Here is a 121054-nt window from a genome sequence, read left to right on the forward strand (position 1 = left end):
GTTAAAAAAAAAAAATCTGTCATCCACATATTCACCTCCTCAGCCGAGTACTCCATGTACATACGTACGGACATACGGTGTATTTATAGGCTTCCAATAAATGAGCAAACCTGCTACTGCTAGTACCAGTGCTACGACACTGCTACTACAACCTTCATACGAGGCGATATACTGTATGTACACAACTGTTACAGAGTACAGAGGGACCGATGATCAGTAATTGTAAAGCAGATACAGTACGGCACTGTATACAGTACTCGTGTATACAGTATACAGTAGTATCAGACAGTAGTTCTGCAAGAGAAAAATAAAGCGTACAGTATCTATACACGGGTTCACATCTTCTATCGTAATGATACTATCATTATAAACATTAATACGGAGTACGTGTATGGTAATAGAAGCATGGGACCTATACACCAGTTGATTATAATGACAGTGATATTATGGTGGATGATACTCATCCTGTATACACAGGATGCTTTGATGCAGATGGAGCTCATTTAAGAGAGATGATACGGTGGCGCCGGTGACCGAGCCAGCCAGCCCGGCCGTCCGTGCCAGGCAGGCATGCAGGATGCGCGAGGCGGGTTAAATACGAGCACCACTGTTGGAAGCGACAAAAGATACGGTCCGCTGCTGGCTGCCTGGTCGCTCACGCGCGCACGCCCCCGAGCCGTAGCCCTCATTGGTACGTGGCCTCGTGGATCCACTGCACTTTGTTGCACGGTTCGCACCCCACCCCGGCGCGCGCGGCGATGCGTCACGCTTTGCTTATTGGGAGCGCGCGGGGTCGGGGATACGGGCCGTATCAGATCCGCGCCGCGGCCGTATCGATATCTCTTGGATTCACTAGCGTAGCTAGCTAGCTAGCTCTCGCCCAACCTGCCTCCCTGGCGGCCGCGATATCGATCACTCTCGGTGGGCGCGCCGGGCGATCGATCCCCTCGTCTCCGCTCCTTGACGTCGTCTTCTCTCCCCATCTCGCACGCACGGCCGCCTCTATATAAGGCGCACCACACGTCCAGTCCCTTCCACGGTCACACACCGAATTCCTAAAGCCGCCTTGCCTTTTGCTCGCGAGTAGGACTGTAGGAGAGATATCGATCTGATGGCCACCTGCAGGAGCCGTGGCGTCGAGAGGGGCGGCGCGCCGCACGTCCTCGCGGTGGACGACAGCTCCGTGGACCGCGCCGTCATCTCCGGCATCCTCCGGAGCTCTCAGTTCCGCGGTGAGCTGCTGGCTCTCTTGCTCCTGTACCACATATTGTCCATCCTCGTTCTTCTTCTTACGTGTGCATGTGTGTAGTGACGGCTGTGGACAGCGGGAAGAGGGCATTGGAGCTGCTAGGCTCGGTGAGTCTCCGGCATCCTCTGCCTTTTTGCTGTTGGTTACGCAAATGTGGAGGTGTGTTTTGCCTGCGAGGCCGTAAACGTTTTTTTTTCTTTGGCTCGCAGGAACCGAATGTGAGCATGATTATCACTGACTACTGGATGCCGGAGATGACCGGGTATGAACTCCTGAAGAAGGTCAAGGTAATCCGGTGATACCACCACCGTTATTTGGGCCAACTTCCATAGTACTCCTCGTGCATATTACTACTCACCTTTTCTGATTTGACAATAGAAAATGGCATATCTTTGCAGGAGTCGTCCAGGCTGAAGGAGATCCCTGTGGTGATCATGTCCTCGGAGAACGTCTCTACAAGGATCAACAGGTTTGTGTGCACAGTATCGGTGCCCATATATGCCCAAATACTATCAAGATATACTCATATTCTTGACACGTTTTTGGTTAATTTGCCAGGTGCTTGGAGGAAGGAGCGGAGGATTTCTTGCTGAAGCCCGTGCAGCCGTCGGACGTGTCGCGGCTGTGCAGCCGCGTCCTCCGGTGAGCCGTGCAGGCGGCGGCCGGTCGGGTGGGCGTCGTGGGCGACTGAAGCGTCCCTGCATGCATATGCGGCTTCAGTGTTTTGGGGGTTGGAATTAATAGCAGCAGAAGCAGAAGCAGTAGTAGTAGTGATTAGTGGTAGCCAAACGCACTGTGCGCTTGCAGATGTTGTGGTTAATGGGCTGAATTTGCCTCTCCCTTTCTCTATTTTTCTCATTCCGAATGTCATGTTCTAGCTGTTCCCTGTGTCGATCTAGAATGCAGTTTGTTCCATCGGTTTGTTCATTGAGTTGAAAAACCTGTTGCAACAAATGTCTAATTCTATGTTCTTAACAGTTCATCCGTTTTTCTAGTTATATTCATTTCTTTCTCCTGTCAACTGTTGGATTGCATTTGGCAGAGGATCATCGGCCACATTTACTCGTTCTGTGAGATATGAATGTAGTAGTACTGTTTGCCCAAACCTTCGGTGAAATTACGGAACAGTGACAACCGTTGGATTGCACATTTTATTACTACAGTGCCTACAGGTCCCTGGTTGTATAGTACGCTCGTATTTGCTCATTTACGTGCCGTTTTTGGAAATATGTCCTTGAAGGTGAAATGGATGCACTGCTCCTACTGTCCTGGGGCCGCACTATCTTGGAGCAGGCCAGATTGTCTGTTCAGACAGTTCTGTAAAATGGCACGCCAGAAAAAACAATTAAACTCGGGTTATTAATGCCTTCTTTTAGAGGGAGATGGTTAATTGGTGATCAGGGCATGTGCAGGCTGTGCGTTTGCTGGCCGGGGGCCGTGCGTTTGCGCGGACGTGCCAGCTCCGTTTCTCCCACATGCCCGTGGGAGCTGGGAGCTGACGTGTCTGCCCAGTACGTGTTTCAATTTAATTTTCAAAACTTCCATTCAAAATTCAAAACACTTAACTTAAATTTAGAAAACTTTCAACATAAAATTCAAAGCTTGAATTAATCTTGACCTTAAAGTTTTCAAATATTAACTTAAAAGTTTTCAATTGTAAGTTAAAAGTTTTAAATTTAAGTCAAAATTTTTCAAATTGAGTCGAGCTTTTAAATTCGAGTTAAAAAATTTTCAAATCTAAGTTGACAGTTTTTAAATTTGAGTATAAAACTTTCAAATCCTAAGTCAAAAGTTTTCAAAATTTCATCATCCACCATCGAGCTCCTCTATTCCTCCCCGTGGTCGCCGGTAAGCTCATCCCCGTGGTCATGGTGCCGATGAGGTTGAGCTCCTTCCCGTGGTTGCCAGCTAAAAAAACTGCCTTCTCTCTTGCCCCAATAGCTTACGAGCTAAACGAGCTAGATCGAACTTGCAGCAGAGCTGAGCCAAGCTAGCATTCTAACTCGTTAGGATAACGAGCCGAGCTATGAACGAGCCGGACCGAGCTGAGCCGAGCCAGCTCGATATCCACCCCTATATGAGTGACACAAATGAAAAGACTATTCTTTGTTATGTTTTTTTAACACATAAAAGTTTTGCACGTAATATCCTAGATGAAATAAATAAATACAACTGTAACACTCCACGGCTGTCTGGGGAGCGAGGAATACACCAACAAAAAGAGGACTAAACTATACACTAGGAGCTGAACTCCTAAACCGAAGCTACCGGGCTAACATATGTACCAAACAACACTCACAGTGTCTTGATGAAACTCCTAAACTGAAAACTCAAATACTAATAAATAGTAGCACTAACTACTCATACATGTCCGAAAACTCTATTGAATATTCCAAAGTTGAAGGAAACCTGCAAAATCCAACTTGGAGCCTCATTATATTTATCCTAATAAATCAAAGCCAAGGCCAATATTTAAATTTTCAATCTTCATTTTAAAGTTGATTTTGAGATATTTCAATGTTGTTTATTTTTCATTACTGATTTTCAAGTCACTAGGAACACATGTATAAAAATTTTACTTATTAATTAATTTTTATGCGTTAATAATTCGTCTTATCTTATTATGAGATATGGGTAATCAATGAATCTGTAGGATAAAAGCAAAAAATGATCTCATCCTTTTTTTTAGCAAGCTTTATTAATATGAGACAATGATTACATCGTCCACTAAATTACCTAAAATGAAGGTAGGGGGTTCGTCGATCCAGTTATAAGATACTCCCTCCGTTTTTTAATAGATAACGCCGTTGACCTTTTCTCACATGTTTGACCATTCGTCTTATTCAAAAAATTTACGTAATTATAATTTATTTTGTTATGAGTTGTTTTATCACTCATAGTACTTTAAGTGTGATTTATATCTTATACATTTGCATAAAATTTTTGAATAAGACGAATGATCAAACATATGAGAAAAAGTCAACGACATCATCTATTAAAAAATTGAGATAGTAATATATTATCAAAAGTGTGCTTAGCTAAGCTATGAGCTACCTTATTTGCTTCTCTTAAACAATGCTATAACTCAACCTTCCCGATATTCCGAGCAAGAGCATTACAATCTATATAAATCGCGTTGTTGCGACTCCAGAGACAAGGAGTCATCTCTAGAGCACGCATCCACTACTTCCATGCAATCAGATTCCACTTGGACTTTACTGCATCCGAAGCTTACGCCAAAAGAAAGACCAATTTGCATGGCCATTGCCTACTAAAAGAAGATAATCTCATCTTAAAAGAAACAATCAGCCTCATAGGACGGGCATATGCGGAAAATATATATGCCAAGTGACGTATTAGCTAGATATATAATTTATGATTAAAAGTTTTACATTTATGTTTTTAACGACTTAAATAACAATGTTGTAGGAGAAACTATGATGAGAAAAAAACAAAAACAACTTTAAAATTAAATTAAATTTTTTTAGCATTGCATATGATGATAGGAATCAAAAGATGAGAGCCAATGATATCATATCCGATAGTAAAACTGAGTTCTCCGGCCGGTAGAAACAATGATCGATCAAAAAAGTTCTAGAAAGACCAGTTAGCACCTTTTTTTTTTTCTAAAAAGTTATAAAAGAAAAATGCCAACTTATAAAAGAGATCATATGACTAATCTATATATGTCCAAAGTAGTGCAGAGAGAGAACATCGTGTGGTCGTGCCCACATAGTCACAGTTCGCTGTGTAAAAAGAAAAAGAAAAACACCGTTCTACTCTCTCAGACGGAGGGAGAAAGTAACTTTTATGAAAACATTTTCATGAAGAGAGTTACAAATTGGACGTCCGATGTTGTAAAAAGAAATTCGGACGGTCAAATGTTTAGTTGACCGTTGGTGCAACATTAAGTTATACATGGTGAAATAGAAAAATCAGCCTCTGAAACATATATAAAAATTTTGTGAAACACAATAAAAACACATGGTGAAACATATTTCTATCACGTATGAAGCATTAAGTTTTTATGGTTTGAAACATATGTTTTTCTTTCATCAGAATATAATTATGTGATATCTTGTTGTAAAGATTTAATTATAACGAATTTAATGGGTGATCGAATCGCTCATCGGTTAAGTAGTTTGGAAGAAAAAGATTTTTAAAGCCACTAAATAGGTGCATGCATGCATGGTGTGGGGAGAAAGTCAATAAAATGTATGAGAGAGAGTGTGTGTGAGGCATATGCGTCTCATACTTTTTCAGCGTGAAGCAATATACGTGGTGAAAAAAAAATCAAGTACTTAAACATTTAACTTTTCTATGAAACATAATGAAAACTCACAATGAAACATATTGTTATCGTGTCTGAAACATTAAACTTAACGGATTGAAACATACGTTTTTCTTTTATCGGAATGTAATGATGTGATCATATTACAGATTGGATAAGTAGATATAAAATTATTTTGAAGATCATTATAATATGTATGGATGTGTGGAGTGGATAAGAAAGTAGTCGTTTGCCTGTCTGATTTTTATTTATTGCGTCAGACGTCTGATAGGAAGCATTTCCGCATTTTCATACATGTTCTATTGGAATCGTTTTCTTTTCAATATTTTTCCTTTCGTGTAGGGACAACAATTTCTTCCAATCACCCAAAGTTGTCCTTTAAGGTTAGATCATCCTAGGATTTATGTAAAAAAGTTGAATCTTCTAGTAATAAGTTTTTAATAATTTTTGAAATAAAACTAGAACATATAGGCTAAAACTAGTTTTGTTACGTACAGAATCAATAAAAATTTAATCAAACTTAAATAAATTGGGAAATCAAATACTTCACCGACATCGTACCAACTAAAATTTTAGCAGCCCTCAATATTTGTAACACATTGCTACATTTTAAACCAAACACGATTCATTCTCTACCATCAAAGGAAGCTGAAATCTTTCTGGTTTGAAGGTCTATTATTTTTTTTTCCAAATGAGAGTTCGTTTGAGTTAGATTATTATTACTGATTACTTCCTTCGTCCTTATATTTTATGATAGAAAGAATAGCTGCTTGATAATAATAAAATAAAATTAAATACCTTTATAAATAAAGTACTATCTATGTCCTAAAATATAACAATTTTTAGTTATGAATCTGAACATATAATTATCTAAATTCGTACTTAAAAAATACTGGTTGGAACAGTCCAAACTTGCGAAAACCTTAAAACCCTCGCATCCAGCCGCGGCAGCCGCTGCTTCCGCTACCATGGCCTTCGCCGCCTCCCCTTCCCTCTCCTCCCTCGCCGCCGCCTCCTCCTCCTCCTCCGCGGCCTCCGCCGCCGCCGTCGCGATCTCCTCCTCCTCCTCCCCATCAAACCCCTCTCGCGAGCTCTCACCCAGGCTATTCTCCCCACTGCCCCCCAAACCCCATTCCCTCTCCTGCTCCAGGCCACAAGCCCCACGCGCCACCACCGGCGACGGATCGGGCGCCGCGGGGGACCGCGGGAGCGGCTCCGGAGGAAACAGCGGCAAGGGTGGAGGCGGCGGCAGCGGCAGCGGCGGCGGCGACGACGACGACGACTACGAGGAGGCCGAGTTCGGGCCCCTGCTCGGGTTCGATGAGGTGCTGCGCCTCGCCGCGGCACGCGGCGTCTCGCTCCCGGCCGACATGATGGAGGCGGCCAAGGATGCTGGCATCCGGGAAGTCCTGTTGCTCCGCTACTTCGATCTGCAGGTAATCCGAATTGCAGAAGAATTGTTTGTGAGAAGGTAGAAAAAAAATGTTTGTAAGAATGTAGTTTCGTGCCCCTTTTTATATCTTAGGCAGGGCCATGGCCTCTAGCCGCGATGATCCGGGCATTCTCGATGCTCCGCAACCGAATGCTAGCCGACCCATCATTCCTCTTCAAAGTTGGAACAGAGGTGCGCGCGTGATTGGTTTGTTGTTTAAGCTGAGGAGTTTCGATTGTAGTCCTACGGAGTGTTGAGGATTTTGCATTCGATGCAGGTTGTGATTGACTCGTGCTGCGCCACGTTTGCGGAGGTGCAGAAGAGGGGGGAGGATTTCTGGGCGGAGTTTGAGCTGTACGCCGCAGACCTTCTAGTGGGAGTGGTAGTTGATATTGCACTTGTGGGGCTGTTGGCTCCGTACGTGAGATTTGGAAAGGCATCTGCTTCGACTGGTCCTTTTGGGAGATTCAACAGGATGGCTGGATCTTTGCCAAGCAGGTTAAAAGTTATTTCTTCTGTTACTAAGTGCCTATAGAAATTGGTAGTGAATTATGGAAATAAACTAAAATAAACATTTGTCTAGTTTGTTGTTCCATGGAACATAGCGTGAGAAAGAATGAAACAGTGCAGTTGTTCATGTTGTGAGTCCGCAACTGCAGCAGCAGTAGTATTAATTGGATTTTGGTTTCATTCTGTTTGGACTCTCTTGCAGTGTTTTTGAAGCTGAAAGGCCAGGCTGCAGATTCACAGTTCAGCAAAGAATTGGAACATTCTTTTATAAGGTAGCAAATCTTATATGATATGTGTTTATCCTGAATTTGGATTGATCTATATCAGATTTATAATTTCTAACTGCTGGAGCATCATCACACTGTTTTTGGATTGGCCCAACTGCTTATCGTTTTATTTGCAGGGTGTCTTGTATGGCTCGGTTGGATTTGTATGTGGTATCATTGGTCAAGGAATTGCCAATATGATAATGACTGCCAAGAGGTACTGTCTATGATATTGTTCTTTTGTCCAAAATTTGTAATATTTTTGTTCAATCGTACACTAATTCCATAATCAGTCCATATGCTGTACTTTCATAGATATGCCATGTTGTGTTCATGCTATTGTTGATGAACATTTTTATGGATTATATTTTCTGCTTTGTTGACTGTGTTATGCTGTATTGCTGTTTCTTTTTTTTTTTCAGGAGTGTCAAAAAATCAGATGAGGATATCCCTGTCCCTCCACTAATTAAAAGTGCTGCTCTATGGGGTATGACTACCATCTGTTTCTATTTGTATTACTTTATTTGGTCCAAGTTATATGCACAAACAGATAGATGTTTCGATGCGATGATGTCTACTAGAGAGGCATCCATCAGCAGATTTAACATAGAGAGGGGCTTATATCTTTATTTAATGGCTGAAGTTTCTGCTAACTTTGGTTTATGATGTATTTCAATATTTATGTCCTATGTCAGATAAGATATGCTAAGATAGCAAAAGTTCATATTATTCTTTTTCCTACTACAGCAATTGCTTATGTTATCTTTACGTGTGAACTAGCATAAGGCACGTTCTTTATTCCTGTATTCATCTGACAATTGTTTTAATTAATATTCATCTGACAAGTTGTATTGACATATAGGTGTGTTCCTTGCTGTATCATCTAATACGCGCTATCAGATCATCAATGGTCTGGAGCGAGTAGTTGAGACATCACCTATTGCGAAACGTGTGCCACCTGTTGCAATGGCTTTCACTGTTGGTGTCCGTTTTGCCAACAATATCTATGGTGGGATGCAGTTCGTTGATTGGGCACGATGGAGTGGTGTTCAATAATGGTGAGTACTCCTGTTTGAACTGTTTTTTTTTTATCAAATATTATTTGAAATCTTGAGGTTGCTTGCAAAAAAGGAAACTTACCTTTGTTCGGAGTAGTCATTTTGCGCATGTATGCAATGTAGACTATATCTGTATATCTGCTGATGTACAGGAATCTCTCTTTGTAAAAAGTAGCATTCCTTCATTTGCAGTAGTAGATAATCTGAATTTAAGTCTTAGTGCCTCCATTTCTTCAAGATAGCCCTAGATCGTCAGGGCTAGCATGAACTGACAAAATTTTATGTTAAATCCGTAGTTAGAAGAGTACAATTGTGTGTGTGTGTGTGTGTGTATGTGGTTTTTTTTTTTTTTTGTTGCATGGGAGAAGAGTACAATTGTTGATGCGTAAAGTCAGGTATGGCATGGGTATCTTGAGTGGTTGCACAAACTGTAGGCACGGTGTAGCTGGCCAATCTGCAACTTTGGGCCTCAAGCATATGTCTTCTACTATGGATAATCTGGAACTATGAAACGACGGTCGAAATGAAAGCTAAAAACCTGAAAGCCTGTGGTCTGAAAATACTTGTGGTTGCAACTTCTAGAGATTTTTCAATGTCATTTAAATACTTGGTAGATGATTAACATTTAAATTTAGTCAACAGCTGCTATATTTAAATATATATTCATACCTAGCTTATGTTTACCTTGGAAAATAAGAGTAAGATCAACTCTGTGTACTAGTAGCTCAGTTGTCTATTTGTCTTGCATCATTTCCAAGATTTTGGACTAGCTCTAATTATTTAATTTTGCAGCTTATGAAACAGCATTTTATTTTTGCCTCAAGCATGAAAAATGGGCGAAGCTTTTGCTTTCTGTTCTTTACATTCTTTGGGACAGAAGAAGCAGCAACAGCAGCAGCTATGTGGAACAGTGGAGGCTAGGAACTCATTTGCTTGTTTGAAGAGCGTATGAAGCACGTCGCATCACAAGGTTGGCATGCATGTGCCAAAAAAATATTTTATTTTAACTGCTCCCTCCCTTGTTTAGCTGTTTGGGACAAACATGAAAGTTGTTCATCAAATGTGCATTAATGATTGATACAACACTTTTGTCTTACAGCAAGTAAGGACCGGATATGTCCCTCAAATAATTTCTCTGTTTCGTGCTATGCATGTGTGGAGTACATCTATGTCTTGGGGTATTGCCAAATTTTGGGTCCACCTGTTCGTCGAATTTGTAGGTGACGAGTGAGGCGGAGAGGCATAAGACTGATGATGAAGCAGATAGGGGAGAAACTGGATAATCAGATTCTGGAGGCAGATAGGTCATGCTCGTGCACATTTTGTACATGCATGGCTCGCCTGGCGCTGGAGCACCTGAATCAGCGCTAGTGTTGTGCACTCTCTTTCAGTTTCAACTTCAGACGAGTACTCGAGTGAAGGACACAGGTACAATTGACAACAATCTTACTGCAACTTAAGCCTATCATCATGCATATGCATCCAGAGCAGATCAGATCGCAGAGAATAACGTAAACAGATAATTTATTCCCATTCTTGTCTCGTACACACTTATTTATCTACTATCGTATAGTATGCCACACTTCATTGGATTCTTACTGACATGGATCTGCTGGAAAAAAAAAGAAAATTATCCAATATATACACGGGCTAATGTAATAATGTTCAACTGAATCTTTTCTTCATCAGAATCGTTGTTGCAACTTATTTTCCCAATGTTGTAAGAAAAGCATCCACTTTGTCATTCGTCCTTCTCGACAGAAACTTCATGCAGATTGGAGGCTTCACCTTGGCAAGAGCAAGCACCGACTGAGGCAAAACCCAAATTCCATCACCACATATCATGCCTGAAGCGACTGCAGGTCCATACGTGTCTGCTTTCGCCCTGTCCACTCGTTGCCAGACAAACAATATGACTGTCCCGATGAACATATCAATCGCGAAATATGATCCTATGTAGAAAGGTATCGCCATAGCCATCGGGATCGGTATAAACCTTGACACCTTCTTTGGCACAAGATCTCTTATCAGGTTGACGACAATTGCAGCAGCAAAGAACGCGTAACAGAGATTGAGGCAGTTCTTTGGAAGCGAGGAGAAGCCATCAACACCTAGTATCGCTATGCTCCGGAAGACGGCAGCATTTGGCGCTGGGTAATCGCTGCCACTGATGCCAATATTATCAAAGGCCTTGTAGAAAAGCCAGAACACACAGGGAGCAATGACACAGCCCATTGCAGTGCCAATGACTTGGCTGACGAACATTGACCTGGGTGAGGCCAGTGTGAGGTACCCTGTTTTGAAGTCCTGCATCAGGTCAGCAGCAGTAGACACAATGTTCATCATCACACCACAGGCAGCCAGGCCAGCAAGAACACCACCATGTGAAGCACCGGTCCATGCACCAAATGCAAAGATTGCAAGCTTTCCATAGGTTGTAACAAGAGACCAGTCAGTGAGGCCGGTTCCGTAGGCATTGCAGAAGGCAAGAATTGGCGCGACGATATAGGCTACCAAGATTTGGTACCACTTCAGCTGTGGGATTATCTGCGGGACAGTACCGATAGAAATGGCAGCAACAACAGCATAGCCTCCATATGCAACGTACCATGGAATTTGATCTTTGACAAAGAGTTCGTTGCGCCGCTCCTCGTCGTATGAGACAGCTGCAGTAGTGGTAACCATGCTATCATCAGAGACTGGAAGTGTACTAGCATTTTTCTTCTTGATTTGAGATCTTAGCGAGAAGGCTGTGAGAATAATCATCTTGAGAAAGTTGTAGAGGCCATCCCCAAGAATCAAGGCAATGGCTATGAAGACCTGTAACAACAACTGGACTTAGTAGCAGAAAAGCTCAGTAATAAGCATTCTATATAAGAACGTATTCTCACCCGGTACCCTTGCATTCCATGAAGACTACCGTCAGGGAGAACAGCAGAAAACCAATCTCCCCTTTTCTTGGCTATGAGAGGCCACATGATGCCCCATGAAAGGATCCCTCCAAGGAGAACAGATACGTTAACAATGTGTGGGCAAATCATTCCCACTCCGACATAAGTAGGTGAGAAGTCAAAGAAGAACCTTCAAAAGAAAAACAATGTTCATATAAGAGTAGAACGGAAAAGAATGCGGTTTTCAGAACTAAAAAATGATGTTGGATGAGTTCTTGCAGGGTTGCAATCTTTACTTGTGTTGGAAAGCTTGAAGGCCTAGTGATGGGAATTTATGGAATCCGCAATCATCGGTAGCTGTGTAGAACCACTGAAAGAAACCCCAGAAGAAGCTGAGGATGAAGAATATACCGAGTTTCTTTACTTGCTTCCTGAAAAAAAAGCAGGCAAATACCAATATAAATCACACCATGCATATCTGAAGAGCGCACATAGATGAACATGGAGTCATGGACAAATGAGGGTAGGTATTCAATATTTACGCTGCAATCTTGGCTCCATGGGGCGTGTGAAAGCCGTTTATGAGGAAGGCAGTTGCAGTGCCGCTTGGATAAGTTAGCTTGTAGTCAATGATCATAACCTGAAGAGGTGTTGAATTTGGTTAAAATGATGTCCACATGACCATATGGTTGCTTAAAGAAAAAATGGATGGAGGATATAGAATAACTTGACCTTTCTCAAAGGCACAAGACCAAAGAGCCCAATGAAGCTGACCAAGAACAGAAAACCAATTATCCATCCTAGATGGGGATTTTTTATGTTTTGAGCATTATTTGCCTCGGTTCCCAGCCCAGCGATTCTTTCACTCATGGCCAATATGTAGTTACCAAAGCCGCCTGAAATAAATGGAGAAGTTACCATGTGAAATAAGTACTCCATGTCTCCATCCGATTCATATTATAAGCCGTTTAATTTTTTGTTAGTCAAACTTTTTTAGTTTTGACCAAGTTTATAACAAAATAAAAATATCATGAAAATACATTCAATATTAGATTTAATAAAATTAATTTGATATTTTAGATATTACGAATTTTTTCTATAAACTTAATCAAACTTAAAAAAATTTGGTTAGGAAAAAAGTCAAACGACTTATAATATAAAACGGAGGGAGAAATATAAATTGATTTAAATAGAAAACCTTTGTATATATTCTATATTATTAAAACAAAGTCTAAAAAAAATATATAATATGTTAAAAAACTCTTGTCTTATCCGCATTAGACAAAATGAAGTAAAAAAGAATTCAGAATTTCAATATCTTTTAGTTTGTACAAAACCCCTGTCTTGTTTTCCACATCGTAATTTTATCCTCCATCTATATACAACTTTCTTGTCATTTCTTCTTTTTGGTTGAATATAATAAATAATATACATCTGAAACCCAACCTAACGTATAAAGAATGAATATTTATCGATAATGCTCAGGAAGAAAGAAGGGGTCATCTTTTTATTTTTATTCCACCCTTATGTACCCTTCTTTGCATTTTTTCTAAAGCCTGTTCAACCTCATATCACCTAGAACAAGTCCATCTAATATATGGACCAAAGAGAGACTATTTCTTCTGGATCCAAAATTAATAAAATAAACAAATCAATTTTTTTTCAATTTTAAAATAAGGAATAAATCATGTATACATCTAAACAACCCTTTCATAAATCCAAACAAACTTTTCATAAATCCAAGCAAACTTTTCGTAAATCCAAGCAAACTTTTCGTAAATTCAAATTGCTTATTTCTACACTGATTTTTGATAGAATACTAGACTAGCTATGCTAATGTTGACTTACAGTTTTGTTTTGATACTATAACAAGCACTTAAAGTATTGGTAGAAAAATGAGCTTAGCTTCATAAATTTTTTATATTTTTTGGTGTTTTCTGGTTTTCGGTCCTTGTACAGCTTCTACTCTCAATTAGTCCCTTTGGACTGAAGAAAAAATGAACACGGACTGGTGATGGGAACCTCATTTTCAGTTGTCTAGTACTACTGCCCATCGTCAATATTAATACTTAATTTTAATCTATTTGATCATTACTCCAGTAGATTAAATGATAATAGCATGTCACAGTCTCGCAGACTCTTCCTTTAAGAAATAAAAGCTGGTAGAAACAGAAGACCTTGTACATAAAAAATTGTAGCAATTGAGAAATACTGGTACTATATGTCTATATCTGAACTTTGTTACTTCCAAGCATGTCGCTCTTCATCATTTGGAATATTGACCGTGACCAGCCCGCGAAAAAAACCATTTCGCTATTTTGGCCTATCTAGAAGTAACTACTAGCGGATATATTTTCGTACTTTTTCCGATATATTTTAATATACTATATGCACCCACTGATCCAATAACACAAAGAACAAAATAAAGGACTAAGATGGACAATCAGTAGTAAAATAGATCGCCTCCAACAAAATGGACTAAGACAGACAATCAGTAGTAAATTAGATCGCCTCTGGTTAAAAGAAAAGGTAAGTTTAAATCGCCATGAAAAGGAAGAATTTTCTACAGCAGCGAAATTGATGGACAAGATAGCACAAGAATCGGAGAATACTGGTAAAGGGTACGATGTGAAAAAGGATTTACCGCTGAAGGCGATGTCGTAGCCGGCGACGACGCAGGTCTGGATGACGGTGTTCTCCTGGCGCGTGAACGGCTGCCGGAGGAGCCCCACCCTCTCGATGGCCGCCGTCCAGAGGCGGACGAAGAAGAAGCCGAGGAGGCCGGCGGAGACGTTGAGCGACGGGATGATGCCGGTGGTGAGGTTCAGCTTCATCACGATGACGCTGAACATGATGACCAGGAAGAAGCTCACCACGAACGCGCGCACCGTCAGCTGCTCCCGCCACGACGGCACGGGCCTGTCCGCGAACACGCGCTCCACCGACGGCGCCGCCGCCTCCTCCGCCGCCGCGGCGGCCCCGTCTCGGGACGGCCCCGGCACACGGTCGCCGCTGGGCTTGCCCCGCCGACGGAGCTCGCTCGCCTCCACCATCTCCACGTCGGCGGCCGTCGGCGTCGCGCCGCCGTGGGCCTCGCTCGGCGTAGGAACGGTCGCCATGGGAGCAGTGGCTGGAGCTGACTGTCTCTGTTCCACTTAAAAGGCTTCCAGCTCCAGCCGGCAAGGAGCACGCGTGGGCCGTTGGATTATATGAGGGGATGGGCCCCAATTCGATGACACTGACGGGCCGGTCAAGATAACGATGACGTGGCCGTTGGACCGACGGCTGGTGAAATTGGTGATTTGACGAGTAACTGACGGCTGAGTGACGTAGCCTTCACAGGACACGGTGGACGGGATTAATACTCCCTCCGTCTAAACAAAACCCAATCCTAAATTTATGTTTCCAGGTTCAAACCTAGATTGAATTTGTTTTAGGACAAAGAAAATAGGCGAGATTTACAGTCTCAATTATAATGAAAACTAGATGATACCCGCGCGTTGCTGCGGGTCATTGTGTGAACTGTATGATTGAAGAAAATGTTTAAAAATAAAGCCAATCAATCTAACAGGGTCATGTGTAAGTTCAAATGACCTTTATGTTGTTCACATGCTACATGAACCATATGGCAGGAAGAAAAGCAAAAAGAAAAATTGTACGTTTGGTTTTAATCAGATATTAAATACAAATGTTCTCGCTAATCTGGTAGGAATTGCATAGGTGAAGCAATAATTATTCGCTGCAATATATGAACAGATGTCAATCCATATTGTGAGAACAGGTACTGATGTTCCACTGTGGTTGCTGTAAACATTGAAAAAACACGTATTGACTATATTTCCATCCAATGGTCTGGTTCTGGACTGAAACAATTCACGTTTAGCTTGAAAAAACAACAGTGCAGTACTGCAGTGTGCACATTTATAGCAGATTGGGGGTAGTGAAGAAAGGATTCAATTCAAAAAATAAAATGTGTTACCCATCAAAGATGGATAAGGTAATTTTTACAAAAATCTGTACCTGTCTGATTATTATATAATAAAATGATGGTTAGATTTGCGATTTGCTACACATTATAGATGGAACCTCCTCCTTCTATATTCAATGAAAACGGCACACCGTTCAAAAAAAAAAAAGATGAAACCTCAAATACTGAATTATTTGATCGATTGCTCGTGATCCATAACAGGACAATGCCTTTCACCGTCATTCTTGTTCCAAATGCAACAAAATTGCGTATCAGAATCAGAATTTACACAGAAAACGCAGATAAATTTTCAACCCAAATTGCAATATAGGCAATTCTGACTTCAGAAAAATAGGAGCACATGTACACAAATAAGAAGGGGTACAGTAAGGAAGGAGAGTGAGAGGAATGAAAATGACACCTGCTTGGTCGCCAATGCATCCGAAGTTCCAAACGGGATTGGTGATGCTGGCGCATGGTCACGGAAGATGCAAGTTAGGAGAACACAAGCAATCCAATTTATAGACAAACATTATCATCATATGAGGAGGCGATCAGACTGGGGAACAAAGGGAGAGGAAGTGGCGCCACACACTGATGCATGGGCGTTTGACTCGACGGTTTCCACATCTGGAGAGAACTCGAGGAGACAATTCAGCTGCATGGGAGGTGGTGCCGAGCCAAGGGAGAGGAAGCGAAGCGGTGGGGGAGGAGGGGCGCGACGGGGGTAGGAGAAGAGGGGAGGGGGCGATTCCCCTAGCCGGCACGTGAGGAGCTCAAGCGCCGGGGGTGCGGGGAGGAGCTGGTGTGGCGGCGTGGTGCTTTCGCGGGAGAAGACACCGAACAGGCTAGTGCGGCGGGGAAGAGAGGGAGGACGACGGAATGGGCTTTTTCTTGGGCTTTCCCGTGTGGGCTATCCTAAACAGGATCCATGTCTTTGGGATTTGACTGTGATAAGCCAGATATAGACCGTTGAGATTTGATCTGATGGCTATCGGTTATTTGGATGACGTGGATTAACAGCAATGCAGGAAATTGGGTAATAACTACACTAAGTGGATCACTTGTATAGATATATAGGATAACTACACTAAGTCGGATCACTTGTATAGATATATAGGATATTGGTTACCACTTACCACCTAACATTACTTCATTCGCCCCGAAATATGTATAGCAGCTAAAAACTATTTTTAGGATCTATCTATCTATTATATTATTAAAACAGCTTTGAAAGAAAGCACCACGTTCGCTGTGAGGGCTAAAAATTCCCACATTAATTGGAGAAAAGAAAAAAAAGGAGAGTCCAAGTAGAAATACAATCTAAAAATAGCTGAAATTCGGAATTAAAAAATAAGCAATATTGAAAGAAGTTTCCATATAAAAACCCAATATGAGATTTATCAAAATTCAAAATAAAAATAAAATAAAAACCAAAATTAGAAAAGGAAAGAAGAGTCCAAGTAGAAATACAATTTAAAAATAGCTAAAATTCGGAATTAAAAATTAGCAATATTGAAAGAAATTTTCATATAAGAACCCAATACGAGATTAATCAAAATTCGAAATAAAAATAAATTAAAAGCCAAAATTAGAAAAGGAAACGCGAGTCCAAGTAGGAATACAATTTAAAAATAGCTGAAATTCGGAATTAAAAATAATAAATATTAAAAGAACAGTCCATATAAGAACCCAATACGAGATTAATTAAAATTCGGAATAAAAAGAAAAATAAATCCGAAATTAAGGCAAAAGAAAATAAAGAAGAGTTCAAGTAGGAATACAATTTAAAATTAGCTGAAATTCGGAATTAAAAATAAGCAATATTGAAAGAAGAATCAATATAAGGACCCAATACGAGATTAATTAAAATTTTGAATAAAAATATAATAATATCCAAAATTAGAAAAACTAAAAGAGAGTTCAAGTATAAATACAATTTTGAAACAACTGAAGTTGAAAATAAGAAATAAAAACATTAAAAGAACACAATATGGTATTAACTAATTTTTTTAGAAAAAATAAATTCTGAAATTAGAAAAAAAGATTTCAATTAGGAATAAAATTTATAAATAACTAAAATTAGTGATAAAAATAAAGACTATTGAAAAAAAAGACCATCTAAAACACACGACGAGATAAATTAAGTAACAGGCCTATAAATAAGTAGAGTTGGTGGCGGTTGATATGGCATATAAAAATTGTTAATGAAACACCAAATAGAATCCTAATGACGATTAAAAGGAGGGACGTCAGGTAGGACGTGAAGCAAACAAGTAAAGCGGTTGCCGGGACTTCTAGAAAGTAAAAAGAAAAAAAACCACATTGATAATTATTTTCGATTTTTAAAATCTTAATGACAATAAAAAGGAGAAGCAGCGGGCGGGGTGTATAAGAGTACAGTTGCAGAGCCTCCGACGGTTGACGGGACTTCCAGAAAATAAAAAATAAATTGCAATGATAGTTATGTTCGATTTTTAGAATCACAATGAAAATAAAGAGTAGGCGGCAGACGAGGGCTGCAGAGGGGCATAGTGGCATCATTTGATGGGACTTCTAAAAATTATAAAAAATAAAACTACAAGTCCAATTTTTAAAGGTTCGGATCTTCTAAAAAGTAAAAAAAAACCAATAATAATCATGTTCGATTTTAAAATCTCAATGACAATAAAGAAGGGAGGCAGCGGGCGCCGTAGAGGAGCATAATGGCAAAACCGCTGACGGTATGGCGGGACTTCTAGAAAGTAAAAATGAACCCAAACTATAATTATGTTCGATTTTTAAAATCTCAGTGACAATAAAGAGAAGAGATAGTGGACAGGAGTATAATGGCAACGTTTGACAGGACATCTAGAAATTATAAAAACGAAACCCAACGTGACAATAAACTCTAAAAACTATAAAATCCAATTTTTAAAGGCTCTAAGAATAATAAATAGAAATAGTGATAGATCGAGCAAGTAAATAAAGAAGGAAATGACATAAGAGGTAGCAACTGGTGTGATTTTAAAAACTATGTAATTGGAAACACGAGGATGATAAGGTTTGGTCTTTCAAAGTCTTAACATTGAGATAGCTCTTTAATAAATTTTAAGTAAAATTATACTTAAAAAATATATGATTTTTTTCTGCTAGCCGCGTAATTGCGCGGGCTACCCAGCTAGTTAAATTATTAAGACAGCTCGAAAAGAAGGCACCACGTTCGCTGTGGAGGCTAGAAATTCCCATATTAATCGAAGAAAAAGAAAAGAAGAGTCCAAGTAAAAATACAATCTAAAAAATAACTGAAATTCGGAATTAAAAATAAGCAATATTAAAAGAGGAGTTCGTTGTGGAGGCTAGAAATTGCCACATTAATCGAAGAAAAAGAAAAGAAGAGTCCAAGTAAAAATACAATAAAAAAATAACTGAAATTCGGAATTAAAAATAAGCAATATTAAAAGAGGAGTCCGTATAAGAACCCAATACGAGATTAATAAAACCATTGATTACAATTCTAGATTTTAACGGTCTAGATTTGTAGTAGAAAAGATAAGTCCATAGATCTGTATTGTGTACGTCACATACTAGGAGTTTTTGTCCTTTCTATTTCTTTAGCGGTGTACACAGTACACGTATAATCTAATTCAATTACAAACCTACACGGACAAGAGTTGTGCTGCCAAATATACAAAGCTTGCACTGCTGCACATATATATTCTGTAGATTTCAAGCAACAACGATTGGGCTTGAGCGGCAGAACCCAATGATAGAGGGAGCCGATCATAAAAAAAGACATGATATTTACATAGACATTACAATAAACAGATCAATACTTGCAGCCGGCAAATGCATCAAACACCAAAAGTTTCTTTGATGTTTATGAAAGTACAAATGATATCAACATATTGTAATTAGTGTATATTTTTCACAGGAGATGGATTAGTGCAAGCCACTATAAACTGACAGTCAGATTAAATGGTTAGATTATAGTGGATTCACAATTTAAGGTTCATAATTTAACGATTGAGATATAGCACGTATATAGGAATATAGGAATTAGAGTTATTGTGCTAATACAGGAGTACAAAGCGGCCTTGCTCTGCTCGACGGAATAAATTGAGATCCAATTTCAAAACTGTTATAGGTTTGATTCCAGGTGGAAAAAAAAAGCAACAGGAACTAGGTAGGCAGAAAGCCATATACGTGTGCTCATGTAAGTATTATTTTTTCAGTCTATAATCACTTCAAAACTACTTAGAACATACTTTGATATATTTGTTGCCAATAAAAAATGAAGCGACTGTCTCTTTATCTATTTGATCCTTTTTAATCACCAAATGTACACCCAACGATTCAGATGATTTATAAATAACTAAATTTGAAAGAAAATAATAAAGACTATGAAAAGAGAAAACCATCTATAACACAACATGTGAATAATTAAAATTTAAAAAATAAATTATGAAATTATAAAAATAAAAACAAAAGTTTAAGAAAGAATACAATTTATGAATAACAAAAGTTCAAAATAAAAATAAAGAAATATTAAAAGAACAACCGTAACACAACAATGGTAAATGACAATAAAGAGGAAGGGATAACGGGTGAGTCATAAATGAATAGGGTGTAGCAGTTGATGGGATATTTAAAAAACAATAAAACAAAATCAAATGACGATTAGGTTCGATTTTAAAAATCTCAACGACGATTAAAAGAAACAGCAGCGGGCAAGCCGTCAAGGAGCGCAATCATGATGTTTGAAGGGACTTCTAAAAAGTAAAAAAAAACACCAACGATAATCATAACATCATATTTGACTTTTTAAATTCCAATGACAATTAAGACCAGACATCGGGTGGATTGTAGAGCAGTACAATGGTGACATTTCATGTAACTTCTAAAAATATAAATATGGCAACCGACAAGAAAATGAACTACAAATACTATAAGGTCTAAATATCAAAGTTCCAAAGAGGATGAATAAAAGTTGTGACATGTCGGACAATCAAATAAATGAGCGGCAAAAAAGTAAGGGGTGGCGACTTATTGACTTTCAAAAACTAACCCGATGATAATAAGATTCAATCTTTTAACATCGGCTAGATGGCTATTTAACAAAATTAAATAAAACCATGTTTACAAATAGATAATTTTGGATGGGTGCTAGCCGTGCAACAAATAAAAGGGTGACAAAGGAGTAAGGATAGCAATGGATGTGACTTTTAAAAACTACGAAATTAGAAACCCAGGGATGATAATGTTCGATCTTTGAAAGTTCTAAGACAACGAGATAGATATTTAATAAATTTTAAGTAGAATCGTGTGTAAAAATAGATAATTTTGTGGGTACTAACCGCGCAATTGCGCGGGCCATCCAGCTAGTTCAAATTATCTTAAAATATAATTATTTCTTTACTAACCTTGTCACCTCTACCAATCACGAATATTTCCCATTAATTTTCTTCACATATCTTTTTTTCTCAATCAATTATTATCTTACACCACTCAATTACACATATTTTCTTAGTTCTTATGAAACCACTGAAAGTATCTATATTTTACACGGAGAGAGTATGAGCGGACATATAACCTCCACATTTTGAGTACTTACATCCTTCTACTATCATTAAGAAAACTAGTGCTACTTAATTACCAACTCATCCTATTTCCATGCACTTAGTTATACTTAACTAGTGTTTAGTCATTTAATTATAGTTAAAATATGTGTATCTAAGTGAGTTCTTTATTATATGTATTTATTATTATGTTTATATACCATAATATGGATTAAAATTATAAAAATAATATAAATGTGTAAACGAACCTAACAAACTAAACGAGTAGTTCGCGAGCCGGCTCGTTAAGTTCACAAGTTAAGGTGTGTTTGGTTGCCAGTCATACTTTATCACAACTAATGTTAGATAAGTTGTGACAACCATAAAAGTATGGTGGTATCTATATTCTAATGGGATGATCCAAATTTTTAAGGATGGGATGACGTGTCCCGCATATCAATGAGGAAAGAAATGAAATGAATTGGTCCGCCAGACTTTTAGAATATACTCCCTTCATCTCATAAAAAATCAACTAGTACTGGATGTGACACATTCTAGTACTAAGAATATAAACACATCTATATCCAAATTCATTATACTAAAATGTGTCACATCCAGTTCTAGATTTACTTTTTATGGGACGAATGGAGTATCTTACCTGCATCTTGGAGGAATATACATCCTAGGAGCATTCTACCCAACTTTACTCCCAACCAAATAGCTCTAAAAATTGATGGCCTCCTCGAGTCCTCCCATCAACTACCCCAACCCCAACACACACCACTTTTAAAACGGATGGAACACAATCTGTATTACGAATCTGGACATATTTTATCTATTTAAAAGTTATATTTTAGAATGGAGGGAGTGCACTTCATCTTTTCAACCAACTACGTGGAGTTTGCTGCGATATGTAGATGAAAAGAAGGCAGTAAGAGATAACTCAGGCATGGTTTTCCACTAAGCCCAGCGGTGGATTCACCGCCTGGCCAGCACGGCCAACTGCCCAGGCTCCGCGCATGCGCCACCGATTAGATCAAGTGATTGTTTTGTGTTAAAATCCATCGATTTTCTGACTTCAACATAATTAGAAGCATCTGTAGTGGCAGCTAGCCTTGCAGCACGTTGCATGATGCAATTAGGCCATATCCACTGGTTGGTGACTTGCCTGCTTCACAATGGATTGACATGATCCACTCAAGTAATGAGCATATATACGTCCATTTTTATAATAAGATCAACTTAGTTTTTCAACAAGTGAAAAATTATATGCATATGAAACTAAACTATGCTTTTGTTAGAAAATTATTTTATCTTCAATTGGCTGTAAAATGAGCATATAAACATTATATAAGTGGGTACCGATTTTATCGTTTTATTTAAATTTGTTCGGGCTTCACAAAATTCCTAGCTCCACCAGACTAAGCCTGAGTGCACTTGTATTAATGATGTGTAATATTAGAGGTAGTACCTATCTTAACCATTGTACATATCGTTCTACTTGTATGTATACAGCTCGGCAAAGCCTTCACGCCAGAACAAAAGGAATCTCCACCACCACCAGGATAGCGACCGCACGGATCATGATAGCATCATTTCAAAGCGATCACTTCGCCATCAGCACCACTAGTTTAGCTTGCATTCCTATTAAGCTTCACTTAGTGCTGCTTTCACACGCTGGCTGCCTGTCCGTTCATGTGCCTTCACACAAAATCCCCTAGAAAACCAGGGAACAAAGCTTGGTCTTGCCGGCTCTGTTACGTAGATTCTGATCATTCAATCGAGTTGTATATATACCACGAGTCAACGATTGTGCGTGTCCGTTTCTGCCAATACTTCCAATTTCCTTCCCCCCTTGTTTATGAAGACTGTATGATTGGATCAGCATTCAGAAAAACCGGCTTGAACATGCATGGTGCGATCACAGTCGTAGGAACGAGGAATTCAGTGATGGACTGATAGAAGTTCGGTCTGACTTTGCTCTGCACAAAACATAGCCATTCTTTCTGCAGATTCAGATGGCGCGCGCATAGCATTTCATCAAAAATCAAAGTCGGAACACGAACCCTGCATGCGGCCGATTCAAGTTCAGGCCGGCTATGCAAGCTGTGATGATACGAAGTGTCGAAATGGGTTACTCCGCTTTCACATAACTATACTCCCTCCGTACTCATAAAGGACGTCGTTTTGAACAACGACACGGTCTTCAAAACACAACTTTCACTTCTTGTTTCTATAAAAATATTTATTAAAAAGTGATATATATATATATATATATATATATATATATACTTTTATGAGAGTATTTTTAAAGACAAATCTATTCATATAATTTTTACATTTTTAAATTCAACAACTTAAGAGTTATTCATGATTTATATTCCTAAGGTTTGACTTAAACATTGTCCTAAACGACTTCCTTTACGAGTATAGAGGGAGTACAAAATTGGGCAAAGATGAGGATGACAAAGAACTGATATCAAAATAGGAACAAAGCTCAAGAGGAGGTTAAAAAACAATAGCCACTTGGATACTACGCTACAACGTCTGCAACATCACATTGAATACGAAGATCCTACTACAAGCTAAAAAATGTGACCATCGAAAACATCATTCATCTAAGCGCTCGATCACAAAATAAATACACTCGATCAAGACATACATTGATTAATCAGCCAGCCAGCCAGCCACTGACAACCAATCAGGATTCTGGGCGGTCAACAAGTAAACGCACGCCCATTCGCTTCTTCACCATCAGATATTCAGATTCACACCGGATGGTGTGTAGTACTAGTGTATTTCACGATAAATACAACGGCGGCCCACGACCACCTCGCTCCGTAGTGTCCGCACAGCGAACGCCTCTCGCGCGCGTGCTTACTGGTGACTAGTCCAAGCAGCAACGCAAGCAATGGCGTCGCACGCGAACGCCTCCGGCGGCGGCGGCGGCGACGAGGAGATGGTGGAGGCGAGCACGCTCCGCCACCGGCACGGCGCCGGCAAGGATGCCAACGGCGTCGGAGCTGAGCGGCAGCTGGCGGCGGCGGCGGCGGAAGGGGAGGAGGAGGGGCCGTCGTCGGTGGAGCGCGCGTTCGTGGACAGGGCGGTGCCGTCGTGGCGGGAGCAGCTGACGGTGCGCGCGTTCGTGGTGAGCTTCTTCCTCTCCATCATGTTCAGCATCATCGTGATGAAGCTGAACCTCACCACCGGGATCATCCCGTCGCTCAACGTCTCCGCCGGCCTCCTCGGCTTCTTCTTCGTCCGCCTGTGGACGGCGGCCATCGAGCGGGTGGGGCTCCTCCGGCAGCCGTTCACGCGCCAGGAGAACACGGTCATCCAGACCTGCGTCGTCGCCGCCTACGGCATCGCCTTCAGCGGTAAGACCGTAAGATCTTCAAAGTCAACGTAGCTACTACTTCCATTTCTGGGGGTCACCTCGAGACTCCAGTAGGCTACATCACTCTGATTGCATCAATAATAAACACGCTTTTCATCTTGGCTAGCGCTCTTTTCTGATTAATATTTAGATTTTATCTTAGTTTTTGTTAGCACGTCTTTTAAATTGCTGAATTGTGCATGCATTTTGTGCCAAAACTTTTTATATAGAAATTACTTTAAAATACAAATAATTTTATTTTTAAGTTTATAATAATTAAAACTCAATTAATCATATAGGAGTATTTGGTACTTGGGCTCGAAAAATGAATTAAAAGTAGAGTTGGGGGATGCGAAAAAAGAGAATATATATACCACCATTGTTTTCCGTTGGAACTATGGTACTCCACTTTGTTCTTGCAGTTCTTGCATGAGAACTTATATACAAAGATTTTCAGTGGGATTTTTTGACGAAAATCAGTAAGAAAAAACTCACACTTAACAATTTTAAAAACTTTGTACGAACTCACCTAGAAAAAATAGCAAGTTTTGGAGTAGTTCGAAGATACCGCTACACTTTATAATTTTCTAATCACGTGTTCGTCAGCGTGATCAGCAGTCAGCGTTGTCCAGCCAAATTGCAGTACTCCGTATGTCTAAATCCAGGATTACCTCAAGCTGAAACACACAATAATATTTGAGTAGACGAATGCTGATGTGACACTGTTGACTTAACATAAACAATGGATCGCTCCTTCCATATCTTATCCGGTTTTGGTGTTTTCATAATATAATATTTCAAGTCTACTCCTCCCCCAGTCAGTTTATTTTTATGGGTTGTTGGTTATCGGCCACATTTCATCATCATTTCTAAATAAAAGTTGTCACACTATCTAAGTTAAAGTGATCAAATTATTTACCACACCAACTTAAGAAAATCTTATCATACTTTTTTGAGTTATTGATGTGTATGATCTACAATTTGTTTGAAAATAAGTTCTGAAAATAAATTCACTTTACTTCCTTACTTATTACTCCTATCAGTCAACAAATAAAGCAATTATATTCTTTTAGTATTCCTTTCCTAGTTCCTATCCACCCACCAAAACTACTTTGGTATTAATCATTAGTAGTGCAGTCTTTTTTTCCCGTCCATACTAATCCAATGACTAAGTTATTTTTGGGTCCGAGATTTTTTTTTTAGATAATGAATTGGGTCCGAGATACTGCTAGATCATTTTCATGTGCCATTCTTCACTGCTTTACTTTCCCTTTCTAAGTATGGAGACGTAATGAGCATGTTACTGTACTGAGTACTGACTCGTCCCAAATGATCAGGTGGGTTTGGCACATACTTGTTTGGTATGAGTGAAACAATTGCTAAGCAAGCAACAGAGGCTAATAATGCTCAGAATGTCAAGAACCCTCACATCGGGTGGATGATTGGATTCCTCTTCCTCGTCAGTTTTATTGGGCTACTTGCTCTTGTGCCTCTGAGAAAAGTAAAGTCTTCTACCTGTTTCTGACTTACAGATTCGCAAGAATTGCTGTTTACTAATCAACTGATTTTTTTTTCAGATTATGATTGTCGACTACAAACTGACCTATCCAAGTGGCACGGCAACAGCTTATCTTATCAATGGCTTCCACACCCCAGAGGGTGCAAAGCTTGCTAAGTAAACCATCTGACTGTTCTACTTTTTGCTACTGCTATATTTCCTTAGTGCCGTAAATTAGCATGACATGAGTGGAACAGAGTTACTGACAACATAGTTTTATGCTTCAGGAAGCAAGTAAAGGAACTGGGGAAATTCTTTTTGTTCAGCTTCGTTTGGGGCTTCTTTCAGTGGTTCTACACTGCCGGAGATGGTTGTGGATTCCAGAGCTTCCCTACATTAGGCCTTCAAGCCTATAAAAACAGGCAAGAAGATTGATTTTCGATGCCTATATCTTGGGTTTGAATGATGACACATTTGAGTGTTAGATGTCTAATATTAGAAAATAGCTTAGTGTTTGTTGGGGGAGTGACTTCGCCAAATTTCACCCATAGGGATTCCTCCTTCTATAGACAAGAAGGCTCCGTAGGATCCTCCGAACTGGAGTCCGCAGGTGCCTGCGGAGGGGCTCCGAAAGGACCCCCGAGGGTCCCTTCCCTCTCGATCCGTGCTTGATCCTTGTTTGATTCTGTTCCAACACTGTTCTGAATGTATTTGGTTAGAACACTGAACAGCTTACCTTGCTGAACTTCACAATTTCACATTCCATCTTTCAGGTTTTACTTTGATTTCTCCCCTACCTATGTTGGAGTAGGGATGATTTGCCCCCACATTGTGAACGTATCTGTTCTATTGGGAGGCATCCTCTCATGGGGAATCATGTGGCCCCTGATAAGAAACAAGAAAGGGAGTTGGTATGCTGCCTCTCTCTCAGAAACTAGTCTTCATGGACTGCAAGGCTACAGGGTAAGTAAACATTCAAAAAAAAAAAAAATCCTCCCTTTTGCTGCTATATACAGCTATAGTTGATAGTTACCAAGCAGCTAATGTGGTGTTCCTGACTACTGCAGGTGTTCATATCGATTGCCTTGATTCTTGGAGACGGCCTGTACAACTTCGTGAAGGTGCTCATCCGCACAACCGCTGGCTTCGTCGTGATGATGAAGAAGAACAGCACGCTTCCGGTCTCCAACAATGGCAGCCCGGTGGTGGCCACTGAAGCCGTCTCCTTCGACGACGAGCGCCGCACCGAGCTCTTCCTCAAGGACCAGATCCCCAAGACGGTCGCGTTCGGGGGGTACGTCGCCGTCGCCGCCGTATCGATCGGCACGCTCCCGCAGATCTTCCCGCAGCTCAAGTGGTACTACATCCTGGTCGCCTACGTCTTCGCGCCCGTGCTGGCCTTCTGCAACGCCTACGGCGCCGGGCTGACGGACTGGTCGCTCGCGTCCACGTACGGCAAGCTCGCCATCTTCATCTTCGGCGCGTGGGCCGGCGCGTCGAACGGCGGCGTGCTGGTCGGGCTCGCCGCCTGCGGGGTGATGATGAGCATCGTGTCGACGGCGTCCGACCTGATGCAGGACTTCAAGACGGGGTACCTGACGCTGGCGTCGCCGAGGTCCATGTTCGTCAGCCAGGTGATCGGCACGGCGATGGGGTGCGTCATCGCGCCGTGCGTCTTCTGGCTCTTCTACAAGGCCTTCGCCGACATCGGCGTGAGCGGCACCGAGTACCCGGCGCCGTACGCCATCGTGTACCGGAACATGGCCATCCTCGGCGTCGACGGCTTCTCCTCGCTGCCCAAGCACTGCCTCACGCTGTGCTACATCTTCTTCGCCGCGGCGATCGCCATCAACCTGGCAAGGGACCTGGCGCCGAGCAAGGTGGCGAGGTTCATCCCGCTGCCCATGGCGATGGCGATCCCGTTCTACATCGGCTCCTACTTCGCCATCGACATGTTCATCGGCACCGTCATCCTCTTCGTGTGGGAGATGGTGAACAAGGCCAAGGCGGAAGCGTTCGCGCCGGCGGTCGCCTCCGGCTTGATCTGCGGCGACGGCATCTGGACATTGCCGCAGTCCATCCTTGCCCTCGCCAAGGTGAAGCCGCCGATCTGCATGAAGTTTCTGTCGCGATCGGTGAATGCGCAAGTGGATGGTTTCCTGGGTAACTAGATGTGATCAGCCTGAAATCATCGCCAATGTGAACAACCACTCTGTATCATCTGTGTCATCATCCTGCAATCTCGGTTTCAAATTTTTTTTCGGTTTCAAAAAAAAAAAAAATCATCCTGCAATCAGGATATCGTATGTTCTGTTAGGGATTGTACTATAATCTGTCTCTGAACACCTGTATATGTTAGTGGAGTGTGACAATCATCCTTGAATCCTTGATTCCAAATTTCCAGTGTTGTAATTGTATATATATTCCTGCAATCATCAGTAAGTGGCGTTCTACTGTCTCCAAAATCAACTTTGACTACTAATTTCTTTTGTGGCATATGGAGTATTTACTATTTACTGAAGTTCACAATGTTTAACGCAAACAGCCCCAAATGTTAGGGGTGACAGTGTACTATACGCCATCCTTCAAATTATAGAAAAAAATAATAGTGTGACAGAGGATTGAAATAAACTACCTCTAAAGTATGAACATTATGGATAGACATGGCCAATACAGGAGTAACACACCATTCTAACCGAAGAAGAATAATAGATGGTTCCTTAACTTAGCTTGCTTAGCCTGGAAACCTAACATTTAAACCGTTTAAGGCCATGCATTCGGTTTAGGTGGAGAGGGAGCAGCACAAAGGGAAAGCTTTGCGGAGGAGAGCTGCTTTGGCTCTTATAGGCAAGCATCCCAGTTCCATCGTTCATGCAGCACAAAAAGGAAAGCTTGCAGAGGAGTGTTGTTTTGGCTCTGCCCTATATGCAAGCATTTTCTAACACGCCGGATTGTTCTTTTCGGTTTATTCATTGGATTATTACCGTCAATTATTTGATGTGTAGTTCGGAAAAAAAATTAAAAAAGAAAATATTTCTATATTGTTTAGACCCCTTATTCTATGCTATTTATTAAGTTTATTTTTTAAAAAATGATTTACCCTTCAAAAAATAAACAATCTACGACAATAATATGGTGAACGATGCATTTCAAAGTGTACTTATTCCATCCTTAAAAAAACCAACTTCTAAAGATGAATACGGGCAATCACTTATTTAAATTCATTCTAAAATTTGTTTTTTATAAGACGGAAGATATACCTAAGAAAGAATGAAAGCAGTAAATGCAATTGACATCCAAATTCCAACCTGTGACTATTACACCGTCCATAACGAGGAAAGATATCCCATGATGATTGACTATAAATGTTTACAGCCAACAGGAAATTAAACTGACGTCTCAATATCTGTGGCCCTATATGGTTTATCTTAACAAAGCCAGCAGGAAATACCTAACATCCAAACGTGCTGTAATAGGAAACGGATGATAAAAAAGAAATATATCTCTTAATCTCCGAATAGTTTTTTTAAAATATATATATATATATCTCCCAATAGTTTAAAAGTTGATGGTTTATCGCAACCTGGTTCACAATTTCGATATGGGATCAAAACCTCTCACAAGCAGTTTCATTGGATTTTACAGAACTCGTCGATAAACTGACAAAAACCAATGAAATCTAGATAAATCTTGTTAAAAATTTTAAAATTTTTTTTGAACTTGACCGAAAAATCGAGCGGTTTGTGCTTTCGACCCGGTCCGAAAAGTCCGGTTTCCACAGGAACTGTAAACCGTGATCGCAACCGGGAGCCAAACGTGCTGTAATAGGAATCTGGGCCATTCGATTCAACAGGAGATAGACAGAAAATCCAAACGGCGCAGCACCTGACCTGGCTAGACGCAGCTGGCTGATCGTATCTCGTCGACCTCCATCCAAACGGCCTCTCCATATAATCCCGCACACACCACCACGTGTGTCCTCTCGTAGCAAAACCCTGAGACGACGAGGGACTAGCTAGAAGAGATCGATCATGGCGTCGGCCGCCGCCAACAACAGTAGCTCGGCCGCCTACGACGCGGCGGAGACAGGCGGCCTCCTCCGCCGCCGCAACACCACCGCCGCCGCCCGCGGCAATGCGGGGGAGGAGGAGGCGGAGGCGGTGGCGCCGTCCGTGGAGCAGGCGTTCGCGGACAAGCCCGTGCCGTCGTGGAGGGAGCAGCTGACGGTGCGCGCCTTCGTGGTCGGGTTCCTCCTCTCCATCATGTTCAACATCATCGTCATGAAGCTGTCCCTCACCACCGGCGTCATCCCCTCACTCAACGTCTCCGCCAGCCTCCTCGGCTTCTTCCTCGTCCGCCTCTGGACGGCGGCCATCGAGAGGGTGGGCTTCCTCAAGCAGCCCTTCACCCGCCAGGAGAACACCGTCATCCAGACCTGCGTCGTCTCCGCCTACGGCGTCGCCTTCAGCGGTAAAAGATCGAACTCAATCTCTTATTCCTGCTCCACTTCCCTTGCACCGGACCAAGTGGTTTTTGTGCATTCGGTTGTTTGGGAAGATCTTGGCTTTTCACTTTTCAGGGATCTATTTTGGGACATTCTTTTATATAGAAAAATAGATCTGCTAAAGAAAGATATTAGCAATATGTGCTTGTGTTCAGGTTTCTGTGATGATAGATCAAGAGTTATAGCTTAGATTATTTTTCTGAAGGAACGGCGGAGGGTCGCCGATCGATTTTATTAGATCTTTAGACGCAACTCAGGGTACTGCGCAGCATGGAGAACAGACGAGTCACGAATAGATTAAGATTTTCCACTGAATTGAAGGACTGTCTATGCAAATTTTGGTTATTCCTTTCAGGCTTTTATTGAATGTTTGATACTAAAAATCAATAGAATTGTCTAGCAGTTTTCTTGATTTATAATCTGTTCCAATTGTTCAGGTGGGTTTGGCAGTTACTTGTTTGGTATGAGCGAGACCATAGCTAAGCAAGCAACAGAGGCTAATGATCCGATGAATATCAAGAATCCTCACCTTGGATGGATCATCGGGTTCATGTTCCTCGTCAGTTTTGTTGGGCTATTTGCACTGGTGCCCATGCGAAAGGTATCTATTTCACTTCCTTTCTCTACTCCCATTGTTAACACACAGCATGTCAAAATCTACTTGCTACTCAACTGTAACTCTCTTATCAGGTGATGATTGTGGACTATAAACTGACCTACCCAAGTGGCACTGCAACTGCTTACCTTATTAACGGATTCCACACACCTGAGGGTGCTGATCTTGCAAAGTAAGCAATAAGTCTACCTTTGTTGTTTGTAGCAGATTAACAGGTAGAACAAGCAGTACACTGATACGATACAATCGTTGACTGTTTCAGGAAACAAGTCCGGACATTAGGCAAGTACTTTTCGATTAGCTTCCTCTGGGCTTTCTTCCAGTGGTTCTACACTGCTGGGGACAACTGCGGGTTTAGCTCCTTCCCGACATTTGGCCTTGAGGCTTTTAAGAACAGGTTGATATGACTACATCTCTTTCAGCATCAGCAGCTGTGTCGATATACACTTGAAATTACTGACATTCAACTGTTCACATCTTCCAGGTTCTATTTTGATTTCTCACCTACCTATGTTGGTGTTGGAATGATCTGCCCCTATATCGTGAATGTGTCTCTTCTCATTGGTGGCATCATCTCATGGGGCATAATGTGGCCACTCATAAGCAAGAAGAAAGGAAGTTGGTACCCCGAGACACTTCCAGAAAGTAGTCTACTTGGACTGCAGGCTTACAAGGTTAGTGTAGGATCCTTTTTTTTTTCTTTTGTAAACATTCTAGCTGTCCAGACTCCAGAAACTGACATGCTAACAATGATGCAGGTGTTCATAACCATAGCAGTAATTCTTGGGGATGGCCTTTACAACTTTGTGAAGGTCTTCGGCTACACAATCAAAGGCTTCATAGTTATGTATAAGAACAAAAACTCAAACACACTTCCTATCTCCGACAATGGCACTCCTGCCAACGCCACTGAAGAGGAGTCATTTGATGACAAGCGTCGCAATGAACTATTCCTGAAGGATCAAATTCCCAAGACAGTTGCAATTGGGGGCTATGTTGTTCTTGCAGTTATAACGAGTGGTTGCCTCCCTCTCATTATCCCACAGCTCAAGTGGTACTATATATTGATTGCATATATATTTGCACCTATAATGGCCTTCTGCAATGCCTATGGAAGTGGCCTGACAGATTGGTCCCTCGCCACCACCTACGGTAAGCTTGCAATATTTGTGTTTGGTGCGTGGGCAGGCGCTTCGCATGGTGGTGTGCTTGTAGGACTGGCTGCCTGTGGTGTCATGATGAACATTGTGGGAACAGCTTCTGATCTTATGCAAGACTTCAAGACTGGATATATGACTTTAGCCTCGCCAAGATCCATGTTTGTCAGCCAGGTGATAGGTACTGCCATGGGGTGTGTTATTGCACCCTGCGTCTTCTGGCTGTTCTACAAATCCTTTGATATCGGTGCAAGTGATGGTGCTTACCCAGCACCTTACACCATTATGTACCGTAACATGGCGATTCTGGGTGTCAATGGATTATCCTCATTGCCAAAGTACTGCCTTACACTATGCTACATAGCCTTTGTTGCTGCCTTCATCATCAATCTGATAAAAGACCTGGTACCAGAGAGAGTGGCAAAGTACATCCCGATCCCCATGGCAGCTGCAATTCCTTTCTACCTTGGACCATACTTCGCCATTGATATGTTCATGGGCAGCGTAATTCTCTATTTCTGGGAATGGAGGAACAAAGATGAAGCGCAGTCGTTCGGTCCAGCAGTTGCGTCGGGCTTGATGTGCGGTGATGGGCTATGGGCCCTACCTCAGGCTGTTCTTTCTCTTGTCAACGTGAATCCTCCGCTTTGCATGAAGTTCTTATCAAGGGCTGCCAATGCCAAAGTGGATACATTCCTCGGTAACTAATGAGTAGTCATAGCTGGTCTAAAAGTGTAGAATTCTCTCTTTGAAGTTTATAAGTGGCTGTGTAAAGATTTAGGAATCATTTGGAACATTTCTCTATTTATTATTACTACTATATGATTTATGGGTAGTCAAGCACATGACAGAACTTGTCTGGTACTCTGGTGCTTTTTGTCTCCCTCGGTAAAGAACTTGCTTAAAACAAGCATTGTTTAACTATAGTAATTGATTTGTCACTGCATATTTCACTCTACCATGAAAACGGGTAGTAGAAGTCTAAACACATTCTGACCTTGAAGAACTGTTTATTCTTGGGTAACAAACGGGAGAGATACCTCATTGTAGAACCGTCTGGCTTATGATAATAGAAAAACGGAGAGTCTCCCTCCTAAAAAATCAAACACAACTGTAACTCTTACGATCTTAGTATCAATCCTATTTTTGTCAGGTTGCAAACTTGCTCTTACTGTATGATCTTATCTAGTCAAGGTTTTTGCAAATTTGCTCTTTAAGTCTTATGATCTTATCTAGTCAGATCAGATTGCAAATTTGCTCTTATGATACATCTTGCCTATCTTATCTAGTCAGGCTGCAATTTCGCTCTTACTATCTTTAACTGGTCAGGTTGCAAATTTGCTCTTACGATCTTATCTAGTCAGATTGCAGATTTGCTCTTACGATCTTCCTATCTAGTCTTTGACGGCTCAGAGTATCTTTCAACTCCATTTGGGCTAGGGCATTTGCACGCAAGCAATAGAAAAAAATGCAGGGAATAATAATGTGCGTAGTCTATTTTTAGAGGTAGTCAAAACGTACTTGCCTCCGCAGCTCCGCTCCAGCGTGCTTCCACCTTCCACCGGAGTTCCGGATCTCCGGCCCTTCCGCTGGGGATTTCCTCCATCCGCCGCCACTGCTTCAATCTGCCCGAGAGCGCGCAGCCAGCTTGGATGCGATGCGAGGAGAAGCGAGTGGGAGAGGGAACTGGGAGCTGATCGGCGGAGGATCGCTGGCTGGAGCTTGGGCGGGGGACGGGGGATGGTTGCATCGCCCATCAGCGCGCCGGCGCCGGCGCGTCGCCCCGGTGGGCGGTGGCCTGCCTGTGAGCTGAGATGGGCCGGGTTGATTGGGCCTTCCTGACGACGGAAACGTAGGTGGTCTGGTCGGCCCAAATTTGGTTGATTGGGATAAATGGCAGAAACTCTGATTCATTTTTCCCCAAAAAATTTACAGTGTGCTAACTGGCTAATCGTGTCCAGTGATGTTTATTGTCATCTATATGTATACATGGCACAGTTCTATACACAGGATTCAGATGATCAGATCGAAGAGCTAGCGGGTTGCTATGCAGCTTGTTTCTCTGCTACACCCTCCGTTCCTTGTTCGGATATAAGATATATAGCCAGAAACACTTGTATTTTGGTAAAGCAATCCGCTGCGTCTTGGGTTCCAGCGTCATTTGACTCATTTTGTACTAGCATGTGTTCATTCTGTTGAATGAATGTGCGTCGTGGTTCAGTTAGCCGCCTTATCCAGAGTTTTCTTCAGGTCCAGAAGTTTCGACCACCGTTGGCTGTAACGCTTCTTCTGGTTACCACCATCTGTGGATTCAGAGATGAGAAAGCGTTTCAATGATCTCTGCATCACTAACTGGAAATAAATTGAAGCTAGTTCAGGTAAGTGCATACATTGCCATACGACAGTAGATTTTTCGCATGCCTCTGAGCATGAACTCTGCATGACGCCCAGAAATTAATTTAATCAGTAAGAGGTGCCCGTGAAGAAAAGGGGTCAATACGACTTGCTGTCAGGGCAAACCTTGGCAGATGCCGTTAGCCGTATCGTCTCTTGGATCACGGAGTCAAGATCAACCTCTACACCTGGTCTCACGTAGATAACCTGCTCAAAAGTAGAGGATGTAGTTGCCACATTTTAAGGTTGAGTGACAATAATTGGGTTTTTCAACTTTATGTTGCTGTTCGCTGAAAGTATGAAACTGACAGACGTACAGATGGATCGCTGTCTCCAATATCAGGCATCTCACTCTGTTCTTTCCTGGTTGAGGACAGCACCGTGAGGTTGAACTGCTCATCAATCTGCAATAACAAAAGCACACTACCATTCAATGCTTTCTATGAGTGCAACAGTGTCCCAAACAACGTTTCTTGCTTGTCAGAACTTGCATACTAGTAGAAGGTTTGAAGCGAGAGAATTGCACCTTTGCGCAGTACGGCGAGGAGCAGGAATCGCATATTTTGCTGAAGGACGTGACCACTCGGCCTTTGATTGACATTCCAAACTGAGTATGCTGGAAGCAGATCTCACACACCAATTACCAGTCAGGCCCTGTATTCTGATCCGTTTACCTACTTAAATCTCACTAGCTCGCGGCTTGCTCGATCAACCTACCTGCTGAACTAGGAGGTGCACCAGGACGTCGGCGTCGTCGTTCTGGCCGTCTTCGATGAGGTCGTCTAGGTGCAGCTGCCGCAGCGTCAGGTCGAAGTCGCTGCTCCACTGATCCCCTCCGCCGCACGACGTCCCGACGGACACGAGGCTCTGCCGCGACCCCGGCCCCCTCCTGCGGCTCCTCCTGAGGTTCTGAAACCAAGCAGCGAGCCAGCACATCAGACGAATGATCGAGCTACTCTCTACCTCTAACTCCTTGAGCACTGAAAACTCAGGAGGAGTTCCAGTCTAGAACAAGATGCGCACGTACGTAGAGTCTGCACCTGCGTCTGCGCGATCTCCGGTTGCTTCGGTGACGGCTCCGCGGCAGGCTCGTCCGGGCGCCCGGCTGCAGGCGGCTGCGAGTGGGCGGCGGCGAAGCCTCTGCACCTGGCGCCGGCGGAGTGAGTCCTGCAGCTCGGGAGCTGCGGCGTGATCGGCGGGTTCGGCGGCAGCTGCAGCCTCAACGCGGGGCTGCAGGCTCTCGCCATGATCGATTTTCTCTCGCGCTCCTGGAAGCTGAGATGCTCCAGCAACTGTGTCTACTGTGTTACCTTATCAGCTTATCGTTTCCTCCACCGTGGCGCCCCTGAGACGTGTGGCGCTGGACCGCTTTGTGCGTGCCGGATTCGTGTACAGGAACCACGCCGTGTTCTCTTCGATGCGAATATGCTTGAGCCAGGCTTTAAGATCGATGCAATGGCCGATGGGCCCATCCATAGCCAGACCGGGCTTCCAAAAAACTAGAAGATGGGCTGGGCCTGAAGACGAGTTCGCGATTTGACCCTTCCAACTCCGATCTTCTCTCTTACTGTATTTTTCATTTTACAGTTTTTTGTCGTCTTTTTTTTGTTTTTATCTTCAGTTTTGTCTAAAGTCTGAGCACAACTTGTCAACTCTCATCTTGATCCTGAGCATCCACGAAGACATGTCGCTCGAACGGGAGGACACCCTTGCCTAGTTGCCTACAAAATGCAAATGAACACATGGAAAACGCACCACACCGGGGGACATCGGCTGCGGTGGTCACCATCCATCCCCTGCTCGCTCTGCAGTCTGCACTACCATCGCTACTTTTCCTGCTACTTGTACGTTGGTGCTCCTTGATCAGATCCTTTCCTTTTTCACATTTCGGCCTTCAGATGACTACCCTCCGGGTTTTTTTTCTCTCACAAGCTCACAGCATTTCGACGTGTCGACAATTGATTGGCGAACTCTAATCCGAACCTAACCATTGAATTAACTTCGATCCTTCAATAAGAGCGCGCATTCTTTGATACAGTACCACTAGATTACTAAGGTATGCATTTCAACAGGCACTTAACCGGTGACGAGAAAGATACTAACAATGTACAATTGTACATCTAATAATGTACATGCACCTGCGGGCCTGCCCAAGCATATATAATACCGATCCTACAATATGTTGTAAATCTGCGTCAACAACGGGTGGTCTCTCTTGATTTCGTTGACGAAAGACCTGAGGTTCCCCTGCGCCAAGCACCTGGCCTCGGCCGTCACGGCTCTCTGCCTCAGCGCGTCCATCTTCTCCTGCAGGCGCGTCCCTTCCGCGCCTCCCATGATCCTCTCGATGCAGTCACGTACGACGTCGCGGCGCACGCTGCCGAGCTTGAGCCCGACCTCCCAGACCCTGGTGATGTACGCGCAGTTGATGAACTGGTCGCCGGAGACAGGGCAGCACAGCATGCGGACGCCGTGCTGGATGGCCTCCACGGTGGAGTTCCAGCCGCAGTGCGTGAGGTAGCACCCGACGGCCGCGTGCCCGAGCACGTCGTCCTGCGGCGCCCAGTCCACCAGCTTGCCGCGGCCGGCGACGCTCCCTGCGTAGCCGGCGGGGAGGCCGGCGCGCCACGACGGGTCGTCCTTGATCGCCCACAGGAAGGGGCGGCCGGTGGCCTCGAGCCCGAGCGCGAGCTCGCGGATCTTGTCGTGGCCGATCGGCCCCACCCAGCTGCCGAAGGAGACGTACACCACCGACGCCGCGGGCTGCGCGTCCAGCCAGCGGATGCACGTCGAGTCCGCCTGCCACATGCTGGGGTTCTTGCTGCACGGCTGCGGGTGGTTGTTAATATTCGTTGCCGCGACGCAGCCGTCGTCGCCGGCGCATTTCGCGCGCTCTACGTTGCATCCGGCGAGCACAAGCAGCGGCCCGACGGGAAGAACGCGAGGGCAGGCGGCCTGCCGCTGCGGCCCGTCGTCGTCCTCGGCGGCGGCAGTGCCGGTGACGGCCTCGCCGGGGAAGGAGTTGACGAGGACAGAGCGGAAGCCCCTGGCGCGGCGCAGCGTTTGGAGCCAGAAGGCGAACCTCGATCGCTGGGTAGCCGAGTCGCCCACGAGCCATGGGAGCTCCTTGGTGCTCAGCTCGAGCTGCGCCGGGAGGATGCCAAGGCCTCGAACCACCTGCTCCTCCTCCCGACCATCCTTGTCGTCGAGCTGATTCGACGAGACAGCGGGAGTACCTTCACGTCAGAAATCAAACATCCCCGTCCCGTTCAGTGAATTGAAGCAGCTACACGTGCATATAAACAGTTGCGCACACACGACAAACAAAATGATGTCCTAGGCTTAGCTCTGATCGATCTCCAGTGGTCTCGTGAAGTGCCGTAACTCGTGTCGGCACTCGGCAATGCAGTCACGATCACTCGATCGATCGGGCCATGCATCGAATCGTATAGACGCTTGACGCATATGCAAAAGGCTATGTGCAACTTTCAGCCACATTATACCATGCCGCTGAGGCATGCATCCGATCAACGTGGTGATCGATCGACCGGTCGGGCTGCCAAAACTGCCGTCACCTCACACGCCTAGTCGCGTACGATAGTACTGGCTAAGTCATTTACTCTCAATTTCTAAATATTTGACTTCGTTCACTATTTTAAATATGTTTGATCTTTCATCTTATTAAAAAAATTAAGTAATTATTAATTCTTTTCCTATCATTTGATTTATTGTTAAATATACTTATATGTATACATATAGTTTTACATATTTCACAAAATTTTTTGAATAAGACAAACGGTTAAATATGTGCTAAAAAGTTAACGGTGTCAAATATTTAGAAACGGTGGGAGTATTCATCTTCGTCCTCTTCAAACGTGCCAAAGCGCATGCGTGTGTATCCTGTGCTGCACGATGCTAGTACATTTTACTAGCTAGCAAATACCATTTGTCGGATAATATTATATTGTAGAGCTCCTTATATGGAAAAAAGTTGTGGTTGACAAGGCCAATTTTTGGTGTTCATTTGCACGAACAGCTCGTGCAACAAAGGAAAGGTAATACATATATCTATCGGCTTTAGCCTTTAGAAAAACCTCGCGCGTGGCACCAACACATATAATAAGTGCTCTAGATAAGTCAGGCGAGAAGATTTTCTCAAGTTCTACATGCCTGCAATACGTACGCACGACCGCGGCCCGATCGATATCTACACGCATGACTACAAGTCACTGAACTAGTTGGGTGATGGTGTTCATGGACGGTACGTCTGGCCCAACACAACCTTAGTTTGGCCCGCAAATGTGGATTTAGCATGGAAAGTCAAGTAATGATAAATATTTTTGGGTTTTCTAAAAATATGATATCACATTTTTCACTTAATTTCAGTTATTGTTTTCATATGTAATTGCTCTCTTATATGTATGTAATTAAGTATGCTTCTATCTCTTCTATCCCCTCTTCCAAGTAAATAATAAATTACTTTTAATCATAATTCTCTTATACATTGCGTATTACTACACTATCCTATAATATATTGGATCAAGATATTCAAACTTTGTCTCAATATAGAGAGTCTATAATACTACTTGTCACATCCATTACCTCCCGTTCAAATTTCTCTTTATTTTACCCCCAATCATCTCTCCACCACTAGCTATATCATATTTATAGAGGAGCATCATTGTCTTTTTTTTCTTCCTCCTTAATCTCTTCGAAAGAAACTAGGATCCCTTATATTTGAGGTATATATAGTAGAAAAAAAACTTAATGTCAATAATAAAACTTACAATATACTCCATCCGTTTCACATTTAAGTCGTTTTGACTTTGGTCAAAGTCAAACTGTTTCAAGTTTAACCAAATTTGTAGAAAAAAATAGTAACATTTTTAATCCAAGATAAATATATTATGAACATATATTCAATTATCGATTTAGTAAAACTAATTTGGTGTTGTAAATATTACTATATTGCCTATAAATTTAGTCAAATTTAAAGTAGTTTGACTTTGACCAAATCCAAAACGACTTATAATCTAGAACGGAGGAAGTAATTATAGTGTAAGTTTTAAAATTTACAGTGTAGTAGTTACAACATGGGTGTAGGTTATTTACAATGTAAAAAATGACGATCCGACTATTTTTAGTAAAAGAAAATGCAGCGTCATAGCTACTCCTAATATTTCTTATCAAGGAGTACCATCAAATTAACAGTTAAGTCATTTTGAACGTATAAAAACAAGGAAAATCCAGCGTGTTGTTTGTTCTGGTGTTCTTTTTTCAGTTTTCTTGTGTTGTTTTCTGTGCTTCCCTTGTTCTTTGGGACTGGTGTCAATACTCTCTCCTTTGTCAATCAAATGGAGAGTTTTTTTTTTAAAAAAAAGAGAAGGAAAATCGAGGTCTTCTAGACTCTGGCCCATATTTTTCTCAGGGCTGATAGTACTCTTAAGATTCTTTTTTATGTGCAGATGAACCAAGTCTTAATCATTTGTTATTATTATCCCCTTTGGATGTTGGAAGTACTGCATTATGGAAGGAAGAGAGAACCAATCACATGTGATGTGGTCTGCCGAAAGAGAGAAGTCAACTCTTGTGAGATCTCGCCTAGTTCAAAATTGAGCTAAAAATACCCCACAGTTATTTCTTCTATCCTAGAAAAACTTAAATTATAACTATGAATCTAAACATATGCTTGTGCAGATTCACGCACATGTCCATATTCTTAACAAGATTTAATTTTTTTTAAAGAGGGTGTACTCCTTTTGTTAAAAAAAAATAGTATGAGACATGCCTCATGTCTAAATTCATAGTATTATAGTATGCGTAAGATCCTGTATTTTTTTTTTTTTTTACAAAAGGGAGTGGAGTACTATTATGCTTCAAAAACAGTGAAATGGAATGTGGAGCCAGCCATGCCAGGCCACAGGCCAGATGGATCAGATCGATCCAGAGCACTTGGCTGGAAAACGAAATCATGCGGGTCCCACCGGCTGTTCGAACGTGCAATTGAAGGTAACATATTGCAAAATCGACCCAATCATGTTTGGGCATAACTATCAAAAACGTACTAGCTACTTGATCCATATGGGAGCCTTAATTACTTGCAAGGATTTATTAAGCGTGGACAATCGTCTTGCCACAAGCAAACTACATGTAGCACGCTATTGAGTGATTAATTTAAGTCGATATTATTCACCAACTGACATAGAACATTAATTTTGCAATATGCAACTTGATCGAACGTACCAATCATGCGCCTCAAAGACTAAAAAGCCCTCACATGGTGTATGGGGTATGGCAAAATGGATGTTCATGATCAAGTTGTGTACCACGCAATTTGAATTGCTATTTTGATGGCGTGGATTGAACTGACATGCATATGCAGTGTCTTATCGCGCCTAATCCCTGTGTCCTAAGAAAAACCCAAAAATTAGATATAGACTATATTTTTAGTTATGAAGATTTTTTTTCTAACACGGAGGGAATAGTTACTCTCAAAAGAGCATGAACAGAAGGACATCATAGGAAAAAAATTTCTAAGGATTTCAATAATCCACAAAATCCTTCGAAATTCATTGAATCCAAAGGAGCCCCTAATTTTCCATGTTAGATACCGTCTAGAATCAAGTATGTACAAGCTGAGCCTCACATATGCTTTGGGCGTGTTCTAAAGTGATTTTTGAAACGAATGATCAGCTGCACATAAAACGAGAAATTGATGTGATTAGCATATGATTAATTAAGTATCAATAATTAATAACTTAAAAAATAGATTTATTTAATTTTTAAAATCAGCTTTTATATATAAAGTTTTCACATGAAACACGCTACTATTTAATAGTTTGAAAAGCATAGTCAAGCTAAAACGGAGTTTAGAACCCACACTAAGAGTAAATTACATATTATGTCATCTTTTATTACTAAAAATTTATTTTGGACCACGCTTCATCCATTTTTTTTCACTTTGGATTAGTTAAATTGGTCTTTATACTTTGGACTACTCTAAGTTATCCGCAATCAGCCTAGCCTCTTGCAAAGGGTGGCCTACACGTTAGTGGGGAAGATTGCCAACAAATGTAAAATCACCTAGCTCAAAGTGTAAAGATTGAGTAAACAATGATCAAAAGTGAAATTTTGTTAATAAAAGTTGATCCAAACTGTATATAATTCTCCTAGCTTAAATGAACTCTTTTACTCCAATTGATGTTTATTTTTTCTGGTTAAATTTTGATTATTAATATATTTTAAATATTTTGTCCCAACACATAAAAATGATATGTATAGATTTATTTTAAAAAGTACTCTCATAATCATGTAAACTTATTAGATTTATAAACCTTATTCCAGTAAAAAAAATCATTGTCAAAGTGATATATCTAGGATCGTAAAAAAGAGTTAAACATAAGTAGTATATTTTATCAAAGGAAGTAGCTGTTCTTTTTGCTGATGGCGACTATTTTAGCTTTCTCGATATGTTAGATCAAACATCAGTATAGCTGGAGATAGAGATTCTAACACTCCATTCGTTTTTTTTTATAAGTCATGTTAACTTTTTTTTTCAAGTCAAACTTCTTAAAAATTTAATCAAGTTTACAGAAAAATATAGCAATACTTATGTAGCACCAAATTAGTTTCATTACACCCAACATCGAATATATTTTGATAGTTTATTTGTTTTGTGTTGAAAATATTGCTATACATTTTATAAATTTAGTAAAAAAGTAATTTAGAAAAAGTTAAAATGACTTATAATATGAAACGGATAGAATACTATATTAAAAAACTACTTTGCGGCCGGCAGTGTTTCTCCTAGCTTCTCTACTTCTTCACCTGTATAAAATACATGAGCTAGTAATAAATAATCAATGAACTTAAGCTTAAATAATTAAAACATCGATCGCCGCCTATGATTCGGGATCGCGATCCAAATGAAAAGAATCTCAAACATCATCGTACTATCCATCAGCCAGCTTCCTTAGCTATAGCTTAATTTGCTGCCGGCTTTGCCCGTGTTTACCGCGAAAACTGCAGAAAACGCATGCGATGAGCACGCTGGCCACGCGCCAGCATCGGCGGCGCATGACATGCATGCAAGCAAAGAGACGAGGAATTAAGAGGAGCTTAATTAAGCTTTTCGTTTCGAGAGTCAACTCGGCTCTAACGTGATACGACGTGCGGCCGCCGGCCTGGCCGTGGCCGGTGCAGTAATCAGTAAGGAAAACAAGTAGTAGAGTATTTAAAACTGTAATAACGCGCGTGCGTGGTGTGCATAGTGTCGATATCGATCGTACCGGACTCTGAGATGACGCCCTTGCGGAGGAGCTCCGGGATGGCGGCGACGGCGCGGTAGCTGGCGAGCATGGCCGGCCAGAACCCGGCCGCCGGCACGCCGCACCGCTCCGCCACGGGGACGGCCCACGAGGCCAGCACGTCGACGACGAGGCACGCGACGCGGCCCCGGCCCGCCGTCGATAGCAGCATCCGCTCCAGCTGCTCGGGCATGTGGTGCTCCATGGCGTGCACGATGGCGCCGAAGCCCGGCTGGTCGTCGGCGTGCCGGCCGCCACCGCTTTCGCCGGCCGGGAGGTGGGGGATGCCGCTCGGAATGGAGGCGAGCTCCACGCCGCCGCCGACGGCCTGATTATCCCTCGCGCGGCCGCCGCCGGCGGCGGCGCCGGCGATGCGGCGGTGGATGAAGTCCGGCACGGCGACCGTGGCCGCGACGCCGTGCGCGGCGAGGGCGCGCGCCAGGTTAAGCATGGGCGTGACGTGACCCTGCGCGGGGAACGGCACGAGAAGCACCGCCGGCTGCTGCTGGATAGCCTCGGCTCCCATGCTGCTGACGTCTCGATCGTTTTGCGGCTGCAAATCAAACGCTACTCTGCTCCTTTGTAAGAGTTATTCTCCGTGGTTTAATTTGGGCGTATCAGGCGATCGAGCTGAGCCGACGAAGGCGTACTCATATGTGCGGATTTTATAGCTGTTGCGGTTGGGTCAGCTTCGCTGCTGTGCTGCCACTTCCACGCTGGCTTTGTCACTTTTCCTTCTATTTGTTTTGGTTGCACGTTTTCTTTTCCCCTTCCATATCGAGGGAGGGGTTCACGCTTCGCCACTTGGGGAACAGGTTCGTTGTCACGCATCGAGTGCGTGCACTGTGTGTCAATTCGGTTCATGTACGTAGTACACTGTACACCCCGTGTGGCAGCCAGGTTTGTTTCCAAGTTTTGTCGAACTTGGAGTAAAAAAACGACATGGTAAAGGAGTAAAGGCGCCTTTCGAGCTTTCATGTAGTACTGGTCGCTTTTTCGATCTTAGTGGAATTTGTTCCGAATGTGACTCATGTGCAGGAATTCAAGTCGATCGACTTGTGCAATGTTGGTGTGAATTTTTCTACTGAGCAAAATGTATTCCTCTGTTATATATGTTATCAGTGTAGTCTTCAAATTGAACAAGAAAGGTGAGAGAAAAAAAACTTGATTAGATTATGGTTCGAACCATAATGATTGAAAAATTGTAATGTCTTAGCAAAGGCTTGTAGAATTTATAGAAGAGTTGTTACTATGTAGCTTGTCAATCATGTAGCCATTTTGGATGTTGTGGGGTATGTTCGGTTCATGTCAAGAATGGATGGGACATAGCCATTCACATTGTCAAGGATGTGGCTATCCAGTTTTCCATTTGGTTGTTTTTTTTTTTTAAAAAGGTAAGAGGTGAATATTGCAAATCATTTTTTATTTGGTGCCATGGATGAGGTGTAATGATCCCCTTTTTATGAGATGGTGAGAATACCTCTATAAGTGTTAAGCAAATCATTTCATTTTCTATCGCGTGTAGTGGCAAGTAATCGCTTTCTTAAATAACACATCAAAGTAATTAACTGAGCAATTGAAAACACGATGGACTGGAATGTTTTGGTTAAGGCCAAACTAAATTTTGCAACAATAATACTAGTATTCTATTTTAAAGATATAGTTCAGAAGAAGTAAAATGTGAAGTAAACATTGCACAAGTTATTTTAAGACATTTCAAATGGTGCAAATGTAATGCTACCTTTTTTTTTTGAAAGGAACCAGCACAAGGATGTGCTTATTCATTGAATATAGCAGGAGAAAAATACAACCCCTAGAGGTAAAGAAAAAGCAAAAAACAAGGAAAGCTGTACACTATACAAATTGCGGGATGATCTCTCCAAGACGCTTGGCGCCTGCCAAGGCCCACATGCCAGCCTCTTCTTTTATCTTTGAAAGGAGATATGAGGTTGCGGCTTCCTTATGATCAAATATCCTCCTATTTCGCTCCTTCCAGACTTCCCATACGACGAGTAGAATCAGGGTGCGGAGTCCCTTCTTGGGGACGCCAGATACAGAGGCCAGCATTTCCCACTAATCTTTGACCGATTGCGCCACCCCCCAGCGTCGGGGTTCTAGCTGGTGGAACCCTACCCATGTCGCAACGAGGTTCCAAATGCGTCTCGTATACTTGCACTCGGCGACGAGGTGCAAAGCCGTTTCATCTTCTCTTCTGCAGAGAGGGCACCTGCCATTATTTTGCCAACCCCTGGTCGCAAGCCGGTCAGAGGTCCAAACCCTATTCTGTATGATAAGCCAAGCGTGGAGTTTGCATTTTCCGGGCGCCCAGACCTTCCAGATCAAGGAGTCAAAAGTTGTGTCAGGCGCGCCAACACACTGCGCTTTGTAGGCCGATGAAGCCGAGTAGTGCCCATGAGGAGTGAACTTCCAGGCGATTTGGTCTGACTCTTCTTCTTCTAACTGCACGTTGCGGACTGCAGTCCATAGGGCAACCAGCTGCTCCACAAGGGGCACTGTAATTACTGGGTTTGTCTCCAGTGCCAAATCACCTACGCAGGCATCATTCTCCTTTCCTTGGCGTAGGGTCTTTTTCCTCTTCTTAGAAATTGCGTATACTAGGGGCATGAGGTCCTTTGGTCTTCTCCCATCGATCCACGCAGAGTCCCAGAATCGCGCTATATTCCCATCACCAATGGTTATCTTAGTGGATGCGGCAAACAAGCTCTTGTCTACTTCGTCGCAGGGGATCTCGAGACCAACCCATGGCTTGTTTGGGTCCTTCCATTCATGCCACAGCCAGCGTAGACGCAGGGCTCTCGTGAATTTTTCTAGGTTCAGGACCCCGAGGCCTCCTTGCCTAGTTGGCAGACACGTCTTTGTCCAATTGACTTTGCATTTTCCACCCGTGATGTCCCCCGTGCCAGCCCAGAGAAAACGTCGCCGCTGCTTGTCTAGGCACTCCAAGGCTTCCTTTGAAGTTTTCAGAGCGGTCAGTAAGTAGATTGGCTGCGCCGTCAGCACTGATTTTACAAGTGTGGACCTCCCGGCAAGTCCCATGTTTTTGCCTCTCCATCCCATTATACGCCCTGTGATCTTATCAAAGATGTGCTGCACGTCCGCCTTTCGCATCCGCCCGAGGATCAGGGGGAGTCCTAGGTATTTGATCGGGAAGCATGCTCTCACTGCTGGGACTCCCTCTAAGACATCGTCCAAATCAATGTTATTGCATTTGATGGCCGCGAATTGAGATTTTTGGAAGTTGGTAATGAGTCCAGTGGCTGTGCCGAAACGTTGCAGGATTTCCGTGAGCGCTTGGACATCCCCTCTTGTGGGATTGACGAAAATGGCAGCGTCATCTGCATACATAGATGTTCTCAAGCGAGGCATTATGCCTCGAAGCTTAGAGAGCGAACCCAGGTCTGTTGCCTTTGTAAGGAGACGTTGGAGAGGGTCGATTGCTAGGACAAAAAGGAGCGGAGACAACGGGTCTCCCTGCCGAAGTCCTCTCCCATGCGTGATTCTTTGACCAGGGATGCCGTTGAGAAGAACTTGCGAGGTAGATGTGTAGAGGAGGGCACCTAGTCAGTATCTCCATTTTACAGGGAAGCCTAGGCGTTGCAAAAGGGCCATCAAGTAGTCCCAACGAATAGAATCAAATGCTTTCGTGATGTCGAGCTTGAAGAGGAGCATCGACCGATTCGTACAGTGAAATCTTCTGGCCATGTTCCTCACAAAGAGGAAGTTGTCATGAATGCTTCTTCCCTTGATGAAGGCGCTTTGATTGATGGAGACCAAGGAGCGCATGTGGGGCCTCAGCCGCAACGCCAGCAGCTTGGAGAAGATTTTGGCTATGCTATGGATTAGACTAATCGGCCTGTAGTCCGAAACACTCTCCGCCCCTTCCTTCTTCGAGACCAACACAATATTCGCTGAGTTCAGGAGGCCCAAGCTGGCGCAGCGGAGGTTGAAGATGGAATTGAAGACAAGGGAAACATCCTCCTTGACGATATCCCAACAACTTTTAAAGAAGATACCAGTGTAACCATCCGGCCCTGGCGATTTGTCAACTGGCATCTCTTTGATAGCCCTCTGGATCTCCTGCTCCGAGAAAGGCTCTTCCAAGGTAGAGAGGTCGAAAGGCTGGATGTCTAGAGCTTCCCAGTTGAGCTCATTTGTCCTCGGCCCCGACCGACCCATTAAATGGGCAAAGTGGTCAAGGATGGTCATTTCTTTCTCATCGTGAGTGACTGCCCAGCCATTTTCTTTGCGGAGCCTTTGAATGCTATTCTTCCTCCTACGCGCATTCACCCTGAGATGAAAAAACTTTGTGTTTGCCTCCCCTTCACGGATATGAGTCAACCTGGAAGCCTGTCTTTTCCTTGCCCTCTCTATCGTGGCAAGAGTAAGAGTTTTGCGCTTTAGGGCTGCTCTCAGCCGCAATTCCGGGCCAGAGAGATCTCTGTGTTCCTGGGCCACATCAAGCCGCTGAATGACATCGAGTGCCATGTGAAACTGAATTTTCGCCTCCGTGAATAGACTTTTAGCCCAGGTTTTAATGCAAGAAGCTGTGCGTTGTAGCTTGTGATTTAGGCGGTGCATTGGCTCTGTGTGCGGGGAAGGCTGGGTCCAACTAACCTTGACCATATCCTTGAAACCCGGAATGCGTGTCCAAAAGTTCTCAAATCTAAAGGGGCGCGGCTTGCACGGGGCAGCGGGATTTGAAAGAACGAGAGGGCAGTGGTCTGACGACCCTGTTGGGAGGGCATGCAGGACATGGTGATGGAAGGCGAGATCCCAGTTCTCATTGCAGAAACAACGATCAAGCTTCACTAGAGTGGGCCTTTGAAGCTCATTACTCCAGGTGAATCTCCTGTTTTGCAAGGGGATCTCGTGGAGTTCACATCGATCGATTGTCGCTCGAAAGCGCCTCATGCGAGCTAGATTAAGGTTGCCATTGTTTTTGTCCCTTGCTCGGTAGATCATGTTGAAATCCCCGAATAGGAGCCACCCTTCGCCAGCATTGGGCTTTAGCCGCCTTATGTGCCTAACGAAGGCATCCTTAAGCCGGTGTCTCGTGGGCCCGTACACTCCGGTCATAAGGAAGGTAGCCCCTGTGAGTGGGACCGTTACTTGTGCTGAGATCGAAAAGCGGCCGATTCGAATATCTTGTAGGATGAGGGCAGCACTGTTCCAAAGGATGAGAATTCCCCCTCTCGTGCCCATGGCCGGTTTGAAGGCAAAGATATCCAATTTGTAGCCACCCAGGAAGCGGGCGAGGCCGTCATCGATGTTTTGAAGTTTCGTCTCTTGGAGGCATGCTAGGTTGCACTTTGTATCCAACATCATCTCGTGGACCGTGTTGCAGCGTGCTGGCGAATTGAGCCCCCTCACATTCCAACTAATGAAATCTAGACTGTGCGACATCTGCAAACCAAAGGTGGACTCTTGATTAGGGGAGTAGGCCCAGCCGGGGTTGGAGCACGGCCTGCTTGGCGCGAAAGAGGGGAAGGGGACTTGGGCCGGGAAGATCCCGTGCGGCCATAATGGCGTCGGCCTCGAATGTCATTGCGCGCGCAGCCCAACGAGGCCCAAGATGGAGGACGGCCTTAGAAGGTGCGTGGAGGCCCGAGCGAGTGCGCGAAGGCCCAAGCGAGGCCCAGCGAGAGGTATGGCCCGTGGCTGGGGAGCCGCTAGCGTCGTCGTCATCATTTCTGCCTTCGTCGCAGCGGCGCACATATACACAGACGCCGGCGGCGTACGAGGCGCGGCGCAAGCGGGAAAAAAGACAGCGCAGGCAGGGTGAAGCGAAACGAAGTTCTGACCGACATGTGCTCCAAGAGCTGAGGTTCCATAGAAATGCTGGGGAGGCGGCACGCAGGCCACCGGCGACACGCCAGCTGCAAAAGAAAAGACGGCGACGATACATGGAGCGATGACAGCTCCGAATCCGACGATACATGGAGCGACGACAGCTCCGAATCCGCGCGCGCAGGCGCTGCTCAAGCGAGCATTTCTTCCACTTCATCGGCCACATTAGTGATCCCTTCGCCCATAAGGGGGAGCAGAGCGGCATCCATGGCGCACTCATCATCATTGTCGAGGCCGAATATCACCGTCAAGGCGGCGATGGCGTGCGGCGGCAGGGGCCTATCAAACATGGCCATGTACTGGCTGAGAACGCGCTCCACGGAGGCATCTTCTTCGTCATGGAGGATGCCCAACCTCCTGAATAGGACGCGCTAGCACCTCTCCATCGTCGGTCTTGCAGGTTGCTTGGCGAGGCGCTCACTCCGCCGGGTTACCTGGCTATGCTGCCTCGGCCAGAGCTTCACCTTCCTTGTGAGGACAACCGGCCGCAAACATGGAAGCGTTGAGCGCGGCGGCGATGCAATGATAGCCGGCGGAGGCAAGATGAACAGTCCCGCGATGGCGCATGGCGAGGATGCGCTTTCCGTCAGCGAGCCCGGCTCCAGCGCCAACGAGGGCGGGGTGGCTGGCATCAGGGTCATCTCTTGGGGAAGCAGCGCCTCGGGGAGCGGCGCCGGCAGAATCTTGTCGGCCGCAGCATCGCTGGCCAGATCTTCCAAGTGGCGAGGCGGGGACGCTGCGAGAGGTGCCGGTGACATGGGCTGTGGTAGGAGAGTGTCATTGCCTGGGGTGCGAGCTGCAGCGGCAGCCAGCTCAAGGCGCATCAGCGCCTCCTCAATTTGCTGGCAGGTTGTCGGCGTTTCGACCGTTGGCATGGCCGGCAAGGCCTTCCTGATGCGGCCAAAGACGCGCGCAACAGGCACTGGCTTCCATGCCGTGCCGCCGAACCAGGCTTCAGTCCTAGTGGAAGACCGGATGGCCAGGTCCTCCGTCGCCGTCGGAGGTGGCGCAGCCATGGCCTTATCAGCGACAAGCGCGAGGCGAAGCAGCTGATCACCAGTTGAAGTCGGAGGGCTCGCCGGGATTTCCTGCGTCCTGAACGGGAAAGTGTGCAAAGCATGCAGCATTCGAAATTTGCAAACCTCGGTGTGAAGCTCCTGCTGGCGGGGAGGCAGAGAGATCTCTGCCAGGTTTGGCTCGGGGTAGACAGGATCAGTGACGTTGTCCACGTCGGTGGCACTAGCGCGATGACGCTGGCCGCCATGGCGACTGTGCCCACCCCTGTTGCGCTGGCGCGGGGAGCGTGTGCGTTCACGGCGGTAGTCTTGATCGATCGCACGTTGTACGCCGCGGCCACGCCCGAAGTCTCATCCCCGTTCATCCCGATCGTCGTCGTCTCGATCCCTGCGCCGCCAGTTTTGATTAGCCCTGGGGTGGTCGTTGTTGTGTCCCCGGCGACCTCTTCTCCCGCCACGGGCACGGTCGTCACGGTCGGCCGGGGCGTCACGATCATCATCGCCGCGGCCGTCTTCTTCTTCATCTTGGTGATGCTCGATGCGCGCCGCGCGTCCGCGGCGAGACCGATCGCGCACCCGCGCACGACCGCCGTCACGTGCGCTGTCGTCGTCCTGTTTCCCCGCTCTCCGCGCTCAGGGCGACGCGCTCCACGGAGCTCGTCCTCCCGATCGTGGTCGCCCAGGCGGTCGTGAACAGAACGCGGCGGCGGCGGGTGGTGTGGGAAGTCCTCAAAGACTCGCCCGGGTGCTTGCTCGCCATCCAGCACCCCCAGGGTCCACGGCGGCAAACGCCGCTTCGTCGGTTGGAAGGAGCCTTGCGCCTCTAGGTCGATGATCGCCGCCGTGTAGTCATGGATTTTCTCCAAATGGAAAAGCACCGGATGACGCACTCCCCGCTGCTAGTGCTCCGGCGGATTTTCCGCCACGAGCAGGGAGGCCAGCTGCGGGTCCTTCGCGCGGTTGGTGAAGCCAAGCCACATCCGCTTCGGGATGGTACTGGTGTTCGCCGTCCACGCCCACAGATCGATGGAGCGAGTGTTGCCAGACTCCACCGGGTGGACGAGGTCGGTCTCGATCTGTTCCAGGGCACAGGTGCGCCCAATGAGGCGCTCGGCGAGGTCCGCTGCCCAGGCGTGCATAGGGACGCCATCGAGGCAGAGCCGCACACGGAACATCAACGCGACGCCAAGAGCGCTTTGCAGGCTGCGCCACTTGATGAAGTGGATTTCAATCCCGCGACGCTTGACGTAGCCCTTCGCAACGGCTTCCTCGCAATGGCGGTGTTGTTGGAACTTGATGAGGAAAGCTTGGGGATGGTGGAGCGAGACAGCCACATCGCCTTGGCGAAGCTTGAACTCGTCCAAGAACGCCTGCTCGACGTCTTGCGGCCCCGTCGACATAGGCGCGCGCGTGGCCCGGGAAACAGCCGCGGTCTCACTCCACTCGCGCAGCTCCTCATCAATGGCGTACGAGGTGGGGATGAAGATGGTGTCTTCCTCCGGGCGTGTGGCCGGGTCGCCGAGCTACGTCATCCTGGTTGCCCGCGTTCTCGGCGGGGGCGGCGGAAGCTGGAGTGGAAAGGTCGGGCGATTGCTCGTCTGCAGCTCGCGCACGCGATGACGGGGAGGCGGACTCTTGCGCAGGTGACGTGGTGACGACGAGCGAGGACGCGACCGCGGGGGCGTACGAGCGCCCAACCGCGCGCGCCGAAGCGGGGACCGAGAGCGCGCACGCACAGCGCGACGGCGCCGGCAGTCACGCGCGCGATGTCCGGAACGACGGCAGTTGAAGCAGCAGACCAGGTCCCTGCACTGCGCAGCGCGGTGCTCTCTGTTGAGGCAAATGAAGCATTTCCCACTTGTTTGAGCCCAGAACGCACAATACGAAGAGGAGTAAATGGGGCGCTGTCGACTTGAAGGCGGAGGTAGGCGGGAGGCGGATGAATGCTCTTCTCTACACCACTAGCGCTTTGCAACGCACCGGAATCCAAGGCGAATCCCCAGAGATATGGCCATCCATCTTCTGCTCGGCGACGTGACGGTGAGGAAGGCTAGCGTCGTAGGGAGTACTCCTCCACAGCGGAGTGACATCTCGAGCAGAGCGGTTGTTGCGCCGGACGGTGGAGGTAAATGCCGACTTGAATAGGGGGCGTGGCGGAGAGCGCGCGCGGCCAGTGTCCAAATTTGAATTTGGGAAGCCCTGACCACGGACAGCATCAGCGAAGGACCGGCGAGCGGCAGCAGGTGGCGGATCTGGAGTCTCTGCTACCATCGAGGCGACGGAGGCCAAAGGGGGACGCCCAGATCTGCGCGGAGGCCACGGCGGGGACTCCGGGCACGGCTGGAGGAAACTTGCGGAGAACTGGCGCGACTGGGAGAGCTTGCGGAGCGCTGGGACGACGGCCAGGAGGCGGCGGAAAAGTTGGCTGGGCGTCGGAGGATACGCATGGGCGGCGTCGGCTGGAGCGCCGACGCCGGCGGCGGGCGCGGGGGCATGCTGCTTACCTCTTGTCGGGACCTTGTAATGCTACCTTCACTTGCATCTTACCATAATTATGAAAGGGCAAGCTATTGCATATTTTCCTGTGGCCAAGCTATTGCCAAATATCACATGCATCTTACTATAAAATAGTGAATAGGAATATTTAGGGTGTGTTCGCTACTGGAGGTTTCCAACCGGGAACAGTACACGCAGAAAACGGAGCGGTCTATTAGCGTGTGATTAATTAAGTATTAGCTATTTTTTTCAAAAATGGATCAATATGATTTTTTAAGCAACTTTGATATAGAAACGTTTTGCAAAAAAAAAACCACACCGTTTAGCGGTTTGAAAAGTGTGCACGTGGAAAACGAGGGGGGGAGGAAGTTGGGAATCGGCAGTGCCGAACACACCCTTAGATATTCAACGTCAGCCTTGTGATACTACATGAGAAATTAACAATAAAACTACATGCTCTTCCAAGCCTAAGCATACTCACACATATGGTATCATTTCTCCAACTATTATCATTAAGATAATCAATTCTCTTCCTATCCCTTTCGTCTATTGGCCCATTGATAATACCTTCTCCCCTTGTAATATTTTTTTCTTTTTTTTTCTAGAATCGATAATCATAGCCATCATTGACAACAACATATATGATGTAGCCGCATAAATCAGAAGCCTTATTTTGCTGTCTAGCTACAATGCCACAATTTGATATATAATTAGCTTTGCCACATTCACACACATACATGGATCGACAAAGATAGACACAATATATCAAAACCAATCAAATTAGCACACAAGTTCTGATTGGGAGCATGGGAGAGGACTGAGGAGGGGGAAACCGGTGTTGATGTCGTATATCGCTTTCTCAGCCGACATCACCCCCTCCCCCTTCAACCTCCCGTGCAGCAGCCGTACATCACCTCCCTCGCTGCCCCCCTACACCGCCAGACACCACCCGCCCTGCTCAATGATGCCCTCTAGCTTGTTGCATTGTTGTTAGCTATGCATGCTTGCAGTGGTCTGCTGGCTGCTTGATAGGTCGCCACCGGCTCAACAATCCTATCCGTCGGTCATAACAACCTGCTTGCCGTCATCATGCACCGCCTAAGGAGGTGTGGCTAGGGTGATTCGTGATAGTGGATGAAGAGTACAAGGAGAGAAGAGAAAGTGGTGAGGGAAAAAAGTAGCGAAGGGTTGGAAGGTGAGCGTGCACGGGCACGTGACACTAAAATCCCACCGGCTGCTTCGTCCAGCCGGTTTTGGTGGAGCAGGCCATCCGAAATCTACAAAGAATATTCCCAAGTGGGTGGCTATATCCTTCACTTGCCTATGAATTGAGCACCACCAAAAAAATGGTGTCCATGTCTATCCACCCATATCTCTTGAATCAAACACACCCTTACTAGTTGTATGGCCCCTCATTGTATGATGTACAAACCGCTACACATATTGTACCTAAACATCGGACCAAGTTACTTATTATAGGGCCCACATTCATCATTCGGTTTGCACCAACATAAGTCACTGGAGATGCCCTCGTGGCAAATAATAGACTGTGTGAATTTTGCGTAGGTCAATAAGAAATCGTCCCCAATTCCTTCTTGTGCTTGTCCTATGGACTCGCATTTAACTTGTAAATTACTACGGGTTTATCTTTGTTCATCCATCTTGTCAAACGGGTTATGAATCTGAAACTCAACTTGAGAAAAGATATCGCATTTGAATATATACTTAGTATGCCCATACTTGACATCGAAAAATACAGTTACATATGGCACGTCAGTCTATTCAAAATGGGAGATCATAAATACTGAGACAAATATAAAAACAATATTACACACACACACATATCCGTAGTTATGTCAAGCATCCTAAGAAAGGGGCACTAAAGGGTTGTTTGGCACAACTCTAGCTCCAAGAACTCTGGAGTAGGTCATTTCTAGCTCCATAAATTCTTGGAGTTGAAGCCATGGGTACATAGAATATACATGGTTGATCAATTTCATCGGTATTTTGCACTAAATATACATATGCTTAAACAACTTTCTTCTATCCTACTATCTCCAAATCCTACATTGATTTTAGAGTTAGAGTTATGTCAAATAGGTCCTAACTATCAAGAGACAAAAGAGTGGAGATCAAAGGTGATGGATAACCTATATTACTGCCCTACTGAAACATGGTCGTAACCTTAAGATAATAATTACACATCGTTTTCTTTTATGAAACAACTTCGACATGACAAGATATAGGTTAGTGTCTTTCTTCTCCTACCTAGATCAGGATCTTCAACCTTTAAAAGTCATGTGACTTCGTTATTAACATGTGGATCCGATAAACTCTAAACCCATATATCAATAATAATGTCACTACGACTTTAATGGTATAGGATATATCCTGATTCTACCTCCTACCTATGACAGCATCATTGTACCGCTATTTCCAAGCTAGCCACTATTTTGAACCAGGAAATTATATTGTACTTTGAAGACCCACTATTGTTGGAGCCAACACACATGCTTGAGCGGATGAGCCAACAGCCAACATACATACTTGGGTTTATTTCTACTCCCTCCATTTTATAATGTAAGTCATTCTAGTATTTTCCACATTCATATTGATGTCAATGAATCTAGACTATATCTATCTAGATTCATTGACATCAATATGAATATGAGAAATGCTAAAATGACTTACATTCTGAAACGGAGGAAGTAGCAAAAAAGAAATTAATATATGTTGTCTCTATAACAAAGGGTCTGTGTATCGCTAAGAGAACCATTTATTTCGTATTCTCACAATTATTGCTGAATTGCCACCCCGCCCACCCGCCATGACATATCAATATCGACAGAGCATAAAACTGTGGACATGGATATGGATAGTGGCCGGAAATTCTGACTTGTTTTGTAGAAAATTCCGCAAAATTAATTGATGGTAATTAAGTCATCTAGTTGAGCTTAGCTGTTAGTACTATAATTTATTACTCCATACTGAAGTTTTTCCTCCACTGTTTCTAGAAATACGGAAAAACTCAAGTTGTGCTCACAACTATTAATTCAGTCGTCCTACCCAAAGTACAGTTTGTACTCTGTCCATATACATTACGACCGATCAACCATGTCCTCTGTTTTTATATGAAAGATCAACCACGTTCCTGTTTGTTCTGAATCTATATATACCGCACATTTGTCACGAGACAACGTACCGGCTGCATCAATCAGGACCAAGCTCAGCTCGCTTCGTCAACTTAAAATATCAAGCCCAGGACGCTACTCGAACCATGCGGGCATTTGACCGGACGGCTGAGATCTATTTCTGTATTGCGTTCTTGCCAACTACTAAACCTTTTGCCTGTCAAGAGAGAATATATATTTGGCCTGGGTAGCTCAGAAACACGCATGCTAATATATATGCATGCGTCGTGCTCGCTTGCTCAGACACCACACCACGCACGGCGAAACGCTAGCTGCCGACCTTCCGTTGGTTGCGAAGGAAACATCAGCTGCAGCATATGCATTCTCTGTACGTGCATGCGTGGAGTAGATATATAGGCCTATAGGGACTTTTTGGTGTAGGCTATGTAGCTATAGACTTTATAAAGGAGATGACAGCGTGGTTAAGCAGGCACTATTTGTTCTTTTGAATTAACGGGAGAAGCTAGTGCGCTAGCAGCCGGAGTAGCTCATGTATGTTTAGCTGCGCGACGCACTGATGATCGAAGAACCGTCAAACTTTCACGTGTGAACGTGCTTACTCATCCCGGCGTTAATCATTTCTGATGAACTTAAAAATTATCATGTAGTAAGATTATTGTAGTGGTATTAATTAAGAAATGAAGGGGGGGCATTTGTTCCGAGCCTTCAAGATTGAACAGTGGAGTAGGTGTGAGTGGATCCGAAGCTAGAAACGTTTAATCTCCTTGTGATGATCCCCGGCATCGCTGATTCGCTTCTATATTCTTCTTTATTTGTTTTCTCCCTGAATCTTCACATAATCACATAACGTGGAAATACTGCGTTTGCCGACTTATTGATTTTTCACGGATTTTTTTTTTCTAGTAGCTGTGCTTGCGAAGAAGACGAATGACCCGAGAGGCTGATGAATGGTGTGCGATCTGGGCCTCAACGGAGGCCCAGCCCAGATCGCACCGCATTGAGAGGCCTAATAGCCCATCAGGCCCACTCGAAATGGATAACAACCGCACCCACCCATCTCACCCTGTTCCTCCATCTCCGGCGCCTCCCTCACCTACAAGCGAGCCCCACCCCGCACACCCACCAATGGCTCCCTCCCGAACCCCAGGATGCTCCCCGTGGCCCCCGCTCGTCAGCCTCTAACCGCCTCGTCTTGGCCTCGCCTAGCCGCGGCGGGACCCACGCCGCCCAGACCCAATCTCCCCCTAAACCCCGCACCGCCGCCGCCGAACCCTAGCCCCGCCGCCATGCTGCGCCGCCTCGCCGCCGCCGCGCCGCGGGCCTTCTTCTCGTCGTCGACCCCGCACGCACCGCCGCCGCCGGCGGGGTACACCCAGCGCCGCGAGTACGGGCTGGTCCCCATGGTGATCGAGCACACCTCCCGCGGGGAGCGGGCGTACGACATCTTCTCGCGCCTCCTCAAGGAGCGGATCGTCTGCATCCACGGGCCAATCACCGACGACACGGCCTCCCTCGTCGTCGCCCAGCTGCTCTTCCTCGAGTCCGAGAACCCCGCCAAGCCCGTCCACCTCTACATCAACTCCCCCGGCGGGGTCGTCACCGCGGGCCTCGCGATCTACGACACCATGCAGTACATCCGCTCCCCGGTCACCACGCTCTGCATCGGCCAGGCCGCGTCCATGGCCTCGCTCCTCCTCGCCGCGGGCGCGCGCGGCGAGCGGCGGGCGCTCCCCAACGCGCGCGTCATGATCCACCAGCCGTCGGGCGGCGCGTCGGGGCAGGCGTCCGACATCGCCATCCACGCCAAGGAGATCCTCAAGGTGCGCGACCGTCTCAACAAGATCTACGCGAAGCACACGAGCCAGGCCATCGACCGTATCGAGCAGTGCATGGAGCGGGACATGTTCATGGATCCAGAGGAGGCGCACGACTGGGGGCTCATCGACGAGGTCATCGAGCACCGCCCAGTTTCACTGGTTTCTGATGCCGTCGGCAGCGATCTGCCAAACCTAGGCGGGGGCGGAGATGGGGCTAACAAGGCAACTGATGAACCATCTCCAGCTTGATGAATGGTCACAAGGTGCAAATCTTTTTGCGTTCCTGTAGCTGTGTTGCTGGAATTAAGGTTTAATTCTTGCACAGCCTGTTCTTTTGGTACTTGAATTAATCTGTTTCTTATAATGAATTCAACCCTTGCCTGCTTAGCCCCATTGATGTTGATAAATGCAGTGTTAAAACAGTTTATCAGAAAGCAATGAATCTCATATGGACAGGAATTGCAACTTTTCTACAATAGGCTTGATTTTGTATTTGGGACTAGCCTGGCGTGTATGCTTTATTCATAACTGCACGGTATGGTCATTTCAGTTGAGTCTATACTTTATGTGACTGTTGTTAGAGAGCAAGTCATGTATACACAACATGAGTAGAGCACACTGGCAACTAGGGTTCATTTCTCGCGGAATAGTCAATTGCCAATAAGATCGTAGTGTTTTTTTTTCCTGTACTACAATGGTAGATTCTGATAGACTTCGTTTTCTTGTAGTGTATGAAAAAGGGAGACATGCTCACAGAATTCTGCTATTAGAAAATTAGAAGATGAACTGGTTAATGTTCCTGCTATCAAAAATTGGAAGATGAAACTGGTTAATGTTCCCACTATCAGTCAATAGCCATCCTTTTAATTATGTCAGTCATATACAGAGCAGAGCTGTCTAGCATTTTCCTGATGCTATCATACTGGACGCTTGATTGAACCCGTCCGGCATTAGAAATAAAATGGCAAAGCAGTTAAGCCCCATCATTTTGGGATCATCTTGAATCCTACAAGGCTTCCATACCTGGTTTGACAGTTTTTAAGCTCATTTGGAGCCATGGACCACACCATCCATGAGAACTGAATTTGGTTCTTTTAGATCTTAACATGGCCTGCTATCCAGTCCTCAACGGTACTTAGTAAGCATTCATTGGGATGATTGCAGACCCTGAAGCAATATAGCTGAGTCATGGCTTAATAACACATGAAACTGATATTTAATGCTTAAGAAGTACCCTTTTCATATGCTTCAGAGTTTTAACTTAGGAAATAGTTGTGAATTCTCATACCAAAGTTATCACCTGAAAAGTGTCATATAACCACTGTCATCAGCTCACTTGTTGATTAATCTGTGTGCATGTACCTGAATGCCACATTGACCTCAATCCTGTTGGTCTGACATTGTACTCTAGTAGACATGTTACTACAATTTACATAGTAAATTTTCTGCCTTCATATGTGACTAGTTGTGCAAGTGATAGACCACATGATATTACAGTAAATATTGTCTGTACTACAATTTTACTCAGTGGTGTTGGTGCCTCCTCCAGAGGTACATCACTGGCAGTGTATTCATTGTTCCAATACAGCTCTAATTTCTATACTCATCTTTTATACTCGCATCCGTTCCTGATATTTGCAATCTGGTTGGTTTTTGGATGTGATGAGTTGAGTACACAGAAGATTTGGTTACATAGTCCCAATGATGTACTGGTACCCTGTATATATGTATTATTCAGTATTTTCACCCTTCGTGTTGTCAGTTACTTGAATATAACAGATGCGTTTAGTCTGTGGTTTGAACTATTCCATTTAGTTTATCACCATTCAAACCTTCATAGTTACTAACCAAAATATTGGGTGATCGAGTATTAGTGATTCAGAAAAACAGGACTTGGTGAGTAATCCGAAACACTAATATGCTGCTTGTTTTCAGACTTAGAAAATGTTATCCTTATATTGTGCAATGCAAATTTCGTCGAATACTACGGTATGATTTCAAGTTTGGTGACCTTTGGCCTAGTTCGTTGTTAGACCCCGTCCCCAGCAACTACCAATTCTCAAGGACACCACCAGGCTTTGTTCTTCTTGTGCCCTATGGACTGCAGAAGCTTGCAGTTGCAGCTTCAAACTTGCTCCAACTTACAATTTCCGTGACACCGGAACGTAAAGGTTCCAACTGCTGCGTATGATAACCGTAGTAGCATGCGGGTTACAGAGGGTGCTTGTACCAGCCGAGAACAACAATTCCCAATTGTTCACTGAATGCTACACACTTAAAACCATTGCCTTCCCTATCCAATCGAGCAAAGTTAGCAAAGCTATGGCTGCACTTGGGCAGCAGTGCTCATCAGCGGGAGCGCGAAGCGGGCAGCGAGCTGCCGCGGAGGAAGTGGTAGAGCATGGCGAGCGACCGCCGGGGCGCGAAGAGCGGCACCTGGTGCCCGGCGCCGCGCACCGTCACCAGCGTCAGGCCTTCCTCGTACTCCACCGCCCACCCGCCCACCTGCTGCCTGTCGTACCACGCGCGCCACCCGCCCCACTCCGACTCTTCGCCGGCGCCATCGCCGGCGGTCTTCCGCATCAGCCGCGGCCGCAGCTTCATCGTGTTCAGGCTGTACCGCGTCGACGTCACCGGCACCCTCCCGTCCGTGTCACCGCTGCGCCACCATCACAAACGAACACGTTCGTTAACAAGACAGATATCAGCAGAGTGTGTGTCTATAGTGGGTGCTTCGAGGATTCGAGCAGTGCACCTGTAAACCCAGATGCGCAGCCCGGCGCCCATGAGCTTCTTCAGGATGGGGAGCACGGTCGACGGCGAGTCGTTCCATTTACTTATGGCCTCACTGCAGCACAACATACAAGAGAGTTACAGTCACATTTTTTTTATCCCTACATGACATGAGCTGATGAGCAGGGTGCCGGAGCTGCAGCTCATTCTGCTACTGTCCCATACGGCCATTCTGCTACTGTCTACAGTAGGAGTAAACCGCATGGTCAGGGCGTGCGTACAATATGGAGGAATCAATGTCGCAACGCCAGAGATCTGACTACGGGTCTGCCTGCCATAATATGGAAGGCAGCTAGCAGATGGACGAGTAATTGCAGGATAATAATACGTCAATCAATACACAACGATGAACAATCGACCGATCGTCCGTCGCTGGAAGTATCGATCGTACAGTAATACTATTAGACTTTAACATATGCACGCGGGATTAACCGCACAGCGGCACAGGTCGTCATGTCGGGATGGGTGGGGGAGATTGTACAGAGAACCAGAGCGAGCGTGCGCACCTGCAGGGGGAGTACGGGTAGCTCAGGCCCGTCCTGTTCGCGTGCAGCGCGCGCTGCACGTCCTCGCGGTTGAAATACCCCTTCACGTACTCCTCCGTGCACGGGTCGTACCCCGCCGGCACGCGCTGCATCCTGCGCCACGCCTCCTACGCCAGCCAAAAGAGAAAAAAAACGGACCACATCACGCGCGCGTTTTCTCGCGGAAACCGTGGCGTTTTAGCTCGGCGAGGGGGGGAGGGAGAGCTTTTACGTGCTTGGAGAAGAGGCGGGGCGCGGCGACGAGCCCGGGAGACGAGCGGCGCGGCGATGCGGACGCGGGGGAGGAGGAGGAGGAGGAGAGGCACGTCGGGGTGTAGATGCTGTAGATGTCGATGTCGTCGTAGGCCCTGAGGAAGGCGCGGACGGCCGGGGAGCAGCCCTTGCTTGGCTTGCCGCCGTCCTCCTCCTCCTTGAACGAGTCGCACTCCCGGCGCACCGCGGAGTAGAGCTCGTCGGAGATGATGGCGTGGCTCCACGCGTACTCCACCATGCCCATCTGGTCCGTCGCGTCGTTCAGCACCGCGTTGCCGATCTGCACGAGACAGCAAAAGTTTGTTCGCATCAATCGCACACTCCATGTGAAAAAAAAAAAGAGAAAGAAACTAAACTCGTCGCAATTATTAGTTGCATTGTTGCAAAGTACAGCAATCGCAGAAATGTTAGTGCTACTTTCACAGGCGTGAAATAATTACCGCAGTTAAAAAAGTTTCGACGCAAACCATGATATTCTTATACTACGGCATAAAGCGAGTAAAGTGGGGTATATCCGAATGCACGCGTATGCCCATCTTTAGAATCAATCGCCCCACGGTTCATTTCATTCTCTCTTTTGCTTTATCTTTCTAGAACACTAATTAAGCATTCAAGCATGATTTGCGTCGTAAAAGCTGTCTGCGTGGCACTTAGTAGCAATCTTAACAGCATGATTGCACGCATAAGAGGGTCCGGCTCTTTTCTTCTTTCTTTTTATTCCCGGATTCCTTCGGGAGAGTGCTTACCATGAAACCTTTGATGTTGATGACTCTGTCTCTGCTGGCTCCTTTGTTCCCGTCGTAGATTAGCTCTGCGAGCTGTGGGACATAGTGCCCTGCAAAAGCGTATCATAGTCAGATTCAGCGACAAGATTATCAAGCGTATCTGAATATGTCATGTCCTCTCATATAGATGCACATATATAGGGACGAAGAGAGTGGTACTCCTACTATTTTTAGTTGCAGGTCACCATGAAGCTTATAGTACTGTAACAAATTTACTGCTAACAAATTACGTTTAGGCTGTACCAGCATAGCTCTCTCCGGCAATATAGAAGTCCCGGTTCTTGAACTCTGGGAACTTGTTCAGCCAGTTTAGGAGGAAGCTGTACGAGTCCTGCGCCGTCACACGATCGCCGAGGCGTCGGAGATCAGATGTCCGGTTCGTGTAGGAGAACCCCACGCCGACGGGCGCTTCAAGGAACAGCAGATTCACAGCTGAAGGCAACCAGCAACGACGCAAAATGCTCGATCAGACATGATTCAGAAGAGCAATTTCAGAGTTCAGGCAGGAAGAATTAATCAGAGCTTTGCCTTTGTTCCATGAGTAGGCATTGAGAGTGAGATTTTCGCCGTAGCTCCTGACAAGAAACGGGCCCAGCTCCTGGGCGGCGCCATAGGCGACGGATGAGCATCCGGGACCTGCAAGATCACATTATATTAGACAATCAAGCATGTTGATTACCAGTTGCTACAAGTATTTTTACCTCCCCAAAAACCTTATCCGTTGGACTGTACTGCAAGTCACCTGATCTCCAGAGTTGTTTATACCGTACAGTAGTACTAGGGCTTTACGTGTACCGTGTGCAGTATCTAGGGAGTAATTCTGTTGTCGTCGTGTTTAGTTCTAAAATTTTTCTTTAAACTTCCAACTTTTTCATCACATCAAAACTTCCCTACACACATAAACTTTCAACTTTTCCGTAGCACCTTTCCAATTTCAATAAAACTTCTAATTTTAGTGTGAATTAAACACAACATGTGCTTTATTGTAAAAACAATGGCAAAGGTGAGGACAGTGTGGAGGTCTGGGAGATGAGACAGCTGATTTGCCAAGCAGAAAGGACACTGGCAGTCAAAACGTCAAAGGCTCGAATATCCATGTAATTAAGGTGACTACTATACGGAGTACTGTTTTTTCACTGCTTTCTGGCCCTAATTTTTTATACTGTGCAAAATCTCCATGTTCACGTTCCTAGTGTCCTCCTATAAAAGAAAATGGGTTATCACTAGGATTTCTTATTCTGACACTAAAGCACATGACGACACTAACACATGACAGTACAGTAACACTACATGCCCACGGAGCCATTCAATAGCCAATATACTATATACTATCATACGACATACTCCTTCGTATTAGACTTAAGAACATTTGTAAGGATGTAATGGCGCCGTTTCTACACGCTTATCTCTGTTTTTAATTATTCTTTCAATGTGATGTCCTTTGGTGGTGCCCCATTAGCCTTCTCTAGAGCCATGTGAAGGAACGCTAAAGGACAAGAGAAAGATAAAAACGCAATGTGAAAGTCTTGCATGATCTAACAGTGGTAGCTAGTACTCCTACATGGGAAAAAAAGAAAGAGAGAAGAGAATCCAGGAGAAAACTACGAGTACATGGCACTCGCTGTGTCCCGCCCTCTAGCCTTGTCCGTGTCGTCGGCAAGCAAAGCTTCTTCCCAAGCTGCTGCAGGATGCCAGGATCTGCTCGTTTGTACCACTGCTGCCTTGAGCCTTCTTTTATCCTTTTGCCCTCTTTTGACAGTGTCTTTTTTCTGCACCGGCTGGGAGGCTTTGCTCCCCACTGCTCTGATCAATGCCCTCCTCGCCTGTGGATCCTGCCTGCCTTGCTTTGGAGCTTTTATTGCCAGAAAGCATAATTCTTCCGTTGCGACAGGGTGGCCACACGGCCTGCAGGCTTGTGCTTTTCCGGATTGTGACTTGCTAATCGCCACATTTGAAGCCCATAGATGGATAGATATAGATAGTAGATAGGTAGGTTCTAGGTAAAGAGAGATGAGGAGAGATTAGCCTTGTGTTCATTACTATAAGCACGTATAGTAGTAGATAACTGGAAGCACAAGATCGAAGGCAAGAAATGTTGCAAATCCCAAAACAAGAACAAGAAGCAAACGCGCTTGCCGTCTACTTTAATTCACACGATGGAGAGTAAAAACAGTTTGGCAATCCTCTGTTCCTCTGCAACTTTAAAGAACCGAGAGCAAACGAAACAATGGCGGATGGACAGCATCACGGGATCCACTCATCCACAGAACAAGAAAATCAATGAAAAAGAGCACACGTCTCAGAGAGATCACGCGCCGTACTCGTACCTCCGTTGAGCCACAGCAAGAGCGGTTTCTTCTCCGGCTCCTTCTCGGCCTCGAAGAACCAGTAGAAGAGCGCCTTGCCGTTGCCGACGCCGACGTAGCCGGCGTAGTGCCTGAACCGGACATCCGGCTGCCCGGGCAACCCCGCCACGAGGTCTTCCTCCGGCCGCCTCATGCTCCGGGACGCGCCGGTGGCGCCTGCAGCCGACGCTGCGGCCAGGAACGCCACGGCCAGCGACAGCGAGAGTAATGCCATGGACATGCTCGCTAACCGTGTCGGTGCTCTACTGCTCTGACCTCTGGGTTTTTCGGCTTCGGCTCTTGGGCTCTCGAAGAAGAGAAGAGAGGGAAGGGTTGGTGGTTTTAAAAACAGGGCAGAAACGGAGAGGAGGGCAAAGAGCAGTAGAAGTGTAGAAGAAGAAAGGGTTAGCAGTTAGCAGTAAAAGTAACTGGAAGGTTAGGGGAGGCAGCGATATCTGGGTTAGTGGAATAGTGGGGGAGGTTAAAAGAACGGAGTTTTTGGTGGGATGGTTTAATGGGAGTAACTGGTTTGGGCGTCGTGGGCAGAGGCCAGTGGGCTTGTTCACTGTCTGCTGCGTACGGGCAAAGGTCCATCAATGGCTTCTGTAGTTCTGTTCAAGCCGGTGTGTTTGGAATCCAAACCTTGGACCGCACTTGTCCTTTCTTACGTAATTTCGCTGATGTTTAAATTTATTTAGGTGGTGATGATTAGTGTTTAGCTAGCCCCTGTGTTTTTTTGGGCAAAGCTTTTTGACCATTGTTCTGGTTCATGTCATCATGCCCATTTCATTTGTTCACGCAATATTTTTCCCACATAATCAGTCAAAGTTTTAAGCTGTGTTCGCTCCTCCTGCTTGGGAACACTCCCTCTCTAGCACGAAAAATACGTTATTAATTAAGTATTTGTTATTTTTTAAAAATTAATTTGATTTTTTAAGCAACTTTCGTATAGAAACTTTTTTTAAAAAAACACACCGTTTAGCAGTTTGAAAAGCGTGCACGCGGAAAATAAGGGGGATGAGTTAGGAAAAGGGGCATCCGAACACACCCTTAGTCAATTGATATGCTGATGCACTGGAGTACGGACATTTTTCTTTAGAAAACCCATAAACATCGCCAGATGATATGTATAGAGAGCAAAGAACTATCCTTATGAAAAAAAATACATTCTTACTAATGAAACCAAACAGTAGTAGAGAAACAAATCGGCACGAGCTATGATATTGTTGTGACAATTGTACCTTTAGTCTCATTTGATGTGCACTTCAGCACTTCGCTTGACATGCTAGTAATACCTTTTGGGTGTCTCCAAGGAAATGACACAAAAACTGAGGTTTTTTATTGAGCCATAATTTTTTGTGTGAGTTTCATCAGATTTAGCAAAGGGCTTTCACGAAGTTCACTATTTAATCTGAGAAACTCTAACTTCAGTCCTGTCAACTGAGATTGCATAGGCAGTCTATGCTCAACCCAAATGGTTAACCCGACATGGTTACCGCTACAAGGGAAGACGATTCCGAAATCCAAGCAACCTTCAACATAGGAGAGTTCAAATGGTAGCGAAAAAACTGTTGTCTTGCTGATTCGACGAAGGAGGATTGAGTAAAAGGTGGCGTGAAAATTGAGATTGCTAGATCATAGCAATTGAAACACCCATCCACCATGATCCTAGTCGCTTCACACATACAAGATATCCATCCCAACATGACTAATTACCACCGCCCCCAAGACCCGCCAATTAGGAGGAGAAGCTTCTAGCCGACTCCGTACGTCAACCATGGCAGCACCAGACCCTGTGATAGAAGAGTTAGTTGCCGATGAAGTAGCAACTGGACAATGCCACTGCCACCAGGATTGACGACACCCAACAGCCCCTGCCGCAGATCTGACAGTAGGTGAGTAAGACTGTGTTTAGTTCGCACTAAAATTGAAAGTTTCGTTGAAATTGGAATGATGTGACGGAAAAGTTGGAAGTTTGTGTGTGTAGGAAAGTTTTGATGTGATGGAAAAGTTGAAAGTTTGAAAAATTATTTTGGAACTAAACACAGCCTAAGTTGGTAATCCCTCCATTCCAAAATGTAGCTATTTTTGAGGTTGGCACAGATATTAAGAAAGTAGGTGAGAATGATTGGAGGAAGTTTGTGATTGGTTGAAAGGAAAAGTAGGTGGAGAAGAATGGTTGTGATTGGTTGAGAGGATGAGGTAGGTGGAGAAATAGCTTCATTTTGAGAAAAAACACTATGCTAGAAATAGCTACGTTTTGGGACGGAGGAAGTACGGAGGAAGTATTGTCGCAATGAGACAGCGCCACCGCTACCTGGGCCTCCACCAATAAGATCACTAGAGTATGGACTTATCAAATCCCGTAATTTTTCTTTGTAAGATTAAAGAAAATTTGAAGAAATTTTAGAGAATTCTAAACCTAAGCCTTTTTCCATATATGTTGGAACAGGATTTGAGCATGCCAAATAACAATGGATTACTATCCTAGTGTATGTCCTACTTCCACAAAAATTTTACATTGAGCTAATATCTCAAATTATTTTCCCTCTGAGAGGTTCAATGTATCTCTCTCTTTATCTCTCTTTGCTCTCTCTTTATCTCTCTTTGCTCACAAATCCATCGAGTATTCCTTTGAAACATAGAATTGTGAAACACGGCAATAGAAAAAAACGAAAGAACAAAATGCCATGCTCGTTGAATTCCTACGGAGTTGGAAAATGTCAAAATTGTCATTTAGATGGTGCATAGAAAAAGCACATGAATTCATGACTAGAGATGGCAATGGGACACTGTTCACCATTTCCCCACAGTGAATTCCCCTAATCCCTTCTCTGTACTCGATAGATGCCTACCTCATTTCTTCTCCGTTAAGATATTCGTCTTCCATAGATATGATGTACATTTATTGTTGTGTGCTGATTTATGATCCATGCCTAACAGTTTGTTGAGTGGATTATTTTGGAAAAATATTGATGTGATATACTGTTGAAGTGCATCGGGGACGGGGTAACCACGAGGATAAATTCACCGCATGGTGATCCTGGAGAAAATATAGCCCCGTCGTGGTTGACGGGGGGTAGTGACGGTGAAATTTTATCACCGTGGGGACGGGGACGCGAATGCGACCCCGATGGTGAGGCCTCATGCTTTATTTATTTAAAAATTTCTCCTAATATAATAGCCCATTCCATAAGAATTTTAAAGAAATCAGGAGGGATCGATCCTTTGTTACAAACGCCTCAAAAGAATTATTTCCTATAAGATATAAATCCTCTATAATTTCTACGTATTTCCTCCTCTTTTTCTCAAAAAGAGGAGAAAAAAATACAATATGTTTAAATCCTTGTGTTTTAAATCGATGCAAGATTTATCCACACATAATATTCTATCCTTTTTTTTTTAATGTTCATGTGTCTCTACGATCCTACGTTCCTTAAGGAGCCTAGGTATGAGACTGACTTATCTGTGATGGATGGTGGTATTTGACAAGGGGTATTCGGTGATGACAAGCTGACAACGCCACAACGATAAACGTTGGACGATTGAAACCGAAGGTGGAACCGACCAGTTTACCACGGATGAATCTCCATGCTCATTTCAGTGGTAGAGATTCAACTATGCACCCTAATTCGTGTGCTTGCTTGGCTCTTCCAGACTTCCGGTGAATACCATGCCCAAATTTGGCTTAAATTAGGTTGCAATTTCTCTATGCAACAACTGACTAGTTCTGAAGATACCTTCAGTCAGAATGCCCACAAGGAAGCCTTGACAACAAACCATCAAATGCGACAGTCATGTATTTGGCGATCCCTGCTTCAACCCGCAGCTTAAAATCGCGGCCATCAATATATTCTATTCAAAGCAAACATTTTTCAATTTATACTTCGATGTTCATATGACCATGGTACAAGCAACATAGCATCTGATCACTAATCACAGCTGCACTACTGCATAGTCAACCATAGGTCTCTTGAAACACAACATTCACATGTGCACATAACTATCTACAACTCCATAGCATAGTTTCAAACAAAATATTCACATACGCACATGTTTGACATATGGAGTACTGAACTATGCACAACTGAAGAACACAACGGGCAGCAGCAGAGCACGTTTGCTCCTCACTTGACCTTCCCAAATGCCGCCTCGAGCCGCTGGCAGTCGACGACGTAGGCGAATCCGTAGGCCATGTTGGCTAGCGTCGCCTCCTGCAGGTCCTGGCTCGCCGTGGCGGTGGCGTCGGCCGAGAAGAACACCCGGAACCCCCTCACGAACGCGTCCCGCGCCGTGGTCTCGCAGCACAGGTTGGTCATCACGCCCGTCACGATCACCTCCTCCACGCCCATCCGCCGCAGCGCCTCCTCGAGCCCCGTGCCGGCGAAGCCGCTGTACGTGCTCTTCTCCACCACGAGGTCGCCCTCGCGGCGGCCCGAGCCCGGGAGGAGCTCGGCGGCCGGCGTGCCGTCGGCGATCCGGTCGCCGGGCCACCACTCGTCGAGCGGGCCGCTGCGGGGCATGGGGTCGACGTGGCGGGTGTAGACGACCGGGGCGCCCGCGGCGCGGCAGAGCGCGACGGTGGCAGCGAGGGCCGGCATGGCCGGCGCCGCGATCGACGCGAAGTGGCCCTGCACGTCGACGACGAGGAGCGCCGCCGCGCGCGGGTTGGGGTCCCGGCGGCGCGTCTCGTACCGGTACCTGGTGTACGACTGCGGCGGCGCTGAGGAGGCCGGCCGCGGCATGCTGCGAGTCGGCGGCGAGGATGAGGGCGCACTCCGCCTGTAGTTTTGCGGCGAGGGATCGGATCGCTGGAACAGAAGGGATAGCGAAGACTACGTCGGTTTAAAAAAAAAGATGGCGAAGACTACGACAAGCTTCGAGACGCGCGAGATCGTGCCGAATTGCCGATGTCACGAGTTCACGACTCAGTGACTCACGACGAGTGCCCATCTCACGAGATGGGGATGTGGCCTAGTAAAGACCCAAACGGGCCCATGTCACGGGAGCCCATTACCTTACGAAGCAAAGGCAAAGAAGCCCACTGCACCTTCGTTTGGGTCGGGCCACGTCTGACTTCAGCGTTGGTGGGGCACTCCTCCCATTCCATTTTCTATACGAACGTGTGAATAAGTTGGCCAGTTCTTTTTTTAAGAGAAGTTGGCCAGATGTGATATTCATTCGAAAAAACAATGAAGACGGCATCAACATGTACATCGTCATCACGATATCTAGATGGATGAGGCAGACGGCACGTTGAATATAGTAGCACTAAAGTAGAATTATGTCATGCTTTCTATTGCGGAGTGCGCCGCCTGTTTCGATCATTGCCGCTGTTTCTCCCACATATAGATGATTCTCGCCATCTGCTGCAAAAGAGGAATAAGCAACCGCCATCTATTTTCTTGGCTAGAGGAAAGGAGAGAAGTCGAGTAACGAACTAACGACTCCAAACAAACTCGCTCAAGCTGTATACTACAAGTTAGTAGCAATAGCAATCCTTCTTGTATTGTGGTACATTGGTTGTATAGATAGGATCATAGGAACAGTAACAACTTGCGTTGCGTGCCACCGCCAACCCCACGGCACGCAATGCGATTCTTTGCCTGGAGACGGTAGCTACTCCACTTGTTGCCTATCTTCACGTTATGCGTGCCTGCCCAGTGCGGCAGTGCCCACGTACATTCGCGACCTTAAATTAACACCAATTGGTCCTGCTGCGCGGCGGCGGTGGCTACCGGGGAGGCAACGCCAAATTGCAAATCCCCTTCCACACTGGCCCAGGCCCGCTTGTTTATCGTCTTCTATCATCAGGCCTCTGAATTCTGTCACACCTTTTTTTTTTTCATCGGAACACTACTGGTTGCTGAAGCTCCTTTAGAAGTGTACTCAATTTTCTTCCTTAATCATCCATCCGACGTACATTTTGTATTTTGTGCTGTCCTATCTTCTGTTATACAATTAGTAGTAGCATCTTCGAGAGATAAGCTCGATCGTGTATATACTAGCTGGAGTATACTCTGTGTGTTCTCATCACCTCATGACTTCGCAGTCCCCACACCATTGATTCGATAAATGTTCCAGCTAGCACTGTCTCCCCCGTACAATAATGTTTGCAAATTGTACCAGCAGTGAGTGATGCCACGGCCAAGCTCCGACTAGTCGCAACACAAGAACAAGTGAACGACGAAATACTACTCCCTCGGTCTTATATTATAAGTGATTTTAAGTTTTTGCTTGTAACGTTTGACCACTCGTTTTATTCAAAAATTTTTAAAATTATTATTTATTTTATTTGTGACTTACTTTATTATCTATAGTATTTTAAGCACAACTTTTCGTTTTTTATATTTGTAAAAAAAAATTAAATAAGACGAGTGATCAAATCTTGCAAACAAAATCTCAAAAACCCTTATATTGTGAGAGGGAGGAAGTATATGCAGAAGAGGCGTGTCAGATAGAAGATTACTGGCGGGAGAAAGTTAAAAAGTACTGTCAAAACAAAACCTGCAAACACCGCACCGGTGCGAAAACGTACATAAGTACATACTGGTGCCCGCAGCCTGCGTAGACGTACTGGAGTACTTGTATTGGATTGATGGATACTCCAACCTACTGTGCCGTAGTACTAGATCGGTTTTCCGAACCATCAGGCCACCATCACATCAGGGCATTTTGTCAACCACGAATTCGGTTAGGTCAACAAACCAAAAGCCGCATCACATCAAGCATTTTGTCAACCTCGAATTCGGTTAGGTTAACGAATCAAAAGCAACATGGTTAAGTATACTCCAAGATAGGAGCAGGTTTGCTTAGGTAGGCGTGACTCGGTGAGACTGTGAGAGAGCTCAGCTGGGTTAGCGGTTCGCTAAGCTCCTTCGAACTTAGGCGTGGCGCAGAAGATCCCGGTGATGAGTAAGGATGGGGCTAACTATATACTGTGCCCTCCCCGAACAGCAAATCTTCGTCTGTCGTTGGTCCAAGCTCACACGTAAATAATACCCGGCGGGGAGGGAGCAATCAGCAATAGAAAAAGATCAGCATAAAGAGAGAGAGAGGAGAGGAGAGGAGAGGCTGTCCCATGCGTGCCCCACCACGACAGATACCTTTGCCGGCCGGTCCCACCAAAGCATAAACCGAGTTTATAACCAGCGGCAATTAGAGAAAAATCATCAAACGATTCAAACAAACCTGATTTAAACCTTTTTTTTACTTTAACACCGTAACAAAGCAAACACATGCATTGATTTGACAGACGGGAGCTGTACCCGGCACAAGAATCAAAGCGTTTCCAAAGCAGCGTCAAAGCGACCGGTACAGGTACAAAAGCAAATGGATTTAGGGAGAGATATACTACCAAAGTCCAGATAAAAAACCAGTCCATGGACATGGTCCACCCATGGTCCGCGCGCCCCACCCCCACGCCTCCACTACCGCCTGTCCCTTTCGTCCACCACCAGTCCACCACACAGCGGCCGGAGCCTTGCCGTGGTAGCTAGTCCGGCCAGCCGCCCGAATCTCCCACCACCCAGCAGCTGCAGCAGCAGCAGCATTCGTGCTCCCCTAGACTTCCTCTCTCTCGCGTCGCGCTCGCCTTCGCCTTGGCTTGGCTTGGCTTGCCCTACCTACCGGCCAAACCAACGGCGGGCGGGAAGGGAAGGAAGAGGAGAGGAGGAGGAAGGCCGCGTGCGTGCATGCTTGCTTGCGCGCGTGCGTCGCCGCTTTGATTGCTAACCACCGTTGCTGCTCCACCGAATATTCATTCCCCCGCGATTTTATCCGTTCCCCCGTTGGTTTTCTCCGTTGTTGCGGGAGGGAATTGTGTTGTTCTGTTGTAGTAGTAGTAATAGCCCATGAGATATTTTGGATCCTGGTGCGGCGCTGGTTCTGGTTCTGGTTCAGCGTGGTGGTTTAAACCGAGAAGAAGTCAAATTGGCGCATAGTTTTTATTATATGGGCGGATCGGAAGAAGTGGCCCAAGGCTCCGACGGCGCGCGAGTTGCTGTGGTGGTTGTGGGAGCCCCCGTCGGCGACGACTCCGCCGCTCCTCCGCCCGCGGCTGCAGCTGGAGCAGCCCCGGCGGTGACCCCCGGCGAGGAGGCGGCTAAGCGGGAGTCCTTGTTGGCGGCGGCGGCGGCGGCAGCTGAGTGCAAGCAGGAGGCAGCGGCGGCGGCGACGGGGTTGCAGGCCATGGCGGTCACCGTGGCGCGGGACGTCGAGGCGGGCGGCCTGGACGCCAGCACCAGCGGGGCCGCGGACGAGAAGCCCTCGTGGTTCACCCCTAAGAGGTAAGGTGCTTAGCGCGATTGGGCGCGGGATCATTGATTTTGCGGGTGGAGGTGGGTTTGAATTGCTTGGTTGCACGGGGTTTGCGCACCTCGTGGACTGTCTGATCCGAATTTGGGCGATTTGATTGTTTTGCTTGGGGAGTTCGAGTTATCGTGAGCTCGATTGCTCAAACCTGCCGCACTGGTGCAGATGATTGCGGGATATCGAGTAGCTGATATGCGTCTATATGAATTGGAGCTTTTGGCGATGCCAATTTGTAGTGTGAATGTAAATAGGAGCAGGCCAGCGGAGGTTGCCATTTAGTTGCTTGATAGCAAATCATCTCTGATGCGTATTGGCTGTTCCATTCGTGACCTGGAGTTTTAGAATTTGTATGTTTCTCCTCGTTAGTTTTCTTTTGTGTAAAATGGATCTGCGTTAGGTACAAGTTTGGTGTTGGCTTGATGCAATTCGAGGTGCATTTTTTTGGTTTTCAGACGGCATTTTTGTGGGATAAGCTAAGTTAATTTTCATGGCATTGGAATTGGAAAGGAGATTGGTCTAGCCTCGCGTGTTGTATTTTGGTGCCGACTGAGCTGTGCACTTCAATGTTGGAGAGATAAGCTTGAGAGTTCATGAAATCTGCTACATGGCCCCAGCTGATCCTGTTTGTACATCTTCTGCTTTCCTGTGCTTATTATCCCTCTGGATTTTAGCTCTAGATCTCTCTCATCTGCGTTTGGACAAGATGGAGTAGGAATGATAGTGTTTCACTGCAATAATTCCGAACTCTGAAGTCGAACCTCGTGTAGGTATCGAGTTCAGATGAAGATTGTGGTTTCAATGCAGATTGCTCAGTACATCCTGTGCTCGTTATGCCTCTGAATTTTACTTGCTATTTGAATTTAGCCAATATTTTCATGTTATGTGGTATTGTCTTCAGAACGGCTGTTTGTGTAGTCAGTGGACATCTGGTGTTTGTGTATTTGATAGTTATGTTTTCTTTATTGTAATTGAGAACTCTATCTATTTATCCCTTCTTTGGGTTGATTAATTTATATTGCTGCAGATTACTTGTGATGTTCTGCCTCATCAACATGCTAAACTATGTTGACCGGGGTGCAATAGCAAGTAATGGTGTGAATGGTAGCCGCCAAAGTTGTACTGGTGGCACATGCACATCAGGTTCTGGAATTCAGTAAGTCCCAGTGGAAATTCCATACAGTTTTTTTTTTTAGATTGCTGTATGTCAGACTCATTGTATCTCATGGAATGAGAGAACAGATCAGGACAAACACTCTCATTCTTTTTAACCTTTTTATGTTGTTATATATATTCACACTGAATTTCTTTTTTGCAATAAATTCATTATAAGTCATCACTGATTTATCAATTTTTGAGTTTACTCCTGAATGCCCTTACCATGCTGATACAGGGGTGATTTCAATCTGAACAATTTTGAAGATGGTGTGCTATCATCAGCATTTATGGTTGGGTTGTTGATTGCTTCGCCCATATTTGCATCATTGGCAAAAATGTTAGTTTCCTATTAATTCCAATTTTCGATATGTGGTACATTATCCTGTTATTGGTGCTCAATCCACAAGAAGAAAATATTAAAGATGGGCAACTGCTTTTCAAAGAACAATATATGCTAATGCTACAGATTGTCAGATTAAGGAATATAGAAACATTCATACTTCACGTTCTGCTGGAGGCTAACATAGGTTTCTGAAACATCAAACCTTTTATAGTGTAATGTTCTGACGCATAATAGTTTATTCCCCTTCTTTCAGACACAATCCTTTCAGGCTTATTGGTGTTGGATTATTAGTCTGGACTATTGCAACAGCTGGTTGTGGGTGCTCATTTGATTTCTGGTCAATTACCATATGCCGCATGTAAGTACCTTGTCATTGTGAATAATCAATTCATGTTTCAGATCTGTTACTTAAAATAAATCTTACTCTGATAATGACATGAACAATTCTCCAATTATTGTTACTTAGGTTAGTTGGTGTTGGTGAAGCATCATTTATAAGTCTTGCAGCTCCATTCATTGATGATAATGCTCCAGCAGCACAGGTTCTGTCATTCTTAGAATGCCTTTACAATCTTTCTCTGCACTGAGCTGATATATTATGTTCAAACAAATCTTATTTTTACACAGTATTGTTTCTGTGCTCAATATACGCTTATATTCTTCTGGGAAACAATCTACATCTTCAGGCATACAAGTACAATATCTATCAGTTAAGATATATATGTTTACTATGTAGTCAAGGATACACATGATTTTACTCCAGATCATTGTATATTTATACCAGATGAACCAATTATCACACCTGTGTAATCTAGGCTTAATTTCGAAGGGTCCCTTCCAGATATCCTTTGTTAAAATGACCTGTACGGCACATAGGTATCATCAGACTGTGAGCTACAACGGAGCACTGTAATATAGCATTTGTCTGGCTAGCAGTTCTGAGAACTCTTTACTGGTTGCTAATAGATGTTGAATCAGCATTAAATTGCTCTTGAATACATCCAGCTAGCTATGCATATTACTTGGAGGTTCTGTTTTTAATTGTACTTGTTTTCATGTCTAGTCTCTAGTGTCAACCAGGAACTTACTTGCTACTCCTATGTTACCAGAAAACAGCATGGCTTGCTATGTTCTACATGTGTATACCCACTGGAATAGCGGTTGGCTATGTTTATGGTGGTTTGGTAAGTCTTATGCTACACATGATCTTTCTTCTATTTTTTTAGTTAAGCAGTTTTGAGTAACAATTGCATTTTCGATATTAACTTACCTCATGCCCTCTTCTATTCAAAATCACATCAGGTTGGAAATAGTCTGCACTGGCGTGCTGCTTTCTGGGGAGAGTCGATTTTGATGCTTCCTTTTGTTATTCTGGGCTTTGTAATAAAGCCATTAGAGCTCAAAGGTGTGGTTTATTTTGTGTCACGAGAGTATAAAGCACTACTGTTTATATAGCACTCCATTAATTGTTACGGTATCTTTGGTTCTATCATGATTTTATTCCTTTCTTTTTATTCTTTTTGGCGGGCGTTTTGTGCAACAGGATTTAATCACAGTGTGAAGACAAAAGAGTATGGTGAGATGCTCAATCCAGAGCGGCAAGATGAGACAAAGCAGGGTGCGTCTATTGGAGTTGATGGTCTTGCAGAAACGCTACCACACAAGTTCTCCATGTAAGCACCTCCTCCCTAAAATATTTGTTTTACTTCAGATGTTGATTCACTTATTTAATGACCATATTACTTCAGATATTTGATAAAATGAGTTTTGATTGTTGATCATGTGAACATAATCAAATTGTGGAATGTGTTCACTTGTTTGACATAGTGACATGCTGTGTTCGTTCTTTAATGTTAATTGCAAATACTATCAGCTCATGCACTTTTAATAGAAAATAATATTCTGAACATTCCTCACTTCAATCATGCAGCTCAAGTTTTGGGAAGAAAGTTCTAACCGAAATCAAACACTTTATGAAAGATATGAAAGAACTGCTCCAAGAGAAAGTCTATGTGATCAATGTCTTAGGTCAGATCTTTCATACATTATGCAATTTCTGAACTTAATTCTGATTAAGCTGATCTGTTGTAGTCCCCCCTGTATATGCGTTCTGTAAATATAGTTGAAACAACTGCTTTCTTTGCTCACTTCAGTTAAGTCAATCCATTAAATATTTTTTTTCATAAGATTTAGTATAGCATCGTTACCCTGGATCAGTAGGGTAATGGTGTTAGTGTGACATGTGTATGTTCAAATGTGCTCTCTCTCTAAAAAAAAGGGAATAGTAGTAGGGTAAACAAACTTGTCGTATTGATCTTGAGGCAGATTCACACCAAAATCACTATAAATTGGTACTAATATCCTCATTTTGCAACATAATCTTGCAAGAAGCAATTTTCACAATTTGAGGACAATATGGTTTTCAGATGGTATATCACTTCAAAATGAAGCTTAGTTATAGATATTTCCTGATCAAAACTTGATGTTTGAGTTCATACTGCTAAAAAGAGTCATTTAAATTATTATATCTGGTAGATTCTACTATTTGGGACTGGAGTTCATTTCCCTGTGCTGTTCCACAGGTTACATCTCTTACAACTTTGTCATTGGTGCCTATTCCTACTGGGGCCCTAAGGCTGGTCAGGATATCTACAATATGGTAACTCCTATTCGCTTACTGATGCGCAGGGACATATGCCTTTTACATATGGCTATTTAACCATTTTTTTATGCGCTTACCTCTTTTCAGTGGATTTGGTTTTGTAGCTTTGCACGGATTTTCTTGCATGAAAAATCATTCTGTTTGGTGTTTATATGAAGCCCTAGTGTAGTGTAGCATACATCTACCTGCAGATATTTGGAATATCTTTAATACATTCTTGTTCCATTGGTTAACCTTTCTTGTTGAACTTTGTCACACCAGGCGAGTGCAGATATAATGTTTGGTGGAATAACAATTGTCTGTGGAATATTTGGGACTCTTTCAGGGGGTTTCATTCTTGACAAGATAGACTCAACAATATCTAATGCTTTCAAGGTAAGAGGTGACTTTTCAAAGTAATTAATTATCTGCACTTAGTTTTGGACATCTTATGTTGAAAAAGAACCAGATTTTGTTTGATTAAAAATATGTTTGCCAATTAAAGATTTTGTAAGATAACATGTACTTCCTCCGTTTCATATTATAAGACTTTCTAGCATTGCCCATATTCATATATATGTTAATGAATCTAGACATATATGTATGCCTAGATTCATTAACATCTATATGAATGTGGGCAATGCTAGAAAGTCTTATAACCTGAAACGGAGGTAGTAGTTACCATTGCCTCCATACGATGCAAAAAATGTATTTTTCTTTAATTTTAGAGGCCATCTAGATTCTACTTTGAACACCAAATTTTGTTTCCATATATTTTAATGAAGTTGTAGAAATGCAATTTTCTGAAACCATTTTTAATAACTATTTTTTTGCATCCATATGTTCGTAGACCTTTTGACAAAGTTTATACATTTTGACTGCAAGCATTCTATGATGCAATATATGCAAAGTATATATATAAGTGCGGAGTAATGAAGTCAAAGGAAGTTGTTTCTTGTGCAACTTATTTGCTTGCTTCAGTTCACAAAATTGTTTTCTTGCAGCTTCTTTCTGGTGCAACTTTTCTTGGAGCAATATTTTGTTTTGGTGCTTTTTGTTTCAAGAGCCTTTATGGATTCATACCCTTCTTTTCAGTAGGAGAGCTTTTGGTCTTTGCAACTCAGGTTGGTTACTTCTTTCACTTCACTATTTCATCAAATTTCGGATTTTATTAACTTGTTTTGTATTGAAAGGTCTCTGCATGACAGCAACTCTGGTTTCTGTATGGTTAGATGCCAAAGAAAAGTTTTTCAGCACTTTATTAAGTACTCCATCCGTTCCTTTATATATGGCACCAGACATTTCATATTTAAATTTTGACTGCTCGTCTTATTTAAAAATATCATAAAGACTTGAAATGATGCCATATTGTTGAAGTGTTACATCCCTAATATAAGCACCAACTTTTGTTTATCCTAGGGTAACCATTTCAAAATTATTAGCAGTCAAAGTTTAAACAGTGCTGGTCAATGGGAACGGAGGGAGTATATATTGATTTTTCTCATCCTGATATGCATATCTAATTAATTTCTTTTGATTGTTGTAACTTGTAGGCTCCAGTAAACTATGTATGCCTTCATTGTGTAAAACCAAGTTTGCGGCCATTATCAATGGCTATGTCAACTGTTGCAATCCATATATTTGGTGATGTGCCTTCTTCACCTCTTGTTGGGCTTCTTCAGGTAATGTTGTTTGTGTTTGTTCACACTAAATTTGTAATTTTGAATATTGAATAATTGTCTAATTGCCGAATTTCCCATGAATAAATCCATTTGTTCATTTTAGATGAGACTGTCCCTTGTAGTGCACATATTATGTTGCACGAATCTTTGTAGTACATAGATTCTTGCTATGTGCGATGCGTTATGACACTGAATTGCATCCAATACCTCCTAGATGACAGTTAATTTGGGTATTCATCGTGTTCAAAGCTCATGGTTTTACTGCTTGAACTTGTTGAATGCAGGACAAAATCCATAACTGGAGATCGACAGCTCTTACCTTGACATCTATCCTCTTCATTGCAGCTATATTTTGGTTTATTGGTACGTTCTCTTAGCACAACAACTATAACGTCTTGTTACAGGTTTACAACCCCGCAGGCCCAATTTCTTTTCTGTTGTCTACTATTCCCTGTAACAATTGTAAATCTGCCACTATCACATGCCATATCTATACTCCTTTAACCACATCCAAACAGAAAAAAGACAGAACCAAGCTAATTTGGGAAGCCTAAGTGCTCGTGGTGAGTTGTTTGTTGTGTCAAACATGTTTGTAAGGGTGTGAGTGTAAGTACTTCTGTTAGTTGTTTGGCTGTATTTTGGATGTAGAGGCCAGATTTTAATCCATTATCTAAAATAATATCTATATTCCTTTTTGAAAGGGTGTGCTGGTGGTGAGTGGTGAATTTATAATCACCCCACCACCAACTCCCCAAAATTCTGACATACCACTCCAAACCAAACATACCCAAAATTCTGGCATGCCACTCCAAACCAAACATACTATAGAACAGTAGAAGTCACGTATAGACTTTGGAACACACAATATTGAAACCAAAAACTGCTAATTAATTCTAAAATTAAGCCAATATGTTTCTTTAAATTATGTAATAACGTACAGATATTTTTGCTGGTATATTACTAAAATGAAATTTAGCATAGAAACATTTCAGGCGGTTTCTGTCGGTTGTCATCGATGCGGATAGAAGACTAGTAGTGCGTTGTGGTGTGGATGTAATATTTCTCTGTTTGCACTGAGTTGAGATGTTGTCTTGCAGGCATATTTGTCCGTAGCGTTGATCGTTTCAACGAACAGAGTGAGCATGATGTCCCTGCCGTCGAGAGATCAAACCTCAGGCCATTGCTCGATGAAAACGAAGAGGCACGGGCATCTTAGTAATCTGCGCAATCATTAAATCCGTGTTTTTCTCTTGTAGATTACTCTTGGCCGGATTATGTCCATCACGCCAGGAACATGTGAAATGCAAATTTGCATGTGTATCGGCTGTACCTGTAAATATAGAAGAAAGCAGAATCTTTTGCTTTGTGATTTTTCTTTTCTTTTTGTGTACAGACCACAGATACAAGCAACAGAGTATCAGAACTACTTGGTTTCTGGTGACAACAGTGTTATGCTGTAACCTGGTTGATTAGAATCATACGAAGCACAATTTATATCTTCCTCCTATATGCGAGTTCTTGTACGAAAACTCAAAAATGTGTACTACACTATGCGGGGTGTGTTGAACCCAAAAGGTGCATGTTTTTCCTTCTGTCCTCCACCGGAAAAGAAAATAATCCAGTAATTGTTTCTATCGAGCCAAATTGACAGGCCATTTTTGCACCACTTTCAAGATCTACAACTGTATCTACTGATCTACTAGGATGTTTTAGTCACATTATTATCTAAAAGAAAGCGAATAAAGATGCGTATTAGGTAATCAAACTATCCAACCATGGCCTAGTAGTACATCTGGTAGGTCACTGGAATAAAACCCACTGTCAATTCCTGGCTAGGATGTGGCGTGTACCCTACACAACACAAGGGCGTTTGCATGGACACGACGCAGAGCCACCCCAGGTGGTCCAGGCTGGGCGCTACTGAAAGTCTGAAACAGGTCGCATCAGGCGAACGGCGAATCGTCAATCCTCCCGGTGATCCTTTTTTTTTTCCTCTCCCTCTTCTTCTTCTTCTTCCGGGACCCAACAATGATCAAGTTGCTTACTTGACATACTACCCCATCTAGAGTACGTACAACGTACACAATCACAGGTTCACTCTGCTACACATATCAGCAATTCAGCATCCGCAAAGCTAACCTCTGGGGGGGACAGGTATCTCACCGTTTGCTGCATGCTTAGCGTGGCCTTTTGCTTGAAAACGACTTTAACAAACGCTCTCGAGTCTCGATCGCGCTGTGTATCAGTTCTGGCTTTTTGAGCGAAAATGACGTGCCTGTAGCTTGGTCGCCGTCTACAAGCTTAGCTGGAGACTGGAGTAGCATCCATGGCATCCATGCAATCCTTGTTCATGGTTGTTGCATTAGTACATCAGAGCCTATCCTATCTAGTCCTGAACTCAACTGACCTCTGAACCAACGCAAACGGTGAAAATGGGAGGCGGGGAAATGCAGGTGCAGTTATTTTGTTTCACTGGGCATACATCATTTTAAAAGAAAACACAACTCAAATGGCTAGGAAAAGTTGATAAAAAAAAGGACAGTTAATTCTTATGTCATGCTACATGTTGCTTCCTCCGCTCTAAAATAAATAAACTTTTATACACAAATGAGGAGTACGACGTTTCTATTTTGTAAAGCACTGTTATATAGAAAAAAAGAAAAGAGGAAGAAGAAGACCAACAAAGACTACGAGAGTCAACAGGTGCTGCACTCATATGCATCAAAAGTTTAAAAACATAAAATCATACGGAGTAATATTATGCAGTCACAGGAAAACAGGTCAAAGACAGCGTTCCTCTACGCGGGAACATCATCCCCGTCCTAGGAAAACAGGAACTTGTAAAAACCTCTCGCAAATAGCGTACTACGTTCCTCGATCCTTGCTTCTCAACCTCATCGTCCCAAGAACTTTATGTTTTTTGTACCCATGGATTACCTATCTATCCCATTGAATACTAATACCATAATTTTGTTACAGCTCTTCTTTTAAGCTCATTTGAAACGCAAGAATCTAAAAATACATGAATAAATAAACGTAGGATTGAAGTGCCATAAGATGTTTAATCGCACAAGAAACAAAAACACACGAAGTACTCAAAACATGTGTTTGGATGGCTCACAAGAAAAATATATATTACTACGTACTTATATTGAGTAAGAGTATAGAGAGAAAGAAAGAGAATGCATGAGAATTCTAAAAGGAAAAAAAAAAACCCATGAGGTTAGACCTCATGTTTAAATTCCTATGAAATTGAGGCTTAGGAATGTATTCCGAGGAAATGTTCAACTTCAAATCCTACAATCCACAAAGGAAAAGATCCTCCATTTTCAATTCATATGGAAATCGCTCGATCCAGAAGAGCCCTCTTGCAAGTCTTGTAGGGGGGTAGCGGTGAACGACTGAAAGATGGAAGCACTGCTCATGAGCCTACAGCTCCAGCAAAGTGAAAACCTACAGGCCACGGGCTCCATCAAAGTGAAAGCTCCCCATGTGCCCTGCCCCCCTATGCTCACAGTGCTGCACTACTGCTACAGTACAGAACTGCATGCCTGTCCCTGCAATGCTGCTGCTGTCCTGGGTATACTCTAGAGGAAAAAAAATCTAAAGTTAATCATCTGCATCTAGGAGTATTTCCTTCCCAATAATTGCAAGAATCTCTGGAAGACCGGAAGGCTGGGTTATTCATCATTCAGATTGTGTGTCAAGCTGGAATAAATAAAGAGGCACAAAAAATTCCAGTATTTTGTTCTTCAAAGTAAATCCAGAGGTAAAGAAACTCGTAGGCTCCCAAGTGTAGTATACGGGCAAACAAACTATTTAACCCCCCCCCCCCCCCCCTTTTTTTTTAGTTGCCAGACCTTTTTACTATCTAGACAGATTGATTAATAATTTTCATTTGGATATGTGCAGAGACTAGATGTAATGATTAAAATTAGCATAATTTTTAATTTTGCGTGGAACTAGATTTCAAAAATAGAATTATATTTGAGTATACAATTCTTACTATTATTTTCATAAATACATTTTTTATCTGTCTACATTCTTTTTACTACTCGAGACATAATAATAATAATAATAATAATAATAATAATAATAATAATAATAATAATAATAATAATAATAATAATAATAATAATAAATAATACAAAACTCGAGACATCAGTCGATTACAGAATATGCTTATCGGATTACATTCCTTCGGGGAAAAAAAATGCTATCGTCGTGTAGCAATTATGGGGCCATAAATATAAATATAAATATAACTAGTGAAACCATACAAACTACCAGCAGAACATTTTTTACACACTTAGAAGAATTAAAATGCAACTTAATATTCAAAGTCCATTTATAAATATATAACCCCAAGGGGGAAGGGGCCTAGAGAACAAGACCCTAGCTACCTGTTCAGTGTTCAATTCGCACGGAAAGCCATGGCCTCCCGCGACGCCGCCACCTTCCAGGTCTACCGGCCCATGGCAATGCCAACGCCGGCGGCGCTGCCACCGTCGTCCCAGCAGATCACAATGCCGTTCACGGCGGCGCCCGTGGACGCCGTGCTCCCAGCTCCCCGAAAGGCGGCGGCGACGCAGGGCGGCAAGGACCGGCACAGCAAGGTGAACGGGCGCGGCCGGCGCGTGCGCATGCCGATCGTCTGCGCGGCGCGCGTGTTCCAGCTCACCCGCGAGCTGGGGCTCAAGTCCGACGGCCAGACCATCGAGTGGCTGCTCCGGCAGGCCGAGCCGTCCATCCTCGCCGCCACCGGCTCCGGCACCACCCCGGCCGTCTTCTCCTGCTCGTCCGCCCCCTCCACCGCCTCCTCCTCCTTCCTCCTCGGCAAGCGCCCGCGCCAGGAGGACCACGAGGCGCCGACGTTCTGGGAGGCGCTGCAGCAACAGCCGCGGCCCGCCGTGTCGTCGTGGGGTGCCCTCGTCTCGCCGTCGCAGGAGGCGCAGGCGTACGCGTCGTCGGTGGCGCAGGTCCACCACCTCAACCTACTCTCCGCGCTCTCCGGCGCCGCCACGAGACGGCCAGCACAGGAGGAGTCCCGGTGATCGCGCGCCGCAGCTATGCAGCTCAATTTGCGACGTGATTGCATGCGCGCGCGGGGTTGATTTGTACTTGGAGCTAGTCTTGCTTTGTCTTGTGTGTATGGCTTGCCGTACTTAATTTCCCATTTCCGCTGGTGTTTCCATGGGTGAATTTTGTGTGAATTTGCTTGATTTTAGGCCGGAGAATACTAGTAAGTAGCTGGTGAAGAATCAAGAATGTGATCAGATAGATCATCAGAGGCAGCAATTGTAGATACCAAGTCTTTTGGATTCTTGGGTTTGTGAAATTGCGATTAATTGTCTGTCCTTTCTAGCAGTGTATGTGTGTGCCGTTGCCATGGTTCTGTCATCTGTGACATGACGATGGTGTTTGGTTCAGTAATCAGTACACAACCTTTTAGCAATATTGTCATGTCACTTTTGCTATGGCAACTGGTCTATTAGTGGTCTAACACGGTGGTGGTATGTTATTCCTGTGTGACTAGCCTGATGTTGTGAAATTGTGATTTGCATTGCAAGTCATGGAGAGTGGAAAGCGTTTAAGCGCAGTTTGCTCTCTTGATGTTTTGAGAAGAAAGGCACAGCTGCTGACCCAACTGCCAAACAATGATGAAACGTCCAATGGTTGCACTATTTCATCCCAGACTGCACTTTCCTGCAAACCAATGATCACGACGCGGGGGGCTTTTATCCTCTCCTCGATATGATCCATATGCTGTTACTATCTCCATGAACAAGATCTTCACAAAATTTCAGTGAATTGCTTTTATCTCTGCACTGGGACAAAAGCTGCAGCGTCCCTGCCCTGCTCTGTCACGGCCGCTACCACTTTGCCCCTGAGAAAGGTTCAGGCTGTTCCTCTGGCCATAATTCGTGTCAAGCTGTAGGCCATTTGGGCTGTAAAGGCGCCCTACCTTAGGAGTTAGGACTATGTTTACATGCATTCTTCTGCACACCGATATGGTTTACTCACTATGCAATGCTCGCAGAATTCTTGAACTGTTGCTGTCACTGTAAAGTGCAGAATATTTGGCATTCAAGAGTATGCTACTCATGGGGTTACTGTTACTCCAGTCTCCAGTGTACGTGTCGATGGAGGGTGAACCATGAACGTTGAGTTTGAATTCAAATTAGTTAAAATGGATGGTAAAAGCGGGGATAGCTCAGTTGGGAGAGCGTCAGACTGAAGATCTGAAGGTCGCGTGTTCGATCCACGCTCACCGCATTTCATCTGCCTATTTTTTGCGTTTTTACCCCAAAATCCTGGTTTTATGTGTAATCTGCAAATGACCTTGTTCACGTGCGATTCCTTTTTTTTTTTCTGTGTAATCTGCAGTTGGTCTTGTTCACCTGCATGTAAGCCCGCAGTCTCCCATTTTGGGAAGAAGGATCGCCCAAAGTGCCTGGAATATTTATCCCATTATGCTAAAATAAATCTATATGCAGTTAACAACTGAGTAATCTTATATAGTACTAATAGGTAAACTGAGAATTTGTTTGGAACACCAAACAAAAAAAAAAAGAACAAGATTTTAGCTAAAATAATAATTGCAAGTTAACAACCGAGCACTCTTGTATATAGCACTCCATCCATCATCTAAAATATAAGGAGTTTTAATTAGATGGGACACATCCTTATATTTTTGAACGGAGGGAGTAACAGGTAAACTGAAAACTAGTTTGGACCATAAAAACAAAAGAAAGCTAAAACAATAAATATAATGAGTTTTAGTTAGATGGGACGCATCCTTGCATTTTCGGATGGAGAGAGTAACAGGTAAACTGAGAACTAGTTTGGAAAAAAAAAACAAAGCACCCTAAAGTAATAAAATGTTTTGGTTAGATGGGACGCATCCTTATATTTTCGGATAGAGAGACTAGCAGGCAAACTGAGAATATGCCATGTTTTGGTTAGATGGGGCACATCCTTATATTTTCGGATGGGATGGAAATAGTAAATTGAGAGCTAACTAATTTGGAAAAAAAAAAACAAGAATATGCCCTGTTTTGGTTAGATGGGACGTATTCTTATATTTTCGGATGGGATGGAGAGAGTAAACTGAGAACTAACTAATTTGGAAAAAAAAACAAAGCAAAAGGTAATAAATAACTAATTTGGAAAAAAAACAAAGCAAAAGGTAATAAAATGCCCCCATGCAGACCTTCACTTTACAAGACTGACGCTCTACCACTGAGCTATAGGGGCCGTTCTAATTAATTATTTTGAACAACTTTAAAATCTTTAATGACACCAGCCTAGGGCTTTTCTTGATTGTTTGGTTGGAGAGAGTTGGTGATGGGGACGAGAGTTTACGAGAGTTTAAGTTTGTAGTTTGGTTGGAAGACTTGAAAATTCGAGAGGGTTTGGGATAGAGAATTAAGAGATCTAATTTCCACCAATCTCTCATCTGAGGGATGCCTGTTGATTCGGGAGACTTTGAAGGAAATTCGATGTGAAACCAAACAACGAATGGGGACTTAAAAATATAACTCCTATGACTAATCCCACCATCAACTCCGTCCTTCAAACTCCCACGGCCTGTTTGGCAAGAGAAGGGAAGAGGAATGGGAGTTTTAAGGAGGGAGTTCATGGTGGGATTGGTCATAGGAGTTACATTTTTAGTTCCTATCCCTTGTTTGGTTTCACGTCGAATTCCCTTAAAGTCTTACGAATTAACAAGCCTCCCCCAGGTAAGAGATTGGTGGGAATCGGACCTCTTAATTCCCCATCCCAAACCTCCTTAAATTCCCAAGTCATCTAATCAAACTATAGACTTAAACTCCCAGATGTTATAAACTCTCATTCCAGATGTTATAGGCCGCCATTCTTCTTTCCTTCTCTTGCCAAACAGGCCCGAGACTTCCAGGTCCAAACCGCTGCTGCGCGCCCGTTCCCCATCCGCCGCCGCCGAGCAGCCCCCTCCCCAGGCAGCCGCGCGGACGGTGTTACCCGACTCACGGCCGGCTTTGCGCTTACTCCGGGTGGTGGCGGGTGCCCGCCTCCTGTAGGCCGCCCTCTTCCACCGCACGCAGCTGGGTTCTTCCATCACCTGGAGGCTGGAGCGCTGCTGGTTCTCCCCCTCATCGCCGCATCATCAGGTACCTTGCATCGTGGACTCGTGGTGGACTGCACCAGCTCTAGGAACTCTGCTGCTTTGTTAGTGACTCTAAATGAGAGCACGGTGGATTGGCATTAGAGAAGATTAGATCGCGCGCCATAATCCTAATTCACAGCGTATTCGCCCGTTAAACCCTAAACCGTTTGGTGACTTGATATACCTTGTAAAGGAAGCATAAGTTAGCATTAGTGTGTATGCTATTATCTGAGTTAAGCCAACATTGTTTGATTTTGCAACTGTTTTGTGAAGCATAAGTTAGCATTAGTTTTTTTTTTTGGCATTTTCTTATGCCACAGTCTGTTATCTGCTCCTTTGTTCCTGATTGTCAGTTTGTTCCAAATCAGCATGATACTCAGAAGCAGAAATCCGATACTTCTCTTTGTTGATTGGAACAAGAAAAAGGTTTGCAATCTCTATTGTGATGGTTGAGTTGATACAGGCAAGTGGGATGATGTTCAAATTGGTCGGTACATAGGGATTGGTAGGATAATTCACACTAGCTTAATCCTCTCGATGGTTAGATTTTTTTTTTTTTTTTTTTAGAAAAAAGCCAGAGGTCCGACTTATATTGAAAGCCCAGTACGGGGGCTCGATGGTTAGATTGTCTAGTCTGTCATGTTAATGAGCACACCACTTTCTACACCTGCATCTATTGTCAATGATGCTTGTGAGACGTGGCAGAGCAAGAGGAAACCTTTCAGTCTCTCATTGCTGAGTTCATCTGAGCGAGTTCACACCTAAACACAGCAGTATTCTTGTATGAATAGTTCATAGCTGACATTTGTAGTGGTTTGTATAATAGGATAATTTTGAAGCTCAATTACAAGAGAAGGGGATCCTGGCAAATATAGTTTGCTGTACGCAGCATTTACAGGCAAGTTGGTTGTCCTCTGTATCTGTAATATGATTTACTTGTGAGTTTTGCTAGTCTTGACTGTTAATCTATGTCGAAAGACAGTAATGTATTGAGAGTGAGGATACTGAGGAACATGCACAGAAGCTTCTGAACAATATATCATCATTACTCAAACTTAAGAGAAAGTTTTGGGCATATGATTCCTGATTCATCTATAATATGATACGGACATCTCATGAATTATGTTCTTCTGTACACTGTTGTAAACACAAGGTCTATGTGGCTGTATACAAGGAACTGGTGCAACCTTCGACTGCTTAAGTGGCACAAGCAGTCACATATGCCTCATAAGCGCTAAAACATAGGTGACTGCTTGGTTATTTTTTTTTCTTAATGGCTCTTGTATTATAGATTATAAAAGGTTAGCCAGTGACATACATTTATAATTGCTAACATAAAAATTATTACAAAGAAGAATAGCACCCACACCTCAATTCAGTTTACCCTAACTGTTGGATGTTGCTAGATAAGACATGAGATCTTGCAACACTTGAATTAAAAATAATCCTAAATGGCCCAGATGATAACCTCATAGGCCCCGTTCTTTTCTTCAACAAGAGTTGGATGAAGAAAAGGATATTGATGAACTTCATTATCAAACATTGTGTTTCAGATGTTATCGTGCATCTCTCGGTAGACTAATATTAGGTTGCGCAATGCATTGAGGTTAATATCTTTATGGGTTTATTCCATGTTGCCGTGTTGGACTAACCTCTCATAGTTGATTGTACTGCATGATGCTGACAACTCCTAAGAACTAATTGAGGAGTTGAAGAATTGATTCCCTACATTCAGCTTGAAGATAAGTGGTTTCTGAGTAGTGCGTGTGCGGCAAGCGCATGGCGGATGTGACACAGTAACCACTCAGCCTGTAGAGCTAATGCTTGCCAAGTGATTTGATACAGTTAGTTTTATTAATTGGAGTTGGTTTGATTGGAGGCTCTTTTATTAAGGTTAGTTGATAAAGGCCAGCTTGTCCCTTGTGCATTTGATTCTTGTCCGTTGCTTCATGGTTGAAACTTGAAACCCCCTAACTGTTCCTTCTTCCTCAATTCTTGTTGTTAGCTCGCTGAGCATGAGTGGTAACTGAGTTTGGTTCTGCTATACTTTCTCTAAATTAAATTCAGCGTGCAACAGGCTTGAGTAATGGCATGATGATATTCTTCTGTTTTGCATGATATTTCTGATATGTAGGATAAAATATTAAAATAATTTCAAGGCTTTACACGGTAAGGGTCAGGGTCTGACGACTGTTCCAAATAGCATTAGCTCGGAGAACTATGTTGTTGCCTTTGAAATTGAAAAAGAAAAGTATCATTTGAGCTGGTGCATTTGAATATATCTGAAATTCCAGACCTTTTATCTTCTGGGATCCTATGCAAAATGGTGCAGGTTTCCTTTCGACGGAAAAAAGTACCAACTCAAATTCGCAAATTAATCAATGTTTGAGAATCTGCCTGGTCCACTTCCCCAGCCTTATGAGGTAGCACTTTCTTGTTTGTCTTCCACAATTGTTGTACAGCCTTGTTGTCATAAAACTCCCTTACATAAAGCCTCTTAAAGTACAGCAACTTGTGGTAGAGTATCACAATGTTATATTATGTTGAAACAGATTAGCAAGCGAGGCAGCATTAACATGTAGAAATCCAGAATTTAACTGAGTTTTACTATGACAAGAGGTGCCAATATCTTATGCCAAGTTATATATTGTTTTCTTCAAATCATTTTTGCTGTTTATTTAGGGTAATCATTGTTAAGTTTTTTTATTCAAATGCTTATTTTACAGTTTTACTTCATTTATAGCTGATAGTTACCTTTTGTTTTTGTCTGACTGACTCCAGAACTCAATTTGCTCCGTTGCTTGGTAGTTCTGGTGTTGTCGAAACAAGATTTCGGCAATATAAAGGGGGTAGCGCACGATACATAAGAGTGGATGGATGCGGAGACAATGATTTAGACAGGTTCAGGCACTCTCGATGAGAGGTAATACCCTACTCCTGTTTGAGGATTTGAATCTGCCGGGTGTAGTATTGATCTGACGATCCAGTCGTGAATCCTCTACCCTAGAAGACCTCCTACCCACCTTATATAGGATGGGGGGCAGGATTACAAGATAGAAATCTTAACCAAAACGGTATCAGTTTCCTAAATCTACTTTACAATATTATCAAATCAGGACTTTAGACCGTTCCGTAATATACAAGGAAACATAATATCCAAGTCATGATCTGTACAAATTCTATAGATATAAGTTATCCCCTATAACTAGTCGGATAACCATGTCGTGTGGGTATGGGGTACACATAATCTTCACAGGTGTGGTGCCAGTTTGGTGGATCCTCGTGGAGAACTTTGCTCGTTCATATGATATTTAGGTGATGTGCCCATTCCCCTTCAGGACTTTTTTTTAATGAACTAGCACGGACGGAGGTGTGTCAATTTCATTGAATATAGTGAATTTCCTTCAGGATTCGCTCTGCAGGTCCCAATTTTCTCATTGCCGGATTTTCTTTTTGACAGAGTTGCCAGATATATTCTCTTCAGGTTTGTATTCAACTTTTGTTTTCCAGAAGCCTGACCCAGATGCGATGCCAACAATTCTGACGCCCAATTTGCCTGACCCTGAGAATGCTCAGGAAGTGGTCTGTTCTGCATTTAGCACTGTCGATTTTTTACTTTATGTGATGTGTGTTAACTGTAGCGAAATAGCAGGGATGCCTCCGGAGGCAGCAGGCATCAGTGGACGATGGAAAGGGCTCAGAGCCTCAGATGCTGATCGATATGATTCCCATGGAATGGTCAGAAGGGTATCTCTGGTCGTCCCCGGGCCTGCTGATATCAGTGGACATAGAAGGGGCTCAGATGCTGATAGTAATTCCCATGGATCGTGCGAAGAGCATCCTTGGTCCTCGGCCTGCAGATGTGAGGCTTTAGAGTTTACTGATGAATACTTAGGCATAGGCGCATGGCTGAACTTGGAGTTGGCTATGTGCATCCTTTGCATATATGCCGGGTATTTAGGGTATATAATCATCTTCCTTATCTCTACTACTATATACTCCCTCCATCCCTAAATATAAAGGATTGATTCTGTTCAGATTCGTTGTAATAGGATATATCACATTCAACTAAAATTTTTTATATTTAGGAACGGATGGAGTACAAATCTTTCATCCCCTCTTTTCATCGTGTGCAGCACGTCCGCATGTGGAACCACTATATCCAATGTCTTATTATCAATCACTCTTTTTTGTTTTTTATAACCTCAAGTATTTTAATTTATCTTTTCTTAACTCATTGACCGTATGCTTGTTGGCAGAGACCGGAGATGTAAATTATTTCTATTGTCTAAAACAATTGGCATAATAAGAGTTATCTAAAAATAGCAATGACACTCCTACAACGAGTGGCCTCGTGGTTCACGATTTGATTATTATAAGATCATACCACAGCCAACTTGAAGTCTTGAACGTTACGGTTTACGATTTGATTATTGTTTACGTCACAGTGTTTCCGTCGCCCTTGGTCCGTCTGTCACGCGGTTAGCGTTTGGAGGCCCATCAGACGTTCAGACGATCATTGCATGCGCGGGCTCCTCTACGCCGAGGGTTTTGGATGTCTTTGGTGGTGTAGAATCGGCGAGTTGCACTGATGCGTTTCTGCTACGTACTGGTTTTCTGATGCTCAAAAGCACCGCTTGCGGCAAATGTGATTTTTGCATTATAATCAGAGAAAGGAGAGATGTATGTACGCTTTGGTTTCACTGGTTGGATGATACATGCGGCTGAGGTTTTTTTTTTTTTTTTGAACGTACGGTATGTGGCTGAGTTGCTCTCCTTTTCTTTTTCCAACACGTCCGTACGAACGTTTACCAAATCTTTTTTTTACGGTTTTTCCTCCCGGTTGATTCTCGGATTTTCGTCATCCATCACCTTGTCGTCCTTGCTCTCAACTCCGATATCGACATCAACATCAACTTGCTCTATATTTATAATGGCATGGTTTCAACTTTCTCTTACTATCCCACACTCCCACTCCGCGCACGAGCTGTTGCCCCAATGGCCTCGAACAACGTACCAGCTACAATGATTTCACGGGGCCAATTGACATTGATTACGTGCTACATGCTTTATAGTCTTCTTGGGCTGCAGTACCATATTACTCGTGAACATGAAGTTGAGAGAGGTGGTACTCTCGTTGTATTATAAAAACAAATCTAATATAAATTTTGATATATTCTAATATTGTAAATCTAAATATATTTTTACTCATATTTATAATATTAGAATATATAATATTTCGGTTGTAGGGAGTATTTGGCATGGTTGTAGCGTTGGCGACCCGAGTCGTTGTCTGAGCGACATAAATCATATCGTCTACTTTCTCCGTAAAAAAAACCCAACCTAATTAGAGATGTGACATTACCTAGTCCAACGTATCTAGACATAGGTAATGTCCCATCCCTAATTAGGTTGGGCTTTTTTTAATAGAGGGAGTACGCAGTATAACATACCAGACCACATGCAGTAAAAGAAAAATCCATCAGCCATCTCTTTCCGTCGACTCTGCGTTCACCCGCAACGAAACGTATGACACTGTAAAAGAAAGGGATTAGCTAGTGAGCTGTCGACATTTTTTTAGGCTCAAAACATTCGAATTTCCCAGCCACATGATCTATCATCAACGGTTACAGGAAAACAGCTCCACACCGCTACAAACCACGAAATCTTAGAATTAAACGTCAAAAGGCGTTATGCACTTGCTAGCAAAAGAACAGACATACAGATAGAATACCATGCAACATTCGTGCATGCTCCTATAAGAAAAAAAATTGCAAAGCTAATTTTATACACTAGAACTACCTTGTAAGTACTCTGTAACTATCATGTAACTATCCTGTAACTACCATATAACTACTTTATAAGTGGATGTAAGTGCTATATAACTAGATTATAAATTGTGTGCTTCTATTTTACAAATATTTTATACACCGTAACTACCTTGTAAGTACTATGTAACTACACTGTAACTGTCTTATAACCACTATAAAAGTGGGATGTAACTAGATTATAAAGCTGAGCTAATTACCATGTAACTACTCTTTATGAAAAAATCGGCGAGGAAGGCCTCCGCCTGAGCGTCGACGCCACGGAGACCTCTCTGGAAAGAACCGAACGAGTGACGTGACAATCACTTCAAAATTGGAAACAACACCAGTAACAGGTTGACACCGAGTAAACCCAACAAAACGAAGCGGGTTCGGATCTGATACGGAAAGAACGCATCACTGATCTTAGCGTAGATCAAACGGCCAAAAAAATCAACAGTTTTAGGCCACAAAAACTGTCGACAGCTCACTAGCAAATCCTAAAAAATAATTAGACTTCCTGTTGCCTTCACCTATTTTAACACATGCGTACTTTTTAAGTAATTGAAACATTGAATTAGTGAGATGTAGCAATGGGAATATAGACCCTGTTTAAATCTCTTGGCAAAATTTTACACCCTATCACATCGAATGTTTAGACATATACATTGAGTATTAAATATAGATAAAAAAATAACTAATTACATAGATTGCGTGTAAATTATGAGACAATCTTTTAAGCCTAATTGCGCCATGATTTAATAATGTGGTGCTACAGTAAATATTTGCTAATGATAGATTAATTAGACTTAATAAATTTATCTTGTGGTTTACAGACAAATTCTGTAATTTATTTTGTTATTAGACTATGTTTAATACTTTAAATATATATCCATATATTCGATATGACACGCCGAAACTTTACACATGGATCTATCACGAAGTCATATGTATTCGATACATTAGGAAAGATTATTGGCAGGTAACTTGTCTCATCAGTCGTTTTGATTTGGGAAAGATAATATATCTTGCTACTTTGTCTTCTTCCAACCGATCCATACGCAAAATCTATCGTCCTTGCCCAACAGCGCCACCTTGGTAGTCTGCTACTAGCTGCGCCATGTCTTCCTCCTCCGTGCAAACCTCTCCCTCGCCCTCGCATGAAGTCGACGCCGAAACTGACGAGGAACTCTACAAGCAGTTCACCGACTTGGTGTCCTCCTGGCCGAGCTCAGAACCCATGCCCTTCCTCCCGCTCTACCGCCACGACAACGGCTGGTACAGTAGCCTCATGCCTATGGTCGGTGCGATGGTCGCCGACGCGCGGTTCGCCGCGCGCCCCTCCGACATCATCGTCGCCACCTTGCCCAAGTCCGGCACGACGTGGATCAAGGCGCTCCTCTACGCCACGGTGCACCGGAGGGAGCACCCCGCCGACGCCGCCGCCGACCACCCTTTCAACTCCCTCGGCCCCCACGAGTGCGTCAACTTCCTCGAGTACCAGCTCTACACCAACAACAGGGTCCCGGACCTGGGCAGGCTGCCGGACCCGAGGCTGTTCGCGACGCACGTCCCGTTCACGTCGCTGCCGAGCGCCGCCGCGGCGTCGGGCTGCAAGGTCGTGTACGTGTGCCGCGACCCCAAGGACAACCTGATCTCGATGTGGGACTTCGCCAACAAGTTCAGGGCCCGTGAGGGGCAGGAGCCCATGTCGCCGGAGGCCATCGCCGAGCTGTTCTGCCTCGGCGTGTCGCCGTCCGGGCCGTACTGGGACCACGTCCTCGGCTACTGGGGCGCGCACGTGGCGCGCCCCGAGCAGGTCCTCTTCTTCAGGTACGAGGAGATGAAGCTCGACGCCGCGGCGCACGTCCGGAGGCTGGCGGAGTTCGTCGGCCTGCCGTTCAGCGCGGAGGAGGAGGAAGGTGGCGTGGTGGACGCCATCGTCAGGCTGTGCTCGTTCGATCACATGATCGGCCTGGAGGCGACCAAGAGCGGCAAGACGGAGCTCGTGGTCGGCACGGCGGCGAATAGCTCATTCTTCCGTCGGGGGCAGGTCGGGGACTGGGCGAACCATCTTTCGCCGGAGATTGCACAGCGGATCGACGCCATAACCGAGGCCAGGTTCAATGGTTCCGGTCTCAGGCCAAGTGGCACTAAATGATATATACCTGATACCTCCCGTTGAAGTGGGCTAAGGTGAAATGCAACCTTCAAGCTTAGCGTCAGTACGTACTTCTATAATCTATTTACTCCCTTCGTTTCTTTACATGTACCCTTACAAATTAAGCTTTGACTAATTCCCTTTGCCAATAAATCTGTAAAAAATTTACTATCTCTTTCATATTATAAATTATTTGATTTTTTTATTAGTCAAAGTTATAAGCTTATAGAAAAAAAATATACTACTCCCTCCATCTCTAAATATTTGACGCCGTTAACTTTTTAAAACATGTTTAACCATTCGTCTTATTCAAAAAATTTAAGCAATTATTAATTCTTTTCCTACCATTTAATTCATTGTTAAATATACTTTCATGTATACATATAGTTTTACATATTTCACAAAAGTTTTTGAATAAGACGAACGGTCAAACATGTTTAAAAAAGTCAACGTCGTCAAATATTTAGGGAATGAGGGAGTACTACCTTTGTCCCAAAAATATAAATATTTTTGGGTTTCGACACGGTCTTCAAAATACAACGTTGTAACAAATATAATTACGAATGTACAATAACTATTTTTAGTTTGGCAAATTTTGCTACAGGACATCACAATTGTGTGGTTTTAGCTCAAGGACACCGCAAAAACAAATTTTTAGGGAAAGACATTCCATAACCGTGGATATTTGCCAATGGACACCGCGCCGTCTAAATGAAACTTGTCTTGTTGACGTGGCGGTCGGGAGCCCTTTTTTGATGTGGTCAGACCGAAATACCCCTGTGCCTTATCTCCCTTGGGGGAGTAGCCGGTCATGGTGAAGAACCCCTCGCTGGAGTAGAAGATGGGGCAGTACGGGCGCGTCGCGTCGGAGACGACGAACGTCTGCTGCAGGCTGGACAGCGCGTCCTTGAGCTCCTGCAACACCCGCGGCGGCGAGTCTTACAACACGCGGCGGCCGCCGCCGCCGTCCACCGACGACTTGCCGCTCCCCATCCCCGCCGTGCCTCCGCTGTCGCGCCCCGCCGCCGCCACCGGACGCTATGCCTACTGCTGCTGGGCACTGCTTCCGCTAGGGCCCTCCTCGGCGATGATCTCCAAGCCGGCGGCGGTGGAGGTGGGGAACGCCATCCACTTCTCTCTCGACGTGTTGAGTGCGGCTCGACGAATGCAGCAACGGCGCGGCTCGCGGTGGCTGTGTAGCCTGATGCGAGCAGCCGGCGACGCAGCGCGGCGCAATCGTGCAAGAGCAACGGCCAGCACGAAGGCAGACGGCTTGCAGTTGGCGGACGACTAGGCCTGATTAGCGGAGAGGACCAGGGGCTGCGCACCATGATGAGCGACGGCGACGGTTGGCGTTGACGAGTGCCGCAATGTGCGGCGAGGACGGCGCTGTGATTGACGACTAGACGCGTGTAGCGAGGGACGATAGGGCTGATGGTTTGGACGGGGTTCCCGCCGCCGGTGCACATGGATGCGTCATGCGTGTGGATGAGGCAAGAACGATGTTCCTGGATCTGGAGTTGCTTGGTGTTGCTGCTGCTTGGAGAAGATTGGAAGACGGAGAGGACGGCTGGCTACTTGACTACTTCTTGTTGCTTGTTGGATTTGGTGAATTGGATGTGCTCGTTGTTGCTTGATGCTTGAACGCTTGAAGAGCCTGCCCTACAACTCGACGATGCTATGGACGGGTTGGCGATGGAGACGGAGCCCGGGGACACCACGAGGAGGCGGCGGTGGCGATTGTCTACGGCGTCGTCGTCTACGGTGGCGGTGGTCGTCTTCTGCTGCAGCCGCGAGCCGCGCCGCCGCACCACCACCGTGCCGGCTGCAGCTCCGTTTTCGCGGGGCCGCTGCTCCACCTTCGCGCCGGCCGCTGTTCCTGCACGAGTGCGCCGCGTCGCCACCCACCCTCATCAGACTGCCCGGGCGCCGCGTGCCGCGCCGCCGCACCACCACCGCGCCGGCCGCTGCTCTTGCACGAGTGCGCTGCGCTACGTCGCCGGCCGGCCGCCCGCATCAGGCCACACAGCCGCCGCGAGTTCTTGTACCAGCAAGTTCTTTCGTCGATGGTGGTGGCAAATCGAGCCAAAATAGCTCCATACGAAGAGATAAGGCGCAGGGGCATTTCGGTCCGACCACGTTAAAAAAGGGCTCCCGACTGCCACATCAGCACGGCAAGTTTCATTTAGACGCCGTGATGTCTATCGGTAAATATCCATAATTATGGAGTGTCTTTCCCCAAAAGTCTGTTTTTGCAGTGTCCTTGATCTAAAACCACACAATTGCGATGTCCTGTAGCAAAATTTGCCTTTTAGTTTTTGTTGTAACTAATAGAAGTCGAATTTGGCATTGTATATTTGTGGAGTGATATATTTCATATATTATGTTGTTAATATTTTTTTAAAAAAAATAATAACCACTTAGATGAGCAACGAAGAACATCCCCAAAGATGAAAATCCATATCCCGCACAATTCGTTCATTCCATTTGGACTTAACAAGTCCGGCTGGGCCAGACAGCCAGAGGCAGTCCTGCTCACTTGCTCAGTGCTCACGAGTTATCACGACTAACAGACATGACACGACCATGAGAACAGAACCACGGAGCAATACCTGCTAGCCTCTTCACACATTATTCAACCAGCACATGCGCACGCACGCACGCACGCACCCTACTACCTATACACGCTACAGAGGCACCACCGCACCACGCAACGCATGAGTGACACCCCCCCCCCCCCCCCCCTCCCCTCCCCTCGTTTAATCTGGTGGGCTTGGCCTGGCCTTCTTGAAGACCACGACGTCAGGCGGCTGGCTCGCGCCCAGCCACGCCCGCGCGCCGTCCCTTGACACGCCCAGGTCCTGGCACGAGTCCCTGCACGACACCAGCTTGTACCCACCGCCGTACTTCTCCACGCGGAACGCGTTCTCCCGCCCGCTCGGGCTCGGCCCGATCACCGGCCCCGTCACCACGCGCCGCGCCCCCGTGAGCGGCTCGTCGCCGACATGCCACTCGGTGGACTGCACGCAGATCGTCGCGGCGTTGAAGCGGATGCGGACGTCGGTCGAGACGCGGATGGTCCTGTCCTCCGGCGCCGCGGCGCCGCCCCACGGGGTGAAGCGCACGGGGAACCCCTTGCGGCGCTCGTCCGTCTCCTGCGCCACGAGGAGCGGGCAGGGAAGCACGCGGGGCGCCATCGTGAGGCCCCCTCCGTGGCCGGGGCTAGCCGGGAGGACGTAGTAGCTCCCGTCGGCGCTCAGCTCGTGGCCCTCCGTGTCGTACACCGGCGGCGGCGCGGCGCTGCATGAGAAGGAGATGGCCAGGAGGGAGAGGAGTATGAGGGGGAGGCGGAGGCTAACCATGGCTGAAACCCTTCGTCTCCTGCTCCGGCTCGTGCACGACGAAACGAGGGGAGTGTGCGAGCTGGTGGCTCAGGGCTGGTATATTTGTACTGACCTGTAGTAGAGTCGCTGTTTTTCTCGACTTCTGGATTTGCACGTGCGTTTGGCTGGTGGTTAGTGGTACTACTCACCACTGCGCATGCGGTGCCTGTCTGTAAACAAGTAGTAGTAGTACAAGCTGATTTGGAAACGGCAATGCGAAACGACGATATCACGTACGGTTCCCAATCGTTTCGATACTAGATGGGTACCCCGCACGTTGCTTCGGGAGAATTGTGTGATAATATAGTAGATATAAGTTCTAAAATTTTCTTTATTACCTATTGTATGATTTTTTTCATGTATTTATATAATTTTTACCTTTATCACTTATCCATAGATTATAAATAAATGTCTGGGTTGTATAGTATGCTTTTTTCTAGGGGAGATGCAATTTACACCCTTGATAAATTATCTAAAGGCTAAAAAGATTGAGGTGATGTGTGGCTTCATGAGAGAAGAGATAATTAGCATTAACTATACTTATTTGGGATGAACTTTATATATATATATATATATATATATATATATATATATATATATAGGATTCACCGGCAGTAGTACGTACTACTAAACTCCTTACAGCAGGTGCAATAGGATCACAGCAGGAGCGGCGCTGCACCAGCGATTAAAAAACCACATAAGCTGCACCGATCAGTTGGCGGAGAAAAGGTATAAGCGCAAGTAGATGATGAGGTGAATTAAAAAACCACGTAAATCTCTACATATTATCTTTAAATTTATCATATAGAATTAGATAATGAGGTGAATAAGAGAAGTTAGGAGAGAAAGAATAAGCCACTCCTCATATAAAGAGCAACCTCTATACAATCTTAGAAAAAAACAAGATGATATGATAGTGGACTAATATTAGGGGTTGAGTAGCTTTTAGTAAGCGATACTATTAACCTTGCTCATATGACAGGATTACACAGCCTCTTGATTTTGATTGACACGTTCCCAACCTTATCGTAAGGAAAAAAAAAAGGTTGCTAGTACTATCTATAAACAAAAGAATGATCATGCAAATCAGGGTTCTCTAGACTCTAGTAGTACTATTTTCCTGTCCCAAAATATATAATATTTTAATCGAATGAGACACATTCACACATTCATAATACTATGTACTATCTCCGTTCCAAAATAAGTGTAGCTGTAGAAATCCGTGTCCAACGTTTGACCGTCCGTCTTATTTGAAAAATTTATGAGAAAATTAAAAAAAGTTAGTCACACATAAAATATTATTCATGTTTTATCATCTAATAATAATAAAAATATTAATCGTAAAAATTTTTTAAATAAGACGAACGGTCAAATGTTAAACATGAGTGTAAAACTGTACTTATTTTGAGACGGAGGGAGTATTAGAGACAAGAGTAGTATTAGAATTAATCTGCATGAGTACTTATTTTTGGAGACACTTTTGCAATGAACTCGACAATGATGAAAATATTGACTAGTGACAGTAGTACACTACTCGAGAACTGGAGTGCTCTGGAGGTTATGGCCGTGTTTAGTTCGTGTGCCAAAAATTTTTAAAGTATATGGACACGTATTTGAAGTATTAAACATAGACAAATAACAAAATAAATTACATATTTCGCCTGTAAACAGCGAGACGAATTTATTAAGCCTAATTAATCTGTCATTAGCAAATGTTTACTGTAGCATCACATTGTCAAATCATGGCGTAATTAGGCTAAAAAGATTAGTCTCGCAACTTACATACAAACTGCGCAATTGGTTTTTTTCGTTCACATTTAATACTTCATACATTAAATGTGACGGAATTTTTAAAAATTTAAAGGGAACTAAACACTACCATATCCCTGTTCTAGAGAGAGGGGGAGAAACATTACTCCTGCTCACCTGTTCAGGAATGAAACCCATGAATGACCTCGCATAAAACCACCTTGACTAGAATCAGTCAAAGGCTCCATTTATTCTCTGAAGCAAAACAAGGTGCACAGATTCTCAATAGTACTAGCTTGTTTTCAAAACTCATATTGGACCTGCAAACGATCGACGTTGCCTAGATTCAATTCACATTCCATAATGTAAAATGACGACGTTACTACTCTCGTAGAGACGAGCCGCGAGAGCGTGACACACGGACCTACTTGCATACTTCAGCAACACACCGAGAAGAAAATCCAGTGATGGTGTTACTCCAGGTGACCACGTACAAGCAGTTAATCCGTCATAAGACCCACCGCGTGCGCCTGCAACGTAGCCGTGTATATCCTGCCAGATTGCTTCCCAACCAACCTAATTTGGATCCGTCCTCCAGCCAATGTCCAAGCTCACAAAGGCTTCATCGATCAGGACACGGATCGACGCCGATCAGTTTCGCGAAACGCCGCATTCGTACGAGGCAACGAGGCATTACCGTCAGTACACCAACAGCTTGTCCGCTTGATTACGTGCGTTTCCATGAGTTCTATTTATCTGCGGTGGGCGGTAGCTCGCCGCTAACGCCCCAGAGGCAGCCAATGCCACGCCGCCCGGGCGCGCGAGTAGGTGGCGGCGGTAGACGAGACCCGTTCAAAAACAGGTCCATATGAACGCCGCGATGGGTCGGTACGATTAGATGCTTTCGGGCCTTAAAGATAAAAATCTGTTCCGGCCCAGTCCATACAGACGGGTCAACGGAGCAAATTACAGGCCATATCTCCATCGGTTTAAACGGCCTCGTCTGGTAGAAATAAGTCTATTTTGTCTCCCTTAACTCATGCCCCTGGTTGAATCGAATCCCTCAACCGCAAAATCAGATATAACCCGTTCCCCTAACTCTCAAAATCAGATATAAAGACGGTAACGTTAAACAGAGTAGGCTGACTATGAGAAGTTCTCTTCGTACCGGCCCTGTTCTTTTAAGATGTGAGTTTATATGTGCTTTAAGGTTTAGATAATTTTTTCAAAGAAGTACTCCCTCCATACTCGTAAAGTAAGTCGTTTAGGACAGCGACACGATCTCTAAAACACAATTTTGACTTCTTATTTCTATAAAAATATTTATTGAAAAGTGATATATGTATACTTTTATGAAAGTATTTTTCAAGACAAATCTATACATATAATTTTTATATTTTTTCAAACTGAACAACTTGAGAGTTATTCATGATTTATATTCCCAAGGTTTGACTTAAACATTGTTCTAAACGACTTCCTTTATGAGTATGGAGTAGTACTGCATTAATTATACAATTTGCCTTAAGCTATCTACTAAGTTTATTTTAAATAAATATTTAATTCATTATATAATAAAGAAATAGTCCGCGATATCTGCTTAAAAATTTAAACCAACAATCAGGGCCTCTAGGAAATTCTCGAGAAGGATCTGAACAACTTAAAATTTTCCATTCATCAACACGGGTCATGGTTAATTTTCGCGGCCCATCGTACAAAATACTAGCTACTAGTATTTGAAAGAACACACATAATGTCAATCCAAATCGTACGCGGAAGAACCCGAAATAAGATCGAGCAACTTCAGCCAGGGCTGCCTCGCAACAAAAGACGGCGCAGCAGCCCATAACTTCTCTTCTCATCGTGCCGACGGAACAAACAATAGTGGACCTCGCGATCACCACCAGACCACCAACATGCACGCGCACTAGTCATTGCAGCTCCGAGATGGCTTGCTGCATGTACTTGCACGACCTCTGGTAGCTCACGAACCCCATGAACCAGAACTCGAAGCCGTCCACCGTGACGACGTGGATGTACTTCTCCTCCGGCTTGTCGGCATTCTCGCTCGGCCGCACCTGGGCGATCCTCCTGAGCGGGACCACCACCTTGTAGGGCACCCGCGCGACGTCGCCCTTGGCCGAGGTGACCGTGACCGGCCGGTCGCTGCGGAAGGCGACCTTCTTGGTGGAGACGAAGAGCATCCCGGCGATGGGCCCGCCGGTGGTGTACAGGTAGCACTGCAGCGCCTTCACCAGCCGCTCGCCTTTCTCCGCCGAGAACGCCTTCCGGAACACGCGCTCGATCCCGCCGGCCTGCAGGATTTTCGCGCCCAGGCTCAGCTTCCCCTTCACCGTCTCCGACAGCTTTGGCCCCAAGGTCACTGCACGTTACACACGGTGATGGATATATATCAGGACACGGCGTTCATCACTTAAGTCCTAATGATCAACAAGTTTTTTTTTTATGGCGAATTAAACATGCATGCATGAACGCTAACTCACCATGCTCCCTGAAGCCCTGTGCCCTTCTGCTCAGCTTGCTCACCCAGTGGATAACCTGACCCTTGCTGCCTGCAGAGATACAAGGATCACCATAAACATTAGAAACCACATGTCTTGCGTGCATCAGAAATTGATCTGACGGTTTTGATGTGATCGTGACGAATATATATACTTACTGTGCTTATAGCCGAAAGACGTATAAGGGCTGGGGTGCGACAACGAGACCGCAAGGTGATCGCCGTCGGCCTTCCTGAACGACTGGCCCCTGGCCAACGACACCTCCTCCTCTATGCCAAACGCCTTGGCGGTCACCGGGACTCCGATGACATGGACGCCGTTGATGCTTGACTTCCTCATGGCTGTTCGCTCGATCTGCAGCTAGTGTGCTTACTACGAGCCTCACGAGATCGAGCAGCTAGTGCTTGTGTTGTGTGCTGCGTTGCGCTGTTTGCCTTAGCGTGGAAGGAAAACTGGATTAGTACCGGAGTGCAGCCACGGAGAGCGGCCTATATAGGCGTCGCGGCGGGGTGGTGGATCCTTTTCGCAAAGGCGCGCAGTGGATTTGCGGAGTCAGCAACCGGGCCGGCCGAGTCACCGGTGGATCAGAAAGGCGAGGTCCACGTTCGCGTAAAGAAGGCGTAGACCCTCCTCTTGCTGCCTGCTGGTTGCAGGCTTGCAGCTGCTCGTTTCGTGAGTGGCCGCGTCATCCGCTCGGCCATTCGGCCTGGCTAGAAATGGAGCTTTTGGAGGTAGCCCCACCTTCCATGTGAAGGCCAGGTGTGGTATATTCATTGCTCGAAAGCGAGATTCGAGATTTCTCTATGGTATCGAGACGGCCAGATGGCCATGCCCGCCGGCTGCCGCTTTCCGAGAAGCGCCCCATGTGCCTGCACATTCCTGCACGCACCGGATCCCCGGGAAAAAAAGGGGCCGGTATTGTGTCGGGAGCTACGAAAGGGGCCCCACTGCGCCGAGCCGATGCTAGGTTACTCGTACTTTGCAAGGCCACTTGTATAGCTACGTTCTTCGTGCATTGCACCGAGACGTTATGGCTCGAATGAACACACACTGTGGCGTGCACGAGAATTGTTCCCCGAGATAGCGGCCGCACGGGATCCACGGCGAACAGGTGATTGATCGATGTGGAGGAAGCAGAGGCAAAAACGACTGTGCTGTGCTGTGCACTGCTTCTTCAACTTCAAGGTTCCCTACCAAACCAAGCCCAGACGTCTTGGTCACATCCCACGCAGCACCGACTCAGCAAGGCCCCGACCTCACCTAACGCGCGCATGTAACCGTCCGCCCCCCGCGCGCGTGTCCGCTCGGCTGTGGTGCCAACTGCCCAAGGCAAGCAACGCGGTCGCATGGGCGCCCACGCGCCGTCCTTGTCGCCCGCATTTAAGCCGGCAACAGGAGGGCCGTTGCGACGCCGGCCCGGCGCTTCCTCACTGCTTCTGGATCTGCAGACGCGAGCGACGTCCGCGCGCGCGACGGGCGTGCAACGCAGACAACGCAATGCGCTGCGTGCGCGGCACGGCTGCACCGCTGCGCTGCGTTGTCACAACGACAAGGAAAGCCCGTGTGGCTACCTGCTCGGAAACAGATTTTGGCGGTGGGGCTCGGGCTCGTCCCTGCGCCTGGATTACTTCAGCGTATCTTCCTGCGGAGTACGTGCCCACGCAGGGCCGGAGAAGTCGCTGGAGAAACGGGGGACACTTCCGACGAGATCGTTTTCAGGACGATCCTGCTGTTTTCTAAGGCTGTGTTTAGTTCAGCGTAAAATTTGGATTTTGGTTTAAATTAGAGATGATGTGACTAAAAAGTTGTGTGTGTATGATATGTTAATGTAATGGAAAAGGGCTGAAGTTTAGATCAAATTTTATATCTAAACACAGCCTAAGGAGATGGCAGGGAGAAGTAACGTCAATGATGATGCTTTGTTGTCAATTGTCATGCAGTGTACTAATGTCTACCACGCGGTTCATCTGCGAAATGTGGTGTTTCTAGATACGACGAGAGAACAGTCTGAGTTCTGTGTGTGAATTTCAGGTGTTCTTCTGGGTGTGAATTTCAGGTGCTCTAGAGCTGCGATTGCACCTGAAATTCCCTCTTAGGATCGTAGTTTGGTTCCGTTTAAAAGTATGGCCGAGTTTAGATCCAAACTTTTTCTTCAAACTTCTAACTTTTCCATCACATCAAAACTTTCCCACACACATAAATTTCCAACTTTTTCATCACATCGTTCCAATTTCAACCAAACTTCCAATTTTAGCGTGAACTAAACACACCCAACAGAATCTAAGTTGAGTTTGGCAGAGTGGCAGGGAACCACAACTTTTTTGTTTTGGAAAGAATGTTTTTCAAACTACTACACGATGTGTTTTATGCAAAAGTCTTCTATATGAAAGTTTTTTTAAAAAATAAACAAATCTATATAGTAATTAATACTCGATTAATTATGCATTAATGACTTACATATTTCGCGTGCTATTCAAAATCCCATCCCAACTGCTTCCAAAATCCTTAAGAGGGATTGACGATAATTTTTGCTATAGGATATCTACTTTTCTTAAAAAATTTATTGGTACTGGACATCGGAAAAAGTTTCACGATGGGATAACACAAAAAAACAGATAATTTATCCGAGAACATTTCCGGAACAGTTGGAGAGAGGAAATCTTTAAAAAAAACAAGATTCTAAAAAATAATGCAACTCTCAATCAACCATCACTTAAAGTATATTGCTAGCATATATCATATTTCATCTTTACTTCAATGTCAGATTAAATTCTCGTTACTCTAGGGACATTTCTGTCTTTTTAATAATTTCTATCTCCAATTTGAACTGAATGTACTTGGCTAAATTATTAGTTGTTTTTTCCTCCAACCATAACACATTTTTGTGATGTCTATCACATTACATAAATTTTGAATGTTCTATAGCAAAATTTTCCATTGACTTGTGTTGAATTTCATTTAGGGATTGACCTATGTTAAAACAGTGAAACAAATCCAACTTGTTTCTCTATAACTTGTGTTCTAAAATTATACTTTCTTTGGTAAAAAGAAGTTCACATCGACGTGGTAATCAAAATACAATTCTAACCAATAGTTTTTAATACAAAACGTTTAAAAACCCCAATACAATTATAACACAAATCTGCACATCGATCAAGTCCATTACAAAACGTTTAAAAAGTTCTAAAATTAATTATGAAAGTACTTTACGAGACAAATCTGCACATGGATTTCCAAATATTCAACAGAAATATTTAAGGTATTGATGTCAATGGTTTTTATGTACTTAAATTAACGATCGATGGTATTCACCGAACTGAACTGGCCTAGTTGGTTGCTTGGTTGTTAAGTATTGACAGTTACGGTGGCTAGATATACAATGTCGAGAGTGGCTAAACACGTTAGCTTGGCTCTTCAATAAAGCTTCTGAAAAGCCAAGGCAATGCCAATCACACAGAGCATGGCCCTGTTGAGTTCATGCCGGTTTATTCGTAATTTCTCTATTAAAAATGAGTTATATTCATAATTTTATTTCATATTATTATGATCCGGTTATTCTGATATATTTATCTCGTTAAGTATAGTTCAATGAATTAAAGTGCCCAACGGTGACATAATGCACCTAATCACTCTTGCCAATAATTCATGCATAGTATAGTAGATATATAGCTGTGGGATCAATTTTATTGGAAGTAAACTGATGCAATCAACAAGTTTTAGAGTGATGCTGACATGATTAGATCGCATAATATTTTTTCCTCTTATACCTTTTAGGCTGTAGTTTTATTTTATTTTATTTTTTTTGAGAAAAGTAGGTTATACACGCATAGTTTCAGATGAAAGGTCTTGATTCATCAAGTCGATCAGTCTTGCCAATAATTCAGCATATTAATTAGCTAGTTCCAATAATACACACACACACACACAAAATAAATCATTTATAGTCTGCGATACCAGTTCTCTAGAATAAAAGCCAAGAAGAGATGAGCTGAAGTACTGTAGTATGTGGTGTTGAACAAACATTTTTGGATTTCTCATTGATCTTGTACATACCACATGTATATGATGGCACTTTTGCCGTGGCACTATTTTCTCCAACACCAATCAAGAAATTTGATGCACTAAAATTTCTCCTACCATGTGTACCGGACTTGCTCCAAAGCCAAAAACGCCAAGCAATCCACCACAAACACCTACGACGCTACCACATATGCACAACAGATTAACCAGACCACACACAAGGCACACGACCAAGAAACCGACGACCCAACTTCGACGTTTGTTTCATCAGAGATCGATCGATCACTGCGCCTGCGCGACGGCCAGCTCCAGGTTCTTCAGGGTCACCTGGAAGCTGACGAATCCCATGAACCAGAACTCGAAGCCGTCGTCGGTCACCACCTGGACGTACTTCTGCTCCGGCCGGTGCTTGTTCTCGCTCGGCTTGGCCGTCTTCACCCTCCTCAGAGGGATGGCCACCTTGTACGGCACACGCACCGTGTCGCCGCTCGGGGTGGTCAGCGCCAGCGACCGGTCGCTCCGGAACGCGATCCTCTCCGTCGATATGAAGAGCATGCCGGCGATCGGGCCGGCCGTGGTGGACAGGTAGCACTGGGAGGCCCTCAGGAGCTTCTCGCCCTTGCCGACGGCGAACCACCGGCGGAAGACCTTCTCCACGCCGCCTGCCTGGAGGATTCTCGCGCCCAGCGTCAGCTTGCCTTTCATGGTCTCGTACAGTTTTGGTCCTAGAGTCACTGCAAATCATCAAGGAAAGATTGTTCAGTACCAATTCTCCAATTCGCAACCATGAAAAATCGAACTCATCCAAGATCAAAAGTAGTATGGTCCAAGATGGACTGGAGAAGAACGTACCATGTTCTTTGATGCCTTGAGCGAGCCTGTCCCCTGTCCTGCCAAATCTGGAGCTCGTACGCGCGGTTGCAGAGCTTTTCGCCTCGGCGTGGTAGGCGGCTGCTCCTTCGCTTGGGAAATCCGGCTCCTCGATGCCGAAAGCCCTGTTGCTCACTGGGATCCCGATCACATGCTCGTTGCACGCTGCCTTCTCCATCGATTGATCCTTGGGACGAGGAACAACCGAAAATTCCTCCCTGCTCTTGTGCGAGGCTGTCGTTGAGTGGTGAGATGACTCCTTGATGTGCGTGGGTGGTTGTTGCTCGAGCTCCGTGCTTCAAGTAGGAGGAAGAGGGGTGCCTTTTATACAAGGGTTTTCTCCTCAGAAGGATCAAATTAAAAAGATTTGGAGCCTATCCAGTACACTTTTGAATGGAACAGTCACCGTCTCCCACCGGGATTCAGGATAAAAGGAGTTTTTTCCTATGTGGAGCTGGCCTCACCTAGTGCTGTGCTGCATGTGCAGAGGGGAGGGGAGGTGCCCACTACTGCACTGCAGCTTTGTACAGTCATCCAAGCATGGACTGATACTCTATCATCCAACCAGTTGTCACGTACATGCATGCATGTTATAGCATGGATACGGTTTGGGATACGGATAATTTATGACATGGACACATGGTACCAAATTTGGGAGGGGATCAGGGGAATCAGGTAGGGAAAGAACCAAATTAAGAGGCTCTGTGGCGTGACTGTACTGTGACTGTTCCTCGCCGTCGAGTGCGTCATTGATCTTTCTATGCGTGCAACGGTGCATGGGTAAAGCAAAGTAATAATCCCAATGTGCCCGGAGCAACTTTATGTGTCCAGATTACTCCAAGTTTTCTTTTTCAAGCATTTCTGCATCTGCATGAGCAATTACGCACTCGAGCTGATCTGACGACGGGGATGACGCGGAAACAGATGGATAAACTGGGCGATGGGTCCAACCCCCCCTACTACACGATCACCACGAGCGAAGAAGTACGTACGTACGCGGCCGCGCGACCATGGAAGACGCCGTCACACGTTCGGTCACCAAGGCCCCCTTTTTTTTTTTTTTTCTCGCGCACTTTCGCGGTTTCCCCTGCTTTTTCCCCTTCACGCCCACGTTGCACTGAGTCAGCGTCGCGTCCTACCGGGCACCGAGTCGGATCACCCAACCGTCCCCGGTTGGCAGCCGCGCGCGCCACCGATCGTGGCCTCGTGGGTTGGGTTGGGTTGGTGCCGACGTACCGATATATCGATTGATCGATCCAGCCAGCCTGCAGGCAGGCAGGCAGATCGATCGAGCTGATGGGCTCTCGCGTCGGTCGTTAGCTCGGTCGTCATTTTCTATGGCGGGATCAGCGGCGGGCGCCCTCGATCGAGAGTTGACAGTTCGCCGGCCGGCAGCAGCATGCATGTGCTGTGATCACTGATCAGGACATGCGCATGTGTGCGCGTTATGGCTTCCCTGTCAGTGATGATGCGATCTGGCAACGTGTACATGTCTCGTTTGGATTTTTTTTAATGTGTTGCTTTTGTGACCATGCTCTGCGTTGTTGCGTGGGATATGGTCATATGGAGATAGACATCGGAGTTAAAAGGTTGTTGGGGGAGCTGGCGTTTTGATTTCAGAGGTCAAAGTGGATAACTTTAATTTGGCCTTCCATTGACTATAGCTAAAGCACTCTTGCTGTGACAAAAAAAAAAAGGAAGGAAGAAAAACATGGGAAAAGGTGGAGAAACTGCGGGATATGCGCTGGGTTTTGCGTGGAAAATATTCCCTATGCACAGCTAGAATAGATAAGGACTGGAATATACAAATAAAGAGGACATGTGTGTGTTATCTCATATTGATTAGATTATTAGTGTCTGAAAGGTGAAAGCAGCATGTATCTGGTGCGAAATTGGTCTATTCAAAATCTAAATCGGTATGTCGTCAAATTAGATATACTTGGAGCTCAATGGAAAGGAGAAGCTAGCTTCATTGTTATCCAATGGCAAATGTATATGGATGCAGACACCGCATGCATATTCAGTTACTGTAGTCGTAAGTGCTTTGTAGTATATTTAACTATGTATATGACCCCCCTAGTAGCTCATCCCACTATGCCTTTAAGGCACTATATCATATTCTTATACCAGCTGGATATGTTTACACCATGAGAACAAGGATATGCGTGTGAAAAGTGATGACCCACCAAACATTGATGAGCTAGCTCTTTTACTGTTTTTTTTCCCTTAGTCGGGGAGGTGCAAGTTAGGTTGTGAAGAATGACACAGGTCAGGCCCTGCCTGCTTACTTTCAGTGTTTGCAATTTGCAAAGTCCCGTTCTATTGGTTCCACCCGGACGCATGGCAAAAGAAAAGAATGGGGGTATCGACGTGTCGTGGCATTGATAAGCCATTCACATTAGTGTAAGTAACCCCATGTATAAAGTTCTCGGAAAAAAAAGAGGCTATAATCCATCTTCTAGTATGGATAATTCTTATGGGTTATCTATCCCATACTATATTCTCTTAAGATATAATACACGCTTGCTAAAGATCCACCAGGTGCAACATTATAAGCATATTGGGAACGTAAATAATTGACAGCAATGAAATTCCAATCATCTGCTTTTATTTGCAAAGTCTCTATTTCTCAATGATCAAAGCCCAAGGATCTTGAACCATCTCATGTATGTCTGACTAGCCAATTAGATAACCAACATTATTTTGAGGCTATTACTGACCATTGCAATCCATGACTACTACAATAGAGTTAGGATAACATTTGCCTTTTGATATTCCTCGGTCAATTGAGATTTTCCCCATATCTCAATCTATCGATAAATGCCCTTGGATCAAGATCGAATGGTCGGCTTAGCAATCTTCTTCACATCTAGCCAAGAGTGAGGTAGAAAGATAACTTGAACTCCTTTGGTGACAACATCAGTGACGCCTAAACTCCAGTAGGCTTTGACGGATTAAGCTTTTGACATTAAAGACGGTAAGAGGATGGGGGCCAATGAGAATGGCTTTAATGGAATGGTCAGGTGTTGGAAGACTAGTGGTTTTGGAGAGGATATGGACAGGCGGCAAGGCATTGATAGCCAGAGATATAAGCACGAAGGAGGGCAGCGGGTGTAGTGAGCTGTGGGAGTGATAGAGGCCTTCTAGTTAGGAGGTTGGGGGTAGCGGTTGAGGATCCGACATCTCATGGTTGAGAAAAGACAAGGGGGAGGGATGGCGACATACTTGGAGATGACAATGATGAATCTTGTGGAGAAGGAGGGGGGAAGCGGCAATCGGCTGGCATTGGGTTGACAGAGACTGATAGAGACCAAGAGACTGACAACGGCAATCAAGTCAGGTTGGCTAGAAGTGGTGAGGAGGAGAGGGTGGTTAGATAAATAAATTAGGGTTGAACGGATCTTGAAGCAATCCCAGTTGTAAAAAAATTAATAATACTTAAGGAAAAAATATCGATGACTAATGCTACGATGCTATTATATTTTCTAAAATAAACTACTAAAATTTCATGTTGGCGAAGGTACAAGTATAAGGATGAAAACATATGATCTTGGCATTAGCTCAACGCAAATTGATACATGCCATGATACAATCACATGATTTCCTATTCGGACGGTTGTGGCATGCTATATAGAACAGGAAAACGGTAAGTAAAGATTTTCCATTTGATTGACGCAATTGATTATGTTTATATCATGGATATTAAAATTAGGCATTTAACTTTTTATCACTTTTAAGATGTGACAATTAAGGATTTACCACTTACATCATATGACATGTGCGTTTTCATGTGTCTATAACATGTGGGTTCAATGGTATCTTATAAATAGTTAAATATCTTATTAAAATTATGTTCCTTAAAAAATGGTTTATGATTATCTTACCTTGTGAGGGAGGTCACGTTGCCACCATTACTTGGAAAAAGCAAAATGGAAAAAATCAACTTATTATTTTTGAGAGGGAAGTTGCATTCCTCTCGAACTCGTCCAGTACTCTCCATTTGACTTGTGTGCATTGCAGATTTGCAGAAGAACTACTGATACCCTGCGATCGAGTCACCCTTTCACTCTACCGGTGTCCCAGTCTAGGTGGAAGCAGGGACATGCGCCACGAAATGGAGCCTTATAAAGGTGCAAATTGTTCGTCAGAATACATGCAGCAGAATTGCAGAAAGCAAAATGGAGGAGGAGAGGATAGTACGTACTAATAGATTACATGAAATCAAGGATGGGCCTCCACCATGTGGTAGATAAAGAAGCAGATGCATGGCTTATATCAGTGTAAAGCTACGGTTAAGCTACGTGTGTTCCAATCAAAAGCTCGCAGCAGCTTGCTTCTGCTTGATCACCTAAAAACAAATCAGATCAAATAAAAAAAAAGGCAAAGAAGAAAAGAAAAGTTTCGCGTAGCAGACAAGACCTGGTGGTTGGCGGTTTAATTATAGGTCCTTCTCGCGCTCCTTATTCGGTGGTGTTGCAGTTTGTGTCACGGATGAATCAGCTAACCAACTCTTTGGTTTTCCCTTGGCTTGTCCAAATGCAACGCACCCAGCATCTTACAGTTGTGTTGTGTGGGGGCTGCAGTGAACTTTTTGGCCAAATTTAAGTAGGCCATGCATAATCTCGATATCTTTTCCGGCGATTAGAATGACATGGGTGCATTCAACTGTGGGCCATTCGGCGATTAACTTTTATCCAGGCCTCTCTCTCCTTATATCGATGATCTATGCATAATTTTTTACCCTTTCACATCAAATATTTGGACACATGCATATAGTATTAAATATTAAAAAAACTAATCACACAGATTACGTGTAATTTGCGAGACGAATCTTTTAAACCTAATTGCTCCATAATCTGACAATATGGTGCTACAATAAAACATTTGCTAATGATGAATTAATTAGGCTTAATAAATTCGTCTCGCAATTTACAGGCGGATTCTGTAATTTGTTTTGTTATTAGTCTATGTTTAATACTTCAAATGTGTGTCTGTATATCTGATGTGACACGCCAAAACTTTATACCCATGGATCTAAACACAGCCATAGTGTAAGCAACAAGCTTTTTTACATAAGAATGCATCATATCATAAAAGCATATTAGCCGCCCATATTTAAGAGTTTGGATAAACGACGACCATTGAATCAAAATACATGCACTTTTTAAAAAAAAAAACACAAATAAACTAAACATATGGAAATTTTCGGAGATTTATAGTGTCTCCCGTTAGACACATAAACACGGGGAGAGAGAGAAAGAGGCAAAGACAATGAAAAAGATATATAGGAACCTTCTAGTTATTTATAAAGTAATCTAATATAATTTAGCTAAATATATAGTTGGCTAGACCAATTGATACTTAAATAAACTTACATCAAAACCTTCTTGAAAGCTAAGATAAACTAACAAATTATATACAAAATTAAGTTCTTAAATTGAATCAAAAGTCACACAAACCACGACTACGTGACTAGTTAAAGAAGTTGTAGTATAGTAGCAAAAGAAAAGGAAAATAGATGTGGTTTTCTCTTCTCCCATTGATCGGAGTAGTTAAAAAAGTTATGAAAACGTGGCTAGCTAAAGAAGTTGGAGTAGCAAAAGAAAAGAGAAAAAAAATGTGGTTTTCTCTTCTCCCATTGATCCATTCTCTTCTCTTTTCGTTTCCTTGAAACGGTTTTGTGGGGAGGAGAGTGATTAAAGAGTAGCATGACAGCAAAATCCCAACTGAAAGGAGGACCATTAAATCCCTAATACTCTGGAGCGAGCGAAAATAAGGACGATGCCAATCACTCGATCGGTTTCGCCGATATCGAGCTGTCCGTTGAAAAATACTAAATCCACAAAGGCAAATCAATCAGTCAGTCCGTCCACGCATGCACCGACTGGGGTTGCTGGCGATTACGCGGGAAGTAAGGTGAGGCCGGTGTGATCAGAGGGAGTCATGGCGATTAGAAAAGCTATAGCTCCCGACCAGCCACGCGTGTCTCCCTTTGTTTCGGCCGGCGGTCATGGGCCTCGCGGTGCTCTGCCGCCGCGACACTTGTGGTGCTCTCCGGCTTTGCTGATCGAAAGGTGGAGGAGTATGGCAGTTATAGAGCTGGGAGGTGGAAGAAAACAAAGCGGGATCTTCCGATCTTCCGCGATTGGTTCGGAATCTTCGCTCCATTTGGCAGGAATCTGCCAGCCAGTTCACATTTCGTCATTGTTTATGTCGGGGAAGGGTGATGTGGCCCACAGAACAATAGGCCCAAAGACCTAATGGGCCGTTTCAAGGGTATAGCGAGAAGTTTGCGGTAATATCTTATTTCTATAAAGTTAATGTCCACTAAACATCTAAAGTTCAACATACAAGCATAGTATTTATTAACACTTTTAAAACCTATATGCAAGTATGCCACACTAACCCATTAAACACACAAAGCTCAACATATACAAGTATATAGTAATTATATCTATAATATACTTCATTCTAAAACTAAACATACACATGCTAGATTATCATTCTCAAATCATTTTCATAATATCTCAATCCAAATTATTTCATCATTTCTCCATTATCTAACATATATCCCGCAGCAAAACGTGGGGCATCATCTATTAAGGCTGTGTTTAGATTCAGGGGTGTAAAGTTTTGGCGTGTCACATCAGATATATGACACATATTTGAAGTATTAAACGTAGTCTAATAACAAAATAAATTACAAAATCCGCCTGTAAAACACGAGACGAATTTATTAAGCCTAATTAATCCATCATTAGCAAATATTTAATGTAGCAACACATTATCAAAATCATGGCGCAATTAGGCTTAAAAGATTCGTCTCGCAATTTACCCGCAAACAGTATACTTATTTTTTTGTCATTCAAATGTTTGATGTGACGGGAAAAAAATTTACCGTGGATCTAAACACCCCTAAAAAAACGCAACGCCAATAGCCGAGTTTCACGTGGAGGAGGAAGAATGGAAGGAGTGAAATGAGCGCCAGGCGTCGCGTCAGCGCGCGCGTGACTTTGGTTGGTTGTCTTCCTCTTCGCTGCTTATTTGCCGCGCCTTCGCTGAGGCCGGCCAAACCAACGCAACGCACGCATCACACACAAGCATAGCACACCACGCGGACGCAGGGGAGACAATTTCCTATTCTTCCTCGCATCGCGTTGGCTCTCGGCCTCGCCTGAGTCTAACTCTCCAAACTCCGTCCGGTGACGCCGCGACCCTTGCCCTTGCCCAAACTTTAGTAATATGGGCAAGGCCTTTCAAATAGGTAAACTGTCAGGTCAACCTGGTAATAACCAAATAGAAAGAGAACTGACGATGATCTCGCATAGACACAACTAGGAGCGAAAATGATTTGGAAAGTTTATAGACTCCTGACCTATTTCTAAAAACAGAAAGTGCCGGTCGGAGTATTTTTTTTAGAAAATTTTGGAAATGAAAACAAATTTGATTTTTTTTTTCTTGGAAATGAAAGGCACTATCCATAGGAAAGCGAAAGTTGCCTAGAAACTTCCTGAAAAATTCTTAGAATTTTGAAGTAAAGGCCCATATTACCAAACATCAATTTGGTCCAACCCAAATAGTAGGGCCTACTACTCCTATATGTTAAGATAGTCAAATAGGGGTGATCAAAAACAAATCATCCACTAAAGACTGAGCCAAACCGAAGATGTGTTTTCTTACTAAAAAAGTTAAAAGCTCAGTTTAGAGGGTTTTATATTTCGACAAATATTCATTATGATATTCACTCCTATTTATGTATGATCCATTTTCATATTGGTTTTCGATTTCGAAAAGAAAATGATAGAGCTGGTTACCTACACAAGGCGCAGGCCACCACCGGCACCGGACGAGAATTCTATGTTGCTGATCCTATCCGAATAAAGATCAAAATCAGTGCGGGGACACAATTGTATTTTTCTTGAAATACAGCAAGGGGATGTAGCTCAAATGGTAGAGCGCTCGCTTTGCATGCGAGAGGCACGGGGTTCGATCCCCCGCATCTCCATTTTAATTTTTGTTTTGTGTGACTCTGACTCTGCTGCCTTGTGCCCTTGACCCCCCCTGTTGTCAAAATCCAGGCAGCCCAAAACGAGCTGCCTTGTTTTTTTTTCCCCGTATTGTGAATTTTTTATACACGGCAAGTGCTTTCCCCTTCTTTTAAGAAAAAAAATTCCGTGAGACGAGAAAAATCGAGTTGGGAACTTGGGACTTGGGATTTGGGAATTGGTCCTCTCTTCAGCTGTAGTACGTGGGATTGGGCCGTAACTGAATAGCTCGCTGATCGCAGCGTGAGGAGGGCTTTGTGTTCCGATAATTTGGCTTGGCCCGGACCACGGACGCCTGTTGGACCGCACGGTCCAGGCGTGCCATCATCTTCGCCGCGTCTATTCGAAGCGATGCTGAATCCTAAGACCGAATGCCTCCATCCTTCTTCAGTCATTTTCGGAGTGAATTTGCTCCCTCCTGCACACGAACGAATACGGCAACATCATGGACGATAACGATTGACAAGCTAACGAGAGTGATTCGTCGAGAAGAAGCTAAGAAGCAGCTTTTCATGTCCACTTCCTAAGCGTGTTCATCTATGGTTTTGAAGGAAGCGTCCAAAACTGGAGATGTGCAGCGATTAGCATAGCTCCCAGCCCAACGTGCTTCAAAGCGAGTCGAGGCCGGTTTTGACCGGACCGTAGATAGGATATTTGCATAGCATGAACAGTAGTCTCTTTTTGTGTGTCATTCATTCTTCATCCTGTTCATGCACAGGATATATGTATGTATGTATGTATGTATGTATGTATGTATATATATATATATATATAGGCAACATATCCTATGCACACAGGCCCTCACGTGTACACACGTGCACACCAACTAAAAAATGTCACCAAAAAATCTAGAAAAAATCATACACATACTTTCAATTGTATTACACCTAGGGTTAAAATCTTAACGTCAAATTCATTATATTTTAGCCGTAACAAAAAAAACAAAAAATCTGACAGTTTTAAGGTTGCAATTTTGTCAGAATTTTATCTTTTTTGTTATTCTCTATGTAGAATGAATTTGAAGATGCGACTTTGCACGTAGATGTAATACTATTGAAAGTATATGTATGAATTTTCCTAGAATTTTTTGTGATAATTTTTAGTTGGTGTACACGGTGTGTACATGTGAGGGCCTGTGTGCATAGGATACGCTCCCATATATATATATATATATATATATATATATATATATATATATATATATATATATATATATATGTATGTATGTATGTATGTACATATATATATATATATATGTATGTATATGTGTATGTATGTATGTATGTGTGTGTGCGCGCGCAATGCTAGAAAGTCTTATAATATGAAACGGAGGAAGTATAAAATTTATATATCCCCAAATTAATAAAACGGCAGCTCCTAGTTATTATTATAAAATTTATCTTTAAAAAATCTCCTACTTTTTAGGCTATTTTTTTAATAAGTATAATAGATTATCTTGTAAATATAAATTTATCTTTGTAAATTAACTCCAAACCATCTCCTATCTCATGTCTCTAATCCCTCCCTCCCTGTAGTCATTGCCAACTCAAATACGCAAGACCAATCAAGAATGCATATTGAGTAGACAATGACTAGAACTAGAACAAGAACGTGCGGTTGCCCTTGTTGAGTAGTCGAGGTGGCATATAGTAGAGGGACGCTACCACCCTAATGGACCCCTTCGCAATCAAACCTATGATCTTGTACGTGCCACTGCTCCAGCTACTTCGACATATCGATGACAAGCCCTGGAGCGGTTCGAAGACTACAATCTCTACTTCCACTGCAGACATCACATAGGAGATCACTGGGATCGCATTAATGGTTTCTCATGGTGTTTGTCAATTTATCACCTTTAAGTCATTTTGACTTTTGTCAAAGTCAAAATAGTTCTAGTTTGATAAAATTTGTAGAAAAAAAATAGTAATATATTTAGCACAAGACAAATATACTAGAAAAATATATTCAATTATAGATTCAATGTAACTAATTTGGTGTTGTAGATGTTAGTATATTTGTCCACAAACTTATTTAAACTTAGGGTGTGTTAGGTTGGGCTTTTCAACCTGCATTTGCTTTTGCAAAATCTAAAAACCAAGGCCTAAAAGCAACAGCTGTTTTTTTCCCAAAGCCAGCTTTTGGTATAGTACAAATCAAACACACCTCTACCCCTGCTTTCACCTGCTTTCGAGGAAAAAATTACCCACCACTGCCATTAAAAAAAAACGGTTTGCTTTTCTTTTTCTCCCATCCCTTCCACAAGCGTCGCTCCTCATCCTCCTCACTTCGCCATCGCCGCTGATCCTCCTCCCCGCCGCCGCCGCTGTCGCCGCTCCTCTAGTCGAGCTGCCCGTGCGTGCGAAGTCGTCGTTGTTCAGTCGTCGTCGGCGGGCATGGGAGGTGGCCGTAGTGGAGCTCCAGCGACGGCGAGCGCGCGTGCACGGCGGCCTCCGCCGCCACTCGCGTCTGCCTCTGCCTCCTCGCTGAGCTAGCCGCCCACGCGTGCGAAGTCGTCAGCCGCCAGCATGCTCGTCAGGGGAGGATGGAGAAGATACCTGTGTATATGACATGTGGGGTCTACTCGTTAGGGGAGAAGCTTTTACAAAAGCCATCTGTGTGTAACCAAACGAGCTTTTGGTTTTTTCACAGCTACTTTTCAAAAAGTCACAGCACACAGCTACTTTTTCAAAAGCCACAGCCCAACCGAACACACCCTTAGGCCGCGTTCGGATCTGGGAGATGGGAACTCATTCCCTCCGCACGGAAAACAGAGCGGTCCATTAGCGTGTGATTAATTAAGTATTAGCTATTTTTTTTCAAAAACAGATTAATATGTTTTTTAAGCAGCTTTCGTATAGAAACTTTTTGCAAAAAAGTTTAGCAGTTTGAAAAGCGTGCGCGCGGAACACGAGGGAGAGGGGTTGGGAACCCTTTGCAATGAACACGGCCTTAGAGTAGCTTGACTTTGATCAAATTCAAAACGACTTATAATCTGAAACGGAGGTAGTATTACACTAATCATGTTTAGGCTAAACACATACTCCCTCCGTCCCAAAATAAGTGCAGTTTTGTACTATTCACGTTCAATGTTTGACCGTTCGTCTTATTTGAATTTTTTTTATGATTAGTATTTTTATTGCTATTAGATGATAAAACATGAATAATACTTTATGTGTGACTAAATATTTTTAAATTTTTCATAAATTTTTTAAATAAGACGGACGGTCAAACGTTGGGCACGGATATCCACGGCTGCACTTATTTTAGGATGGAGGTAGTAAATAGTATAGTAGAAATCTACACTTGACTTTACGTGCACGATCACCCCTTCCTAGAAATGGATCCGTATAGGTGCATAGGATGGGATGTTCGCCCCTGTTGTCCACCGTCTGATTTAGGCTGTGTTTAGTTCCTTCCAAAGTTGGAAGTTTGGATTGAAATTGGTACGATGTGACTGAAAAGTTGTGTGTGTATGACAGGTTGATGTGATAGAAAAAGTTAGAAGTTTGGATCCAAAGTTTGGATCTAAACACAGCCCTAGTAAAATGGATTGATTGTCTAGATCGATTGCTATATCAGTCCACTTGCTACAGTATTCTTAGAGCATTAATTTGTTAATGCTATGATAGTGTTTTCGTTATAATGGTGCCACTCCCACCCCACCCTAAAAAGAAGCCCCTACTAAGTTGGTGGAGAAGAAGGTGGCGAGCACGAATCTCCAAGCAATGTGACGCTGCATGACATCAAGTTTACATCATTTATTCGGGTTCCTACAAATTTGAAAAATACAAAATCGACTCCCTCCCCCGTGAAATACTCGAACCAATATTTGCAATAATGTCTTGGACCATCTTTAGCCCTCGAGCACCAGGTTTTCAAACAAATCCAGCCAAGGAGCCCGGTACCTCTCGAGTTCCGTGGTACCCCTGCCGGTCCAGGCGCGTGTACATGTGTGCCCACAGTGCGCTGCCATCCTTGAGGCGATCGGCCCGCGCCGCCTCCTTGTCGAAGCTTCACATCCGGCCAGCCCCAGGACGGTGACGCGCATCTCTCGAACCGGCCGGCCGAGACCGCGCCACCACCCTACTATCTACGACGCTCGGCGAAACCTGGTGAAAGATCGTACTCGTACATACCGGTGTACCTCCACGCCCGGCCAATCCGCGCAATGTCACGGTGCCAACCGTCCGGTCAAACGCCCACCACCGGCGCGTGCGCGCCACCCCACCCGTTCGTCCGGCCACAGGACGTACGAGAGCCTCACGGCTGGGTGGTGGGTCTACGTCGTCCGTCACGTGAGGGTGGCGTTCCGCCACGGCGCCGTCCGCGCGGATCCGGGGCCGTGCAGCACCGCACGCGTGGGTGCGGCGCACGCGCGATTAAATGCGCGACGTCGCGTGTTTGCGTGGACCGCTGCGGCTACGTGGTGGTGGCGGCCGCGGTGGCACCCCAGTACCTATGATGCATCTACGTATTATGCTTTTGGGTGGTAACGACCCGCGGGCCATCCACGGCGCTGCCCTGCCGCCGAGGGAGGAAGGGAAAATCACCCGCCGAGCCGCTCCGCGCGCTCGCACACGCGTTGATGCGACGGGCACGAGCCTAGCAGCCAAGCCATGGCCTTTTCGGGATATTTACGGAGGTGAGGCCCCGGGCCTGGCCGGCCGCAGCGTGCACGACGGAAAAGCAGAAAGCTAGGTTTTGGACCAGTTTGGCAAGCGGCCGGCGTAGGGGCTAGGGAGGGGTGTGCTACGTGGCGCGCCGTGGTAGCTCCGGCGGCGCCTTCCGAGCCGAAGCTTTGACTGCTATTCTGACCACCTGACCTCTCGATCGCGTCCTTCCCTCCCGGCTAATATCCTGCTTCCAGAACCTTCTATCCTGCTTCCAGAAGCTTCTTCCCGCCAGAGCCATATGCATCGTACGCGACACTGAAATCAGTACTGCTAATATATATAGCTATTCACGTTGTTAACTGTACTGGAAATGAGATGCTACGAATCGATTGTTCTTCATATTTCAGAAGTTGGTTGAGAAAAGATAATTGTTTCTTTCAGATTTCCATTACCTAGATTCATGGACTGAATTTTCACCCTGCACCTGACCGTTCTTTTTCTCAAGGGGGAGTTTGAGCTGCTGTCGAAACGCTGGCCACACAACTCACACCGGCTCATTTTAGGAGTTCACAAACTTCATCTCTACTGAAAACGAAATCTGATCGAGCTTAAGCAATAAAGAACTCCAAAACTGGTTCACCTATTGACCTGCAATCGCATTATTGACCAGTGCCGTGGCCGTCCTTGCATCCACACACACGCACTAGATATTTCCCATGGAACAGCTGCCATATCAAAATTTGACACTTGGGATCATATCGCTAGCTTGAAGGTCAATGTACCGGGCCACACCATCTGGTACTTGTGCCACTTGTCCGGTCAAAATTTCCCCTTCTGCAATTGTTTATGAACATGAAGGTACACATAAGAGCGCGGGATCGATTGGATCGTACCATCTGTCAAATACAGTTCGTGTTAGTCTCTCTTCGTTGCAATCATGCAACTGTTCATGCCCTTTGTTGCCTTGCAATTGTTGGCAACCTGAAATTCTTGGCCATACTGTTGCTTTTGGAAGTTGTTATGATCATCGAACAAGCAAGCAGAAAAGGCTAAGCTGAAGCGACTTACTGCAACAAGAAAGGAGGCGACGATATCATCATCCACAATCTAAAAATCGCCCTTTTGTATAAAGTTGGCTTTTATCATTTCTCTGGGCGAAAAGGTCATGAAAAGCTCTAGTAGTAACATGCTCGGGCCGGTCTCCCTGCTTTTGTTCAACTTTTAGCGAGGATTTAGCAACGGGCGTGTGATATCAGAAATGTATCTCACGCTACCTAGCTCTGCTGTTGGTCCTCGCTGTGTTTATCTGCACAGATTGTAGCGTAAGTTTGCACAGCTCACTAGCTTGTCGATCAGAGGGAACTGTCCGTACACTCCACAGAATATACAGTGTCAATCTTCTGCGAGGTAGAAATGCTAACTGTTAATTCTTGGTGTAATTAGCGGAAACAACTACGAATCTATGTCACACACAATACAGCTTTGC

At 44.5% G+C, this 121054-nt stretch overlaps 16 protein-coding genes, 1 long non-coding RNA gene and 2 other non-coding genes across 23 annotated transcripts; 11 read left to right on the forward strand and 8 right to left on the reverse strand.

The window, feature by feature from the left end:
• Positions 1-1053: 1053 nt before the first annotated feature.
• On the forward strand, positions 1054-2294 carry LOC127771531 (two-component response regulator ORR5). 2 transcript variants are annotated; one of them, XM_052297450.1, is made up of 5 exons: positions 1054-1232; positions 1310-1356; positions 1459-1536; positions 1648-1718; positions 1808-2294. In XM_052297450.1, the coding sequence occupies exons 1-5, from the start codon at positions 1112-1114 to the stop codon at positions 1893-1895; spliced, it is 405 nt and encodes a 134-aa protein (XP_052153410.1). In that variant the 5' UTR covers positions 1054-1111; the 3' UTR covers positions 1896-2294. The 2 variants fall into 2 exon arrangements, with proteins under 2 accessions (XP_052153410.1, XP_052153409.1); XM_052297449.1 differs by having other exon boundaries at positions 1310-1536.
• Positions 2295-6453: 4159 nt separating this feature from the next.
• LOC127771079 (protein RETICULATA-RELATED 1, chloroplastic-like) lies at positions 6454-10319 on the forward strand. The gene is made up of 8 exons (XM_052296899.1): positions 6454-6976; positions 7066-7164; positions 7250-7470; positions 7685-7754; positions 7886-7965; positions 8171-8235; positions 8611-8806; positions 9599-10319. The coding sequence occupies exons 1-7, from the start codon at positions 6509-6511 to the stop codon at positions 8802-8804; spliced, it is 1197 nt and encodes a 398-aa protein (XP_052152859.1). The 5' UTR covers positions 6454-6508; the 3' UTR covers positions 8805-8806; positions 9599-10319.
• On the reverse strand, positions 10304-14864 carry LOC127771078 (probable metal-nicotianamine transporter YSL13). Its single transcript, XM_052296897.1, has 6 exons — positions 14342-14864; positions 12430-12593; positions 12240-12337; positions 11994-12128; positions 11698-11887; positions 10304-11626 (listed from the first exon to the last, which is right to left on the reverse strand). The coding sequence occupies exons 1-6, from the start codon at positions 14814-14816 to the stop codon at positions 10511-10513; spliced, it is 2178 nt and encodes a 725-aa protein (XP_052152857.1). The 5' UTR covers positions 14817-14864; the 3' UTR covers positions 10304-10510.
• A 9164-nt stretch (positions 14865-24028) lies between these two features.
• On the forward strand, positions 24029-28540 carry LOC127769382 (probable metal-nicotianamine transporter YSL12). The gene is made up of 6 exons (XM_052294941.1): positions 24029-24578; positions 25915-26078; positions 26155-26252; positions 26363-26497; positions 26849-27038; positions 27143-28540. The coding sequence occupies exons 1-6, from the start codon at positions 24113-24115 to the stop codon at positions 28244-28246; spliced, it is 2157 nt and encodes a 718-aa protein (XP_052150901.1). The 5' UTR covers positions 24029-24112; the 3' UTR covers positions 28247-28540.
• Positions 28541-29944: 1404 nt separating this feature from the next.
• On the forward strand, positions 29945-33386 carry LOC127770572 (probable metal-nicotianamine transporter YSL11). The gene is made up of 6 exons (XM_052296339.1): positions 29945-30545; positions 31017-31180; positions 31270-31367; positions 31458-31592; positions 31680-31869; positions 31954-33386. The coding sequence occupies exons 1-6, from the start codon at positions 30107-30109 to the stop codon at positions 33058-33060; spliced, it is 2133 nt and encodes a 710-aa protein (XP_052152299.1). The 5' UTR covers positions 29945-30106; the 3' UTR covers positions 33061-33386.
• Positions 33387-34227: 841 nt separating this feature from the next.
• LOC127770574 (large ribosomal RNA subunit accumulation protein YCED homolog 2, chloroplastic) lies at positions 34228-36149 on the reverse strand. The gene is made up of 7 exons (XM_052296342.1): positions 35787-36149; positions 35464-35655; positions 35273-35362; positions 35064-35150; positions 34873-34953; positions 34743-34788; positions 34228-34655 (listed from the first exon to the last, which is right to left on the reverse strand). The coding sequence occupies exons 1-7, from the start codon at positions 35991-35993 to the stop codon at positions 34570-34572; spliced, it is 789 nt and encodes a 262-aa protein (XP_052152302.1). The 5' UTR covers positions 35994-36149; the 3' UTR covers positions 34228-34569.
• Positions 36150-36805: 656 nt separating this feature from the next.
• On the reverse strand, positions 36806-43698 carry LOC127770573 (UDP-glycosyltransferase 82A1-like). The gene is made up of 2 exons (XM_052296341.1): positions 43035-43698; positions 36806-37982 (listed from the first exon to the last, which is right to left on the reverse strand). The coding sequence occupies exons 1-2, from the start codon at positions 43576-43578 to the stop codon at positions 36919-36921; spliced, it is 1608 nt and encodes a 535-aa protein (XP_052152301.1). The 5' UTR covers positions 43579-43698; the 3' UTR covers positions 36806-36918.
• Positions 43699-56711: 13013 nt separating this feature from the next.
• Positions 56712-57848, forward strand: LOC127771064 (uncharacterized). The gene has a single exon (XM_052296878.1). It carries the CDS (start codon positions 56733-56735, stop codon positions 57648-57650), a length of 918 nt encoding a protein of 305 aa, XP_052152838.1. The 5' UTR covers positions 56712-56732; the 3' UTR covers positions 57651-57848.
• Positions 57849-59571: 1723 nt separating this feature from the next.
• LOC127771063 (serine carboxypeptidase-like 35) lies at positions 59572-64601 on the reverse strand. The gene is made up of 8 exons (XM_052296877.1): positions 64104-64601; positions 62305-62412; positions 62020-62208; positions 61738-61826; positions 60951-61271; positions 60701-60846; positions 60157-60249; positions 59572-60060 (listed from the first exon to the last, which is right to left on the reverse strand). The coding sequence occupies exons 1-8, from the start codon at positions 64360-64362 to the stop codon at positions 59751-59753; spliced, it is 1515 nt and encodes a 504-aa protein (XP_052152837.1). The 5' UTR covers positions 64363-64601; the 3' UTR covers positions 59572-59750.
• A 3630-nt stretch (positions 64602-68231) lies between these two features.
• Positions 68232-68866, reverse strand: LOC127772358 (nicotinamidase 2-like). Its single transcript, XM_052298392.1, has one exon. It carries the CDS (start codon positions 68864-68866, stop codon positions 68249-68251), a length of 618 nt encoding a protein of 205 aa, XP_052154352.1. The 3' UTR covers positions 68232-68248.
• A 2630-nt stretch (positions 68867-71496) lies between these two features.
• Positions 71497-79762, forward strand: LOC127770557 (probable sphingolipid transporter spinster homolog 2). Its single transcript, XM_052296319.1, has 15 exons — positions 71497-72409; positions 73459-73587; positions 73825-73926; positions 74186-74290; positions 74399-74474; positions 75042-75116; positions 75235-75337; positions 75476-75605; positions 75863-75960; positions 76515-76591; positions 76856-76969; positions 77578-77697; positions 78127-78255; positions 78540-78618; positions 79353-79762. The coding sequence occupies exons 1-15, from the start codon at positions 72075-72077 to the stop codon at positions 79469-79471; spliced, it is 1791 nt and encodes a 596-aa protein (XP_052152279.1). The 5' UTR covers positions 71497-72074; the 3' UTR covers positions 79472-79762.
• Positions 79763-82490: 2728 nt separating this feature from the next.
• Positions 82491-83908, forward strand: LOC127771425 (transcription factor TCP21-like). Its single transcript, XM_052297338.1, has one exon. The coding sequence runs from the start codon at positions 82689-82691 to the stop codon at positions 83307-83309; it is 621 nt and encodes a 206-aa protein (XP_052153298.1). The 5' UTR covers positions 82491-82688; the 3' UTR covers positions 83310-83908.
• A 550-nt stretch (positions 83909-84458) lies between these two features.
• TRNAF-GAA (transfer RNA phenylalanine (anticodon GAA)) lies at positions 84459-84531 on the forward strand. Its single transcript has one exon. It is a non-coding gene; the product is annotated as a tRNA-Phe (tRNA).
• A 1601-nt stretch (positions 84532-86132) lies between these two features.
• Positions 86133-90539, forward strand: LOC127770019 (uncharacterized). Of its 4 annotated transcripts, none has more exons than XR_008016871.1 (4): positions 86133-86405; positions 87228-89771; positions 89862-89983; positions 90054-90539. It is a non-coding gene; the product is annotated as an uncharacterized LOC127770019 (long non-coding RNA). The 4 variants fall into 4 exon arrangements; XR_008016873.1 differs by having other exon boundaries at positions 87228-89324; positions 89658-89983; XR_008016872.1 differs by having other exon boundaries at positions 87228-88824; positions 89183-89983.
• Positions 90540-93279: 2740 nt separating this feature from the next.
• On the forward strand, positions 93280-94592 carry LOC127771690 (cytosolic sulfotransferase 8-like). The gene has a single exon (XM_052297614.1). The coding sequence runs from the start codon at positions 93329-93331 to the stop codon at positions 94367-94369; it is 1041 nt and encodes a 346-aa protein (XP_052153574.1). The 5' UTR covers positions 93280-93328; the 3' UTR covers positions 94370-94592.
• Positions 94593-97128: 2536 nt separating this feature from the next.
• Positions 97129-97765, reverse strand: LOC127771916 (alpha-amylase/subtilisin inhibitor). The gene has a single exon (XM_052297861.1). The coding sequence runs from the start codon at positions 97729-97731 to the stop codon at positions 97129-97131; it is 603 nt and encodes a 200-aa protein (XP_052153821.1). The 5' UTR covers positions 97732-97765.
• Positions 97766-101145: 3380 nt separating this feature from the next.
• Positions 101146-102657, reverse strand: LOC127771246 (GEM-like protein 4). Its single transcript, XM_052297113.1, has 3 exons — positions 102179-102657; positions 102003-102071; positions 101146-101881 (listed from the first exon to the last, which is right to left on the reverse strand). The coding sequence occupies exons 1-3, from the start codon at positions 102357-102359 to the stop codon at positions 101430-101432; spliced, it is 702 nt and encodes a 233-aa protein (XP_052153073.1). The 5' UTR covers positions 102360-102657; the 3' UTR covers positions 101146-101429.
• A 3369-nt stretch (positions 102658-106026) lies between these two features.
• LOC127769589 (GEM-like protein 4) lies at positions 106027-107233 on the reverse strand. The gene is made up of 2 exons (XM_052295181.1): positions 106893-107233; positions 106027-106774 (listed from the first exon to the last, which is right to left on the reverse strand). Exons 1-2 carry the CDS (start codon positions 107086-107088, stop codon positions 106323-106325), a joined length of 648 nt encoding a protein of 215 aa, XP_052151141.1. The 5' UTR covers positions 107089-107233; the 3' UTR covers positions 106027-106322.
• A 7609-nt stretch (positions 107234-114842) lies between these two features.
• TRNAA-UGC (transfer RNA alanine (anticodon UGC)) lies at positions 114843-114915 on the forward strand. Its single transcript has one exon. It is a non-coding gene; the product is annotated as a tRNA-Ala (tRNA).
• Positions 114916-121054: the final 6139 nt, after the last annotated feature.

Source organism: Oryza glaberrima, chromosome 4, assembly GCF_000147395.1.
Source record: "Oryza glaberrima chromosome 4, OglaRS2, whole genome shotgun sequence".
Taxonomy (NCBI): Eukaryota; Viridiplantae; Streptophyta; class Magnoliopsida; order Poales; family Poaceae; genus Oryza; species Oryza glaberrima.

Bases quoted from the DNA above. Each gene is read 5' to 3' on its own strand.
- LOC127771531 (XM_052297449.1), top strand. From the start codon at position 1,112: ATGGCCACCTGCAGGAGCCGTGGCGTCGAGAGGGGCGGCGCGCCGCAC. The intron at 1,537-1,647 runs GTAATCCGGTGA...ATATCTTTGCAG, and splicing joins AACTCCTGAAGAAGGTCAAG to GAGTCGTCCAGGCTGAAGGA. The intron at 1,719-1,807 runs GTTTGTGTGCAC...TTAATTTGCCAG, and splicing joins GTCTCTACAAGGATCAACAG to GTGCTTGGAGGAAGGAGCGG.
- LOC127771079 (XM_052296899.1), top strand. From the start codon at position 6,509: ATGGCCTTCGCCGCCTCCCCTTCCCTCTCCTCCCTCGCCGCCGCCTCC. The intron at 7,471-7,684 runs GTTAAAAGTTAT...ACTCTCTTGCAG, and splicing joins GCTGGATCTTTGCCAAGCAG to TGTTTTTGAAGCTGAAAGGC. The intron at 7,966-8,170 runs GTACTGTCTATG...TTTTTTTTTCAG, and splicing joins ATGATAATGACTGCCAAGAG to GAGTGTCAAAAAATCAGATG.
- LOC127771078 (XM_052296897.1), bottom strand. From the start codon at position 14,816: ATGGCGACCGTTCCTACGCCGAGCGAGGCCCACGGCGGCGCGACGCCG. The intron at 12,129-12,239 runs GTAAATATTGAA...CTTTTTTTTCAG, and splicing joins CATGGAGCCAAGATTGCAGC to GAAGCAAGTAAAGAAACTCG. The intron at 11,627-11,697 runs GTGAGAATACGT...TTGTTGTTACAG, and splicing joins ATGGAATGCAAGGGTACCGG to GTCTTCATAGCCATTGCCTT.
- LOC127769382 (XM_052294941.1), top strand. From the start codon at position 24,113: ATGGCGTCGCACGCGAACGCCTCCGGCGGCGGCGGCGGCGACGAGGAG. The intron at 24,579-25,914 runs GTAAGACCGTAA...CCAAATGATCAG, and splicing joins CTACGGCATCGCCTTCAGCG to GTGGGTTTGGCACATACTTG. The intron at 26,498-26,848 runs GCAAGAAGATTG...TCCATCTTTCAG, and splicing joins CTTCAAGCCTATAAAAACAG to GTTTTACTTTGATTTCTCCC.
- LOC127770572 (XM_052296339.1), top strand. From the start codon at position 30,107: ATGGCGTCGGCCGCCGCCAACAACAGTAGCTCGGCCGCCTACGACGCG. The intron at 31,181-31,269 runs GTATCTATTTCA...CTCTCTTATCAG, and splicing joins CACTGGTGCCCATGCGAAAG to GTGATGATTGTGGACTATAA. The intron at 31,368-31,457 runs GTAAGCAATAAG...TGACTGTTTCAG, and splicing joins GAGGGTGCTGATCTTGCAAA to GAAACAAGTCCGGACATTAG.
- LOC127770574 (XM_052296342.1), bottom strand. From the start codon at position 35,993: ATGGCGAGAGCCTGCAGCCCCGCGTTGAGGCTGCAGCTGCCGCCGAAC. The intron at 34,789-34,872 runs GTTTGCCCTGAC...GGCGTCATGCAG, and splicing joins GGCTAACGGCATCTGCCAAG to AGTTCATGCTCAGAGGCATG. The intron at 34,656-34,742 runs GTATGCACTTAC...CTGAATCCACAG, and splicing joins ATCTACTGTCGTATGGCAAT to ATGGTGGTAACCAGAAGAAG.
- LOC127770573 (XM_052296341.1), bottom strand. From the start codon at position 43,578: ATGGGAGCCGAGGCTATCCAGCAGCAGCCGGCGGTGCTTCTCGTGCCG. The intron at 37,983-43,034 runs GTACGATCGATA...TCTGACGTGAAG, and splicing joins GGGCGTCATCTCAGAGTCCG to GTACTCCCGCTGTCTCGTCG.
- LOC127771064 (XM_052296878.1), top strand. From the start codon at position 56,733: ATGCTCCCCGTGGCCCCCGCTCGTCAGCCTCTAACCGCCTCGTCTTGG.
- LOC127771063 (XM_052296877.1), bottom strand. From the start codon at position 64,362: ATGTCCATGGCATTACTCTCGCTGTCGCTGGCCGTGGCGTTCCTGGCC. The intron at 60,847-60,950 runs GTAAAAGCTCTC...TGGCTGGCGTAG, and splicing joins CCCGCCTCTTCTCCAAGCAC to GAGGCGTGGCGCAGGATGCA. The intron at 60,250-60,700 runs GTGCGCACGCTC...GTTGTGCTGCAG, and splicing joins TACCCGTACTCCCCCTGCAG to TGAGGCCATAAGTAAATGGA.
- LOC127772358 (XM_052298392.1), bottom strand. From the start codon at position 68,866: ATGCCGCGGCCGGCCTCCTCAGCGCCGCCGCAGTCGTACACCAGGTAC.
- LOC127770557 (XM_052296319.1), top strand. From the start codon at position 72,075: ATGGGCGGATCGGAAGAAGTGGCCCAAGGCTCCGACGGCGCGCGAGTT. The intron at 73,588-73,824 runs GTAAGTCCCAGT...ATGCTGATACAG, and splicing joins ACATCAGGTTCTGGAATTCA to GGGTGATTTCAATCTGAACA. The intron at 78,256-78,539 runs GTAATGTTGTTT...TGTTGAATGCAG, and splicing joins CTCTTGTTGGGCTTCTTCAG to GACAAAATCCATAACTGGAG.
- LOC127771425 (XM_052297338.1), top strand. From the start codon at position 82,689: ATGGCCTCCCGCGACGCCGCCACCTTCCAGGTCTACCGGCCCATGGCA.
- LOC127771690 (XM_052297614.1), top strand. From the start codon at position 93,329: ATGTCTTCCTCCTCCGTGCAAACCTCTCCCTCGCCCTCGCATGAAGTC.
- LOC127771916 (XM_052297861.1), bottom strand. From the start codon at position 97,731: ATGGTTAGCCTCCGCCTCCCCCTCATACTCCTCTCCCTCCTGGCCATC.
- LOC127771246 (XM_052297113.1), bottom strand. From the start codon at position 102,359: ATGAGGAAGTCAAGCATCAACGGCGTCCATGTCATCGGAGTCCCGGTG. The intron at 102,072-102,178 runs GTAAGTATATAT...GTATCTCTGCAG, and splicing joins GTCTTTCGGCTATAAGCACA to GCAGCAAGGGTCAGGTTATC. The intron at 101,882-102,002 runs GTGAGTTAGCGT...TGTAACGTGCAG, and splicing joins ACAGGGCTTCAGGGAGCATG to TGACCTTGGGGCCAAAGCTG.
- LOC127769589 (XM_052295181.1), bottom strand. From the start codon at position 107,088: ATGGAGAAGGCAGCGTGCAACGAGCATGTGATCGGGATCCCAGTGAGC. The intron at 106,775-106,892 runs GTACGTTCTTCT...GATGATTTGCAG, and splicing joins TCAAGGCATCAAAGAACATG to TGACTCTAGGACCAAAACTG.